The 130,648-nt window shown below is 43.7% G+C and overlaps 2 protein-coding genes across 3 annotated transcripts; one reads left to right on the forward strand and one right to left on the reverse strand.

Moving 5' to 3' along the window:
- Nucleotides 1-22,861: 22,861 nt before the first annotated feature.
- NKX2-4 (NK2 homeobox 4) lies at nt 22,862-24,267 on the forward strand. Its single transcript, XM_040981178.1, has 2 exons — nt 22,862-23,333; nt 23,639-24,267. The coding sequence occupies exons 1-2, from the start codon at nt 22,874-22,876 to the stop codon at nt 24,265-24,267; spliced, it is 1,089 nt and encodes a 362-aa protein (XP_040837112.1). The 5' UTR covers nt 22,862-22,873.
- A 5,954-nt stretch (nt 24,268-30,221) lies between these two features.
- Nucleotides 30,222-94,931, reverse strand: XRN2 (5'-3' exoribonuclease 2). 2 transcript variants are annotated; one of them, XM_040981771.1, is made up of 30 exons: nt 94,756-94,931; nt 86,362-86,489; nt 86,167-86,278; nt 85,232-85,343; nt 83,585-83,643; nt 83,418-83,507; nt 82,661-82,733; nt 82,479-82,529; nt 81,920-82,077; nt 80,679-80,753; nt 80,459-80,592; nt 80,304-80,361; nt 80,113-80,220; nt 75,670-75,714; nt 74,277-74,408; nt 71,908-72,026; nt 67,491-67,626; nt 65,918-66,025; nt 65,738-65,827; nt 64,797-64,869; nt 57,878-57,961; nt 56,880-56,977; nt 56,272-56,351; nt 54,394-54,450; nt 46,614-46,682; nt 46,391-46,522; nt 44,817-44,944; nt 37,970-38,033; nt 32,785-32,923; nt 30,222-30,770 (listed from the first exon to the last, which is right to left on the reverse strand). In XM_040981771.1, the coding sequence occupies exons 1-30, from the start codon at nt 94,828-94,830 to the stop codon at nt 30,705-30,707; spliced, it is 2,853 nt and encodes a 950-aa protein (XP_040837705.1). In that variant the 5' UTR covers nt 94,831-94,931; the 3' UTR covers nt 30,222-30,704. The 2 variants fall into 2 exon arrangements, with proteins under 2 accessions (XP_040837705.1, XP_040837706.1); XM_040981772.1 differs by lacking the exon at nt 86,362-86,489 and having other exon boundaries at nt 86,167-86,273; nt 94,752-94,931.
- Between the last annotated feature and the right edge of the window lie 35,717 nt (nt 94,932-130,648).

A 130,648-nucleotide genomic window follows, 5' to 3' on the forward strand; every position in this document is an offset into this window, starting at 1 on the left:
AAGTTTGGAGTCTGTGGTTCACAGGGGAAAGCAGCTGCAGCCTCTGAATGACCAGGTTCCTGCAGCGTTAGGACAGAGCTGAAAGTTCGCAAGGTCACAGGAGTCCCTGGAGAGTCAGACAGAACAGGTAAGTGTTCCTTGGGTCAAGGATCAAGCTTCCGCTCTGGTCCCTCTTCCCTTCCCATGGCTTGTGCCAGGAAGCGAATGATTTAAAACCTCAGTGCCTGAGGACATAGGGAAGTGCCCCTGGTCTCCTCAACACTGTCACCACCAACAGAGACAAGTATGGGCTTGGAAAAAGAGAAAGTACTTCAGAAAAAAAAAAATATTTAGTGGATTACAGCCCTTGTCACCTGACTTTGGATGTAGGCAATGGAAAAGGCCGACGCCTATGATGCCAGTATCCCCGTAAGCATCGGTTAGACACCTTGCTAGCTCCCTGCTAATGTGCCCAGGTACTTGGCCCCTGCTACTTGGAGCATGCCCACGTGGAGTTCTAGTATTTTGGCTTTGGCTTGGCCAGATGTGGTCACTCACTGCAAGCATTTGAGGAGTGAATCAGCAGATGGAAGATCTCTGTCTCTGCTTCTCTCTGTAATTCTGTCTTTCAAATAAATAAACAAATTCAAAAAAAGAAAATGGTTCAGGCAAAGTGAGGTCAGACAAAAGCAAAAACGACTTTAACTAGGAGTTCAGAGGAAGAAATAGCTCTATTTTCTTAGTAATTTTTTTATTCTTGGATTTTTTTTAATGTTAGGCAAATTTTCTAGAAACTAGAAAGTAATTATGAAGTGAGACAATCTGTGACAAGGGTGGCATAAATGATTTCAAGGTGATATCTGAAATATTTCCACACAAAGGTTTGAACATATTAACATTTTCATTTCATTATTCTGGCAATATAATTAGTTTCAGGATGTAAGCATTAAAGATTTTGATTCAAATGTAATCTCTGTATTTTAACTCACAGATACAAATGTCAATGAGTTACAGTTTTCTAAGGCATTTGTGAAAGTCGAAGCATTGAGAGAGCTTTGCTTTGTCCTTTTTTTGGCACATTATAACTTAAGTAGTGAAATAGTGATTGCAGTAAGTGTTAGATCTTAACTGCACTAATACATTTTAAAACTTGTAGACATACGGAGCAATCAAATAAGAGAGAAAGCTCAGTCAGACGGGCACATATATATATATCCTCATTTGATTTTCAACAAAGACAAGGAGGCAGTTGAGCAAGTAGCGCTGGAATAACTGGTATCCATTTACAGAAGGAAGGAAAGGAGAGCGCAGAAACACAAAAGGAAACTAGAATTGCACTTCATCATCCCCTATACAAAACACTGATCACATATATGAAGGTAATCATCTAAAACTTTAAAATCCCCAGAAAAAGTATACAGGTGAATTTAGGGAGCTAATGGAGATAGTCTATATTTTTATTGTTTTGGTTGTTACACGACTAAATACATCAGTTAAAACTTACAGGGCCATGGGGTCAGTGTTGAGGCACAGCATGTAAAGCCACAGCCATCACACCTCGATACTTGTTCATGCTCCAGCTGTTCCACTTCTAATCCAGCTCCATGCTGATGGCCTGGAAAAACAGCGGGGGATGGCTCAAAGAAAGTCGTGACATCTGTGTTGAAGACATGGGTAAAGTGTCCAGCTCCCAGCTTCCTAGTACCCCCAAACACTGGGGCCACTTAAGAAGTCAATCGGTAGGTAGAACCTCTCCCTATTTCTTCCTCTCCTTTCAATGATTTATTTATTTTCATTAGAAAGGCAAATTTACAGAGAGAAGAGAGAGAGAGAGATCTCCCATCTGCTGGTACACCCTCCAAATATCACAACGGCCAGAACTGAGCCAATCTGAAGCCAGGAGCCAGGAGCTTCCTCTGGGCTTTCCACATGGGTGCAGGGAGGGGCCCACATACCTGGGCCATCCTATGCTGTCTTCCCAGGCTACAGGCTGGATGGGAGTGGAGCAACTGGGCCTTGACCCAGCATTGCAGGTGGAGGATTAGCCTGATCTGCCACCATGCCAGTCCTTCCCTGTCTCTTAAGCAGATTGTAAACATTTTGAAATTATAAATATTATGAAAATATCACTTTACACAAAATCTGTCAACTCCTTCACCAACTGTCAAATGTGACCTAGAAAAAACACATTTTCTGGGCTTGGTCTTTTAATGAGTGTACTGAAGACAATTCAGTAGTTCTTGGAGCATAAGAATATAACTACAAATATATCTTGGACTGACCAAAATAAAGAAAAAAACTCACCATTTTGGCTAAGATCAAATTTAAAACTGAATTAAATAACATTTAGAAATTGACAAATTATATTCAAGTCAGGAACATTACTATTTCAAGGTGATAGCTCTTAGCATTTAAAGAGAACTTTTAAAAGAGTTATGTTTTCTTCTTTTCATATTTTTAACCTTTAGGAACAGGATGCTTTTTCAAACTACAACAGAAGTAAATCAGCCAAGGTTCTTCACTCTTTGATCATTAACATGAACACCTTTAGCATAAAGGCAATGCAAAGTAGCCATTCCCACACCAGCTCCATATTTTCAGCAAGCTTGCTACCCACAGCAGTTTTCCAGCAATAGACATAAATTCTAAGACATCTTAGGCCTATTTCTTCCCTGCAGCAAAGTTTCAGCGAAAGGGGAGAGTCTACCTGCCAGGAGCTTGTTCACAGGACACTTCTTCCATACTTGTCCCTTAGGCACACTTGCACGCAATGTGGCAATGGCCAAGTACTAAGCAGAATGACGCACCTGACTGCAGAGTTCTGCAGCGTGCATAGCTGTGGGCTGGGCTGTTAGCTCGTTCGTAGTCTTCAGTTGGAAGAGCTCCAGGTCTGAGGCCTAGCTGAAACCTAAAACATGATTCATGGCCCAACATCAACTTCATCCAAGGCCATCTCTATTAGAAATGGGTCAGTGGTTTGCAATCCTATTGAGACAAAAATTTGGGAGAGATACAAATTTTCTCTTTAGAGATTTAGAGAATACACTGTTCTTTTAGAAATCGAAGCAGTTCCACATTGAAAGCTATACCAATCCTCCAAGAAAATTAGATAAACATCTGAGATACATCAAGTTCTAACTCTCATTAAGATGGCTTATCCTTCACCAGAGAGACACCTGCGCAGTTATCATCTGGCATCCACTTTCCCTTATTAATTCAGAGCAGCCAAATGTCCCCATGCATTCACGAAGATCTTGATGGCAGCCCCAAATCAATCCACAATAAAACAGATCTTCAGGGGCCAGCGTCGTGGTGCAGCACGTTAAGCAGCTGCCTATGAGACCACCATCTATATGAGTGCTGGTTCATGTCTCGGCTGCTCCTTTTGCCATCCATTTCCTGCTAATGCACCTGAAAAGCTGCAGAAGATGGCCCAAGTGCTTGGGACCCTGCACCCACATGGGAGATCCAGATGAAACTCCTGGTTCCTGGCTTCAGCATGGCCCAGCCTTGGTCCTTGCAGCCATTTGCAACAACAGATGCACAGTCCTTTTCTCTTTCTCTCTCTGTCTCACCCTCTCCCCATAACTCTGTGTTTAAAATAAATACATAATCTTGAAGGATGACTTTCTTTCTTTAAACATATATTCATTTTTACTGGAAAAACAAATTTACATAAAGGAGGAGAGACAGAGAGAAAGATTTTCCATCCACTGGTTCACTCCCAAATGGCTACGAAGGTTGGAGATGAGTCAATCTGAAGCACAAGCCAAGAGTTTCTTTGAGGTCTCCCTGCAGGTGCAGGGTTCCAAGGCCTTGGGCCATCCTCCATTGCTTTCTGAAGCCATAAGCAGGGAGTTGGATGAGAAGTGGAGCAGCTAGGACATGAACCAGCGCCCATATGAGATCCTGGCACTTGTAGGGGAAGGATCAACCAATTGCACCATTGAGTCGGGCTCACAAAAATAATTTTCAAATAACAAAATATCACCTGTATGTTCAAAAGTATTTGGCAATTTTGCTAGAAGACTCAGAGTAAGATTTTAAGATGTGCATATTATCTGCATCAATGTACCTTCTGATGTCATAGGGAACAAATGCAATTTCTGCTTTATATTCTAATTACTACATTTGAAGATAGCATTGATTTTACAATTATTTGTATATATGCATGCATATACCTTCAGCACACTTCAGCTGCAACACAAAAGGAGCTGAGAATTCATTTTTCACCTCTTTACAACAAGCAGAAAGCCATACAAACTGAAATTCAGTGGCTTTTTATAGACCCACTAGAGAACTAAAGGTGCAAGGCTAAGTGCCACCTTGAAATCTGGAGAGGCAATGGGTCACAGCCCACACCTGCTGCCCTGAAGCGGAAAGTGCTAGTGGCATGAATGGGTCGGGAACAGTTCAATGGTGACAGTGATGAACTGCTGAAGGCTGATGGTGGACATGCAGAAACCCCTGGAGGTTGGGCCATTAGGGGCAACCACGCTGTTACCTATGAAATGCAACCGGTTCTTGGAGTAAAAACCACAAGCAGCCGACCCTTGGGGCTCTGGCAGTGACAGGAAAGCAAGCACTGTGAAATACGTACAGAATATTCCCTTACAAATATCCGCTCTTCCAAGGGAAGAGCTTCACCAGAGACTTATCAACCCAGGGGAAAGACACTTCTAGACTGATGGCAGCCTCCACTGGCCATCCTGACTCATCCAAAGCTCGACAAGGCTAGAAATACTTGGGCAGAACACTTCCAGGGACACAGATCCACTATAAGACATCACTTGAGAGTTCCATCATAAATATGCACATTTGAGTTCCATAATCGTAAAATCATAAGGACATAAAACTCAATCTAACACTAATCATGAGATTGAGAGTTCTATACCATCATAGCACTGCCCTCCCATGACCATTGTGCACCAACGGGGCACCACTATAATAACAGAAACTGGTCTGGGAAAGAGTTGCAACTGACAGGTTCCATCTAAGGATGAGTTTAAGAAAGCTCAAGAATGCCAGGAGAGACACAGCAAGGACAACAGGGAAACATGAAGCCTCCTGCGCCTGCAGCTCCAGGTAACAGTGAAAACAATCCAACAGAAAACCTCAAGCTAAAAGCTCACCAGTGGCGTGTTCAAGGCATCTTAAGAAACAAAGGAAATATTAATAGCAAGCTTACATATGCCAAAGATTTTTGAAATACTCAACAAGTGAACCAATGAGTGGAAGAATGTAGCCCTTAGTAACGTCTCAGGGATTTAACACAGCATTTTCCAACTGGCAAAAATTCAAACTACTTACAATATTTCAAACAGTACTGGCTAGTTATTTTTATAAAATTCATTCATCCATTCATTCATTTGTTGGAAGGCAGAGTTACAGAGATGAGGAGGGAAGAAAGGATGAGAAGACGAGACAGACAGATGGAGACAGAGAATGATCTTCCATTCATTGGTTCATTCCCCAAATGTCTGCAATGGCCAAGATGGTGCCAGGTCTTTACCAGGGTCTTACATGCAGGGATGCAGGGACTTGGGTCATCTTGTACTACTTTACTGGGTGCATTTGCAGGAAGCTAGATAAAGCATGGAGCAACAGGGACTCCAATAGGTGCTTCAATATGGGTTACCAGTGTTGCAGGCAACGGTTTAACCCACTGGGTCACAGCACCAGCCCATCAAAGGAATTTTGCAGGATATTTTACTTCATATGGATCTGAAAGACCAAAGGTAATATCCATTTAACATTTTCAGATACAAAGAGTTCCATCACAGTACATTCTCATCAATATCATGTCCCTCTGGGCCTATATTTCCCCAGTTCTAGACACAACACAAGTCTCTACAGAGGGAAGAATGGCTCTCATGACTTTTATTTGTGAATCTCTTGAACTACCGGCAACAAGTGCCTTGTGAGGTAGTTATTAGTCATTTGTATTATCCCATTTATAAGTTGATTATTCTCTACTGGCTTGTTGGAAAGCACTTTTACAGTAGTAATATCACCCCCTTTTAACATATATTGCACACATATTCCATGTATCATATCTTATAACCTTACGTGTGATATTATTTTGCTTCACAGGAATTCCTGGGAGTCTGATCTATAGTGTTTTCCAGAACCAAGTTCCCATTCTTTACTCTACACATGTGAAGAGTAACTCAGAGAAGACAAATCTTTTGCTCAATTTGCCAGTTCACAGAGGGGGAGGGAGGGAGAAAGAATAAAGAGGGAAGAAGCGAAGGAGAAAAGTAGGAGGAGAGAGAGGCCAGAAGGACTAGGCTGCCAGGAGAGTCTTGAATGTGTGGACAGTGTTTGAGTTGTTAGGAAGAGACCGACAACAGCAGAAAGGCAGGGGGCTTGGTGCGTGGGTGAGGGCGTGAGAAGGGCGACTGGAGTAGACGGCAAGGTAAGCTCTGCAGCTAGACTAGTTAGGGACTTGACATCCACCAGTTCTACTGGAGCCACAGCACTGGATTTCCTGACTGCAACGCAGGAGAATTGAGTTCTGCTATAAAGGAGAACTTCACTTCCCTAAACCTATAAGGCATCCACAGATAGGAGCTGATGGGAAAAGGTAAGGTAGATCCTGAAAGTGAGTGGCACAGCCACCTGCACTCTTTGTTCACTTACTGGATGATGCTCAGCAGCCAACCCAAAAGCTATCAATCCAAAGTTTGAGACCGACTGCTGATCAGAATTCTGAGACCTGAGTTTTGAACATCATTCACTATAAAGAAGAGATGCTAAGGAAGCCTTCCAGAAAGTAAAGATGGTGAGTAGCGTTGCTCCCAGCAGAGAAACAGGAAGAAGGCACACACGAGGGTGTGACTCACGGTGGCCTTGCTGCGTTCTGCCCTTCCTCCTGCTGCTGCTGTGAGCTGTTCTCTGGCTGCCCCCCTTACCCCTACAGATGTGTAGATCTTGAACGCAAGAGGTCTGGAGGTGGTTGCCTCTCTCACGATTGTAGTCACAGTAGCCAAGCTGATCAAAGCCACCTGGTTCTTTGTAGAACTACAAAAGGCATACACTGTCAGGGAGGAATCACAGTTGCTTAGCCTCCAGGCTGTCTTTAACCCTGCTTCTTGCCTCATGGGAGAAGGTGATTTGTAGCAGAGAAACACCAGCAAAGTGATAACAGGGGATGAGCATCCTAGTGGCATGTCCCTGAAGCCTGGCTGCATACTTAGCCTTCTCTGACCTATAGGACCAATCCTGTTGGCATTCAGACAAATCCCCCTTTTCACACAAATTGCTTCAGATTAAAGTCCTATAATCTACAACCTAAATACAAGCTTAGATGTGAAATTAACGGCCTGAAGGCCCAACACGGTAGCCTGGTGGCTAAAGTCCTCACTTTGCACATGCGGGATCCTATATGGGCGCTGGTCCTAATCCCGATGCCCTGCTTCCCATCCAGCTCCTTGCTTGTGGCCTGGGAAAGCAGCCCAGCTGACTTTCCTGTGCATTTTGGAGATCTCTGCATCCCCATGCTTCCCAGCCAGCACCTGCAGTTTCTCATCCCTGTTCTGAGTTGCTAATGTCCCTGGATGCAGACCTCTACAATGATGCCGTCCACTGTCCCTGGACAGGCCACAGACACGTTCAAGATTTGGAACTGCAGCTCATGAACCTGCTCTTCATTCTGGTTTCTAAGGAGGCTTGCCACATCAGTCAGCCCCTCCAGAGGAGACCCCAACATGACCTTGTTCACATAAGCTTCAACCACATCCTTCTTGATGAACACAAATCCTTTCTCCATCACGGTAGGCTTGATGGTCATCCTAATTCCTTGAGTTCTCCACCAGCCCCTGCATGCTGCAAAGCTCTGCCTCCAGCTCCCACTTTCCCGGTATCCAGCTGCTGCTGCAGGTTGCTAATACAGCTCTGAAACAAGTCCATGCTACTCTGAGCCATCTCCTGCAGCTACAGGAAGCTCTATCTGGTCTTCAGCAGCTTATTCTGTTACTAAGGAAGCACGCCTTGGTGATAAAGGAAGCAAACTTGTTGCTGAGGCTCTTGATTTGTTCCTTCTCCTGGGTATGCACAGGCTGCAAGTTGGGGTCCCTCTCTGGTTTAAGGGGTCTCAGCAGGATCCGGTTCACTGCGGCAGCTTGGCTGCATGCAATACCACTAGCAAGGTACCTTGCCTTGCTAGGCCATCCCAGGATCTGCCACTGCTGCTTACCCAGAAGTTCACGGAGCTCATGGGTGCACTTGTGTGGTGCACTTGTGCACCTTGTAGAACTTCTGGGTCACACTGTTGGATATGGTGAAGGCTGGAGCAGAGGTAGAAGGGCCTGGCCAGAGATTCAGTATGCCCTTCAAAAAATGTGAATCCAATCTTTCTCCTTACAGATCAAGTGAGAGTGATTTTGCATAGTATTCAAAGTTTTTCATGACCATTGGCAGTTCCTGCCAAGTTTCCCATTATCAGTTACCACTAATGCCCATTTTTGTACCTTAGGTTTCAGACACACACACGCACACACACACACACACACATACACAATTTGCTGTTTCCCAGTTGGGCTTGGCCCATGGCAGACCTTCGCTAAACACCCACTAATAACATTGCTTCTGTGCCTCTGACCTGCTCCCAGGGCTGGAATACCACCTGCATCTTCTAACTCCTTGCTTTACAAAGTTCATCCTGTATATCACATCAGTCCCATCTGCCTTCCACAATCCTTCACAACACACATCCTCTCTTCAGCCTGAACGAGGGTCCAACTCTTCTCTATGTTCATAACCTCTCGAGCATTGCTACCACAGCACCTCTTAAAATACATTATAAATACTGGTTCAACTCTCTCCCTAACCTACCGCTGCCTCTCCTCTTTCCTCCCTTCCTTTTGCCTGTCCTGTATTTTTCTCTATCTATAGCATGGTTCTGGATGTATGACAGGAAACCTACAAAAGCTAAGCACGTATTCACGTAGGAGTTTTCTCCAAGGGCTAAAAGCTATTCCATCTGTAGACACAGATCCATCAGTTTAACAAACAATACTGGAAGAAATTGAGATGTAATCTACTATGCTAATTAGAGGTGTTCTTCAATTGTGTGAAGTGTTGTTAAAGATTGCAGTGTCTCCATCTGGGGTTTACCAAGACACAACACTCAAGGTGTGTTCCACATGGGCAGGGAATTTTCCACAGGCAAATTATTTGCATAATAAATTATTCAGGTTGGTTGATTCCAGGATTATTCCCTTGATTTTCTTCCAAAAAGAAAAGGAAATTACCTTCCTTTATGCCTGGACATTCATCTTTTCCCAAAGGAGGGCACAGTATTTTTCACCATTCTAGCTATAGAATGTCATGTAACAAGAAGAGGTTACGTGAAGGAGAGGTGTCGCAGAATGGTGAGCAGCAGACTCCAAATTCTAAGAAATAAATCTACTGCATCAGAGCCACCGACAATCAATGTTACTTCTATGGTAACCAACCTCTGCAAAGAAACATATTTTAGCAAGTATATCCTTTCATTCCTCTCATAAAGAAGCAAGAGGAGAACCAAAGCAAACATTTACAGAACTGCTATTCTAGGTGTTTCACTTGCTGATTAAGCCTATATAATCTAACTTAACATTTACTCTACTTGTAAAAAGTTACTTACTTGAAAGTAGAGTGTTACAGGGAGAAAAGGGAGAGATGGAGAGAGACGTCCTCAATCTGCCGGTTCATACTCTGGAAGACTGGGGTTTGAATCACATCAAAGCCACGAGCTTCTTCCAGGTCTCCCAGGAGGGTGACAGGGGTCCAAGCACTTAGGCCATTTTCTGCTGCCTTTCTCAGGCCAGCAGCAGGGAACTGGATCAGAAGTAGAGGATCTGGGATTCCAACCAGCAACGATATGGGATATCAGTATTGGAGGCAACTGGAAGTAGGAGAAAGGCTGTACAGACAACAGTGCAGTCCCAGCACAGGATCAAAGAAGGTGGAGAGTAGTAAGCAAGGAGCTGGGACTATGGAGACCATGGTGGAAGTCTAACACAGAGCCTAGATCTGAAACTCTGTGTACCAACCACAATAAGTAAAACTGAACTATAGACCTGTGGGTGGCACAGCTTAGAAACCTGCCCCAAGGAGAAGATCTGATAACCAGAAATACAATGACCAAGAGAAAATAAGAGACAGAGGCACATGAATATTACTGCAGACTCCCCTGCAAAGGAACAAACGCCTTTACCAATCTCAGGAATATATCAAGAAAATGGGGGATACAGAATTCAAAACACATGCTGCAAAGCTTCTTATCAACAATAAGAAACATGTAATACAGGAGTTCAAGGAATTTAAGGAATACGTCACACAGGAAATGAATCAAATGAAAGCTGATATATCAGAAATGAAGAATATGGTGGAGCAAATTAAAAGTATAGTGGAGGGCCCGGTGGCGTGGCCTAGCAGCTAAAGTCCTCGCCTTGAACGCACTGGAATCCCATATGGGTGCCAGTTCTTATCCCAGCAGATCCACTTCCCATCCAGCTCCCTGCTTGTGGCCTGGGAAAGAGTTGAGGACGGCCCAAAGTCTTGGGACCCTGCACCCATGTGAGAGACCGGGAAGAAGTTCCTGGTTTCCGGCTTCGGATTGGCGCAGCACCGGCCATTGCGGTCGCTTGGGGAGTAAACCATTGGACTGAAGATTTTTCTCTCTGCCTCTCTTCCTCTCTGTATATCTGACTTTGTAATAAAAATAAATAAATCTTAAAAAAAAAAAGTATAGTGGAGAGTCTCCAAATTAGAATGAAGGAGGCAGAAGAAAGAATCTCACAATTGGAAGATATTTCATGTCACCAGGGAGAAACAAAATAAAAAGCTGGAGGTAGAGTTGAGTCAAGCTAATAAAAAAAGTATTCAAGAATTAAAAGACACTATTAAAAGGCCAAATGTAAGAGTTATGAGAGTCCCAGAAGGTGCAGAAAGAGAAGCTGGGTTTACAAATGTATTTAATGAAACAACAAGAGAAAATTTCCCTAATCTAGACAAAGAATTGGGAAACAACATCCAGGAGGGGCACAGAACTCCCAACTGGGTTGACCAAAAGTGATCTTCACCACAACACCTGATAATCAAGTTCTCTTCAATTGAACATAAGGAAAAGATCCTTAAATGTGCTTGTGAAAAAAAATCAATTGACATATAAAGGAATACCAATTAAATTCACAGGAGACCTCTCACAGGAAACTCTATAAGCCAGAAGATAATGGAGTGACACATTCCAGATTCTAAAAGGAAAAATTGTCAGCCCAGGACAATATACCCAGCAAAGCTTTCCTTAGTCTTTGAAAATGAACTAGAATTCTTCCACAATAAAGTTAAAACAATATGCCTCTTCCAAACCTGCCCTACAAAGGATACTTAAAGATGTCCTCTTGACAGAGAAGAGGAATAGCACCCACCAAAATCAAAGGCAAATGTGAAGAACATCCCAGTAAAATAACAACAGAAGACTAAATCAATTAATAACCCATTACTAAATGTCAGGACAAAATTACTACCCATTCATATTAATTCTGAATGTAAATGGCTTAAACTCATCAATCAAACATCAGAGATTAGTACACTGGATTAAAAATAAAACCTATTTGTTGCCTACAGGAGACATATCTCACCAACAAAAATCAGAGTAACTATATCTCATGGATTTTGGTATTTTTGTTTTTAGTTTCATCTCTTCAAAACATTTTCTTCTCATTAAATTCTTCACTGACCATAGACAATTTTATTTAAGAAGGTTCTTGACTTTTTTTTTTCCCTTTCTTCAGTGACATATTAGTTATTCAGTAGAATGTTATTTAACTTCATGGCATTGTTAATTTCTTTTTTTCCTCCTGTTAATTGATTTTGTTTTATGGCTTTTCACTTCAGGGGCTGTATAGTAACCATGTAGTGGAGACTATCATATCTAGATGTGAGGATACAGTGCAGTATGCATCTCTACTTCCAGACAAAGATGGATTCCCAATCAAACTGTTTACTGTATCTGGACACTAGGATGCTGGACTCTCTGCCATTGTCCATGCCCACAATGATGGGCATATGATTGTTTGTGAAGAACTATACTACAGTGATAATATAGAAGAACTCAGTAGAGGGGAAGGGTTTTGGGGAGGAGGTAAGGGAAATCCTAGGGCCTATGGAACTGTATCATAAAATGATAATACTAATTTAAAAAAAAGAAGTAAAATTTTTAAGAAGAAATTAAAAAATTTTCCCACCAAAATTTATTGAGTTGGACTCAAGTTCATGTAATGCTAAAGGACAGTTGCTTTAATACACATTCCTCTTAAAGAAAAGAAATAAGGTTGAGAACGATAACAAATTAAGTTCTAACCTGAAACTTGTGGTAGCATGAACACTTCGTAATGCTATTCCTTGCTGTAACTCAGGGGACTCATTCTTCACATTTTATTTCTTGGAAAAATTTTGCTATATTTTTCAAAATAAGGAACAGTTTTTCTACAAATGGAAAAAATATATACTACTCACATTAAGAATGAGTTACAGCTGGGGCTGGTGCCATGATATTGTAGGCTAAGCTTCTGCCAGTGGTGTCAGCATCCCACATGGATGCTGGTTCAAGCCCGGTTTACTGCACTTCCTTCCAAGCTCTCAGCTTATGGCCTAAGAGAGCAGTGTAGGATGAATCAAGCCTTGAGGCCCATATATCCATGTGGGAAACCTGGAAGAAGTTCCTGACTTCAGATTGGCTCAGTACCAGTCATTGCAACCATTTGGGAAATGAACCAGCAGGTGGAAAGATCTCCCTCTTTCCGTCTCTGTAACTTTGCTTTTCAAATAAAAACAAAATCTTGAAAAACAAAAAGAATGAGTTATGGGACAGGGGTTAATGGCACAGTGAATCATGCCATCATTTGGGATGCTCACCTCCCATGCTGGAGGGTGGGTTCAAAGTTCCAGCAACCCTGCTTCGGATTCAGCTTCTTGCCAACGCATCCTGAGAGGCAGAATAGGACCGTTCCAGTGCTGAGATTCACCTGACCCGCATGAGAGCCCTGGCAGTTCCAGGATCCTGGCAGACTAGGAGGCATTGGAGGGATGAACAAGCAAATGGCACATCTCCCCCTGCCCCTCATTTCTCATTCCCTCTGTTGTTCTGCCTCTTGAGTAGTAGATGAACATAAACATAGTTGTAAAAATAGATGAAATAGACTTATGTTTTAATTATTAGTGTTGGAAGCAGACTTGGGGGAGAAAAGTCCTACCTGTTCAATATGCAATAAATGAACAACTTTATTTTTTTGGAGGACAGTTTGGCAATCTCTACCAAAAGCGGCAATAGTCATACGCTTCTAATTCAATGTTGTTTCTGGAAACTTACACTGCAGAAGTTTTGAGCCAGTACACAAAGATCCACATGCATATATCCTATGGCACTATACATAATAGGAAGGCTTGAAGAGAAGAAAGGAGAGAAAAATGAAGGGTGGTAGCAGAGAAAGAATAACCTAAACTCATTAATAGAGGATGGAATGGTTAAACAACTTCCAGTAAAGCCATATTATGGGACAGAATGTCATCAGAAAGAATGACGCAGACTGTATACTACAATGAAAACACAGGGGTTCAGCAGCGTATGTATGGAAAGGGAATCATTGTATTTGTAGCAATATCACTATATTCTTAAATAGTATAATGATATCTTCCAGCTATGTAATTTTTATATTACTATTTGACAGCCTATCCTTATTCCAAAAAATTGTTTTCCAACACTCTCGTTACTTCAGCAATATTAAGAGCTGATATCAACAACTGATGATCTACAAATGAAACAGGTGCAATCCACTATAACCTGAGAAATTGCTAATGTACAATTGTAGTACCTACAGAAGAGAAACATGGCTTATTACTGCTTTATTTGCTCAGTTTGCAGCCACATGAAACTTCCAAACCCCATCTGCTGGTTGACTCCCCTAATGCTCTCACAACCTGGGCCACCAGCCAAACCCAGGAGTCAGGAATCCAACCAGGCCTCTCTCGAGGGTGTCAGGAACACAGTCGTTAGAGCCATCATCACGGCCGCCTAGGGTCTGCTCTGGCAGGCAGCTGGCATTTCCCCATCCGGGACGGGGAAGCAGACACACGCATTGCAATGTTAGAAGCAGGTACCCCAACTGGCATCCTGACCCCCACGCTAACTGCCAACCCTTGCATTTTCTTTCATTTTTCCATGAAATTTTTGAAGTCCCTATATGTATGTGATATGTGTATAAAATACAAACTCACATGATATATGTAAGTCTAATTCAAAATAGCGTATCAATGTAAATAAAGACATACACATATAACTCAAGATTCTCTTTGAAATCAGATTATGGAGGTCAGGTACAACAGGAGAGACTCCTCTACTTTTCTAGGACACTCAGCAAGCGCGGGCATCTGGCACAGCGAGCAGGTGCCTCTGACTGCAGGGCCCCGATTCCAGCGGCTTGCTAGTGCGCACCCTGGAAGCAGCAGAGCAGGGCTCGGGCACAGGGTTTCCACCAACGAAACAGAGACAAACTGAGTTGGAAGCTCCTGGCTTTAGCCTGGCCTGTCATGACTGCTGTGGGAATCTGGAGAGTAAACCAGCAGATGAAAATCCTTTCCCTATCTCTCTTTCAAATAAAGAGAATTAATAATAAAATAAAATATAAGACACTCAGGACCCTGTTAAGCACACAGTAATCATTCGACAAATTCTGAGCTAATTACAATTGTGTATATTCTTTCCAGTTCCATTTGTTTGGGAGGATTTTTTAATATGGAAAAGAACAAGTAGGTAAGTAACTTAATTATGTTATCTGTGTATGTTGAGAGCTTTATTAAAAGAAACTTGTCAGGGCCCGGTGTGATGGCTCAATGGCTAAATCCTCGCCCTGCACATGCCAGGCTCCCATATGGGTGCCAGGTCGTGAACTGGCTGCTCCACAGCTTATCATTCCTGCCGTGGCCTGGGAAAGCAGTAGCGGATGTCCCAAAGCCTTGGGACCCTGCACCTATGTGGGAGACCCGGAGGAAACTTCTGGCTCCTGGCTTCAGATGAGCTCAGCCCCAGTCATTGCATCCCCTTGGGGAGTGAAACAATAAACTGAAGACCTTTTTGTATCTTCTTTCTCTGTAAATCTGCCTATGCAATAAAAATAAATAGATCTTTTTTTTAAAAAAAAAAGTTAGACATACAGTTTGGCATCAAAGAACTGAAGGACAAATACATAATTGAGTTAATTATGATGACATGGAGCCTCAATGTGACAACTTCCTAATGACAGACTGCTCAACAGAGCTGTGGAGTTCATGAACTCTTCTTTGAAAACTGTGCAATTCACACCTAGACAATTTCATTTTGCACCCACTTCCCACAGCCTTTAAATGGGTTGATTTGGTGTTGTGATCTCCAATATAGCCAGTCTGACTGCCAACCTTAGGAAATAGTAACTCCATTGGCTATTTAACTATTAAGATTTTTTTAAAGGTTTATTTACTTTTACTTGAATGGCAGACTTTGCTGAGACAGAAAGAGGCAGGTTCACTTTCTAAGTGGCCACAACAGCCAGAACTGGGCCTAGGTCCCCGACTTGGGTATAAGAGCACGTGGACCTAGGCCATCTTTCACTGCTTCCCCAAGCACATTAGCAGGGAGCTGCAACAGAAGTGGAGCAGCGAGATTTCAAACTGGCCTCCCTGTGGGATGTCAGCACTGCAGACAGAGGCTTAACCTCTAACTACTTCCTATGAAGCCATCTGTGAGAAAAGTGTTAGAAAACGCTTTCCCTGAACAATCGGGGATCTTTTGTCTCTTCCAAAACATAAGGAAAATTAGCTGGGTTTTTTTGTTTTTTTTTTTTTAGTTGACCACTAAGAAGCTTAGAACTACGTCAAGGCTCAACCAGAGGAACCTGGCAGGCTTGACAGTTGGGGCAGTTGATGGCTTTCTTGCCCTGTCTCTTGACCTCCTTCCTACTCTTTTATGAGACATTTTTTTTTCTTGATTTAATACTTTCTATTCTCTATGCCACAAAACCTACAGGAGGTAAAACCAAGTTGAATGTAATCAAATTGGCCACCTAGATTCACGTATGACCTACAGTTAAACACAATCACATCAGGCATATTAGATTTCCAAACATTCTTCATTTCCCCATTAAATACAGGTAGAGAAGAAATATCCTTGATGTATTAAGATCCATGACCACATAGTCTCTTGTGCCACATGAATATTATTTTTTCATGAGCACAGCACTGAAACAACACTTGTACCTACTGAGCCTGGGTTTTCTGTGGAGACAATTTCAGAGGGCGCTGGAAACCCCAGGTTTCTCAGTCAATCCTCTGCTGTCTTTAGAAAGCAATCTGTAAACCACCACCTTTTAAATCTCTGCAAATGGCTAGTAAAAGCCCCATCAAGGCAGTCTGTCACCAATTACGTCCCCAACAGTAGTTCAATCAATATGCACTACTGCTCATTATCCTAAGGAAATACTGCATTAAAGAGAACCATCTCGAGCAGAAAGCATCACTCCAGAACGTTCAGAGAGAGTAACATCTCATCTGTGAAATATTTCCCATTCAGATTCTTCAGAGTGTCTTATGACGACAAGCACATACAATATAAAAAAGAGTGTATTGGAAATCACCTTATTCATGATTCCATTATCCAAATCCTAACACAACTTAGGTATATTAAGCCTTAATGTGTCCTTCACAATTCAAAGTTTGAACTGTAAACCTCAGTTAAATTCAATTTAAAATTTCTTTTGACTGTGTGATTTTTAAAAAATTCATTCATCCATTGAGGTTTTGCCATTAAAAAAAAATGCATCAATTTGTTTATTTGAAGGGGAGGGAGAGAGCATGGTCCCATCTGCTGGTACCTTCCCCAAATTTCGGGGATCCAGGAATCCAACCTGGGCCTTCTGAGCTGGAGTAAGACTGTCCGGGCAGAGCTTCGCTGGGCGCTCTGCTGGGGGTGTGAGCATCCAAGGCAGGCCATAACGGCTGAGTCCCATGGCTACCTCCCACCCGCCTATTTATGGATGAGTTGTTTTGTTGTTTTGGCTTATCTTGGATATATGCACATGTTATATTAGAAGAGGTGACTCAGCTCCACATGATTATAGACTTTCTTCCTTTCCTTTTTCAGTTTTATTTTGAAACTGATGCATGAAAACTGAACATTTTAAGAGGGGACCACACAAAGTCTCAGCACATGTGTGCTTCACGCAGCATCCACGGCAGGATAAACATGGCTATCTCTTCCAATACTTGTCATCTCTGTTGAAGACATTCAAAACTCTCTGAAGATATGTATCTGTGTAAAATATATATGTATATATTCACACACACACACGCGTGTTCACGATTGTTACCCATCGTCACTCGGGAAGCCCTCCCTTCCCCAGTCTCACTATAACGTGGTACCATTAATCAACCTTTTCCCACTTCTGTCTCCCTATTCTCTGCAAATTCTGGAAACCACCCAACGTTGTGAGGTTTTTTTTGTCTAGTAGTTCCTTCTACATTTATAGAGGTATACTGCGTACCAATGATACTTTTTTTTTTTCATTGAAGTTGTCACTGATTTTTTTCAAGCAATTCTTGTTTCTCTGGATTGGTATTTTGAGCTAAATGCCAATGACTTACGGTTTGTGATAATTTTGCAAAATCCCATAATTTCTAATACAATCACCACAAAGGCCGGAATCATCTTGTTAATGTTAGCCCCACACAATTCTCTATATAGTGACGTGATCAAATCATTTTTATATTTCGTACATTTTTTTCAAAAACTTTATAATAAATATCAGATTTTCAGACGAATCATATCTGTATATTTTGGGGGCAATTAATTCACTTTCAAGTCTATCTGAATCATAAGATGTGATTCAAGACTCATTTTATTCATTGTCTTTTAAAAAAAAAATTTTGAGACAACTCTGCCAGTCAGATTCTCCTTGTGGCCCTTGCTGACTCAAACAGAATAAGAAAATTGTTTTCTATCAAGCTTTTCAATGTAATCAATTAAATAAACAATTAAATTGCTTAAAATCTACCAAATTGCTGATTTTTGAGTTGAACAATAAAGTATTGTCTAGTTCTAAGCCCAACTCTCCAAATTTAGACAGATACATATGATACATTATTACTATCTGCTAAAAAACTCAACATTAGCAGTACACAAGAACAAAAAGACTAAAGGAAGCAAATATCCCTCTCCTGGCAACATTATTCTAATTATTCTAAAATATGCATAGTAAAGCTTGATTATCAAAAGCAGTAACTTAGTAACTAGTTTACTAATACATAAACAATTTACTATACACACTCCTTATAATTAGATAGATATGGAAATACAGAACATTGAGAATAACTACTTCCCTATCAAAAGAGTAACAGAAATTCAGCTTTGTTTAAAACTCAAAGGATTTTTCCTTTAAGTGTCCTCCTGTTCTAAAGTGTTCTAAACGTTCTCAACAAGCTATATGAAGGCAAACTTGTTATTGAGCAGTAAGACATATTATTTTAATGCTACCATTGCTTCCCCATCACGTTACTTACCCTAAAAACTAATTTTTAAAACAGAGAAAAAAAAAATTCACCTTTCCAGCTCAAGCTCGTGATGCTGGGCTGAGAGCAAGCTTTCACTCATCTGTTCTAACCTCCTGCTTTCGTCTCACACATTGAAAATCAGGCACCAAGAGCTTTCGTGGTTGGTTTGGATCTTTTCTTTCTTAGAAATCATTTAACTGAATCCCATTATTATGATGATTAATACAGTAATGATGCCATTCACTCTCCCTTGGTTCTACAATCCTGCTCATTTAAAACATATTAATGGATCAGGAAATAGAGAGCTAATTTTAAACTAAAATATCCAAATCTTACAAACAGGTAACTCCACATTTTTAAAGAATCAATTGCAAGGATTTTGCATTTTGCAAAGAAAACATGAAAGGTTTCCTGTGCCAAAGAGAACTGATAAAGTTAAATATATATAATTTTAAAGGTGTCAGAAATTTTAAAGAATGGAAACGAACATTTAAGACGAAAAGCCTCCAAGGGAATGAAAAAGAACCAGATTCCAGGAGCTGGTGAAATCAGCAAAAATTTTCCAACAACTAAACTTTGTTTCAGCTATGCATTTTTTTTATAACCTCACATTTTGCTACAAAAATACCATCTTTGATGTTTCTTTATTCTTTTTCCACTGCAAAGAAGACTATTTTAAAGCTAATCCCACAACACGAGTTTTAGGAACCAAATGATTTCACAACTGTGTTCAACTGATCCCAAACACAGCAAGTGTCTCATTTCCACAGGCACTTCATGTTCTTGAGACTCAAGCAGCAAGTTTTTCAAACACCGACTTGATGAGGAAATTCAAAACAGCACAGCCCCGCTCAGAGCCCCACTTCAAAGTGGGCATGTCAGAGGCTCTCACCACTGCTCCCAGGCCCCGGCTTGGAGGGGCTGCCGAACAAGAGCAAACTTCTGCAGAATTCTGCCATTTTTTCCTGGCCCTAAGGGTAACCCAGGAAGAATTTGCAACAAATACTGCATGTCTGCCTGGAAGCCGAGAGCTCTTCCTGAATCTTTTTGTTGAAGACAAATTTCTGTCTCTGCCTATCTTGCTAAGTTTTCACTGTTCAGTGCAATTTGCAACACTAGAATGACCTAAAGTATGGGAATAAAGGCAGGTACCCACCCCTCTGTTATCCCAGAAAACACAGCAGCCATCACCCAGTGTCTCCCGGCCAGGGAACCGGGAAGCTGGAAGTCAGCAGAAGGAACTCTCTTAACTGCAACCTCTTTGGGAATATTTTCTTGATTTTTGGTTTCCTTGTCCCCTCCCCTCCCTGCTTCCTGCCTCAAGTGTCCTCATTGTTTTTAAATATGAAAAAAAAAAAGTCAAGAAAGATTTTTTGAGAACTATACTTCCTTATGAAATCCAGTATCTAAGAATCTACTAAGTACAAACTTCCATTCATAATTTGAGCAGACTGTACTCTGATGAACTAAACGAGACAAAAAGGCTTTAATGGACAGTCAGATTTTAAAAAATGCGTTATAAATGAACATATGCACCCTCCAACCCCTAAACTACCTCTAGGCTCAGCATCATCTGCACAGACTCCGAAAGTGTTTTCAATTGAAGGGTGTGAAATTTCTAGAGAGAGAGACACAGATAATCAACAGGGAGAAATGATGAGGACTGTAGTTAATGTGTTTCCAGAAATACTGTCTGGCTAATTATGCTCCCAATCAGCCAGAGATGGGGGCCCTGCAGAGACTCTTCAGGTATCACCAAGTCACTGCTTTTCATTTCAATCTACGAATCTTTCAGATGTAAATGTACTTGTGTAGGACCCAGCGCAGTTCAAAAGCAAACTGCCCCACAGAGAGCTGAAGTGTAACCACTCGCCAATTGTTTGATGAAGAAACTGGTTAGGACATTCAAAGTTTAGTCTACAAACAGAGTCAATAGCAACCTCCCAGAAAATTGTAATTGTAAACAAGTTTTCGATGTGGTGGCAATACGGAGATTGTAAGTTTGCTTTCTGAAAAACTTTTGACTTTGAAAAAAAAATGGTTCATAGTGACTTTTCCTCACAAACGTTATAAACACAGCCTTTCCCCCCTCCTCCCTCCCTCCCTCTCTCCCTTCCTTCCTTCCCTCTCTCCCTTCCTTCCTTCCCTCTCTCCCTTCCTTCCTTTTCTAAACGTACCTGCTGCCTTGATGAAAGTTTGACAAGATTTTCTATTTTTCACATATACCAGTAAAAATGTGCAAACAATACAATTTAAATTGAAAATTTAAAAGTCATACTGGAGTTTTCAGAACGATCCCAGAAACTGCTTAAACAGATACATGCTTCCTTGTGTATCTTCAATTGAAATCAGACCAAAAAGAAAGAAAGAAAGTAGAAAGAGGCAGTTCCATTGCGGGTGAAGATGAAGACGTCGCGCCAGTGTTAACAGTTCAGGGCGATCTACAGAAGCAGCCCCACATTAGATCGTCAGCAGAACTCACCTAAGTCCATAACCCACTGGCTGGACGCAGTTCACAGCACCTCACAACCCGTTGCTTCAGCGTGTATTTTAGGACGACATCACTCTGGACACTTGGCTAGTCGTCACTCACTGCCCACTGGGGAACCAGATGGACACAGCGACTGAAGTGAACAAAGCAGTCATTAAAACAGGAAGGTGAAAGCGGAGCACGACCCACCCACGGGCTGAAACCAAGCAGAAAAAGCGGTACCTCCCTTAAAGCTGGGCTGTCAGCTTGGGCATCTTTTTCTTTCCAAATAAGGGGAGTGGGGGAATCAACGCTAAAGTCTGGCTTTCAAAAGTACTCTTCTTATTTTGTTTTTCTTTCTGTTCTGTCCCCAGAAATGTTTAAAATGAGATCTTCATTTTCCTATTTATTGCTGGTTTTTATCTTTACCGTAAAAACCGTTTCTAAGTTTCTAAGACCGTTTCTAAGAATTCATTCCACGTGATTTGCACACTTCTTTTGTTATATTCTTCGTCTTGTTCAGCATTTGACACTTCACAGTGTCTAAATTCATCCTTCTTATGCAGGGAAATTAGCAAATCCAAACGGCAAAGTTTTTGTCAAAACCAATTTATCTGCGATTCCGTACGTTTTTCATAAACAAGCCCCCTTTCACCCTCATTTTCCATTTTTTATATTCCTTGAAGACGTTAGTATTTTTTCCAGCAACCGCAACAGAAAGACCCATGGCAAACTGCCAGAAAATTTGGGGAATTTAGGGTTTTTTCCCCCCTTTCTTTTCGCATCCTGACGGAGAAGAATTCTTAGATTCCATACTTACTTTCAGAGACCGAGAGAAAGGAGGGCAAAGGAAATATGGGCAAAAAGCAGAAAAGACCCTTGCAGGTGCCAGGGGAACACATTCGAGCAAATCTGTACGCGTCGTGTTTGCCTTGCTCAACCTCCATCCCTACGGAGTAAAAACAGAAATACTTACAAGTGCGCGTCTGTGTAATTTGTGTGTGTCTGTGTGTGTGCGCGCGCGCGTTTTCTCTCTTCTTTGGAGCTGGGTAACTCTGAGCTAATTTGGAAGTGTCCGTTCGGTTGCCCACAAAATGATGCTCAAGGGTTTAAAGATGCATAAATTAGGGATCCCTACAATGGCAGGGCCGGTCATTGTACCTCTTCTCTTTATGCGCTCTTATCGTGGGACCAAGAGCCACCCCCCCCCCCTTCTCTCTTTTTTAACACTTTAGATGATGGAGCCAGAGAGCGGCTGAGCTGGGAGAGCGAGGAGCGAGCAGGGCCAATCCTTCCCCTACGCCCCCAAACTTAGCAGCCCGTTTCCTCGCTCCCCGCCCCCCGCCCCTGGCACCTCCCCAGTTACCCCGTACTTCGCCACCGTGAAAGTCACTTGAGGGAAAACTCCGTCTGCCCCGGGGGACGAGCGCTGCGTCCCTCACGTCCAGCCGCGACGATTGTCGCAGACAGAGACGCGCAGCACCGACGAGGCCAAGGGGGTGATCTCTGGCCAGAAGCACCCAATTGTCCCCCACCCATCAACATAGGCCTTCACCTTTTTTTTTTTTTTCTTGCCTCCTTTATGGGGAGGTCGAAAGGAGGCGTGCGAGACAGAGAGAGAGAGCGAGAAAGAGAGAGAGAGGGAGAAAAAAGATGTCAATGACCATTGTTTGCTCGTTTGGGATGTTGCTCCGCCCCCCGAGTCTGTCGTAAACCTGGCGCCGGACTAAAATAAACCGCAGCTCCCGCAGCGCGCGGGGCTCGCCGCGCCGCAGCCGACTCCTCGCCCCAGGCGCGGCCCAAGGCGGCGGCGAGCAGCGCCCGCCCCGGGCCTCCCCTACCCTGGCCGTCCGCCGAGCCATGTCGTTGAGCCCCAAGCACACGACGCCCTTCTCCGTGTCCGACATCCTGAGTCCCATCGAGGAGACCTACAAGAAGTTCGGCGGCGCCATGGACGGCGCGCCGCCCGGCCTGGGGGCTCCCCTGGGGGCCGCCTACCGCGCGCCGCCGCCCGGGCCCTCGTCGTCGTCGTCGTCGTCGTCGTCTCAGGCGGCGGCCGTGGCCGGCATGCAGCCTCCTCACGCCATGGCGGGCCACAACGCGGCGGCGGCGGCGGCGGCGGCGGCGGCAGCGGCGGCGGCGGCCGCCACCTACCACATGCCGCCCGGCGTCTCGCAGTTCCCTCACGGCGCCATGGGTGGCTACTGCAACGGTGGCCTGGGCAACATGAGCGAGCTGCCCGCCTACACGGACGGCATGCGGGGCGCCGCCGCGGCCACCGGCTGGTACGGCGCCAACTCGGACCCGCGCTACTCGTCAAGTGAGCGGGGGGCCGTGCGCGCGGGACAGCGGGCAGGCGGGCGGGTGCGAGGTTTTCGCGTGCCACAGCCCGGGACGCCAGGATGCTTGGTCCTCGGGATGGACCCCTGGTCCGGGGCTCCGGGGTCGGAGGGGGTGGGTGTCCTGGGGTCCCCGGGGCGGTGAGTGTTGGGGCACACACACGCGCGCGCGCGCGCGCTCCTGGGGAGGCTGCTGCTGGGGACGCGGGCCGAGCACTAGGGGACACGGCGGCAGGTGGCGGGCCTTGCCGCTCACTGGCCTTGCCCCCTTGGGCCTCCTCCCCAGTCTCCAGGTTCATGGGGCCGTCGGCGGGCGTGAACGTGGCCGGCATGGGGTCGCTGACAGGCATCGCGGACGCCGCCAAGTCCCTGGCGCCACTGCACGCGGCGGCCGCGGCCCCGCGCAGGAAGCGGCGCGTGCTCTTCTCGCAGGCGCAGGTGTACGAGCTGGAGCGGCGCTTCAAGCAGCAGAAGTACCTGTCGGCGCCCGAGCGCGAGCACCTGGCCAGCATGATCCACCTGACGCCCACGCAGGTCAAGATCTGGTTCCAGAACCACCGCTACAAGATGAAGCGGCAGGCCAAGGACAAGGCGGCGCAGCAGCTGCAGCAGGAGGGCGGCCTGGGCCCGCCGCCACCACCGCCACCGCCGCCGTCGCCGCGCCGCGTGGCCGTGCCCGTGCTGGTCAAGGACGGCAAGCCGTGCCAGAACGGCGCCGGCACGCCCACGCCGGGCCAGGCGGGCCAGCAGCCGCCGGCCGCGACGCCCGCGCCCGAGCTGGAGGAGTTGTCGCCCAGCCCGCCAGCGCTGCACGGCCCCGGAGGCGGCTTGGCAGCCCTGGACGCGGCCGCTGGGGACTACGGCGGCGGTGGCGGCGTGCTGGGCGCCAACCTGCTCTATGGCAGGACGTGGTGACCGTGCGGAGGTCCTGAACGTGGCCCCCCCCGAATGGTGGACCTGAAACTGCGAAGGCGGACAGGGGCTGGGGGTGCGGCGTGCGCGGAAGCCGAATGTCTTCGAAGTATGCGCGGCGACCAGAGACCAAGACCGGGGACGGTGGGTGACAGCCGCAAGCCTGGGCGCGAGGCTTCCAAGGGTTCTCGGCTCCTTCCAGGAGTCTCTAAATGAGGCGACAGGGTGCTTGAACCCCGCCAGCCGCCGCCGCGTACCTAACCAAAGCTCTCAAGAGTTTTAAAAGTTGAAAGCTTTGTGGGTATTTGTATTTCTTAAAGGGAGGGGGGGGGCGCGGAATCAAGCCAGCTTTAAGTGTGGTTTTGTTTTGTTTTGTTTCCTCTTGGGAGATTCGTTTTCTTAGGAGCCCACCCCTCCCCCCTCCTCATCCCACCCCCAAGTGCAATTTCATTAGTGTTTGATTGCAAGTAAATTGAATTGTAGGTTGATCATGCCCACAGCAACGTTATCGCAGGGGAATTATTGCCATTTAGGTCGTAGGGCCAAGGCATCAAGATCAAAATATGGACCCCGTGAATTGGGAGAGCTTTTAAGTCTCCTACTCATTTCAACATGTTTCCACGACGATTTGGCACATGAATGTTTGTATATTATGCTACCGGAAGATTTTCCCTCTAAGATGCAAGGAAAAAAGGTTGTAAATGACTTTTTAAATGGAATCTGGTCCCCACTCCCCCTTCCCCAGCCAACTGATAAAATAAATAGAGCCTGTCTTTCTGTAGGCATGGTGTTTACTCTCTTGGAGGTCATTTCTTGTCTGCTGAATGAAATCCTAGAGGGGCCAAGTGAAATGGCTCAGGCTGACGGCAACTGATCCGTAGTCCAAGAACGGGGCGACTCACTGAACTGTAATCGAGATGTAAAGAATAAAATTATAATTTTTCCATCATGTTTAAAACTTAATAGGAGTTACACCGATTTTGTTGGTGTCTTATTGTACAAACAATGTATCTATTCTTTAATATGCCAATTTATATTTCCTATGTTTCAAATGGATATTTAAATATAACTTAAAAGAACCTTAAGTACTTTTTCCTAAAAGTCAACTGGTCATTTCTTTTTCATTAAGGGTATAGAGTTCTGTGTGTGTGTGTGTGTGTATGTATGTGTATGGCTTGATGTGACAGCTCAGCTTGATTTTGTCATTTTCATAACTGACTTTGGAGTAAAATTGCTAATACCGAAGAAGGTAAGCTTAGGAAATTGATGAAAATGCAGGAAGTCACTGGGAGCAGTGGAGGTGTTAGAATACAGTTTGGGTTTGAAACATGTTATTTCACCTAACTGAGCAGCTTTTTGAACGCAGAGTAAATGCGGAGGACACGCTTGCACCTTGGTCTGCACTATGTCTAATAAATTTAATTTTTTTTTTCACAAAGTCTAAAAAGAGACAAGGGGCGCAGCTTCAGTGTCTGTCAATTTTTGGACAATGCAATTTAATTTTAAAAACATCTTACACAAAAGAAATCATTTGAGCAAATTAGTATGGAAAGGGTGCACTCACCTCCTATGGAAATGTTGATCAGGCCAGGACAACTTCACAATATAGGAGACTTCAGAAGGTTTTGATAGAATGTCATCTTTCAAATTGCTGTGTTACATCAGGTGCATACTACTGTCATTGTATCAATTCTGAAATCCTATTTCTAGAAAAGTTTCTAAAACAACCACATGGTTTAGAGTAATCTTTATGGTGTAGTCCCTAGAAAAATGATAGCTGATGGTTTAAAGGCCCCAGGTGATAAAAACTCATGGAGTTTTTTTTTTCCTTGCTAATTCTTTCCAGAACAAAGAATTCCTCAAACTGATGAAATTATCAAACATAATAGTATCATGAAGAAGATACATCTTTAAAGATGGTTTTGGTGTAAGCTCATTTTGTTTTCCTTTTCAGCATCTCCGTAAGTAGTGTAAGAGCCCAGCCGAGTTTCTGTGTTCCTCTCATGGAGCCGGGAACAGGCCTGAATCCTCAAACACTAAGTTAATATAAAACTCCCCCTTCTGATAATGCAGAGCGAGAACTTTTCCTTCTGCTGTGGATAGTGCCTGGCGGAGCTTTCATAACAACACAGACGGCCAGACTAGGTGAAACTCATTAACTGAAGAGGAGGATAAGTGTCTCTGCGCCAAGAGCAAGGAGGGCCCAGGGTCTGAGCGGAACAAAGCCCATCCAAGTTGAGCAGACGCCTCTGTTTCAGATGCCCTGGCTCTGCAGATGTGGCCATTCCCTAAATGGTTGAAGTCTAACACTCCCTTCCAACGGAGCCTGAGAAACTAAAACCCAGAATCAAAGTTGTGAAGAACAGCAGGCATTGCAGGTACTTTGTATAATCTACTCCGGGTTGTAAACTGTGGTGTATGTATGTGTGTGTGTGCGTGAGAGAAATTTTAAAGGACACAAGAGGGATATTTTGTAAATAGAAGGGTGTGTGTATGGGGGGGGTAACCCGATTGTTTTCCACTTAAGACTCTGCTTATAACTAAATCTAATGGTCACCCCAAGTAGCCAATCGGCCTTCTATCAACACAGATGTTGTGTTCAAACTCTAGTCTGTTAGTGACTGTTTACTTTCCATTTAAAGCAAATCAGCGGCTCAGTCCTGTTCATTAAAAACCTTCCATGGTCTTGCTTTGTTAACTTCACTGCATACCAAGCATGGAGAAGGACTTTTAAATTTGTGAGTCAAAATTAAAGACCAAATCAACGGGCGTTTTGGTTGTGGATTTGTTAGCAGGAGAAACAAGGCATTGTGTGGTGGCAGCATAAACTCCACATGCAACCGGAGCCTGCACAGTATTCTCCTGCTGCCGAGCACAGGCCAGCTTGTGGGTGCAGCCTGTGTGTTGACACAGTCCAGATTTTTTCTTTTTTCCAAAGATGGTGGCATGCCATTCCCAAATCCAGTGACACAGAGAATTGAGATACAGTTTCTAAAATATTGAGTAGTTTTATTTGGTAAGCCTCTAGAGGATCACTTTTTAAATTTATTCTTTAGAGGTAATAGTAGTTTCCAGAAGAGGTTTTTTTGTTTTATTTGGTTGTGTGTGTGTGCATGCGCGCACTTAACTCCATGTAACGTCTTAGTCTTAGTCATTGTTTAAGTGATTTCTAATAAAACGTTAAACACTATTGTTGCCCAAATGTAACTTGTGGAACTCTCAGGCGGTTGTAAGGAACAGCTGATGCCACACAGCGAGGGTGAAGGGATTACTAGCTCTGTGTCGGCTCTCACTATGCCGCTATGCTTGGGGGAACAAGCTTCGCCCTAGGTGAACCAGCCCTGTGAGATTTCATTCATTCCTTGACCTTTCTGCCCACAGAGCAGTCCATCATCCCCTAGAGAGTTCGGCCTCGGGCACTCACTCAGTTCCCTGAGCCTTATGGGGTGAGCCGCGAAGTGGCTGTGCAGTCTGCCAAGTGGATTGTTTGGGGAACATCTAACCAGACACTTTGTAGCACACGGAAACCGGCGCACAAGCAGATTTGAAACGTGAGCCTTGCAAGCAACGAGGGACATTGCCGCTGCCGGTCTGGGGCTTTGTGCAGGGAGTTGAGACGGCGCCACCCGCCAGGCTGAAACACAGCGGTACCACGGCCTCGGTGCCGCCGCAGTCGGAAGGCCATCCTCTCCCAACTGAACAGCTGGGGAACCCAGAAGGCGAGCAAGAGAGCAAGGTGCAGGGGAGACCTGGGTGTTGGAACACCAAATGCACTGAGGGCCTGGCACTTTCCAACCAGCCCAGGAACTGAGACCTTGACTTCAAGAAGCAGCTGGATGGCCAGCGCCGCGGTTCTAGGTCTTGACCACTATTCCGCCCGCTGCTGCGAAGCCACAGCTCCCCTGACCGCTTAGGCGCTGCGCGTCATTGCGCGACAATTAACCTGTGGGTCATTATACCCAATTTGCCTGAATTGTAAGCCTGAATGGCAAACACACTCGTTTGTAGACAACGGCTTTGTACGTTAACATCCATCACCCCATTTGAGCTTGAAACGGAAGGATGCTGCTCTTACTGGCTCTTATCCTCATTCTGAGTTTGGGGGGTGGAAATCCATACTGAGATTAGGGTGGGATGGGATATAGTCTACTTAGAGGCTATGACGGAGTATATAGCTAACTGCCAAAAATTGGCCTATTTTTACATCAGAATTTAGAGGATTTACAGCTGTACATAGTATACTTGAAGCCATGGAAAGTGCTGTGTGAACAAACGGGACATGTTTCTGGAACTCACAAATGGACGGAGGTGCTGAACAGAGATGGAGAGAGACCGAAGAGAAAGAAGAGGCAGCCAGCAGATCCTGCAGGGCACCACCACCTGTTTACAAGGGCATCTCATCCACTTGGCAATTTTGCTTACTTCAGATATTGCCCAAGTCTCCCGACAGCTGACAATAAAGCTAAACCAAAAGTAAAGGGCTGAGAAAGTAGGAGTGGAGAATTGCAGGTGGTTGGGAGTACCTCAAAACCTGCACACAGCTAACTGAAGGATCCTTTGGACCACACAATACTGTAGTTAGCTGGCTATGCATCTTTAATATTTGGAAAATAGAAATTCTAGGGTGAAGGTAATCGGATGGTCGTTGGGGGTAACTCCTAATAGGGATTTGTCTCAATAACCAAGAATTCTGCTTCATTCAAATCACCACTAGCAATGAACTCAAAAGCATCAAAATACCTTCCTAGTCAAGGTTAAGGTGGGATTTTTGCCTCTTGGCTTAAGATTAACCAGTGTGCTTTCCCTGAATATGAAAGCAGGAATGAACTGGGTAGGAGTTCAGAGAAACTCTTAAAATCAAAGCAATCTTTACATGTGTGACTGAATCTGTTTTGGAATAAGAAACTGCCCATAAATGTGCTGTGAGCTCCAAGTGTAACATGTACAAAATAGGGTGCTTTGTAACAAGGACAGAAAATGAGTACCAATCGAAACTGCCTTCTTAGTAAAAATTGTTAAGAGATATAGGTGACTTGGGTATAAATTTAACAATTCATCTTTTCTTGAAGACTTAAAAACAAGTGCTTAAGGGCCAGCATCATGGAACAGTAGGTTAAGCCACCATGGTGCCCACATCCCAATAGGCACCAGTTCATGTCTTGGCTAATCCACTTTTGATCCAGTTCCCTACTGATTTGCCTAGGAAAGGGAAAGCAGACGTTCCTGCTTCGGACCAGCCTTACTCCAGCCATAGCAACCATTTGGGGAGTAAACCAGCAGATGGAAGATCACTCTTCATCTTTCTGTGTAACTCTTTAAAATAAAAATAGATCTTTTAAGAAAATAACAAAACAGCAACAGTATGTGGTCAACAAGCCAATCAAAAAGCTTTTATGATAGTGTCAATTATTGATTAAAATCTTTGTATGAGTTATTTTCACTTTTACATATTATGGCAGGATTGTGCTCAAGTGCTAAGCTTTTTTTTTTTTTTTAAATAATTTGAAAGGTAGAATTACACAGGGGGGTGAGGAGACTGAGCATGTGAACACGAGCTTATATCTGATGGCTTACTCCCCAAATGGCCCAATAACTGGAGCTAGGCTGGGCCTAAGCCAGAAGCCAGGAGTGTCTTCTGAGTTTCTGAAATGGGTGCAGGGGCCTAAGGATATGGGTCCTCCTCAGCTGTGTTCCCAGGCCAGCAGCAGGGAGCTGGATCAGAAGTGGAGTTGCCCAGACCTGAACCAGTCCTATATGGGATGTGGCATTGTAGGCGGAAATTTAGCTTGTTACATCATGGTACCAACCCTGAACATATTCTCTTAAAACCTACTTTTTTACTGACTTGTTTTTGATATCTCATTAAAAAATTGTTTTCTATAAAAGAACCTTTTTAAAACAATACCCTCTGTCAAAATTCTCAAAGTGGAAAGACTGTGAAAAGAGTAATAAACAAGTTTTTAAAGTTTATTTTTATTTTTTTTACTAAAGTCCAGAAATTTCTGTTAGACAAATACATTAATGAAACGTTTCCAAAGAAATACTGAACAATATATACTCTAGTTCGCTGAGGGTCCAGCTCAAGAGTTCATACCTAATTCTTGTGCATTAAAAATCAGCATGGATCTCAGATGATCTAGAATACACTGTGTTTTGAAATTCACAGCTGGTATGATTGTTAACCATAATGAAAAAAATCGGTACTCCTATCCCATCAAATGTGTTTTATAAGCAATAATAAATTCAGATTCACTGTATTATGCAACACACACCTTAGGAAAGCAACATAAAACAGTGAGATCAGATCAGTAGAAATATACACAGTTAAAAGAAATACACAAAGTAGTTTTATTAAAAACTACTACTTGAGAAAGAAATCTTTCACAAATAGCATAAAAGTGTAGACTGATGAAAGGATTTGGGGAAAGCTTTACAAAAGCTTAATTCCAACTGTATCTTCCTGAGGGTGGTGGCAAAGGGTATTTCCTTCCTTCTCTGGGATATCCCTGAAACACACAAAACAAACAATTTATTTTCTCCATTAACACCCTTGCAAAGGACCTAAACTGTCAAACCAGACTTTGGCACTGACCCAGATCTTTGCAGACAAGCACATAAGTTATCATTAAAACTGACCCCAAAGCCCGGAACAGCCAGCCTGAAGCAAGCCCCACGAAGGCGGTCCTGAGACACGGTAAATGCAGACATGTGCGGAGCGCAGTAGTCCGTCCTCCCACCACCCCAGGGGCCACTCTGAGCACACAGTAGTAGGGTACCCACACAACCTTCAGAATGACAACACTAGGAAGCCATTCTGCTTTAGCAATAAATAGCGGAACATCACGCAATATACTAGAGACATGCAATGAACTCATGCAACATTTATTACATATTCTAGTATGCTTGCAAATGACATTTCTCAACAACAGATAAATGTGACACCCCCTTCATCATCATTCCATTTCAGGGAATCCTCTGTTTTGTGACTGAGAACATTTTAATAGTTTAATTTAATATAAACATTGTGGACTCTTAACATAGGCTAGGGCCTTGTTTGGTTATATGAACTTTGCTAAAAATGACGAAGCTAGATTTTATGTTCTTCATAATGAACTCAAGCAATTTAATTGTACTTCGACAACTGTGATTTAATAATTTTAAAAAGGTATCTCATTGTAAAACACTGAGAAAACAAAAACAAAAGCAATTTCCACAAAATCCTAAAAGGATCATAGATTTCCCAACTGGTATTCATCTGAGTGCTTTCCTTCCTGTAACAGCTGGGTGGGGCTCCTCTGTAGGAGGAAGGTCCCACGCTGCCGCCCTGTTCCTGACTGGACCAAACATTCCTCACGGGTCCCCTCAGCTGGGGTGGATGCTTGGAGTAGAGGGTGCTGCTCTGTGCTGCCCCAGCCTCCTGTTACACACACACCGAGGAGGCAGACCCACAGAGCTCCCAGCTCCAAGCTTTGAGCAGACTGGAGAGTAAACCATAAAACAAGAGCCCAGCCTATCCTTCTGCCTCAACAATACATGAGTTCTGAAGAGAGTTCATGCCTTGTGCCAACAGAGGCCAGTCCCACAAACAGCCTCAGTTCGCTGGTATAATTGTGGCTTTGCGTTGAAAGAATTCCAAGCAGATTTCTATGAAATGATTTTAATGAGCTCTCACCAACATCCTCTCAAAACCCATGAACATTTACAGTTAAGATGATGCTTTTCTTCTAAGGAGGAAAAAATATTTCTGAGAATATGTGCAAAAAAAGGTGTTAAGAAGCCCCGCAGAAGGCCAACGGCCTCACCAGGTAATCAACTTAAACCCGCACCCCCGCAGGTGCCCAACTCCACAAACATGACACAGGCACCTCAGCATGCCAACCGTGCTGCTGAGCAAGTGTTTCAGCACATAAACACTGGTCTGAGTATCCAGCTAAGTCCAAAGGACCTCAGTTTTAAATGCTGTTACCACTGGACACTATAAAGAAAATGAAGCATGCACTCACTAGATTCACTAGATCTGTAAACCACTGTTACTCATTCAGAGGTATAGTTGTCTACCCTCATTAGAAAAATATATGGAAAATTAACAGGGAGAAATTTCTTTCCTTGAGGAGGGGTTAGCAGCTGAATTAAGGCAGTAGATTTTAAGATGAGCATAGCAGATTTTTACTTTCAGCTTCCCAGAAATTAGCAACTGGGAATAAGAGATCTGGTTTTATTAAAAAACAATACAGGAAAAGCAATGTGTTCCAGCAACTGTTGTATCTACACTCGGACTGGCTCTGATTACAAGGGGCTTTTCTGGACTGGAAATTCGTCAGCATCATCAAAATACAAACCTATTTAGTGAGGCAGCTGCTTACCTTATAGGCATTTTGAATATGAGACATCCAAATTGAACCGAGCTGCCCTATCTGTAACTTCTCTAGAAATCCAGTAGGAAGACACGGACCCCTGGGAGGCACACTGGCACACAAAGGCAGCAGAAGGCTTTCCACCCTGCAGCCCGCACTGGCTTACCTGTCTCCCTCCACGATCATCTCGTCTGGGTGGGTATGCGCCAGGCCCAGCTAGCATCTGGTACTGGTTTGGTGGGAAGGCTGCGTTTTGGTTTTGGATCATCCGGTTCCACGGCAGGAGAGGCTCAGCCCCAACTCCTCTGTGGAAATGTACCATGTCTATATTAGAAGTCTATTACAGTACAGAGCTTCACACTGGCAGGTTTCATCTCCCAACACTATGCCAACCCAATGTGCCTGGATCTCCTGTGGCAGACACAGTATCACAACAGCCTGTGTGTCCCTTGCAGTCGGTGCCTGCTAGGATGGTAGAAAGGAGCAGCATGCACGTATCAAAAATGCTGCTTCAATGCAGATAAATCAGAAGGTCAGACTTCTTAATAAATATATATATATATATATATACTTTAATTGTAGGATTTCTTTTTCAGTCACTTATAAATTTAGACCAAGATCACCAAGTTGGCTTCATTTATGATGTTATCCAAAGAGTAAACATGTGTACGACGGGAAATTGAGGCTTTATTCTCAAAAATGTCCAGAGTTGTTCTTGGGATCCATTCTTTCTAGTTAATTGCAGGTTGCAAATGAATTCTTACTGTGGAGTATTTGGAATCCAGGGTAGGGGATGTGGCTGCTTTTTCCCATCCATTATTCTCCTCAATATGTCAGGAGGTCTGATCGGGAGGAAACCTTTTCAAGTTCTATTGATGCAGCTTTCAATTGACCACGGTGACCTAGCAACATGAGCACTAATTGGCATGGGCTGACTGGCATTTGGTGTACAGTTTACATGGGAACAGAGACTCAAAAGCTATTATAGCCCAGTGTGCTGTCCCAGATTACTAGACGAAAGAAATGTTTTAATTGTCTTTGAGTGCCTATTTTAACTTTGCAGATACAAAGCAACAGGTATAAGATATTAAATCATCATTAAAAACTGTCACAAAAACAATGTAGCAAAGATATACCTTCCAAAAGCAGCACCAGGCAAGCTGCAACTTTCTAGAAGGCACCACAAACAGGAGCAAATATCTCCGGCATATTTCAACATACAGCTGACTATCAGCTATAACCGTTTCAGCCTGTAACTTTGACTTCTTGGGCAAAAAAGTCTTATGGGGGAAAATGAAAGCCTGAAGTTGGGCTCATTGGGTAATGCATTCCTCTCACAGCTATTCAAACCTGAATCCATCCTCTACACACTCTGCTCCCTTCACTTGGAGCTTGCCTTCTCTCTCTCTCTCTCTGTCACACACACACACACACACACACATTTCTGTGTGATGGCTTGAAGATAACTATTTTCACTGAAGAACTCTAGAAAGGCCAAAGCTATTCTTTCAGTGGTGGCTTGAAAGCAGAACTCTAAAACTATAACTCACTGTCATTCCAAATTTAAAGGTCTGCATCTAAGAACACATACATGTTTATTTTTTAGGTTATTAGTATAGAGAACGCCTCACGTGTCTTAGCAAGAACATGTCCATGTCCAGAGTTCAGGGACAGGAAGGGCAGCCTTTGGCACCTGCAGGAGAGGGGCTATAGCTACACACTGCGACCAAGGAGTCTCTTCACAGCCAGGCCATGAAAGCACAACTCTAATTCTCACAATAACTGTGCTACATTGTTCCTTGTTGTCTTATAATCACAAAAATCACCTAAATGTGCACCTGGAATACTAGAATGGTAATTTAAAATATTTTATGTTCTACAAATAGGAAGTCACCACTTAGACACACAAGTCTCCTTTTTGTTTTAAACAATGACTAATGATGGTTTTGCCATAACCTTTTTTTAAAAAAGACTTGTTTTTATTGGAAAGTCAGAGGAGGAGAGACAGAGAGGAAGATCTTTCACTGCTGATTCACTCCTAAAGCGGCTGCAACGGCTGGAGCTGAGCCGATCTGAAGCCGGGAGCCTCTTCTGGGTCTCCCACGCAGATGCAGGGTCCCAAGGTTTTGGGCCATCCTCAACTGCTTTCCCAGGCCACAGGCAGGGAGCTGGATGGAAAGCAGGGCTGCCCAGGATTAGAACCGGCACCCATACGGAATACCCACATGTGCAAGCCACTAGGCTACCGTGTTGGGCCTGACAGATAACTTTTACTATAAAAAGATCATTAATAAACAAAGAGTAACAACTACTATCTTTTGCTTGGTGTGGAAAAAGGTCTTTGTTTTCCAAAAACTAGATTTCTAAAGTAATTATATTAAAATCCACAACTAGTAATAAGTTAAAATTTACTAAGAAAATGTCTTAAGATCTAGGATGTTAGTACCTGAGTTGATTCATACTCTTATATTGATTCACCTATTTATTTAATTTAAAAGGAAGAGAGATACAGCGAGAAAAGAGATCTGTCCATCTGACTGCCCCCCAGTGCCTAGGCCAGGCCAGAGCCAGGACCTGGAACTCAGCCTCTTCTCTCCAATATGGGTGCAAGGGACCCAAATTCTTGACCCATTCTACTGTCTCCCAGGGTGCAGGTGAGTGGACACTGGGGTGGGAAGCAGAACCAGCACTTGAAATCTGGGGTGTAATAGCTCAAGAGATATCTCACTAGCTGTGCTGAGACATCTACCAAACCCCAGCCCATCTTAAAATGAGCAGTTGAGGTAACTTATTTGAGAAATTTGATATCAATGAAAGCAACAATAGTCTAAGCTTCCAATGGAAACAGTTCTGGATTTAGTTCACACATAGGGCAGATCTGAGCTTTTAAAGACTTAACAGAGCTCAACATGCATAAGTTGAAAATCAAATGGCTGACTTACAAATTGCTAGGAAAAACCCCTGCCCCTTGTGGTACCTATCTTTAAATCAAAAGAACCACTATAAACACTACCACAAAGTAGGAAATAACTCATGAAATACAGTGTAGTCTCTTTTTTTTTAATACAGTCAAAAAAACCCTCTAATCGGGTTTACAACAAACACTTAGTAGAAATGTACTGAACGACTGGCAGAGCTGGGTTCTTCTAGAATGCACCTGCTCACTAGCTGTGACTTCTCTGCAAAGTTAGTGTTTCTCCTCTCTGACATATAGGGAAAGAATGGCTGGACTGGCAAGGGCTACGAAGATGACTGAAGTAATATATAGCTCCTAATACACTAATGGAGGCCAAGCTGAGAACAAAAGAATGGCTGGTTCTTTTTTTTTTTTTTTTTTTTTTAAGTGAATGAAGTGGTACATTTCTTAAATGATCGTAAGTCAAGGTTGATCTGTAAGACAGAATTGGAATACGCTCACACACACAGCTTTCTTTCAGGAATGATTTCACATGTCTTACTAAATTAAACCAAGAAACACTCCACAAAAGTTGTCGCTGACCAATGGGACTCCCAAAGTCAGCTGATACAATATCAGTACAGAGTAATAACAAAACATGACGGATGCCAGGACAAGCGAAAGGATAACAATGACATCAGGAAACCTTTCATGTGGAGCGAAGAGAGAAAAGCCACCGAGACCGGAGGAACAAGAGGAATCAGATCCTTGCAAGTCTCCACAGTGTTACAGCAGCTCAGAGGATGATTCCAAGACTGATTCAGTGAAGCTTTGTGATAAAGAATGGTGCTGAAGGTGCTGACGCTGTGGTACTGCACTGTCAGCGTCCTGTATCAGAGGATGCTGAGCTCCAGGTCACCTCCTAGAGCTGGTTCCACTTTCAACCCAGCTTCCTGGTAAGGTGCCTGGGAAGGAAGCAGAAGGCCCAAGTGCTTGGACTCCTGACACTCATGTGGGAGATCTGAATGAACCAGCCGATGGGAGATTTCTCTTTGTCTCTCTCTTCCAAATGCATAAAAGTAAAATTTTTAAGGAAAAAAGGAGACGTTAAGTAATTAATGTGTGCCTCAATTTCTTGTTCTGTAAACCAACAGCATCTACTTCCTTATAGTCCCCAGGGGGGATATTAACAAGGTGCCGACACATCCTCAGTAGGCAACACACACTGGACAATAAATAGGAAAAAGGCAGTGAGAGGGAGAAACCAAGCATGCCCCTAACTCAGAGACTTTCGGAAGACAGTGCTGCTCCACAGGCAATGCAATGGCACAGCGTATGTGCACTGAGCGCCTGTTCCAAAAACAAGGGGAGCAGACGCAGTAAGAAAGAGTCACATTAAGCTTAGTGACTTGCATTAAATATACTATTAATAAACAAATGAATAAGATGGTTCTTTTTCTTGAACTATCCAAAAAAATCATAGCTTTCTTCAAATAACAGCATTTATAAACCCAGATGAAAAACTATTGGTTTCAGATGTGGACATATCAGAAAGTACTAAACAGCAAAAGAAAGGGGAATACAACAGAAAGGAGAAGGCATAAAAGGAAGCAGATTTTTAAAAGCGCTCACTTTGTTTTGCATAAACTGGTGCTGGCAAAACCAGCATGAAATGATACATTTTAAAGCTGCCCTTTAAAAATTATTCAGATGCTAATATCATTATTCATAACGTGCCTCGGCGTCTTTCGTGCAGAGTCCCTCTGACTTAGGGCACGCAGCTCGCCAATGAAGGAACACATGTCAGACATCCCTTGTTATTAAACCATGTCACATTCCTCCCAGTCCATGGTACTTATTAGACTGCAGATCCCATAATCCTCTTCTGAGTCCCTTCTGCGTTTAATTCAGTTCAGTCTTAAGTAGTTAAAGAAACTGTTTTCAGTGGCAACTAATAACTACTGACCTACAGTGACACTGCCCTACAATAGGCTTGTCAGCCCTGAAAAAGTTGTTCCAAAGAAGCTGATTAGGACTTCAAGAGGTTTGTAGCAAGAATCAATGGTTGGTCTGTACTAATGCTGTGTTGCCAGCACAGAAATGATAAAAGTGGAACACCATTAGTTATGCCTCATTAAGCTGCACAACCTTCTAAAAAGAAATTTGTTTAGGCTGACCAAAATCTAATACAATTTTTTAAGCTCTCTGTGTTGCATTTTTCAGGTACCTCAAAAGCTTCAATAAAATGAAGGCCTAGAACCAAGAAGAGCAACAAGGTATACAAACATGAACCCTTCAATTCGCTAATATTTTTCGAAAGAACAGCTGCGAGAAAACTGGTGTTGGTGGCAAAATGCTTATTTCAGAACATTGAGGTTTTTTAGTCCAGAAAGTGCAAGAGCCTAAAATTCTGATCAGAGAGAATATTTACAAGTCACATTTGCTTTGGAATTACCTGTCGAACCTTTGCTGCTGGAAAAGTGGCGGCGGGCCTCGCCAGGATTCCTGCGGCCTCATATCTGCAAACGAAGCCAGGAAGCATTAACCGTAAGATTTTTAAAAGCACTCATTGTTCAGCTTCCCACCTATTTTATGCTTAGAAAATCTGGGGGGAAAAAAATCAGAAATAAAATTAACCAGACTCATAATCTCTCTTTCTCTCTCTCTCACACCACACACACCACTCAGTTACTTCACATACATAAAGGCAGGTAAGCAACAGGGTTGACCAATTTTTGTTTTATTACTTTTCCTTTGATAATAATGCATCATTTTAGTAGCTTCAGACACTGAATTAACATATTTCTCTCTTGCCTGATATCAGTATTATGTAAATGTGTAGATGTATTTTTACAACTATCATCTAAATGCTATAGGAAAAAAAAAATAAACGAGCTATTTCCACAAAGTGAATGAACAGCAGCTGCAATAGAAGTCCTGAGATTTTCCTCCTAAGCTACCATCATAGCGAAGCAAATGGCATACAATCTCTCCAGCACCCATCAGGGACAGATTAACAAAGGAACACTCACTTTCCCTTTGTTTTCTCATAGACTATATCCCCCCACAAAGCTGCTGCTCTTCTACACACATGGACCAGTAAACATGATCAAAGCAAACCAGCCAATGAGGGCACTTGGTAGCTCAGGGGGTCAGCACCAACCCAACCTAGCTTCTGGTCCAGCCTGTCACCTCATCACATTGCTGAGCTCATCCAAACAACTGGTCCCAGAAATTGTTGAATGAGCCCACTGTACAAGGACAGTAACCTCCTCAACTTATAAGACTAAAGTCAAAGCTTACCAGCATGCTTCTAAGCTCACATTTTAATAGATACATAAACTAGAAATGTGCTTTTCAAAATCACTGATCTTTTCAAAATAATTTACTTGAAAGAATTATAGAAAGGGCCCAACTCGAGAGCTCAATGGCTAAGTCATTGCCTTGCAAATGTTGGGATCCCATATGGGCACTGGCTTGTATCCCGGCTGCTCAACTTCCCATCCTGCTCCCTGCTTATGGCCATGAAAACCAGTAGAGAACAGCCCAAACTTGGGACCCTGCACCTGTGTGGGAGACCTGGAAGAAGCTCCCCCCTGGCTCCTGGCTTCAGACTGGCTCAGCTCTGGTCATTGTGGTCATTTGGGGAGTGAACCAGCAGATGGAAGATCTTTCCTTTTCTCTGTAAATCTGATCTGGCTTTCCAATTAAAATAAATAAAGCTTTTTAAAAAGGAAAAAGTTGGAGAGAGAGAGGGAAACAAACAGAGACTTTTCCATCTACTTGGTCCTCTACAGGCAGATACAACAGCCCAGAGCTGGGTCAGGCCAAAGCCATGACACAGGGGCTTCATTCAGGTATGCCACACAGGTGGCACGGGTCCAAACACATAAGCTGTCTTTCATTGTATTTCTCAGGTTATTAGCAGGGGGCTGGACCAGAAGAGGAACTACTGAAACTGGCACCCATATGGGCCTGGCATACAGGCTTTACTTGCTGTGCTACAATGTCCTCTTCCCCCTCAAACTATTTTTTTAAAAGCAAAAAAGAAATAAAAGCCTACCTCTGTTCAGGAAACAAGAAACGCACTATTCTTTTCACAGGAGAACCAGAAAACCCCACCCAGGGGCGTATGAACAATTATGCGGTGGCTCAGGACGACTCTTGCATGACAGAGCTTTCCCAGGCCTGGCCTCCCTCCTGTCTCACTGCGGCTGAGGAGCCGGAGGAGAGCATCCTCTGAATGTGGACATCTGGGAAGCAGTCATTTGTAGCCATCCCAGTCTGCTGCTCGTCTGGTCCATGGTCACTCTGACGCACTAAATGTGAGACGCTTCCGCTGCCTGGCTGTTGCACAGATCTCCACTGTGAACGGAGAGAAAGGTGGCCAACTCCAGGGAAGCTGAACCACTTCTAAGGCACAGTACCAGCAGCCTAAGTAAGTGACAGTGCCGAGGAAGCTTTGTGATGACCATGAGATGTACAATGCCCGTCCAAGACCTGAGGGAAATGGAGCGGTCACCACACACTCCCCAGAAACCAGATAGTTCCCTGTTCCTGGCCCAAAGCACATCATTACTATGGAGATTAGATTATCAGAAAATTAAAATTTAAGAGGTAAGAACCAGAAATTCTTCTAACAGTAGCAATCAGTTCATTTGTATGGCTTATAGAAAAATTTAAAATATGTTTACCTCAGGAAATTATTACGCTTCTCAATGAGTTACCACATATGCGAAAGCAATGTGTTCAAAGTGAAATCAATACTGAGTCATTTTCTACTGATCATCACTTAAGTGTGAAGTCCACTGGTACATTAGAATCATGTACAGAAATCAGGCTGCTGAGAACCAGTCCCCACAGAATCACTTTAGTGCCTTGTCACACACCACATTATCGAATATGGCAAAAGTAAAAAGAAACATCTGCATGCAGAAAGTTCAACTGGCCCAGAATCAATTATTGGGGCCACCCTGCTAAACCTGTTTTTTACTCTCTGGGCTTCTTTCTGCAATTCTGGTTTTATGCTGCCTCTTCATGATTTCTCATCGGTACTTCCATACTGGATCCTCAATCAACCTGCAATCAAATGGATGTACTAAAAAGACACATCAATACCAACTGGGAAGACCTCTACTGCACTACACATTTTATGAAAAATAAAGGCAGGAGCTAAAGCTCATTTCTTTTCCCCTGGTCACCGAGCCCAGGGAAGGCAGGCTCATGTGCTGACCACATTAGATCACAGCAGTGTTTCTGTAACGTTCACTGAGCACAACTGCCTTTGAGCAGGCGAGTGCGCCTCAGAAGTCTGCCAAGGAGTGAGCCAAGGGGCCCACCGCGTCTCTGCTGGTATACCTGCTCTACCAGGAGCTGCTCCTCAGCTCTGCACTCACTATTTCTCACTTCCAGAACCATGTTTTTCATATGGATAAACTGAGCAGGTGAAAAGATGATAGTTGTTTAAAAAAAAACACCTCTAATAAATTCTCTAAAACTTAAAAAGTCTGGTTATACACTTAGTAAAACACCCCTTGCTTTCAATCTAACAAGAAAAAGGGATCAAAGAAAACCAGCAAATTATTTCTGTGGCTCCAAGTAATACACACAGCCCATAGTACTGCAAAAGGCAGAAACAGTTCCTGGCTGGTATGTAATGAAGATGGCAAAACCAACGTATTATTACTCATTTGTACGGCTCTAACAAGATCCAACTGAGAGGGAGGAAAAAAGCTCTAAGACAGTGAATTGTTCTTCAAAACGTACAAGCAAGGGTTAAAAAACTGACAGTTAAATTTTTCCTTTTGTCTATAAAAACTTACTCCTTTATCTAGCTAGTGCTTTATGGTCACATACACCAAGACTTTGCCACTAACTTCTCCAGTGACAATTTACCTAATCAGTGTGGCAATCACAGAAAATATTCCATGTTTACTGATTACACTAATCAAAAATCACTTTCAAATGCAGCTGGCAAGTTTACTGACTGGAATGAAGAGAAGTCATGCATCAGGTTCTTGAGCTACAGAGACCGAATGCTTTATTCACGGTGAGTATTCAGGGCTGTACTTGACTCCAGTTATCAGTAAGCAATTACTCATCAGCCAAAAGAAAATCAAAGGCCAGCAAGGAGGAACACCCAAGGCAGGCTCTTGACTGAAACAGAGATGGCCGTTGAGCCACACAGCCTTTCTTGAGTTTAATTCCACACTAGCCATTTTAAAGATTGTTTCGTTAAGATAATGTCTGACTGATACCTATTGAAAGGCAGACAGAAAGCTTTCATCCGTTCATCCATCCACTGATTCACTCCCCAAGCGCTCACAATAGCCACGGTTAGGTCAGGCTAAAGCCGGGAGCCAACTCACACCAACTTCACCTGAGCAACAGCGACCCTCGTTCCCGAGCCATCAACACTGTGTGTATTAACAGGAAGTCAGACTCAGCAGCAGAGCCAGGCCTTAAGCTAATGGGACCCTGATGAGGCATGCCAGCTTCACAGCCAGCAGCTTGACCTCCTGGCCAATGCTTAGTCTTGTGACCAAATTATAAAGTCCAAACTTAAAAGTTTATCTTTTATCAATTGATTATTGTGTTAGTTAAATTCACTTAATATTCTTGGGACTGTAAGACAGGATCTAGGACACTGACCAGAAACTGAAGTCTGTGAAGGAACAGAGGAATAGCCAGCGGCCAAGGCGCCTTCATCGCTGTCCCGCTCCAAGTTTCATGTGTGTTTGCACTGCATGTTAAAGTGCTTTTTCATGAGATTTTATTTTACAAGCACCCCCAAATTCTTTTTTTTTAGGACTTATTTATTTTTATTGGAAAGTGAGATATACGAAGAGAAGGAGAGACAGAGAGGAAGATCCTCCGACTGCTGATTCACTCCCCAAGCGGCTGCAACGGCTGGAGCTGTGCCGATCCAGTCAGGATCCTCTTCCGGGTCTTCCACGCAAGCACCCCCCCCAATTTCTATACCTCTCCATCTGGAGGCCCAGAAATGTAAGGTTTCAAGAGGGCAAAAAAAGTTTCTCAATGTTTTGAAAGTTTAGAATTGGCAAACATTACACACATGTAATCAACACATGAAGAAAACACTCACTCTGCAGGTATTATAGGATCCTGTAAATACAAAATGTATGTTCTAATAGCTTTACTCAAAGTATTTCAAAGGGGTGAGGAGAAACGTAAAACGTACAGATGCAGAAAAAAACGGGATGTTTGCTGCATAGCAGGCAGACCAAGGCCTTCTGACAAATACCAGTTTGTTTCCTTGATTCCTCTATCGCTTTGAAAAATACCAATAAAACTAAGCAAAATGCTACCCCATCTCTGCTATTTTTGCATCTCAATTCTCATTCTTATTCCAAAGCTGTGACATGTTCTAGATGGAAGTGAATGGGCCAAGATCCATAAAACAAAAAATGTTTCAATAAACAGCTGACTAAAAATCAGCTGGATGTGTTCTCATCATTAACTGATCAAATCCCAGGGCACAAACATCCACCATTGGAGTGTCTCCGTCCTGGGTGGCACAGATGACATTAGCACATGGAATACGGAAGCGCTATTTGCTGCATCTCGGGCAGAGCTCTCTAAGCACACACTATGCAGATCCCACAGGCTCTGTAACCTCACAAGGCTCCACTCAGTGCTTCAGTAGACTGATGGAGAGAACGGCAAAGTAAGCTGAGAACAGATAGCTCCGAGTAAGTACAACTGTCTCAACTCATTTCTTTGGTACTATATCTGAAAAGTTACTGCTATGTATGTGAAAAAACAAAACAAAAAACCAGGTTATTTTATTGGCATTAAAATGGTGCCAGGTATACCACACAAATACCTCTCAACAACCACCTGCTCCAACTGGGCTTGTTCTTTAGTAACTAACTACGACTCTGAGTTCTGGAGCCAAGCAGGCAGGCAGGTAGGTATCTGATGCACTGCACAGAACATAGAAAACTTTCCTCAGAGTGCCTGGCTTGAGTCTTGGCTTTCAATCCAGCTTCCTGCTAATGTGCATCATTGAAAGTAATGGTTCAGGGCCCAGCAGCGTGGTCTAGCGGCTAAAGTCCTTTCCTTGAATGTGTTGGGATCCCATATGGGTGCCAGATCTAATCCCAGCAGCTCTACTTCCCATCCAGCTCTCTGCCTGTGGCCTGGGAAAGCAGTCAAGGACGGCCCAAAGCCTTGGGACCCTGCACCCGTGTGGGAGACTTGGAAAAGGTTCCCGGTTCCCGGCTTCGGATCAGCACAGCATCGACCGTTGCAGTCACTTGGGGAGTGAACCATCAGACGAAAGATCTTTCTCTGTCTCTCTTCCTCTTTGTATATCTGACTTTGTAATAAAAATAATAAATCTTTAAACAAACAAACACAAAGTAATGGTTCAAGTATTTGGGTCCCTGCCACCCACATGGGAAGAGTTCTGAAGGTCCTCTGCAAGGGAAGTGCTCTCTTTTTGAAATTTAATTCTCATGAAATATTTCAAGCATTAGAAAAACGTAACAGATTCAAACTTCACAAATGCTTTAGCACAATGTCCCTCTTCCCAACCTGTGCTGCTCCTGTCTGGTTGGGTAGCAATCAATTAACAGCAATGGAAAAGTAAAGGCTTCACCAGGGCCATGGCCTTGAGAACTTGGTACATGAATTATAAGACCTCACATAAATGGGCACAGCCTCAATGTGCAAAAATAACATTAAACAGGTGTACAATTTAAAATCAGTACAAAATCTGTGAAATTCTAACACCAAAGTACCTTTTTTTCTTTCTTACTCGATTGAAATGCTGTATGATTTGTATGGTTACCATTTTCTGAACTGTCTCCAGCTTATGAGGCTCTGGGGAAGGAAGGTCAAGGGTTCCTCACAATTGCACAGTCAAAGGCATTTTCCCACAGAAGGCGATGCCTGACTTTATTCAGGCAGCCCTGGGCTTTAATATAGGCTGGAGAAGGGACATGCCTTTTTAGTAACTATGCAGTGACAATGCCACAAATTCAGATCTGACCGAACTACCCAAATATTTACACTGAAGGAATAAGCAACTCAGTTCCACATACCTCTTTCTGCAGATGTTTACTGAGAAATAGATTTGTAAGTAAAGGAAGAAATCAACTCATTCAATTCTGCATAAATTCATTCCGCATAAAGTATTCTCTTACAAGTCTTCCAGCAAATGTTTTCAAAGTTTACTACCTCTGCACCGATAAATGCTTCCAGCAGAAAAATTAGAAATTAATCTTGGATCTGAGTTTTTATTTAGGACGCCAAATAATGAATTATCAAAAACTTACTTGACATAAGTTTTGGAATCTGGGCTTGTCCTCTCAACAGTGGCCTGTACAAGTTTCCCTGGTAAGTGGCAGGTGGTGGTGCAGCATTGCTGTAAACGCCAGCTCCCGAACCTCTTGGCATGACATGGCTAGAAAAGGACCAACACCCCAACAAGGAAAAAAATATTATATACAGGTAGATCAATCACATTGCATTGATGCAAATGAAACAAATGCAAGCAAACACCTCTTTTATTACAGATCTGGTAAATACCACAAAAATACTAAAGGCTGATAATTAGGAGTTCAAAAGTAAGCACGGCAGTAATAGTGATAAAAAACATGTATCTGTAACACAATATTTTCAGTTAATAGTCATTTAAATATTCACTTATCGTATTTTGGAAATAAAAACCTCAAATTGCATAATACATGCTTTTCCCTGAAGGATACAGGGCTAACACTATCACTGAAGACTCTACACTACACTGTTGCCAATTTACTGTGAAATATTTCCTTTGTTTAGTCTTCACAGTTACAGTGTATATACTTAGAGAATACTTTACTCTGCTCTCATATTTCAGCAAACCATTCTTATTCAATACTAGTGCTACATATTACACGCATTAGGAAATTAGTGGCATGTAACTATGTCCTAAAATCATCTTTTCAGAATAAATTCCAGAAGTTTGGATCAAAGGTTAAAAACTGTCTTCAAAACTTTACTTAGAGGCACTTCTATGTTGCTTTGCAAAATACTTGGAATCAGGCAAATAGATATATTAAAACCATTTTAAAATTTGCATGTCTTTTAACGATATCTAAATCATGATTTTTAGAACATTAACAGTAACACTAACACAGAGTTTAGGAAGTATCCAAATCACTCCACAGTCAACTCATTTGATTCTAATGAGGTCGGTCTGTTTTACACACAAGGAAACCAAGCTCCACCGAGGTTTAGTCACCTTTACCATCAACTTCTCTGACAGGCCAGGCTCCAGTTACAGAAGTGAAGACACCACTTGGGATACCATCTTCACATGGGAGTCTTAAATTCAAATGCTAGGTGTGTTTCCAGTGCCAGTTCCCGCCAAGAGGCAGGAGTAATGGCTTAACCTCGGGGATCCCTGCGCCCACACGCAGGATCTGGTCTAAAGTCTCAGTTCCCCAAAGGGCCTAGCTCAATCCTGGCTATTTCAGGCCTTCTCCGCTAACTGGAATTATCATTATTATCTATGACTCATTAATGTTTTCCTCCAATTGCTTTCTTCACTCTAGTTTCACCTGTTATTCTATCAAAGTCCCCTCTTTCTACATTTGGCTTTTCTGTAGCAGAAAAAATTGGCTAACCTTTAAAGTAACTGTTAGAAAGATAACAAAACCTCTTTAGAGAAAATAACAGAATTATCATGCAACACATAATACATCCATAGAGACAACAGAGATTGTTAGAAAGAAAAGAAAGCAACAAAGCAGCAAAACTGTCGAACTACCTACAGGACTGTTAGATTTTACTGTCCCTTAAATATCTGTGGTATAAATACCGAATGGCCTGGTAAGGGGACTCAGAAGGAGGGAACCCACTGGCTCACCCCAAAGTCCTGAAGGCTGCCTGGTCCAGGTGCACAGGCCGCCGGTCCCGGTTAAAGCCAAGCTGCGGCTTCCACTGTCGTCCATTGCTGGATTTTTCCCAGTCACTGGGTTTCAGTACTGCAGCCGGCTTTCTGAAAGCATTTGAAAAATGTTGGAAAACCCAGTATTAAGTGACAACGACGAAAGCCATTCATTCACAGGAAACCCATAGAGTCCAGTTACCTTGCTCCCGGAAGCATTACAGCTTTAAAAATGTAATCTTCTGCAAACTGTGGGTCTTTGAAACTAATACTGCAAGAGAACCAAAAATTAACAATTGGATTCTTAAGTTATCATGCACATTGAACTACTTCACACAGAAAGACAAATAACTGAAATTCTAAAGTCTTTTCCAGAAATGACTTTGGCTAATGGTTTTGCGGGGGAGGGAGAAACCTTTGTTACAAAACTGCTTCTAATCCCTAAATTCTTAATTTAAAAAAAATATTTATCCACCAATTTAACGAATACAGATAGGGAGCAATGGAGAGGTATCGTCCCTCTGAGGTTCACCCCCAGATGGCAGAAAAGGCAGCCAAGAGAGCAAGCTTCTGCAAGGTCTGCCCTTGGAGTCCTTGGGCACACTCAGGCCACTGGGAGGCATCTGGACTGGAAGCGGAGCAGCCAGGACACCAATGAGAACTGATAAAGGATGCCGGCATCGCAATTGGAGGCTTTACCTGCTACACCACAACACCAGCCCCTAAATTCTTCATTCTTAAAACAACTATTTCAACAGACCTCACGAGGCCTTCTCTGTGAGAAGAGCCCTGTTGTAGTTAATTATAGGTGATTGTAGAGAATAAAAAAATAGACATTGCCTCAACTTCTGAGACATTTAAATACCATTCTGAAAGAAAACTAAACACCTTTCATTCATCTTAGGAAGGATTAGCTTAATACAGAAAATATGCAGGTATCACAGCAACAATTGCAAAATCAAAAAACATATATTGCTAAGAAATCTACAGGAGGAAGGCCAGAGACACGCCCACTCCCCACCCGATACCAGGTTCCTCTAACGCACTTCCTCAATTGTCACAACTTGATAACTATGTAAATGCCTATTTCTAAACTTTATAAACTGAGTTCCATTTCCTTTCAGAGGCGGAGGTGGTGGTGACTGTCTGTCCCTAGGCTGGCAAACACAGCGCTCTTCCCGCTGCCTGACACCTCCTCCGGTACGCTCTCAGGTATCAGCTCACCGTGTACCGTGCACGTAAGGGCGCACACAACTGTGCCACACCTGGCGAAGGACTGTAAAACCCCGCTGGATAGTAGTGGGCAAACAAACAAACCACTACAGTTCTTCCAAAAAATAGAATCCTCATTGTTTTTTAAACTTAAAAACAAAATATACAAAATATACAAACCATGAAAGGGTTATTAGTAATTTTAGTAATCCCCTATGTATAGTTATTTTCCTTCCCTTTATTTTTCAAAATTTCTCCAAGGATCATGGAGTAAGGGAATTCTACAGCACAGAGAAAATATCAACCCAAGAACCTGTGGTTTAAATGGGGGCAGGCCTGGTTACAGATGATAGCTAAAATTGATGGAAGCAGGCAGGAAGAGGGGTGCCAGGCCCAAGCAACAGGTCCATGTAACTGGAGCCTCCTTCTTGCTGGGGATCCCTGAAAAGTCTGACAAGAGATTTCAGTTCTACAGACACAGAACAGAAATAGGCTCAGTGAATACAACACATGTTTCGCTGCAACATGTGACAACTGAGACAAGCAAGTCTAGAGTTAACCAAATATGAAGAACAGCAAGAAATCAAGAGAGATGAATTAAGAAAGACGGACTACCTAAAAAGATGGCTATCGCCATGAAAGGCTATTCTGACTACAAAGTAAAGCAGAAAGGAAGTAAGAGGAAACACATCAGAAATAGCAGTGTAGAGGAGAAGAGAGCGCGGAGGGCAGCATCTCCCAGGGGGCTGGAGACATTACAAAAAGCAACAGGAATGTCAAGAACCAGAACTGGAATGCAGGTCAGATTGAGGCAAAGCCTGTGAGATTTCCTAGCCACACCCTGGAAAACATAAATCCAAGAAGATGGCCAAGCTAACAAGCCATCTTGTTTAGCAAAAAAGAATCACTTGTTAAATGTGCTCAAATTAGGGCCCAGTGGCGTGGCCTAGTAGTTAAAGTCTTTGCCTTGAACGCACCAGGATCCCATATGGGCACCGGTTCTAATCCTGGCAGCTCCACTTCCCATCCAGCCCCCTGCTTGTGGCCTGGAAAAGCAGTCAAGGACGGCCCAATGCTTTGGGACCCTGCACCCGGGTGGGATGCCCAGAAGAAGTTCCTGGCTCCTAGCTTCGGATCAGTGCAGCACCGGCTCTTGCGGTCACTTGGGGAGTAAATCATCAGACAGAAGATCGTCCTCTCTGTCTCTCCTCCTCTCTGTATATCTGACTTTGTAATAAAAAATGAATAAATCTTTAAATGTGCTCAAATTAATGCATACCAAATCTTTCCTTAAAAAAATTATTTTTCAATTTTTTTATGCTATTGCCCTAAAGAGCAAAAAATTTCAAGCCAACAGAAAATAATCTCCAAGATCTTCCCTGTATTCCTCTCAGAATCACACTCAACAAATGCTTCACACTTAACATAGAACAGCCCATTAGGACACTCCCAGGGAGTATCTAGAATTAAGTATGGAAGCCTAGTGAAGGCATAAATGCCCTGTTTATGACCTCAAAGATTCATTCTTTTTCCATGGATCTTTAAGAACAATCTGAAGACAAACTCCTCCTAAAATGAATTGGCTGAGAGATTTCAGTATTTAAAATAAGCTACAACTCAAATTTTTCTGAATCTAAGACAGAAGGGAACCAATTATGTAAAGACCCAAAGGGCAGCTTTAAAAAAAACAAAAATAAAAGTAGTTAACTGAAAGATAAGAGTTACAAACAGAGTGACAGGGAGGTCTCCCATTGCCCATTTCCTCTCCAGGTAGCTGCAGTGGCCAGGGATGGGCCAGACTAAAGCCAAGAACTTGATCCCATATGGGTGGAGGGGACCAAGCGCTTCAGCCACTTTCTGCCACTTTTTCTAGTCCCTCAGCACAGACCTGGATAAGTGGAGCAGTCGGGATGCAAACCAGCTCCATATGGGAAGCCAGTATTGCATGATTTTACCCCTGTGCCACAATGATAGCCTCAAAGAACAGACTTTCTAAAAACATATTTACTTATCTGCCTTGGAAGGCTGAGTCACAGAGAAGAAAAGCGAACCATCCATTAGGTTTACTTCCTTACCACCCACCGTCAGGCCTGTGCCAGGCTAAGTCAGGTGGCCAGCGTTCCATCCAGGTTTCCCACGTGGAACCCTCACTTGCTGCCTCCCAGGAAGCATGAAGAGAAGGAACAAGGGCAGAAAGTGACAAGCGCAGGCACTCCAGGTGTGGCCTAATGGCGCCCACACCACCACCCCCACAGGACAACTTTTTAAAGACTTATTTATTGTTATTGGAAAGGCGGATTTACCAAGAGGAGATACAGAAAGAAAGATCTTTCATCCACTGGTTCACTTTTCAAGTGGCTGCAACAAGCAGCAGCTGAGCCAATCTGAAGCCAGGAGCCTCCTCCAGGTCTCCCACACACATGCAAGGCCCTAAGGGTTTTGGGTCGTCCTTACTGTTTTCCCAGGCCACATACAGGGAACTGGATGTGAAGTGGGGCATCCTGGACGTGAACTGGTATTCATATAGATTCCCGATGTATATAAGGCAAGCCCACTGGGCTACCACACCGGGCCGCAAAGTGTTACTTTGAAGCATAAGTCCAAGTTGTTTATGTTCATCATCTTGTTCATTTTATGCAGTCTAAGTCTTACAGACAGCCCACTAAATGAAAATAATATACAGCTTATCCACGGAGAATGTATAAAAGAAGGGAAAACAGTAACACAGGCGTGCAGAGAGAAGCACTCTCACCCTCTGAGAAGTCCAGGGAGGAAATGAGTTAATGGAGCAGCCGATCGACTCAAGAGGCTGCCAGCTGAGGTAAGAAAGAGAACTCTGCTTAGATTTGTATCATTTTATCCAACACTTCTAACAAAAGTATTTTTATTCACTTATTCCAAACGCAGGCACAACAGTGTTGACTCATCCAGCATTAGCCTCCAGCATTGCCGACAAGACCAGCTTGCCCCATGAGTAGTATAATGGATTCTTCTTTGATAGGGAATACTCCCACCACTATCATTTTAATCACTTGACTTCATCAGCCATACCAACAGCTTAAAAAAAAAAAAAAAAAGTAACCCTAGGCATGGTTGGACGTTAAGGTAAGCGAGCAGTGCTTTTAGTTGTAGTCCAAGCAGCACTTTCAGCACTACTGGTAAAGAGAGCAGTGCAAACAAGTCTCACGGAAAAGGAATGAGATGGATAACAACTTTTTCTGACTCAATTTACTTCAAGAATTTTCCTTAGATATTATAAGTACTATTGCTTGCAAGTGCTAGCACACTTCACAAAGAGAGAAGACTCCAACATCAAATTAACTTATATTTGCCATTCCCTAATAATCCTACAATTAATGCCACATCAGTTGTTGTTATAGCAAGAAATGCATGATGCATAGATATTTTAAGACACCAATTTTTTTAAGACATTGAATTTACAGACTGTGACATAATGTCCGTCAGAGTTAACAGATCCAGTGTGCTGAAAAGGTGTCAGATGCAGTGACAGTCAAAATTTCCCATCACTTCTGCCGACTACATGCATTGTACTTTTTTTTTTTTAAAAAAGATTTATTTATTTTTATTACAAAGTCAGATACACAGAGAGGAGAAGAGACAGAGAGGAAGGTCTTCCATTTGATGATTCACTCCCTAAGTGACCACAAGAACCGGTGCTGCACTGATCCGAAGCTAGGAGCCCAGATCCTCTTCCAGGTCTCCCATGCGGGTGCAGGGTCCCAAAGCTTTGGGCTGTCCTCGACTGCTTTCCCAGGCCACAAGCAGGGAGCTGGATGGGAAGTGGAGCTGCCAGGATTAGAACCGGCGCCCATATGGGATCCTGGTGCATTCAAGGCGAAGACTTAAGCCGCTAGGCCATGGCGCCGGTTCACATTTTACTTCTTTAAGGTTTCCAATTCTGAGTGATCTGCCTGCCAACCCTAACCCTGACAAATGCTGCAATAATGGCAACGTTAACAACTGCTCCCCCACCACACACACAAAGCTATCTCCATTCACATTAATACTTGAAAATATCTCTAAAAAATAAAATGTTCTATTCATGCTGGATTCATTCAAGATGAACACAGAAAGAGAAGCACTTGTGAAGAAAAAGGGTTGACTCTTGGAAGACTTGGGCAATACTATCAACAACAGAGTCTTTAGATGGAGAAGGGAAAAAAAAATACGACCAAAAATACAATAGTTTCCAAAACAACATACAGACACCATTTAAATTACATTCAGAACAGTAGCAGGCGCTGAGGGTCAGGAAGAACACGGCACACAGCAGGCAGGAGTGGCAGAGCTCACAGGCCCGGAAGGCACCTGCGTGCCTGGGGAGGAGGTGTCCACGAGGACTGGGGCAAAGAACTGTGGCCTGAAAAACCCAGTGGAGACACACCACCCTACACGAACACAGACCTGTGCTGCTGCTTAGGAAAACTGCTAGAAAGTCATACACAGAAGGTTTATGTGCTTAATTTTAACTACTTGAAAAACACTACGTGTAAGCAAATTATAATGGTGAAGGGAGACCAGGATGAGGAAAACCAAAACAGCTCAGTTCCATTCAAAGTCAAGCTATTGGTAATGTTGAATGATTTATGAAATGCAAGTTGAAAACAAAACAACAGAACAACCTTTTAGGTCACACCTAACTATTCTCTCTTAGCACTTTTACGGATTTAAGATGCTTTAGTATATACTCAATACCACATCTTAGAACAAATGCAAACATGCAGCAGCATGATGGATACATTCACATAAAGGAGGAAGACTGCAAAAGTCAACAGCATTAACTCACAACTAACATCAGAGGACATATTCTCAGATTTTTGTTTACAATGCAGATACGACACTGGGACATACAGCCGCCCTGACCGAGTACATGCGTGGTCAACTGGACATCAGCCTCAACCTATTCCCAGAGAACACATTAAAAGTACTCAGGGAAAAAGTTAATTTTCATCTTTCATAAATCTTTACTATACTGAAATCAATTTTATCACTAAATTTACTTTGAGCGCTTCCCTGAATATGCATACACCATGGATTTGTTTAATAAATCTAACAATTTTGCGAATGCAGTAAGTATCAACATCAAAGGCTGCTTCAGGCTCCAACCGAACCAACTGACCAACAACAACATCACCCATGCAAAAATTCCGGGATCTGTCCATTAATTCTGTAAGCTCTCTGCTGGCCAGGCCTCTTTATCCTAATTAGAAAGATAAGTAGAATTAACCACTTCTAGAGGGCCAGGCAGGGCAGCCTTTGAAAGTATACAGAAACACTGAGGAGCACAAGCAAACAAGTGACAAGCCACAGAGAGAACCGGTGGGATTAAATGGCCGAAAGCGCCCATGCCAGCCAGAGACCCCAAGGGTTAATACACAGTGTCCACACTGAATCCAGCAGAGCCACATTGTTTGTTATGGGCTTAGGAGCACAGCTTTCAATTCTGCACTGCACCCTTAACAAAAGGGCACAAAGACAAAAAGCCAGCACAAATTAAGGGTAAAGATAAACAAAAAATCATGGAGAGAAATGAAAGTAACTAATCCAAGAAGAATTTCCAAACTCACAATAATTTTCTTCAAGTGAAAGCCTTTCTAAAATGGTAATCAGTTATTATCACAGCCCATTAACAACAGGAAATAACTTACTGCACAACGAGAAATCTAAGACTTAAAATATTTTCTTAGAGGGAAAGAAATCATAACAAAAATGGTTGGAAAAGCAAAATTCAAGATTAACAAGAGTTTCAACAAATTCCTGAATTTTCAAGCTATAGATGTTTAGTCTCCTTGTATTGGAAAAAATGACAACAAACTCTGCCATCAACTTCAGGGATCAGTGATAAACTTGCTGACTGTTTACACTAAACACTCTTAAAACATACTTAACAGTATTTTTAGTCAACAGAAAACCTACTACTGTGCAAGAGCTGAGGTGTAATTAAGCTTTCCAGGTAACAGAAATCAGGCCTTTACACACAAAATTGTTCAAAACTTTAGCAGATGATTATTTCTCATCTTGAATAATATGAGAACACCTGCTTCCCTCACTGGAATGCCAATTTAAGTGCCAGCTACTCTGCTTCCTACTCAGTTTCCTGCTAATATACCCTAGGAAGCGACAGCCGAGGGCTCAAGTACCTGGGTACTTGATACCCATGTGGCAGTCCTACTGAAATCCAGGCTCCTGGCCCAGTCAGGCCCAGTTCTGGCTAATATGAGCCTTTGGTAATTGAGACAGTGGACACAAGAACTTTCTCTCTCTGATTCTCTTGTCTCTCTTCGTCTTTCAAGTGCATGACAATCCACAAACATTAAAAAATATGTAACAAACACAATTTGTGTTTCTAACCTCTGCAGGGCCATAACTAGACACATGGCTAAATCCATCTGTTAAAACAGGAGACCTGTGAGAGCCTCTCGGGTGCAGAAGATGGCTTGCTTCCACCCAGCCAACTACCAGAGGCCTCTCTCTGCCTCCAACTGTGCTAATCCAGGAAGAATTAGAGGTTGTCAGGGGAAACCAGAAGACAGATAAGCAAGCCTGTTCAATCAGTAACCCTAACAATATGCATAATTTAAAGTCAAGAGGCTCTGCTCTGAGGTCTGCCACACAGGGACTGACTCTCCAATCTCAAAGTATGGGCGGATTAACAGCCAACACTTCCTTGTGAATTGGAGGTCTTTTAAAATTTATTTGCAAGTTCAGAACTGTGTTCTGGACGAATGCCACGACTGCTGAGCACTTACCTGATTGCAGCATTCTGTGTCAGGTCTCGTAGCAGAGGAATAGGAGAACACACCACTCTGCAAGGAAGCGAGAGTCAGAACCTGCTGGGTTAAGGCGAAGTAAGACAATACTGCATTCATCATTAGAAAAGAGAGATCAACAATGTGCTAGTAAAAATATAATCATTTACACATTTTTAATGTCCCATTACGCTTGAGTTTCATCTCAAAAGTGGGAAACAATTATGGGCAAAAAGTTTATATCAGAATTTGTAGTGTTTAAAAAATCCATAGCAAACAAGAAAACTGAGTGAGCATTAACCGTAAGGTATTCAACCTCAGCAACAGAGAAACACAACTGTAAATCCTATGATCCCAGAAAGTAAGTCTTGACCAGTCCTGATTTCAAGAACTTGCCAGAACATACAGAAATAAGGTCTCCCACATACAGTCACTGGGACTGGAACAAGGTAACTTTTTTGCTTCTGTTTTTGTTTTTTCAAGTCTTGTGTATGTGGGTCACTGGCTGCTGCCTCAGAGACATTAGCTGGAAGCAGGATCAGAAGCAGGACAGCTGGCCCTTGACCTAACACTCCACCATGAAGCACTGGGTTGCCAGCAGAGGCTTCACTCACTTGGACACCACACCAGTCCAGAGTATCCACTTTGGAAAACTTGGTGTTACTATTCCAAAAGCTAAAGATACACACATCACGTAACATACAGTATCATTACTGATATATTTATCTTACCTCTGTGTAGCAGTTACTAAACTCTTTATACTCAAAACTTAGGGAAGACCTCAAAGAACTTTTTAAAGTATTTATTGTATCTGCCAATATTTACCAATTAATAATTAAAACCATTAAAAAAATTGAATTAAAGATAGTAAACCAGGGCTCAGTGTGGCAGCCTAGTGGCTAAAGTCCTTGCCTTACATGTGCCAGGATCCCACATGGGCACTGGTTAGTACCCTGGCTGCTCTACTTCTCATCCAACTGACTTTGGCCTGGGAGAGCAGCAGAGGATGGCCCAAAGGCTGGGGACTCTGCACCCATGTGGGAGACCCAGAAGAGGATCCTAGTTTCATATGAGCTGAGCTCCACCTGTTGCAGAAACTTGGGGAGTGGTGAACCAGTGGATGGAAAAATCTTTCTGCCTCTCCTTCTCTCTTGAAAATCTGACTTTCCAATCAAAAATAATAAATTAATCTTTAAGAAAAAAACCACACACAAAGAAGAGCGTCACTGTTTGACATTTAATTCTACCAGTTGAATTCTCTCTGTTTCTGATTCAATCTCTTGAGATTACATACTAGGCTCAGCCTCAGGGAAACTGTGTTCTCAAGAAACAGGCAGACTGAGAAAAGCAAGCAACATAAGAACTACTAATACTTAGTTATTAGCAAGAACATCTAAGTGTTTCTGGAAAACAGACTTAACCTTATGGATGCAGTGACTGCAGAGCTCTGCACAAGGTGATGCAGTTATTACAGTCAAAGGGCTGGGCTTTGAGTCCAAGCTTCCTCAGCACAACAAGGCTTGCTTTTTCTAATTTGAGATGGAGAGAGCACATGTGTGCACCAAGTGGCAGTGAGAAAGAGATCATGTGACCATCTGCTGATTCACTTCTCTGAACGCCCACAATGGCCAGTGTTGAAGCCAGCAGCTGGGAACACAATACAGGCCTCCTACATGGGAGGCAGGAACCACATTGCTTGGGCCATCACTCTTGCCTCCCAGCAGCTGCACCGTCACAAAACTAGCTAGAGTCAGGAGCTGTCAGTGCGAAACCCAGACACTCCAATGTGGAGAGGGGCCTCTTATCCATTCCCTGTTTTATTTTAAATATCATTTTGTCACTATTTCTCTTCAGTTGTATATATAAGTGGATGCTTACTGATCTGGAAGAATGGCTTCTTCATCCAAAGAAAACTTCCCTTGAATCCCATGACACAGTTCAGGTGGTACATCCACTGGCTGTGGAAAAACGCAGCCCAAATGAAAAGAAAACAACAACTCAGGCAGACATTTGTACCCCCATGTTCACAGGAGCATTATTTTAAAGCCAAGCATACAACAACTGATGAATGGAAAAGCCCAATGTAGTTTGTATAAACACAAACAGAAAGTTATTTAGGCATAAAAAAAGAAATTACAATCTATAATACACAACGTGAGTGAACCATGGAAATACTACGCTAAGTGAAGTGAGACAGCCCCAAAGCAGCAGCGCTACAACTCCGTCCCAGAGGTGAGGCAGACAGAGCCACGAGGCTGCAGGAACGGCACAACACGCAGACACCGTGAAACACTACGAGTGCACAAAGTGTGCTTGGCTGACGGAGCAGTTCTGGAAGTGGACAGGGTGACAATGCCCAGCATTGTCAGTATACTCTGCCATCACAATGCTACATTTTCTATTATGCCTATTTCACCCACAAAATTGAAAACAAACAAAAAAAGCACACACCACACTTCTAATCAGCGGACCAAACCACACACTACCTCTGTGGAACCCGTCTGATAGAGCTCTAAAATAAAGTCATGAAGTGGATGATGCTTCCCCACAAACAAGACATCACCTCCAAGACTGTTTCTTCTGTCTGAGAGGAAAGGAAAAGACCATACAGTAAGTAATTATGTCTGAAAAGCCAATCTCTATGAATCTAAAACAAAAGGACATACCTAAAATGTTATAACTTGTAGTACAGTTTATAAATAGTTCAAAAGTGGCTGACTGAAATTTGTGATGTCTGTTTACACACACACACATACACACACCTAACAGAATTTAATTTCACAATATAAGAAATGTATATTAAAACACACATTTTTCCTGAAGAAACAGACTCATCAATGACAAAAATTATTCTAAAGTCAATAAAGCAATTGTTTCTACAAGCTCATTAGCCTGGTACTGTGCACGGCTTTGCAATTTCCCAATCTGAACTCTCTCCACCGTCAGGATTACAAAATGCCCTTTTTGATGTAATATTTCAAGCTGTACTTCAAAGGAAAATGCCGGATTTACCCTAATCTTTTCAAGTAAAGTTATCACTAGTTTGGGAGGAAAATGAAAGAGAAACTTCTCATTTTCTTCAGAGTAAGATCACAAAGCAAAAAGGGCACTCTTGTAGTGAAGCATTTTAATAAGTTCATTCAACACTAGAAACGTTAAGTATTTTCACTTAACTTATTGTTAACTTTACAGATAAATTAATAAAGTTAACACTTGTTACGGAAACGGAAAACCAATGGTTGATGCTCTCTATGGAAAATTTGACCAAAGGAGGAAAAGAGACTCAAATTTTACACAGAAATCATAAATTTTTCTATAAGGGGACATCAGAAAGTTCAAGGAAAAAATACATATTATAAACAAGCCGATGCATAAATCTTTGAGATGCTTCAACAAAATTAATTTTTACTCCCGTTTTCCATAAACTTTTCCCAAGAGCCCACGTAGCACACAGACTTAGTGTAATTTAACTGCAAGAGCTTACTCTCTTCTGGAGTCAGGTCTGGGTACACCTCTTCCAGGGCCGCTCGCAGCCTGCGTTCATCCACGAATGGCAACAGAGCAACACCTGAGGGAACAGTGTCCACAAACCACGCTGCGGTTGGATCAGCTGACTTCTCCAACTTACCTCGCTCCTCTGGTTCAAACAACAGTCCTGGGATGTCCTTGTTGCTCTAAAACTAGCTCGGAAGTGAACTCTAGCCAAAACTTAGACGTAAACACAATCCACACAGTTACAGAGGAAAACTCTTACCTATCTTCCTTTAAATGGTTCATACAAACAATCATGGTTTTTTTTTTAATCCTAATTTTGAAATAACCTTTTTTAAATGAAAAGAAGTAGTAGTTCCCTGGACAGCCGCTGTGTTCTTACCCTGCTCACAAGGACATCCTCCTGGAGAGGGACAGCTGGGCTCCCTGGCCTCAAGCTTCTCCTTCCATCTTTGAGCACTTGGGCCTCTTCTTTTTTAAAAGATCATACAAGTAAAATAACCAAGTTCTGTTCTGACACTAGAAATATGTATGTGTAATTCATTACAGCCTTGCTTAAGTAACTTGGGGATGGAGGGCAGCATCAGTTCTTCATTCTGCACTTTTCTGGAATTAATGGCACTGCTTTACCTGGAACTATGTATGTAATTCTGAAAATATGGCTCAAATACAGTGTCTCTCACTACAAAAATGTAAAATTAACAAAGCATACATATGTTCGGCTACATGTATTATAAACAATATTTATGCTAAACAACAATTTTAAGATAAATAAAATGTCTGAATCAAATAATTTTGAAAATAAAAAATGAAAAGGTTTCCACAATATTTTCAAAGTCCACAGTATTTCAAAAGTAAGAAAACATGTTCAATTTTATTATACAGCGGAGTTTTTAAAAGTAAAACAACAAAAAGATACTAAATTCTAACATGAATTAGCGAGTCCAAAAGTAATTTCAAAAACACAAATACCCATCATGTGAGTTGGGCTAGTCTAAGCACTGGTAAACAGACTCAGAAACCCAACGGAGCACTGCCTACGCTGCTTGGGTTGCACCTAAGCAACTTTTACATCGCTAGGAGAAAAGCAGCCAGTAGCTGGTGCACATTCTGGGCCTGGTTAATGCCAAATTTGTGATAACTATAACAGTATGCTGGCAGAGTTGCCTATTCCATTTTTTAAAAAAAGATTTATTTTATTTTTATTGCAAAATCAGATATACAGAGGAGGAGAGACAAGACAGGAAGATCTTCCATCCAATGAGTCACTACCCAAGTGTCACAACGGCCGGTGCTGCACCAATCCTAAGCCAGAAGCCAGGAGCCAGGAGCCTCTTCCGGGTCTCCCAAGCGGGTGCAGGGTCCCAAGGCCTTGGGCCATCCTCGACTGCTTTCCCAGGCCACATGCAGGGAGCTGGATGGAAAGCAGGGCTGCTGGGATTAGAACCGGCACCCATATGGGATCCTGGTGCATTCAAGGCGAAGACTTAAGCCGCTAGGCCACCATGGCAGGCCCATTTATAACTCTTTATAAAAGCTTTAATTGCTTACAAAATTGTAGACTTTTTTTTAAAAAGACATGTGGGGAAGGTGGGCAACGCCAGGACAAGACACAGGCCAAGACACAACTTTGCTGGCTCCCAGACCCAAAGTGCCCAGGGAAGTTAATCTAGGGACATACTGAAGTGGAAGCAGAGGAAGGCCTGCTAAACAGGGCAGGAATGACTTCTGGGGTCTACCATGGACCAAGCTATGGCACTTACAGGTAGGCAAGGGGAGCTGGAATTGACTAGTTTAGGTGGGGGGAAAAAATGGGAGGGCATGTCAGGATCAGGCCAAGGTACCCTCCCACAGACCTGGGTTGGGCTAAACAACACTGCCCCCTGCCCAGAGACACATACAAAGGCTGGGACTGGGAGGCATGCCTGGATGGGCTGGGCCACAACACCTGCCGCCTATCAGTGTTGGAGCAGGGGGTGGGTCACATCAGGCAGGGCTATCGCACCCATCAGAATGCAAGAGAACCAGATCTGGGAGCAGATTCTGTAAGGGAATTATGTGTTCGTCCCTGTGGGACCACAGCACCTACTGGTTTACATAGAGAACTGAGGATGGTGAAAGGTAGAGCCAGGCTGGACCACAGTACTCACCTGACCTTGTGGGAGCTAGAGCTGAAGGAGGCTGAGTGCAGACAGGTTGTAGCACCCACTGGTACATGCTAAGGCCAGAACTAAGGAGAGACCATGCCAAGCAGGGATGCGTGCCTGAGAAAGAGCTGGAATTGGGGACAGGCCAGGCTGGGCTGGTCTACAGCACTCATCAGCATTTGTGTAGACCAGATCTGGGGTGGGTCAGGCTGAGCTAAGGATATAGCACCTGTGGACACATACACAAGTGCTAGGACAGGGTGTAGGCCATGCCTGGTTAGGCTGCAATACCTGCCAGTGAGAGCTCACAATGAAGGTAGCCATGTAAGGCTGGGTTGAAGCACCAACCAGCAACACCTGGGGCTTGGAGCAGACCTGGCAGGGGAACTCTGGGGACTCCTCCACTGGGATGCAACTCCAACTGTTGAGTGCAACAGCCAGAGTTGTGGATCAGGTTGGGCAAGGCTGCAGTACCCATCAACATCCACGTGGGCTGGGTCTGGGGGCAGGATAGCTGGGCTAGGTCGCAGCACCTGCTAGCAAGTGCCAGGACTGGGTACAACTCACATCATACTGAACCACAGTACCCTCTGGCAGGTGCAAGATCTAAGTCTGATAGCATGCATGGCAGGGGAACTATCGGGTTGTCCCTACCATTGGTAAGCATGAGAACCAGGATCTGTGGTATACCTTAGACTGGACAAGGCAACAGCATCTGTCAGCATTCAGGAGGGTGAGGTCTGGGGGTAGGTCATGCTGAACTAAAGTGCAGTACCTACGGGTTTGCATGAGAGCCAGGTAGGATGCAGACTGGGCCACATCAGGCCACAACAGAGGTCGGCATGCACAAAAACCAGGACTGAGGTGGGCCAAGTAGGGGGTATTGGGACCTACCTCAAGTAGGCAACAGCACCCACTGGTGTGTATGGAGACAGTGTCTGTGGCAGGCTGGTGGGGCTGAGCTGAGGCACCCAACTGTTCATGTGATATGAGGATGAGGCAGAACTGACAGGAAGCTCTCTGCACTGGTATGTGTGTTGCCCTGGTGCCAAGTGACACACACAAAAGTCCAGGTCTGATGTCACCCCAGGCAAGGATTCTTGAATACTCCCCAACAGGACCTCTGGACTCAGATTCCAGCCACAGAGGAAATCACAGGATGTGTGTTCTGAACTTGGAGCACATATATAAGGACTGCGTCTTCTCAGTCATTGATGCCTATGCAGTGGACAGCATGTACAGCTGCATACAGGAACATGATGGTCAGCAGGGGACAGACTGACTGCCTTGTCAGAGAATGGAAAGCACTACAGGTTGGACAAGACTAAGGTGGATTTTGTCATCCAAAAGATGTTGGAAAGATTTCTCAACCTTGAAGCAATGAAATCAACGACTTCTCAGAAACATCAAAGCCACTCATGTAATACTTTTGGAACACCCTTCCCCACGTTGGGGTCTCTAAAGCGTCTCAAATGACCTTGACCATCCCTGGGTGCTGATGTAATTTGACAGCAAAAAGGGACTCCCTCCCCATCCTGTCCTGAGGACAAAGGAGGAAAAAAAAAAAAAAAAACCCTGAAACATCTGACCCCTCACCTTCCTCCAAACTTGAACTTGCCCACCCTAATCAGAGGTCCACATGGGCTTGGAATCTCTAAGCTATGCAACCAATATGACAACAAAAACAAAAACCCAAAGAGTTGTTCAAGTTTTACTTGGAAACACACTTAAGGGAAATACATCCCAGAAACACTGCAGTATTATCTAGCCTTTGTTTCCTACCTGCCATATTCAAGACCAAAAGACAACCTATGAAAGACCACAAAATCAAGTTCAGAATCTATATCCAATCAATAAACAATTATAGTGCTACTGACAGCATCAATATTACCACAAACCAAATCAGCCCCACCAGCCAGTACAGAGAGCAGTGTCTTACATTCAGAGTAACAGTGATAGTGCTTTAAAAATAAGCTCACTGGGCCTGTCACTGTGGCCTAGCGGCTAAAGTCCTTGCCTTGAACATGCCAAGATAGCCATATGGGCACAGGTTCTAATCCCAGCAGCCTTGCTTCCCATCCAGCTCCCTGCTTGTGGCCTGGGAAAACAGTTGAGGATGGTCCAAGGCCTTGGGACCCCGCACCTGCGTGGGAGACCCAGAAGAGCTCCTGGCTCCTGATCAGCTGTTGAAGTCACTTGGGGAGTGAATCATCGGATAGAAGATATTTCTGTCTCTCCTCCTCTCTATATATTTCTGACATTGCAATAAAAATAAATCTTAAAAAAAAAAAAAAAGAGCTGACTGTAAAAGTGCCACTAGCAGCTACCATATGCTGTGTATATTATATACCGTATGCTGTGTCCTGTAGCACTTCTTGCTGTACGGAATAGCTTACCTCATGGAATCTTCTCATCTGCCTAGGGGTGGCCAGGTAAGCCCAATTCTTTCAAGGGTGAGCTCTGGAATCACATTCTCTGGGTTCAGATCTCACCTCATTACTGACACTCTGTTCACATATACACTGCATAGAAACTAAAGCTACTATGTTATGTACCTATAAAACCACAGCATTGCTACTAAGTTACACATAATCTTGATAAGTATACACACTTAAAAGGTTGGAGAAGCTCTGAGATCTGACATACTGCAATGTATCCAAACCAGGTAAGAATTTAACTACTATAGTATCATTACTTAGTAATTAAAAATGTATGAAGAAATAATTATGCATATTTCCTATTATAACAATACTACATTTTAAATCAAAATTCTTTTCTTAGTATTATGCTTAATAGGTGAAAATATTTGTATAAAATATAAAAACAGTAAAAATGAAACTCTAATCCTATGCTAAAATGCACATGGAATCTCTCAAGGTACTCTGAATACCCAAAACAATTTTGAACAGTAAAAAGCTGCAAAACTCATATTTTGTGACCTCAAAACTTACAACAAAGCTCCAGTACTTAAAACAATATGGTATTAGCCTAAGGACAGACATATATACATACAGGGTAGAGAATAGAATACCCAGGAATAATCCTTCAAGCGTTTGTAGCCAATTGAATTTTAACAGTAGTATTCAAAACAATCCAATGGAAAAAGGTTTGTTTTTTTTTTTTTTCAGTAAATGATGTTAAGAAACTAGATAGCTACATACTAAAGGAATTAGACTTGCTTCACACCATACAAAAAATCAACTCAAAATGACTGACTTAAAAAGCAAAACCTTTACACATGTATGCACACAGATATATACGAAATATCACAGAGAAGATTCACAACACTGAATTTGGCGATGACTTCCTGGATGGCATTAAAGACACAGGACAACAAAAGACTGCATCAAAATAAAACACTTCTGCATGCCAAAACAACACCACAGAGTGAAAAAGGACAACCCACAGAATGGGAAAAAGTAAATGCAAATCAAGTATCCAAAAAGTGATTGTCTAGAATACATGAATAACTCTTAAATACAATATATGAACAATTCCTAAACACACAAGCCACAAAAAAATGGGCATAATTGAATGAATGTATCCCTAAAGATACAAAAATGGCCAAATATCATGCAAAAATACGTTTTATATCCTTAATCATTAGGGAACTGCAAATAAAAACCACAGGAAATATCATTTTGTAACCATTGGTTATTAAGAAAAAACAATGAAAACAACAAATAAGTGGCAACAGCAATTTCTGTGCATTATCTTACTTTGTATCACCGGTCAGTGGCACAAAAGAAATATACGGTAATAGTGCAGCTGCCAAATCACCAGCATGTCCGTACGTTATTAATAAACTTAGTTAAGATTTTACTGACTTATGTATGTTAACAAACATATAAATACATTTCCTAATGATATTGTTTCACTTTGCAGTCTCCTGTTCTGTGTTTCCTGTCTACTTTAACCAAAGGACCTTCAAACACCACCTGAGACTTCCATCAGTTTACACAGAACAATGACCACAGGCCTCGACCCTTATGACTATAAACCCAACCAGTGGTATGCATGTCTCATTATCATTCCATTAAATAGGTTTCTGCTAATAAAGTCTACTCTACAGCCTCATAAATAGTAAATAATTAATAATTCCCCTTTGCCTCACAATTCTCTGCCATTTATGGGCCATCCCAATCATAAGGAATAGTGAAAGAAAACGTGAAAATATGATTCTACCCAATGTGCTCATTAGTCTCAAAAAACAGAGAGAAGAAAAGGTTTATTGAAAGAGGGGGCACTGATATGCAACAGAAGTTGGCCGATGGGGTAAAATGTCTATTATATTATAGTTGATCATCACACATTAGTTGAGTGGTACAGGCATCTTAATTTTAGTATTAACTTGAAAGTGCCATTCCTATAAAACCAGTTAACAGAATAAATGATAAAATTATAGACAACAATCAATGTCAAGTAAATTTTTTTAAATTTATTTATATTCATTTGATAGGCAGAGTGGAAGAGACAAGCTTCTGTATTCTCGGCCTTAGCAGCTGTTAATGAACTTCTAATTGGAAAAAGTCTAATTAAGCACAAATGAGGCAAAAGATGTAATTATTAATCTACTTTTATTCAAATTACATCAGAATGTTACTATTAAAATTACTATTAATCAAGCTAATTCTAGGTTAGATGGAGGAAAATCAATTTTCACTTAGTTTTCAAATATTTATCTTTTACAGAATTATTCCATCCTACAAAATCTGTTTGCTCAGTTTTCACAAAGCTTTAACAAGAAGAGTGTCAAAAATTTACCTTGCCATGCATATTTCTTTCCATTCAAATCAATAGCAAAGTCTTCGGGATAAAAGTCAATTATACTAGAATCCTGTATCAGAGAGAAAAGTAAAAATTCAAAACAAATGCCACATATACTACTTTAAAGAACTTGGTGGCTTTGTTCAAGCAATGATGAGAAAATAAAGTACATTTATTTTTGTAAAAACAAATTTTATTAAGAAGTCATTAATACCATGCTAGTAAGATAAAATTAACCTGATTTTAAAAGATGACACACAAAGGCATTATCACAGGGGAATAAAGAACTGACAGCTGCAGGCCTTCAGCACGCTGGAGGAACAAGCTCATTACTCCCAGGACTCCTACTCGGCTGGGGCTCACCCTTCCTGGCTAGCACCTCAAAAGGCTGGGGCTCACCCTTCCTGGCTAGCACCCCAAAATGCTGGGGCTCACCCTTCCTGGCTAGCACCCCAAAACGCTGGGGCTCACCCTTCCTGGCTAGCACCCCAAAACGCTGGGGCTCACCCTTCCTGGCTAGCACCCCAAAACGCTGGGGCTCACCCTTCCTGGCTAGCACCCCAAAACGCTGGGGCTCACCCTTCCTGGCTAGCACCTAAAATAAGGTTTGAGGTTGAGCTAAGCCAGACTTCTGGCAGCCACAATACATGGCTGAAACAAAGAAAAATAAAATTAACTTTCAAGTAAATAGAATGATAACAAAAGACTGCTACGTAAGAATTTCCAACACCAACCAAGCCCATTTCATGGGTTAGTATTACCAGTCAATGGAAACAGGAAAATAGATATATAGCATGAAAAAATTACAATAGAACTCAAATGTTTTCTTTCTACACTTCAATGCTTTTTTAATCACAAGATACAAAGGCAACTAGCAATATTAACAAACTATATTTAACATGCAGTCACCACCACCACATTCCACACTCCACACTCACAGGGTCACTCATGAGCTTTCGCCACGATGGAGGTAGAAAGTTACCACTTGCTGCTGGGAAAACTCCCATAAGTTGCTCCAGTGGTTTAAACTGCAAGAAAGAAAAAACATGTTGAAGACTCCAAATTATTACCAAGTCCAAAATTCTATGAATTGTGTGATTCTGAGCAATCAAGCTTACCGGTTTTGTACCCTTCTCAAACTCAGAAGGCATGTCTGCAATTCCTTCGAAGTCTGAAGCAAATGGTGCATAATGGAATGGATAATACCACTTCCAGGAAGCACAGCCCTAGAACCATTAAAAATGAATAAAACTCGTCCTCCAAAAGCCATGTTAATGGTGGATACAATTCGAAAACAAAAAAATTAAACAATTAGCCTAAAATAGTCTATTTATGAAACAAAAGACTCAGGCTGGTGCTATGGCATAACAGGGAGAAACTGGCAATCTCCTACGGACCCCGGTTCCAGTCCTGGTTGCTCTATTTCTCTCCCTTCTCTCCTGCTAATGCGCCTGAGAAAGCAGCAGAGGCCATCCCAAGTGCTTGGACCCCTGTACCCACGTGGGAGACCCAGAGGCTCCCGGCTTCTGGCCATGCATTGCTCTATTTATTGCGGCCATTTGGGAAGTGATCCGGGACAGAACTTTCTTTCTGGAACAACTCTGCTTTTTAAACAAATAAATCTTTTTTTAAAAAATAAAACAATACAATGATGCAATTTAACAATCAGTTGAGCCAACATCAAACTTTATAGTCAGAAAAACAACCCGTAACATGGCTGTTGCTCTTTCATTCTAAATCTAATCCTGCCACCAAACAAGCCCAGGGTACTCGCAGAGCGGCAGCTGCCCTTCTCTGAGCATGTGGGTGCTTTGGGGGCACCACCGGAACACAGGCTGACAGGTACAAGGCCAAAGCTTCATTTTAAAATTCACCACCACATCTTCGTGTGACAACTGTAACTATAAAAACTTTTTATACCAAAAACAAAACAAACAAAATACCAACAAGAAAACAAGAGCACATTATAACTGATCCAAGAGACATCTTTCCTGAGATGTGTTTTCACTCTATACTTATTGGATTATATTCATCAAGAGGAAAATTTGCAAAGAGAATATTTTATAGTCCGTATTTAATGCTTTATGGTATTTTCTATTTACTGACAAACCTCATCTATTTGCAAATTTAACGTAGTTTATTCTCTGAGCATTAAATCTGTTATTAATGGTCAGTGTCGTTAATCCTTGTCTACCCATCTCTCACCAATATGACACCTGAATTATAAAAAAGTTTAAGCCAGATATAGATGACTTTAATTAGAATACACTTCACGTAACAGCACCACCTTAAACAGGCGATGGTATCATTCAAACGCTTTTCAAATTCTGATTGGTATTTCCCTGGCATTGCTTTTTGCTTGTTCATTTAATGATGCCAATTAAGTACTTAACTACCCAGCTATTTAAAAATTTCAATTTAAAAAACTCACTAAACTTCAATCATCTTAAAAACGAAGTACAAATAACCACATTACTTGATGCTGAAAATTCTTAAAATAATCTTTGCTCACACAGTGTATTGATACCTAAAGAATGTCACTGCTTTTACGAATATGATTTATGGTAGTAAATTTCTGAATAGAAAATTTTAAAAATCTATTCAATTTTACTTCAGAATATACTCAATAATACACACTATTATTGTAGATAAAACGATGAAGAACTCATAAAGGGCAATCTTCCCTTGTACCTGGTAGTAATACCGAAGAACCCAGCAAAGACCTTCAACGTAAGACTGCACAACTTTACGGCGGAATTTCTCATCTGCTGCATCAACATCAAATTTGTTCTTATAATATCGCTGTTTCCAACCAGCTTCCCATAACCTAAAAACCCAGCAAAGGCAGCTCATGTTGACTTATTACACTTTCAGCGATACTTATCTATATTGTAAGTCAATATGTTTAATATGCAGGAAAATGTGATTTAAACAGTAAGTGGTAACACAGACTCATTTAATTAACTCTAACAATTCCACTGTCACAGAATCTATCACCAACTTAATTACAGTTAAATATCAAAAACCCAAACACTGATTCTGAAAAGATCAATTTAAAACCACACTAAAAAAAATTAAAATAGAACTCCCTAAAGTAGACATTCTTATTTGCTCAAATTTTAACAATGTTTTAACATAGTCTTGCAATTATGCAACAATTTCAGAAACCACATTTAAGATTTTTACATAATTCTGCAGTTAATCCAATCTCATCCAAAGCACACTCTTTAAAGCAATCATTTCCCATTCTCAGCAACATTTTTAAAAAATGGCTTTGTGGGTTTAGGGTTTCCTGCCTCCCTCCCCAAGATTCAAACATTTTCTTAAGGAACACAAACCAAAGAACATTACAAAACACAAAGACAGATGAAGAACATCCAGGGGCCTTGCCAGTGAAAGCTCCTTCTGCTTGTGCTGGGCCTCCCATATGAAGTGTTTCAGAACACTGCACTAGACAAATCAGACCCTCACACACATGCACACACAAAGGATTTAAGAAACAATCAGGAGAAATTAACTAGGAGAGTCAATAAAACTACTGTTTTTATAAACAGACAAGCAGAAGTGAATTTTTTTTTTATTGTTAAAAAGCTTGACTCCCCACTGTGGCACAGCACACTAAGCCGTCTTGTAGAGCCAGCATCCCAATTCAAGCAGCAGTTCAAGTCCCAGCCACTCTGCCTCCAACAGAGCTTCCAGCTAATGGGCCGAGTAAAGCAGTGGATGACGACCTAGGGACCTGGGCCCTGCCTCCCCACGGAAACACAGCATGGATTTTCTGGAGCCTGGTCCAGTTGTTGGGGCCATTTGGGGAATAAAACAGTGGATGGAAAATATCCTTCTCTTCTCTGCACCCCCATTTCTTTCTTTCCTCCTTCACCCTACCTTTCAAATAAAATCTTAAATAAGTTTATAAAATAATTCCATAGAGAGGACCAGTGAGCCTAGTGATTGAGATTCCTGCTTCTTGTATTGGACAGAGCAGCTGGGTTTGATAGCCAGTTCCCATACCAACATACCAACTCTCGTGTCTTGCTAATACAGCTTCTGAGAGCAGCAGTGCTTGGGTTAACGCCACTCACGTGGCAGACTACACTCCCAGCTCTAAGCTTCGGCCCTCCGCAGCTGCTGAAGACATGTCGGAGTAAGCTAGCACTTAGAAGCATCCTTGTGTACTTAGTATTCCTTCCACTCTCCCTCACAAATTAAAAAATGGGTGGGGCTTGAGGAAAGATTACCTAGGCAGATAGAAAATGTGTACATGTTCGTTGTCTGTATTGCTGCCAAAGTTTAAAAATTTTTTTTGGTGGAGGCAGGCCAGATCGGGCTCCGTGTGCTTCTCCCAGGAAGCAAGATCTGCCAGGCCCTTCACCCCAGCTGTCCCTGCCTTGTTATGGTCCTGACAGTCTCCAAGTCATCAGCCCCGGTGCAAAGGCGTTTCTAGGGCAGGTCCTGCCCGGATGCTGCGTCAGGCTCGCCGCCGGCGGCTGGAAATTCCACCGGGAGGAGGGGCAGGAGCAGAAACTGGCTTCACGTGTCTCTCCCAGGAAGCAGGATCCCGGGCCTTTAACCTTGCTGTCCCTGTCTCACTGTGGTCCTTGGAATCTCCAAGTCGCCTGCACTACTGCAAGGGCGCTTCCAAGGCTTGTCCTGCCCGAGACCTGTTCTGCCCAGAGGCTGTGTCAGACTCGCTGCTCCGGTGGCAGGATATTCCGCCAGGAAGAGGGAGGGAAGGGTTGGAGCCGGGTCGGGCTCCGTAGGGGACGGGCTAGGGAGCGAGCCCCTATTTTGCCCTCCTGCAGTCAGTTGCTGTCGCTGTTGGGGATACTCAGGAAAGGCAGACTGCCCGGTTCTTGTCTCCTCCCAGTCGGCTGGGTTTCCCACTTGCGCTTCCCCTGTCTGGGGCGACTCAGGCTGGAAGCTTCGAGCATTCTTCTCTGAGGTTTTCTGGTCTGCTGCACTTCCAAGTTTATAATTTTTTTGAAAAATTTATTTCTAATGGAAAGGCAGATATGCAGAGAGAAGGAGGTGCAGACAGGAAGATCTTCTGTTCACTGGCTCACTCTCCAAGTGGCTGCAACGGCAAGAACTGAGCTGATCCAAACCCCAGAGCCAGGAGCCTCATCCGGATGTCCCACAGCCCTGGACCAGCCTGCACCACTTCCCCAGGCCACAGGCAGGGAGCTGGATGAGAAGTGGAGCAGCTGAGATTAGAACTGGCGCCGAGATGGGATCCTGGCATGTCCAAGGTAAGGACTTCAGCCACAAATCTATTGTGCTGGGCCCCCAAGTTTATAATCTTTTAGGTAAAAAACTGTCAATAGCTTATAGAAAGGAGATAAAGGACATATACACACACATCTACAAACAAGGACATGTTCTAGCAAAACCTAAAAAGGTCAATTAATCCATTAAATTATTGTCAATGAGCAGAAATACAACATGAGGAACCACATTTTTATCCAAAATACACTTTTTTGAAGCAATTACTTCTCACTCTCCACAAGATTTGAACATTTAAACATTTTGTTTAAGAAAACAAACTAAAGAACATTCCAGAAAAAAGGACAGAGTTGAACCTTGCCAGATCTCCCACACTGCACTCATGTTTCAGAATACACCGCACAAGCTGTTTGTTCTCTCTCACACACACACCCAAGATTCAAGTAAAAATTAGCAGAAATATCCTGGATCAATAATGTGAATCATTACTCTTTTATAGAAAATACTACATATATGCTAAGCATCCATAAATGCTAAAGGCCCAAATACTTCACGGCAGAAGCATTCCACCTTTTTATCTCCAAACTAGGATTAAAAAAATAATACGTAGGAGCCTGGCACAATAGCCTAGCAGCTAACGTCCTCGACTTGCACACACCAGGATCCTAGATGAGCACTGCTTCATATCCTGGCAGCCCCACTTCCCATCCAGTTTCCTGCATGTAGTCTAGGAAAGTAGTTGAGGACGGCCCAAAGCCTTGGGACCCTGGACCTGTGTGGGAGACCCAGAGGAACCTCCGGGCTCCTGGCTTCTAACCAGCTGAGCTACAGCCATTGTGGTAACTTGGGGAGTGAATCAGTGGATGGAAGATGTACCTGTCTCTCCTCTCTGTATATCTGACTTTGTAATACAAATTAATAAATCTTAAAAAAATTTCAGAACAAATCAAGTTACCTATTAAACTAATATGCAGCATGACAGATACATAATAAGTGAGCACAAGCTCTAGGAGAGAAGTCAGTTACAGAAGACACAGACACTAAAGAGCAATCAGATCAACACGCCCAAGCTGATCTAGCTTTGACATCAAGCACATTAGAAAAATGCAGCTGTATATGACCCTTATGGAAAACCACACACCAGCCACATCCTTTACAAGCATGAGCTTGTCCTGCTTAACTGTAAAAAATACAAATTCCCTAAATTCTTAATTAGCTACAATTTTTGAGACTGTTGCCTCTTTGCATTTAACACCAAAGGTTCAAGTCCAGCTTAATTACACAAGAGGCTGGATATAATCTTATTATGATCCCCATCATGTGGATTAATAAAACACTCGGCTTCCTATTATAAATTTTAGGGAGACAGCTAAAAGGAAATTCTGCTGTTGTATATAATTTTAAGTGCAAGTTTATAATAAAAAAAAGTACGTATTTCTCTCTCAAAGAATGATTTTTTGCATACTTCATTCTGTCGAAGAACCTTTTGAGAAAATTAAAGCCAACTATATTAGCATCCTAGTGTAACTGAATTCTCTATGTTAAAAAGCTTGAAAATTTAGTCTCCAAACAGTAGCATTCAGATCACATAGTCAAAGCTAAAAGCTCCAGCCTAGCTGGTGTTGTGCCTGGTCTCAGAGGGAAAAGTGGCTTCAAGAACGAAAGGCTGCACGCATACTAATCTAGACACTTAGGTTTAACAGCTATAGCTTACACATCTCACTGGAATTTACTGACTAGCCTAACCCTCCACACTAATTACTGCAGGATAAAAAGATCACAGGCAAGCATCTGAAGGCACTACTGCTCGGAGCCAAATAGCATTAATTAGAGAGACTCTATCTCAGTAATTCGCTAACAAAGTGCTACCCAAAAATGGCATCACCTGACGTTATCCTCAGGCTCAGGTTCACTGTCACTGTCTTCTGCTTTCCGCTTAATTCCTCCTACTGGAGATGGGGAGCCATCAGACGTGAAACTCGTATTAGGAGACACTGAAGGGCTCTGCAGACAATTATATCACAAAAAGGAGTTCATTATTCATTTTATGTGAGAAAATACATCCAACTCACATTACCTACCAAGCTTCATGGTACATATTTTTAAAGAACTATTAAATGAATAAGATAAATATAAAATACAAAGACCCATCTTTCCATATGCCACCCTGCCCCCTGATAAGACAGTACCAAGCTTTCAACAGTTACACTCAAATCTGTTTTTCTCTGTCGTTCCTTCAGGTACTATATTCAAACTCATTTTCTACCTAGCAAAATTCTGAGGGTATAAAACTTATATGTGTTATATATATTTTAGATGCAATATATATAAAAATCTACAAAACAGTCAATGCTGGTGTGAATACAGTTATATAATGTTCAACCTAATAATGACTATGAAAAGCAACAGTTAAATGAGACTCTGATAGGTAGCTGTATAATTGTTACTTTGCATGTACTATTTTACAGTTTCAAACATACAAATCAAAATTTATCATTTGAGATTTCATTTGTACTGCAAAGACTTACACACCATTTAAATTCAACACTATAGTTTATTTGTACCAAAATCAATTAACAAACTGGAATCAAAATATTTAAATTTTTCATTAAAAAATTAAGAGGCAATTTTTCAGGGCTGGAACATTGGTTCAACTGTCTAATCTCCCCACTCCAAACACCAGCATCCCATATAGACAGCAGTTCCTGTCCCAGCTGCTCCACTTCCCTTCCAGCTCCCTGCTTGTGGCCTAGGAAAGCACAAGATGATGGCTCAAGGCCTTGGCACCCTGAACCCACCAGGGATACTCAGAAGTTGTTCTGGGCTCCTGGCTTCAGATCGGTTCAGTTCTAGCCACTGTGGCTTCTTGGGGAGTGAACCAGAAGATGGTAGATCTTTCTGCCTCTCCTTATCTCTGTAAATTTGCCTTTTCAGTGAAAATAAATAATAATAAAAAGTTCAAAAGGCAATCTTTCATAAATTATTTAATGATCAAATTACCAAAAATGTTAAGTGGCAATAAAGTTTTCTGTTATTCACTACAGGTCAACAGAATTTAAAATTGAAACCTTTTTTAATGATACTATTTAACTAAAGCTTAAGTATGAAGGTAGTTTACACTACATGCCAAGAAAAGTTAAAACGAAGCAAAGCTGTATTTCACAAAGAGCTCAGAGCACTTTCCTTTTAAAACTGTCAGTTTTACCTATGCTCAGTATAGCTAACACTGTTGAAAATAAATATAAACCTAGGAAAGCACTGCTGCCCTGGGGAATGAGAGATTTGAGTCTGAGATAACAAGATCAACCTGGACTACTGGCTTTGACCAACTTATTTAACTTCTATGAAACTGACCTTCAACTGGGATGACAATGTACTATGCGCCTTTCCAAGTTACTGCATATAGCCAGCCACATGGCTATCTGAACCATTACCAGCATGCTCCCTGTCTTGGTACATAATGGTGAACCATTCAGGAAGGCGTGTCTACTATCATTCAAATCCTACATTCAGCCACCAGAATTAAGTTATGAACATGCCACTCCTATAAGCTGCGTAAGTACATACAAGTTCCATAAAAACTACCATTCAAAATGGATTCTTCACCAACACCTTCAAACAGAAAATAATGTATGTACTTTCAAAGGAAAGAAAAATGGTTCACTTGAAGATAAATTTTCACTTTGCCTCTACCAATAAAGTATGCTTTTATGAATATATCAAACTCATTCAAACATCTTTTAAAAAATTTGGTTTTGAAATCTGGATGAATTCTATTATCTGAGAATGCCCTGAGATACAATGAAACCAATGAATGCAAATTTAAAACCATGGATGTGTAAATATCCTATGTAAAACATTAACAATATTGACCACCACGTAGAGAAGTACTGAAAACTAAATGGCCCAAGGCCTGCCCATCTGGTCCAGCTGTGCAGAAACGGGAACGTAGCTTGCAGCTTGATTCATCCTTCAGGTCCTTGGGAGAAGATAAAACACTGTGGCCACTTGGCTCTCCCTTTATAGTCACATGTATCAACTATCCCAAACACTTGTCTTTCTTATCACTTAGGTATTCTCATATTGATAAAGATAGATTTAACACAAGAAAACATTTTAAGGCAAAAGAAACAAGAGAAAAACTATAACAAAATTCTAGGCTAAGTGATGAAATGCACATACATACACAAACACGCCTGCAACAAACATCTGTTATTCATCATTCTATTATGCCACAAAAAGTAGGCCACTTACAGAGTTATTCTGCATCCTCATTTCATAGGCTGCTTGCCTCGGATTACTGGCTACTTGAGATCCGGGTGAATTTCTTGAACCCAATGCATGAGGGGTTAATATTCCACTAGGAGTGAAAGCTGGTTGATCTCTCTGACATAAATGGGAATAAATGTGAAAATTAAAATTAAATTACAGCAATACCATTAGATGACAAGTAAAGAGGGCGATGAAATAGAGTCCTCACTCTAAGCACTTAACTTACTAAGCTCACTAAGAGACCAAATGAATCTCCATTAACATTACAAGGCTATCTATACTGTGATTTGAGAGTAATTTCTTCTCTGTAAAAAACAATCTGTAATACTTAAAAAAATTCTGTCCTAAAAATACAGAGTCCACTGCCCTAGAAGGGCATAGAGAACTGATTTCTCCCTCGTTATGCTGATAATTCAATGTTTTTCTACAATTGCAAAAATACTCAAGACACCAATCTAGGCAAATAATTAAGGCTAAAAAAATCAAGTTTGACTTAATTTTAGCTTTCATGATTTACTCTTCCTAGAATTTAACTCTTTACTTCCAATTAAGTAGAGCTATTATCCTCAATAGGTGACAGTTACGGCTGACTGATAAAACATGTATTAGCTAAAAGAAAATAATACATAATAAATATTAAATTATGGTCCTCTTTATATAACTGGTTGCGAACCTATCTGTAATAAATCATTTTCTCTCTTCCCATTTCTTCCCTCAAATTGTCCAATTAAATAAAATGCAACAAAAGGCAGTCTCTACAATCTATGCGTTTTAAAATCAAATAGAAAAGTTCAAAACAACAATTACACAATTAAACAAGAAAGCAAATAACAACCGGTAGGAAACAGCAGTTAAGACTGCTTGCCCTCTGATACTGTAAGTAAAACCTGTGAGCTGCCAGTCGGTAGCTCATCTGGAGGAACCCAATGAAGGCGAGAGTCAGCATGGACAGGTACATTGGAAAGATGGACAGGCCAAGCTCAAAGGCTGAAACTCAGCCAGATCACCACGTAGGTAGAACTGGATGCTGAGGGGATTAAGGGATCTGGTCATTTCATAGCAAACAACAAAGTTCAGTGTCATCATTCAGGAAGACTAACCTGACAGATGTACAGCAAATCCAAAAGGACACACAGAGTTCACTGCTTTTCTTACAAGAACAAGATGTGATTGTTGTAAACAATTCAAATAGCTAAGAGCCACCTGTCCATCAAGGGGATCCCTTCAAACTCAAGAGCTCAACGCCAGTCACACCAGTTCACCAGGTCAGACGGCAACTGGATGGGCACGTGTCAACTCCTGCTGGATGAGGAAGAGCTACTGGATGGGACTGCAGCCTCACAAACTGTCACTCTCAAACTTCACTAAAACTCACCTTCATCCTCTTCCTTTTTTCTTTCTGTCGTCTTCTAAAACTGTCCTAAAAGTATAAAATCCATACATTCTGTCAAACAATTATACAAAAACGTGAGAGTTAAACATAACTGGGAATGATTTGGGAGACAATTTACATTTTAAAGCATGATCCCAGAGACCTGGACACAGTGCTGGGGAATAATCTACAAGCTCAGAGTGCTGTCTAGCAAGACTTTAGGCAGAGATCGAGCTTAGATACAATTTGACTGTTCTTAATTTTTTACAGAAAGATTCTGACATCGTTTCAGGAAAACCCATTAGAAACACCCTTAGTTTTTACCCTGGAGCAAACAGCCTGTCAATACAGAGAAGGTACAAATTTAAAAAAAAAAAAAAAAAAGGAATTAAAGAATCCTTACATTTAGCCATAATAAGTAAAACAATCTTTAAAAAATAAACAAGACAATTTAGTAATAATGCTCTTTAAAGTACATGACAGGTCCTAACTGTCATAGGCGTGACACAACAGGGAAGACAGAGAAAAGGAAATTCTACCCAAACATGACATTCCTAGCTTCCAACAAGTCCGTCTAATGGCGACACACACACTGCTTCCTCTCCACCAATTCAATTCATCAGGAAGCATCCAGTCTACAGCTACCCTTACCCTCTACTCGTTTTCAACATGTAGTCATGATCTCAACTAAGCAGCTTCTTCAGCGGGGCCTGCTCCCCACTAGCACTGACCCACTCAAAGGCATCCCATACCCAACGTCATTTGATGACGCTGAAAACAACAGCTAGGGATGCTGGATGCCGCCAGGGCCCAGAATAGGGACCAGCAGGAAACACACTGACAGCCACCCTGCTAGCTGTGCTTCCAACCGCAACAAGACCTGAAATCACTATTTTCTACAAGGATAGGGGCTGTTTCTCTGGAATGGGACTTCAGTAACTATTTTCAAACTTCCAATAATGTGGAAACTATTCATTTATTTATTTAGTCAAGCTTTTGTCCCCATCTTCAAAGAAACTTGTCTGGTCGTTCAAATTTCAAAATCCATCACTTAGTGCTCAGTCCCTGTCTGACCGTGAGGTTCTCCATCAGTCACACTCTCCATTTGGCTTCCAGGACACTACACTCACCTGGGCTTTCCTCCGGGCCTCTCCTCTTGCTTCCTGCCTTCACGCCACTCCCAGACTTCTTAAAGTCAGTACTCCCTTGGGCCCATCCTTGGTCCTCTCGACACTTCTCTCCTCCCAGGGCAATCATCACAGACCTCTAAACACCACCCACCTCTACATGCTAACTCCTCCCTAAGCAGGGCCTCTCCTCACTTTCTCTACTTGGATACCTCAAACTAGTCCGAAAAGTAACCCCCCTGAATCCACACCTCTGCATCTCCCACCACCTTTCTCAGAACAATCTTTGGCCACTTCGATAAAATGCCCTAGAATCATTCTTGACATTTTTCCTTCTCTCACACACTGTATTTAATCCATTAACTAACTGCACCTTCAGAACCCAGCTTTCTTTCTGTTGTTCCTGGCCCCAGTCCTTAGATTATGACCATGAGGCCTGAATGCACCTCTGCCTCTGTACAACCTCCACGGCTGGAGTGAGCCTTTTGTGTAGATCTTGTCACTCTTGGACTCGCCACCTCCAATGATGCAGAGGAAAGCTGCCGTCCATACTGACCTACAGGAACCTGTCCCACATGACCCTCTGTCATCTTTGAGCTGATCTCTGACTGCTTTCCCCTGCCTCTCTGCCCTTGCCATCCTGGCACAGTGCTCTTCTGTGAACACCTTGGCTCGACAGACCTGGCACTGACTGTTCCCTCCCTGTGAAATGGTCATCTTATATGGCTATTCAATCACATCCTGCAGGGCTTCATTCAAAATCAGCTGTCTTATCTGGTGACTAGTTCAAGAATGGCCACTCCCCCAGAACCTTCCCATGTATTTCCTCATCCGCTTGTAAATGTTACAAGGCTGACTGTCAACTTCACAGGGAGGGTGGAAGCTTCATGAGGCCAGGAATTTCCACCTTTTTCTGACTGTGTCACTAGCACTCAGAAAGTGTTCTACCTGGTACAATGTAAGTACTTAACAGTTAATGAATAAAAGAACATTTGTAAAAAAAAAAAAAAAAAAAAAAAAGGCAAATATCAAAAGCTCAAAAACCAAAAAGTACTTCTAGTTTACCTACTCATTTTAACAAATATTGATTTATTCCTTATCTATCACCTATACTGCTGGTATGCTAAATACATTTTTCTAAGAACGGCAGAATGGCCCAAAGCAATAGCCTTGAAACTGCCAGAACCACATACAGGCGCCAGTTTGTGTCTGGGCTGCTCCTCTTCCCATCCAGTTCCCAGCTTATGGCCTAGGAAAACAGTTGAGGATGGCCCAAAGCCTTGGTACCCTGAACCTGAATGGGAGACCCCAAAGAAACTCCTTGCTTTGGATCAGCTCATCTCCAACCATTGCAGCCATTTGGGAATGAATCAGTGGCCAGAAGATCTTTTCTCTCTCCTTCTCTTTGTAAATCTACCTTTTTTAAACAAACGAGTAAACAGAAAAATGAACCTGCTGGGAAAAAAAAAAAAGAGTGGTAACAGCACCTCAGGCTCTCTGGATGAGCTTAGTGATCTTCAATTATTTTTACTCTGAACTGCATTGGACACCTGTCAAATACCAGACATACCTCACCAAAAAACATACACACCTAGAAACGTTCAATTGAATTTTTTATCTGGGCTTCCTTTCATGGCCTATCAGACTAAAGGGTATCATACAGCTTTGGGAACAGCAGAAGAGTCACTGGCTGAAATTTCCTTCCTGCCATGTCAGCTAAAAACCCCATTAAATACAAGGGCATCCACCAAGGCCCATGTTCCTTCCTCTACTATGAACAAATCATCAATATTCAATGATACGGAGCTGGCTAAAGCCACATTCCAGAACTTCTGCTAACATGTGGCTTTTATTCCAGGTAGCACATAGTGCATATAGTGTTGTGTTAGGTCTAAATGGCAGCAGGTCACAGGTGAAGGCATTGCACCTATACACTTCATTAAAAACGGCCATTCCAGTCAACATTCAATATACCCAATGGTAACTCTTCTGTAACTTTAATTTTATATGTGAAAATTCTTGCCATCACAACAGCAAAAAATAACCTAAATACCGAAGGCTTCTGAAAAGAATGCAGTCAACTCACTATTATGTAAAATAATGCCTGAAGTTCTAAAAATGAGAGATCATTAACTATAATACACAAAATTCAGTAAAACAGTCTTGTCAGATTCAATGGCAAGATTTAATGTCAAGAGATCATGAGGCAATGTAGCCATATTATTGTGTTGCTATTTGCTTAAAATAGTCACTTGAGTTTTTAATGAAGCCAGATTCTGAAAGGATTTCTTCCTTCAGTGTCTCAAAGAAGCTATGACCCCTCACCTTGTCCATTCCCCCAGTCTGCCTTCAGGCACCTCCTCTCCTCCCATCAGTTCCCAGGATCCCACACCTGGCCACCAGCAGGTGCTTGCCCATCGTACTGATCCCTCAAAGAGCACCAATGGCTTCCTTCCTCTTAGGACTTCCTTTCATCTAGAACTTTCTTCTCTTTTTTCTCCAAAGGTTCTGATGGACAGAATATGCACTCTGTATAAGGAATTAAAGCCCATACTCAGGGTTTAAAATACCTCGTAGTAGACAATCATTCTCAAATCCTTTCTCTAAAGTCTTCTACTCAATCTTCACAGACATTCACCTAACAGCTTAACAGACTTCTCTCTGGTGTCTGCACAACCCCTCCAACTAAACAATTCCAAAATGAAACTCAAGTCTCCACCTTGCCCCCATCCCAGCTTATTCACCGATAGTGCTTATTAGCTCAGTGATACTGGAAAATACCCCTGCCCAAGCCAGAACCCTGGACACCTAAGCATCCAACTGCCACAGTCTTCACCTCCACAGTGCTGTCATTTGATTTCCTTCCTACGTAAGAGCTACAGCCCCCGACAGATTCTATATGTTCCTACCTCTGCCCCAGCTGAGACGATCCCACCCAGTCTCCTGACACTCTGCTTCTACGATATGAGTTCCAAAGTGTTTCTTATAAACCATGGCAGTTAGTTGCTCAATCCCAGCATTCTTTCAGCCACAGAACCCTCACTTCACATTCTATTCATTAGACAGGTATTTAGAATAATATCCTAATATTATGCAGAGAGCAAATATTACAATGCATCTCTAACAATGTACAATATACAAGTCCATATAACAAACATCACAGTCTCTAATAAAGCAGCAACTACTCAGATGGCATTAGTGTTGATATAACTATAACGATAGAAGAGCAGACTCAGAGAGGTTAAAAGGACAATCACGGGGTCATCAAAGCCTATGAGAGACAGAAGCAAGGTTAGCTACGGCAATAGGAACACTTTACCTCATCATCCTTTCTCTTTTTAAAAATGCTATCCTCAACTTCACCAACTGCTAACATGATCATCTGTACTCTTTGCAGATTGACATAACCACTTTCTGTAAGGTAACCCTGTAAGTGATAAAATAAATGTAAAATGATCTTCTTATAAAAGCAAACACTTATGTTTTGAAATTATTCAAGTGTGAACTTACCCCAGTTTTGTGTACCACATTCTTATATATGTTAACCAAACGATCAATCGCACCTTCCCTGTCACAAGAGATAGGCATCATGCATTAGGACCAGTGGATCTGTCAAGTCAAGAAGGCTAAAACAGTATTTTGAAAAAGCACATACATACACATACCTAATCTCTAATGATGGCAAGTGAGGAAGAAAGTCATTTCCCACAAAGAAGCACATGAAGACCCAGTCATCGATACTCCTCTCAATATCAAATGTGAACGGTAGGCTGGCCATGGTAAGTTCCCGTTCCAAATACTACATCCAGAAGAGAGTGCAGCCATTAAGGCAACCAAAAGGCACACTACTTTAGAGTACCAATCCCAAGGACCATGACCACATACCTCACGAAGGACATTAAGCCGCAGGAAGATAAACTCCCCTTCTGCGCAAGGAAGACTATCAGCAAGTTCATCATGCTGCAGGAACGGAGGGAGGAGTGAATAGGTCTACTCTAGAATTTGTCCAACTAAGCACATTTAAAGGTTTTTTTCCCCCATAAAACAAGATCCATTTTTAATAACACAAGCACTAAATCAAAAAATGCTTGCCAGACCCTTCTAAAATAAAACAAAATAATCCATACATTCAATCACATCCTGAACAAGCCCCAGCCAACAAGGCCCAGCCAACCTTTTCTGCAACCAGCCACATGGTAACTATTTAAATCCTTGCAGGAGGCACATCGTCTGCGTTACATTTTATGTCATTAGTTTGTGAAACTCCTTAAACTTGTAAAATACATTCCTGGCTAGCTCATGGGTCAAATCTGAAGGACTGGAGCTCACTAATCCCTAACCCACATCTCAATATAAATCTTTTGATGTGTATGCCTCTATTCCTTCTGTGTGAAAACACACTCAGAGACTTATGCTGGGACTTACTACCATCGTCTTTCAAGAACCATTAAGGAGGACTGGATACAACCAAGGAAACTGGGAATAAAGGCATCAAGAAGTACAATACATTTGATTTGTAGTTCCTTTTAGTAAGTCACCATTTGAAATAGGTAACAGATTTATACATTACAAGACCTAAGCAGCTTGTCGATAAACTATGTTAGATATATATAAAGTATGAGTATGCATCCTTTTGAAGGCAGGCTTATCTTACACTGCTTTAAAAAAGACATCTATCGTCATATTGAGATGTGAAGATAATGATGCAGTATACATCTCTACTTCCAAATCAAAGATGGAATCTCAATGAAACTGTTAAATGTATCTTGGCAACAGGATGTAGGACTTGGCCACCCTCCATGCCTACAATGTCAGGATACACTTAAACAGCCAAACGATGGACTTATGCCTGTTTTCTGAAGGACTACACTACTGTAATAAAATACAGGGAATCAGTGTGGGGAGAGGAGAAGGGGAAGTCCCAGTGTTTGGATGTATACCATTAAAAAAAAAAAAAGACATCCATCAGAGGAAGCAAGCAAAAACCTGATCAATCTAAACTTCTCTTTCAAAAATGAGCTGTTTTGAATAATTAATCCTATTTAACAAAGTATATTTTTGTTATTTCTGTTTCACAGGGTATTTTTTTTTTCCAGATGAGGCAGCCACCATTCCAAAGTTCTTACCTTTCCTTTTTTTTCCCTTGGCAAACCTTCACAATCCTTGACCTCATGTCCAAATTGATTACAAAGACCACACGGTTTGGGTTTGTTTGGCTTGAATTCTTCTCTAATAATGGTAAAGTTGGGTTCATGTGTAGCAAGGCCAAGCATAATGAGATCAGCTATGAATCAAGAATGAGAAAAACACCAAGTGGTGAGCACTTTGAGGGGATCCTTCCCATAACCAGCAAAGAAAGGTTCAGATCAGCACACAAAAGAGACAGCAAAGCCAACAGGCCTAAGCCTTCGAGCACTTCTCTGCCTCCCAGACACCTCTCAGGATGAAACAAGTGGTACCTTCAGCTGTACCACAGGGTTGAAAAACGTGAAGGTCAAATAAGAAAAGGCAATCATTGATCCCAGATTAAGCAGCAACTCAATATTAGTTTCTTCTCTAACGTATGAGATAAAAAAGGCATTTCAGAATTCTCACACATCTTATGAATGATCCATTGCTACACATCAACCCATTAATGTGCTGCACCTTACTCAAAAACAAAAACAACTCAAAGAAGAAACTTACCATCAGCTCCACATAAACAATGGTGAGTATTTGGGTCATGGTTGGGCTGGGCTAAGAGGAGAAACACACATTACTGTAAATATACAATATACCACAGGAACATCACATCTCACCAACACATTATCTGTTTTTGGTTTATTCTTCTTTAACAGACATATATAATCACACACTCTGAGTCTTACCTCTTTGTCTTCTAATGTAATCCATGATTTTATGTTCTCCTTCACCAGGAGCACTAGCATCCGACAAAATAACCTAGTGAAAAGCAAGTTTCAACACTCTCATCTCGCCTCCAATTTTCTATCAGTACAAGAATCAAAATAACTAGACATCTAAAAAGTTCTAAATAATGTGTGTGTGAGACACTAAAACCACTTCACTGATCAATTTACTACATGAAACAGGAATGAAGGAACTATTTGGATCACACCAGACATTAGAAAAACTGATAATCACAAACTGTTACTAGTTTCACTACTGCTCAATAAGCAATAAAACATATTCATTAAATACAATTTACCCTAGCTTATTAATAGGGAAACGGGATTATAAACCTAAAACACAATTATGTTGTTCTTTAGTTCTTATTAACACACAAGCATTTTAAAGGCAGATATATTGCTTTATCTTGATACCAAATAACAGGAATTTCTACTTAAATATTACATTCATACCTATCTATGTTAAAAATTATGAATCCTATTTTGTGGCTTCACAGTGATACTAAGAGAACAAAATTGGCATTGCAAGAAAATTCAGGTACAAAAAACCTCATCAACCAAGGTGTCCCATTTCAAATAATCCTGGAGGCTTCTCTTTTCTCTGACAGTCAACTAACACTTTTTATGGGGGGAAAAAGGGTAAATAATATCAGTCATATCAAAGTGCAGCCTCAAATGATCACCCTATCTTTGTGAAGTACCAAAATGTGAAACTTACTGTCAAATTCTTCCACCCAGGGTTATTATTTAAGCGATCTGCTATGTAATAGCGAAGGCATTTAGCAAGATTGTCCATGAACTCAGTTCCCTAAAAATGACAGAAGGAAATAAATTAACCTATTATTTAAGAGTTAGCAATAGCTAGGAAAGTAAGTGACTACTTACTGGTGTAATACAGTTGCTGTCAAACCTTTCTTTGATCTCTTCTGGAGGAAGATAGCCACCTACAAAAAAAAAAGGGTAATGTTTTGGTCTTACATAAAAACGTGAGTCAACTACTCAACATTAAACTAAGAAAACAATAACAATTTCAATTTCAAATAAAAAAAAGCTAAAATTTCCTACCTAATGAATACTGTTCTTTCTTTGGAAAAGATAACAAATTACTTGCCCCAAATTTAAATTAAGTGTTAACACATAGATACATACACACACACACACACACACACACACACATAGCTTATGAGTTTTAATTTCATAACAGTTTATCACAGCTTTATTTGATGAGATAAAATTATCAGCTGGTAGAAAATAAAAACCTGATTTTTTTTCCCTATATATCACTAACTAGCTGTTTTTCAAGATGAAATATATAACATTTTCTTTGAAGACATCCTTAAAATCAAAAACATTCTCATAAAGAGATTTTATGTCTTCTTTGCAAGCTGCAGTCAACATAACAACACACCTACATATTTCCAGCAAATTAAAATAACAAGTGTTATTTGTGTATATGTGTGGCCTGAAAAAGCAGAGGAGGACACTCAATTCCTTGGGACTCTGCACCCATGTGGGAGACCTGAAAGAAATTCCTGGCTTCAGACTGGCCCAGCTCTGGCCATTGTAGCCATCTGCGGGAGCGAACCAGCAGATGGGAGATCCTTTTCCTTCTGTCTCATCTTCTCCCTATGTAACTCCACTTTCCAAATAAAAATAAAACAAATCTAAAAAAAAAAGAAAAGAAAAGAGAAAAAAAAAACAAGCTTATTTATTAGCAGGTGGCAAGAATCCAGAGCTGGTATTGAGGCTTGGAGATAAGAACGCTGCCCCTTGGCCCAACATGGTAGCCTAGCGGCTTAAGTGCTCACTTTGCATGCTGGCATCCCATGTGGGCGCTAGTTCATATCCTGGCAACCACGCTTCCCATCCTGCTCCCTGCTATGGTCTGGAAACGCAGTCAAGGACAGCCCAAAACCTTGGGACCCTATGCCCATGTGGGAGACCCGGAAGAAGGTCCTGACTCCTGGCTTTGGATCATCTCAATTTCGGCCATTGCAGCCACTTGGGAAGTGAGTCAGCAGATGCAAATCTTTCTATCTCTTCTCCTCTCTTTATATCTGACTTTCCAATCAAAATAAATGAATCTTTAGAAAAAAAAATGCCACCTGACACCCTACACAAGCACCAGTACATGTCCTGGCTTTTCCTCTTTCACTCCGGCTCCTTTACTAAAACGTTCCTGCCAGAAGCAGCAAAAGAAAGCACATGTGTTTGGGTCCCTGTACCTGTTTGAGAGAGATCTGGATGAAGTTTCTGGCTCCTTGGCTTCGGCCCAGCCCAGCTCTCTCTTTGCCTTTTTTCCCTCTCTCTGCAACTCCGAATTTTTTAAATTAAAAAATAATTAATTTTGAAAATTGAATAAAAAATTTTAAAACAGTGTAAAATGAAATGAAAGATTCTACTTTTCTAACACTGAACATAACCTTTCGGAGATATTTTGGGATTCTTAATTAAAATCCTACCTTTTTGTAAGTCGTAACCCTTGCTTTTCTGCACGTATCTTGTAAAAAGTCCAACTAAGACAGTCTTTACCTTTCGCCAGTATTTCCTCCCGGACTCGCTGCTTCTCGATAGCTGCCTCCATTCCTTCTTTCGATGCTCTAAACCTCCTTGAACGCTGCTGGTTCATTTTAGCACGTGGTGCCTGAAAGCATGTATTAAAAGTCACACGAAGCCTAGCAGCTAAATACCTCGCATTGAATGCACCAGGATCCTATATGGGCACCAGTCCTAATCCCGGCAACCACGTTTCCCATCCAGCTCCCTGCCTGTGACCTGGGAAAACAGCTCCTGGCTCCTGGCTTTGGATCGGCTAAGCTGCAGCTGTTGCAGTCACTTGTGGAGTGAATCATTGGGCAGAAGATCTTTCTCTCTGTCTCTCTTCCTCTCTATATTATCTAATTTTGCAATAAAAATAAAATAAATCTTAAGAAAAAGGTCACAATACCAGCCAAAATATTCACAAACACACCTGAAGAGACTTAGCTCACTAAAGAGCAAGGTAAGAAATATGTCTAACAATTCTTTCATAATAGACACTGTATCTTCAGAAGTTAAATTTGGAACAAGAACCTCAAGGGTGGGGGCTAACATTGTGACAGAGCAGATTAAACCACCAACATCCAACATCCGTGTGGGCAACAGATCGAGTTCCCACTACTCTTTCAATCCAGCATCCTGCCGAAGGCTCAAGTGAGATGTCAAACATGTCATTCCAATCCACCTGCAGTTGCCCATATACATCGGTGTGACCCAAGGGAAGAACATTTACCTGGTACTCTAGGAAATCCGGAAGGCCTTTCCCACTGCACCTGTCTCATACAACCCCAAGGAAATGTTTAGATGAATGAAGAATGACTTCCCCCGCCCCCCCAAAAAAGAATGACTCCCACTAACAACCATTTTCATTTTTAAGTGACACAGTACAAATAGTAATGGAGGTTTCTCAGTTAATCCTTAGCACTTACCACTCCATCTATAGCCATGTAGAGAAGCCTTCTTGGTCTTACAATATTGAAAAGCCTGTCAATGTACTCAAAAATTGCAACCATCATTTCATCTTCGTTTTTCGGTGCTGGTCTACAATGATAAACAGACAATGTAACACAACCCAGTACTTCCTCTGTGATGTGTGGTATCAGTGACAGAAACAGGCTACGTACTTGTCCTCTGGATGAGTACAGGGGTGGATGATCCCATTCATATCCAAATACAGATTATCAAACTCCACATCATTTGGATTAGGTTTACTGGCATCAACTGGAATCTTTACACCATTGCATTCTTTTGGCTATGAGGAAGTGATAATTAGTAGTAGTTTGATTGTTCAAATCTTAAAATGACAGATCCTAGGTTCAGTAAGAACCTAACCTATGTTTCATATCTGAACTGGAAATAAAACACTTCAAGGAATCTTCAGATTTTAAGATATTTTATTCTTTAAAGCAACATGAAGCAGATATTTTACCTACAGAAAGCAAATGTCTTGGAACAACACAAGTTAATTCTGACACTATGGGGGATGTTCACTAATATCCCAAATCATTCAAATGACGGGTTACTGGAATCACCTTAGAATTAATTTCCCTCACCACCCACATCAGTAAGTCCTATAAACTGGACCTTAACAATGCCCATCCACCCCATCTCCTTTCATTTCCACTACCAGGAACAACTTCGGGTTATCGTCTCCCACCTACAACAATCACGGCCACCTCTATGTGGTTGCTCTAACTTAACTCTGCTGTCTCCTGCACACACTTCAGACCTAAGAGCTCCCTTTCCAAAACTTAAACTTTGTGCACTTCCCTCTTCCCAAAATTTTTGCAATGAGTTCCACAGCAGGTGCTGCCTGACTAACTTGGATGCTTAGTCTCCTATCCTGGCAGAAAACTGTTGAGGCTCACTCAATTTCCTAAGTTTCTATAAATGCTCTTTCATCTCCCAATGCCCCACATAACATTTCTTTCAAATGTTCCGACACCCATGTCCTAAAACCCTCATGGTTTAGGGACTAGGTTCAGATTAAATGTCACTCTCTTCACAGCACTGTGTACATTTCTTCTTCCCCTGCATTTCCTTAGAATCTTGCTTATTCACTTGTAGCATTTCCAAAAGCTTTAACATTTATCATTCTAACTCAACTATATGTGAGTTCTTTAAGAGCATGGGCTTATTCACTCCCATGGGGCTTTCATTAATTTTTATAAATCATATTACCTTTTTCTCTTTCTTCCCGAGCTTCAGCAAAGGATTAAGAAAATGAATTCCACTTTTTACCAATATAATAGTAAGCCACTTAAAAAAAAAAAAAAGCAGTTCTCCAAATAACAAGGCAATAGTAAAACAATGGTCAGCAATTTCAAAGCCCAAAATGTACATTACATCTTGGATGGCAATCAAAATAAGTTAACAGAAAAATGCTAATCAAAACCATCACCTTGTATAATTCCATTTATGTGAAAAGTTCAGGACAGACAAATCTAGACACAAAAAGTATATCAGTAGTTTATTTAGGCTGAAAGTACAGATGGAATGTGACTGTTAACGGGTACAACACTGGTTCTGAGAAGTGACAAATGTTCTAAAATTGGGCAAGGGTTGATGGTTGTTAAACTGTACACACACTGTTCAATATACGATATATGTAGCATACCTCAATAAACTACTAAACTCCTCAAAGCTCAGGAGCTAGGGCCACAGCACAGCACATGAAGCCAACACCTGTGACATTGGCATGCCATGTGGGTGCTGCTTTGAGTCTTGCTTTCTCCGCTACTGATTCAGATCCTGCTAAAGCACCTGGAAACGCATCAGAGAATGGTCTGGACACTTGGGCCCCTGTCACCCACAAGGGTGATCAGGATGAAGTTTCTGGCTCCTGCCTGCAGACTGGCCTGGCCCTAGTTTCTGCATCTATTTGGAACATGAGCCAGTGGATGGCTCTATGGCACTCTCAAATCAATTTAAAAAAAATTCTTAATATATAAATTTAAAAAAAGAAAGTTCAATTTAAGACCATCAAGGGGAACCCACCAGGCTTGGTGGCCAAGTGGTTAAATCCTTGCCTTGCATGCAACAGCTTTCCATATGGGTGCCAGCTCCTTTCCCAGCTGATCCACTTCCCTTCCAGCTCAGCTCCCTGCTTGTGACCTGGGAGAGCAGTCAAGGATGGTCCATAACTTTGGGACCCTGCACCCACATGGGAGACCCAGAAGAAACTACTGGCTCCTGGCTTTGGGCTGGCTCAGCTTTGGCCTTAGCAGCCATTTGGGAAGTGAATCAGCAGATGGAAGACCTTCCTCTCTGTCTCCCCTCTCTTTCTGGAAATTTGCCTTTCCCATAAAAATAATAAATAAAAAATTAAAAGGTCATCAAGGAGAAAATGAGCAATAAACTATGATAAGTCTGACACCGGAATGTGAGGCAGTTGAGACCTGAATTAGCGATCAATCCCGATGAGGCCTGACTGCCCAGGAACTACAAGGCACACAGAGCCCTGTCAGGGTAAACACACACGCAATGGAAGCACAGAGCAAAGCGAGGAAACAATGGACACAGATTTCAGGAGAATAAACTATTATCTTTGAGAGAGAGGGAAGAATGAGACCAGGCCTCACTTCTTATTTGAGGGATGGGAGGATGGAGAGGAAAACACTAAACGGGATTTAAGGGACAGAAAAGAAGCCATTAGGCATTGTTCTGTACACATATGCTGCAAATTAGGAAAGAGGATTACCAGAGGCAGAAGGCAGAGTGAGTAGAAGAGAAACCAGGAGACTAATTCTGAGCATCTATGGGAGAAGACAACACTATCACCTCCAAAGCCACAAGGGCAAGTTCACTACCTCTCCAGCTAACCCCTATAGCCCTAGGTCCTCTCAGGAAGATCAAGATTCATTTTTTTGTGTGCCATCCAATAGAACTCTACTTACAAACACTAAAGGTAACTAGCAATCCACTCCCTGCTCTAGTTTCTAGTACAGCCTTGGGTATATTACAGTTCTTCAAGAAATATCGAGTGTGGCTCAAGGGAATTTCTGCTTCCACTACTCAGAAAGGAAGATGCATAGGTGGGTCCTAATTTTGAGACAGAGCTCTAAACATTCCAATTAAGAGAACTTAACACATTTTCCCCTCAAGAGTACTGTAGATGTATTATATACTTTACTGTGTAAATTTAGACTTGCTTTAAAAAGATATTTTCATGCTCAACAAAACAATTCATTCCTCAAAAGCCTTGTGAAACACTATACCAATGTGCTGCCTACTGGATTAAAGAGGAATCGTTAATCAATCAAAAGGCAGCTGGAATGAGAGCTATCTTGAGCCTTAAAACCAATTTATGTCAGATAATAATAACATTTCATTATTTTGGGGTTCCCCAGATGACACATTTGAGCACACACTTCAGTTTTCCTTTTCTATCCCAAAACCACATGAAAGACTCAATAAACAAACAAAAATAATTGCATAACTATGGTGGGAACCGGAAGATATAACCTTTGCCAGTTGAAAAATCATAAGGGAATCAACAGTTCTGGCAAAAGATGGCGTGCAGCAGCAGCTGCAGCCTGGGAGAGCAGGTGAGCCACCAGACAGGGCCAAGCAAGGGAGGGCTCCACCAGGGAGGGGCTCCAGCAACCGCCTCTGGACAGTCCAGCAGCTGCAGGGGCAGCTGCTCTCACTCCTCCCCCACTCTCTCGGAACAGATCTCAGGCAACTTAAAGCCGGCATTCCCAAAGAATGTGGGGACCTGGATTAAAAAGCTAGAAATTCCTGGGAGAAACAGAAAACACCTCTACTGAGAAGGCTGCCAGCCAAGGCAGTCGTGTCTAGCACAAAGCACACTCGACTGCTCCACGGGAAAGGAACTACACATCCCAAATAGGCGTCCGGATATTTTTACACAGAAAGATGCTAAAAAATTAAAGATAAATAAAGTCTTTGAAGAAGCAAAGATAACACAAAAACATAAAGATTCCAAAGCCCTCAACAGATGTCAAAACACAGACAGTACTTAAATGCTGTGCTTTCGTACCTCCTCACATGGTATTTTCTCCTTCCCATCAAGTTGAAAACTTTCAACTTTTAAATTTCCCTTAAAACAGCCTGGAACAACTAAAAAGCACTGCTTAAAAGTATAGGTAACCACATAGGAGACCCAGAAGAAGTTCCTGGCTCCTGGCTTCAGATGAGCTCAGCTCTAGCCGCTGTAGCCAGTTGGAGAGTAAATCAACGGATAGAAAATTTTCCTCTCTGTCTCTCCCCCTCTCTGTATATCTGACTTTCTAATAAAAGTAAACAAATCTTTAAAAAAGTATGGATAATATTCTGGGGGAGAATAACCAAAAGGTTAATGAAAATTACTATATCTTTGCCTAAAAGTTGAGCTACCATTCTGACATAGCTGCCACTTGAATGCTAGCGCACGATCTGTATTTTTTAATTGTATGGCTATTAGATCTTCATTTATACAGTGCTGGTGAACAAGGACTGATAACCATCATTAACATGTATGGAGTACTTAAAGTGCAAGTAGCACTCTTCTACGGGCTTCTTACTCAAGGATTATTCTATTCTGCAGTAAAACAACTTCACAGTCCATCCAGCTAATTAATTGCAATTTCACCAGATTCAATGGGTTATGTGCCAAAGACTCAGACAAGTACTATGGAGCATACTTCTAGATGTGTGAAATTGGTTCCCCTGTTCTAAAGCATCAAAGCTCACCAAAGACCAAGTTCCATATGGCAAGGACTCCAGACTGATCAGCCACCCAACAAAACTGGTGAAATCCACTTAAAAAACAAACATTTAAAGTCTTTGGAACTCACTCTCAGACAACAACCTAATCACGAAAACATATATAAGTATGTAGGAGTGAGTTCCAATTGCGAAAAGCAGAGCAAGGTTGAAGCCTAAAGGCATTCCTCAACATAGCTAAAAGCTGTGTGAAGCGGCAAGTGGGAGGTTTGCAGGCTAACTGGTTCGTAGAAAAAAACCGAAGAATTAGTCAGCTAGGAGCAGCCCTCCAGTGTGCAGATGGGCACAAACGCCCAACACTGACCTTACAAACCAATCTGAAGAGAAACATGCTCCAGGGCCTTGCCGAAGGGACACACTGCTGAAGTTCAACAGCTTCCCGGCAGAGGAAGCGAGCCCTGCTGGTACCACTGTTAACTGCTAAATGCCCACACTGGAACTCCCGAAACTCCTGACTCAACAATGGGGAAACACATTCCACTAGAACAATGTAGCCAGGAAACAAATAACAACACATGGAGGCCAGGGGGGCTCAGTAACCTAAGCTGCTATACTACATATTAGCTAAAACACCCTTTTCCAACAAAATATTCCAAATATAGACATAATAAAATAAATACACATATATAGACATAAATAAATAAATACCTAAAATTCACACACCAGGCAAAGGGAAGGCAACAGAAACTGCTTGTCAGCCAAGCAGTAACGAATGGCCAAAGCCTTGGGCCCCTGCACCCAAATGCAAGACTCAGAAGAAGCTCCTGGCTCCTACATTTGGATCAGCTCAACTCCGGTCACTGCGGTCTTTTGAGGAGTGAACCAGCAGATGGAAGGTCTTTCTGTCTCTCCTTCTCTAAATCTGATCTGCTTTTCCACTAAAAATAATAATAAAAGACTCCTCCTTGGTAGGTCTTCCCCTCGTCCCAGGCTAGGGCCAGTCCCAGCGCCCCTGCAGGTTCCCCTTCTCACCAACCCACGGAGGGAGCAGCAATGGACCAGCGGCCCTGGAGCTGCAGCTGGGCCGGTTAGTTTTACGCTTCTGCTCTAGCCAGGCCCACTCAAATGCTGCGTGGGCATTTGAGAAGCAACTAGCACACAGAAGATCTCTCTTTCTCTATCTCTGAAATAAATTTGTCAATGAAAACAAGTAAACCAGTCTAGGAGGACAACAAGTTTACGAAGGAAAGGGGTAAAAAAAAAAAGTCAAGAAATCATGAAGCAGTGTCTGAAACTAAAAGCCATTAGATTCTAGACTTCAAATCTGTACCTACATGCATAACCATGAAAATGTGCGACTTCAAGGAAAATACCTTTTAAACTTCAGATTGAAAACCTGATGACACAAAAGAATGAAAATAGAAGGATCGTTAACAATTGAGAGCATGAACTTCCCACAAATGCTCTGACTGGTTACTCAACCCTTTCGTGTTTCTCTTACCCCACCAGTGATATTATCAATGAAAATAGTAGTCATGTGGTTCCAGCAAGTTTTCATTCGAAATTGTGATCAAAATAGGAGCTTCTGGTATGGTAACTGCAGGCATTGAATATATTTAATCATGAATTAAATGAACAAGTCACAGGCTCATTGAACTTGTTATGAATAACACTAGCTGATTAAAAAAAAATTTTTTAAGCCAGCAGCTAGCAGCTGGTGTTGTGGCAATAATGGTTAAGCACCACCTGCGATGCCAGCATCCTATATGGGCAGGGTTCAAGTCCTGACGGCTCCACTTTCCAGCCAGCTTCTTGCTAAAGCCCATGGGAAAGCAATGGAAGATGGTCCAATTCCAAGGGTGTCTGCAGCCATAAGGGACACACAGACATTTCCAGACTCCTAGTTTCAGCACAGCCTAACCCTGGCTGCTCCAGCAATCTGGAAAGTGAACCAGCAGATGGAAGATCTCTGCCTCTCCACTGCTCGCTCTCTCCGCATTTCAGAAAATCTTGGGGTGGGAGCATTTCTTTATATTTGAACTACATTCCTAATTAGCTAATTAATGATCATTCCTGTGTATCAGGGCAGAATGGAAGCATCTGAAGCCACCGAAAGAGCCAGAAAGCAAGCCTCTGAAACAACATTTCTTAAAAAGTCAACTCAGAATGAGAAACAAAGGTAGGAGGTAAGCCAGGGAAGAGAATGCTGGAAGACAGTGTCACTAAAAAAAGAAATTCAAGATTTATTCTATTTCTATTTGAAAGGTAAGTTACACAGAGGAGACAGAGAGATCTTCCATTGCCTGGCCAACTCCCCAAATAGTTGCCAAGCCAGAACTGAGCAGATCTGAAGCCAGGAGCTTCTTCCCTGCCTCCCCTGTGGGTCTAGAGTCCCAAGGCTCCGGGGCCATCCTCAGCTGCCTTCCCAAGCCTAAATCAAGGAGTTGGACGGGAAGCACAGCAGCCAGGACAGACCAGTGACCACATGGGATGCAGGTATGGCAGGCCGAGGTTTAGCCTACTTTGTTACAAGGATGACTCAGACAAAAAACATTTTTTAAAGGAAACTTATCAGCAAGTCTATAAAATTACCAGACTAAGTGTAAGAGAAATAAAGACACAGAGAACTTGTAAGAAGGAGAGAAAACACAACTAGAATGCGGAAAGGTGTCAAGTGGGCAAAAGGCCACAGCAAAGGGACAGGAGAAAAGGGCAGCACCGGAATCACCATGGCGACAACAATCACAGCACCTCGCTTCGCACAGCTGACAGCCAATCTGCACAAAGCCCCGCCAAACTTAACTGGATGCCAACGATTTACAACAGGTGACCGGGCAGACAAGCAGTGTGGGCAAGGCACATCACCCTCTCAAAGCAGGGCTTTGCACAATCCACAGACACACCAAGAGAAGAAATAAAAAGCTACTTATTGTATTAGAGAGACGGGTGAGCTGAATAAGGGCCTGCATCCTCTACTGGGATTTAAGTTCAACAGGTAAGCACATAACTGACGCATCAAGTAATTTAGACAAGAAAGAAAGCAGTAGAGAAACGGAGAAACGGGCCGGGAAGGTGTGCAACAGGTACAGTGAAAAGGCTAACTTAAATTCTTCAACAGGAAACTTAAGTTTGTCGTTAAAAACAAACCAAAAAAACAGGGATTGGATAGCACAACATCCACATTAGGCTTCCGCTTTCTCTTTGGGCAAGGGCCCACCAAGTTTTTTTTTTTAAATATCCAGTTTCTCTGGCCAATTTGTGCAAAAGAGGGTGTCACAAGGAGACGCCAGAAGAGGGGAGCAGCTCCCTCAAGAGCTCTGTCCGATTCAGGAAGCCCAAGTTAGGATACACAAGTCGGGAGACAAAACCACCAGCAAGAGTTAGAAAACCCAGCGCTCCGGAGCCGCCCAGCGGGCTGGGCAGCGGGGTCACGCGGGGCCCCTGGCCTCGGGCGCCCCGAGAGCCGACCGAGCACCCGCACACACCGCCAGGTCGACCAGCCGGCCGCCTCGGGCGTCCATGGCGGATCGGCACCCGCGTCCACTCGGCGGCCGGACAGTCCCCGTCCGCCGGGCGCCCTCCCGGCGAGAACCCCAAAACTGCGCGGTCCCGGGAGGAAACAAAGCCGTGGGCGGGGCCTTCCGGGAAATTAAAAAAAGAAAAAGAAAAGGCGGGCCGGGGAAAGCGCCGCTCCGCGGGCAGCCCCGAGACGGCCCGGCCCGCGAGCCAGGGCGCCGGGGTCCTCCGCAGGGTTCCCGCCACAGGCTCCCCCCGGGGGCCCCGAGGACCGCGGCCTAGGCTCGCCGGGCAGCCCCGGGCTCCCGCGAGACGGCCGCCCGGCGCCCGCTCACCTTCTCTTCCACGCAGTTGACAATGATAGACGGGTACTTGCGGCTGAGCCAGCGGAAGAAGGCCGGGACTCCCATGGCGGCGACGGAGGCGGCGGCGGCGCTGCCCGGGGCAGCTCCGGGCAACTCGGGGCAACTCCGGGCAACTCCGGGCAGCGTAGCCCGAGAGACAGACGGCCGCTGACACCGGCACTTCCTACCACGTGCGCCAGCGACCGGAAGTGATGCCACGGCGCCAGCGCCGCGGGGGAAGCCGGGAAGGAGACTTCTGTGGGGTGATGGCGAGACTTGAGGGGTCGGCGTTGCTTCTGGCTGGGCTGTTTGCGGGTGGACCAGAGGGAGAAAGACACTTGGTACGCGCGCTCCGAGTGGCCGCCGGTCCCTGAGTGCGATGCCGAGCCGTTCCCCCGGCCCTAGGGCTTTCTGGGGCAGCACGCCTCCCACCCAGCCTAAATCAGCCGGTTGTTTGGGGGCGGGTTTGTTTGTTTGCTGGTGGTTGTTTTCGGGAGCGTGTCTTGGGGCGCTGTGGCCGGTTCGGGTCCCGCCTGCTCCCTGCCAGCCTGTGGCCTGGGAGAGTCGCGGAGGACGGCCCAAGTGTCTGGGCTCCTGCACCCACGTACATTCCTAAAAGAAGCCCCTGCCTTCAGATTGGCTCAGCTCTGGCTGTTGCAAAGATTTTGGGAAGTAAACCAGCGACTTTAAGATCTTTATATGTCTCCTCTCTGGCTTTCCAATAAAAATAAATCCACCTTTTAAAAATGTGTTGTCCCTTCTTTTTGTGCCCATTCCTTACTAGAGTAGCACCGAGGACCTCCCTCCTCCCTCGTTATTTCCATTTCCTGGTTTGTTCCTGGTTGGTGCCTCCCTGCAGGCACGGGTTTACCGTACTGACAGCTGGTAGTGGCAAGAACTGTAATTACTGAGTAGAGCTTGGGTGGCATTGAGTCCAGGCTTCCAGCCACACCACGGTTAGTGTCCCCTGGCTGCTGGCCTCCCTCTCCGGCAGTTAACGGGTGCTGGCAGCGTGCGCTTGGGGCTTTGGCGTTAACCATCCTGTAAGGCTGCTGAGGCCCCGTCGGCATCCTTCTGTCCCGTGTGACACGCGGGGAGTCCAGGTGAAGAGGGGATAAGGCTCCCGTTGAAGCAACAATTCTGGTGGTTTCATGTGGTTACAGCACGGGGTAGACGAGGTCTGGAAGAGGAGGCAGTTCCTGTCCGACTATCCAAGCCTGGCAGGCTCTGGCTCTGGAATCTCCTCTTAGCTTGACAAATCACACTGAATCCTGAAGGCTCGCCTCGAGAGCCTCTAGGAAAGTAATCTTGCTCCTCTGGCAGACAATACTCATCACCTCCTTTCCCTGTGGCCTGATGACGTGTTACTGGGTGTGCACGTTCAAGTCACCCTCACGTTTTACTTAAAGGAAACTAGAACTATCCCAGAGGTTTAGATCCACAGTAAAAAAAAAAAAAAAAAAAAGTTCCTTCGTTGAAGCAGAAGCAGCTTCTCTGCCAAACACGCGGTTCCACAGGGAGCTGCCGGCTGTGTCTTTACACGCATTGTAAGCATACACAGGTCATCGAGGCACGGATAGCGCAGTCATTCAGATCCTTGCCCAACATTTTTAGAACTTTGGACCTTACAGACCGTTAGGCAGTCCCTCCCAAGAGCTAGGAGGCCGGAAGAGAAGGCTTGGCTCTTGCGAAGGTGTAGTGGGAGGAGCAACCGCAAGTCCCTGGTTTCAGCAGTTTTGAACTGCGCTGAACTCTTTGTTCTGCTGTTGAGTTAGTACGCCTCTTCCTTGATTTCATGAGCCAGTAAAAACTTCTGCCCTAGGCAGCTTTCACTGGAGCTCCCATTGCTTTGAAAGGAAAGAAATCTCTCCATCCCACTCCCCTCCCCATCCTATTCTCACACACACCAAAAAAAAAACAACAGAAAAAATAAAGTTAGAAAATGTAGGGCGTACAGAGTTAATTCTTCCGGACAAGTTTGTAAAGACCTAAAAATGAAGCTTTGGGTGCTCAGGAAAGGGAAAGATGGAAAGCAGATACCTTCCTCAGCCTGATACGTCAGACTGATGTTTGATGCGGGCTTTCTTGGTTTTTTAAAAAGTTTACTTACTTATTTTTAATTTTCTTTAAAATAATTTTTTCTTATTTCTTCACTGACACATAGGTCATACAGTAGCAACATTTTCTTCAAAAGCGTTTTTGATTCTCATTTCTTCAGTGGCATATTGCTCATTCATAACATGTTATTTAACTTCATGTTGTTGTAAACTTGAAACATCTCCTATGATGAAAATATTAGTAATCTACAATACCCCTGTATTTCATGAATGGTGATGAGGTGGAAACAATGAGATTACAAACACTGATGTGTGGTTAAATTTTGTTCCAAATAAACACAATTATTTTTAAAAATACACTTAAATTTTTATTTTTTTATTTAGACAGAAATTTCTGCTGGTTCTCTCCCCAAGTGGCCACAATTATCAGAGCTGACCAATCAAAAGGCAGGAGACAGGAGTTTCTTCTCAGTCTCCCACATGGGTGCAAGATCCCAAGGTTTTGGGCTGTCCTCTACCTCTTCCCCAGATCACAAGCAGGGAGCTGGATAGGAAGTGGAGCAGTCGGGACAGGAACTGGTGTCCATGCGGGATGCTGGTGCATGCAAGGTAAGGATTTAGCCACTGAGTCATCATGCTTGGGTTCTGATGTGGTGCTTTTTTAGGGAAATCAAATAAGAGGGTGAATCTCGTGATTGGAATCCCTGGGTCTAGACCATGGTTGGACAACCTCATAGCGTCCATGAAGCCAAAGTGAGGAGATTTTAGGAGTGTTAACACAGACTTGGAACTTCTCCAGGCAAGGAAACCAGAGGTTTTTGAAACATTTTTGCCTACACTTCAACAGGCCAGTAAAGGCTGTCACTCAGCATGTAGATTACATGAATGTGAAGAATCTTATGAGGGGCCTGGCATTGTGGTGTAGCAGGTGGAGCCACTACTGGCAGTACCAATATCCCATATGTGCTCCTGTTCAGGTCCTGCCTGCTCCACGTCCAGTCCGGCTTCCTGCTCGGACTCCTAAGAAAGCAGTGGAGGATGGTTCAGGCACTTGGGGTAGCGCTCCCATGTGGGAGATCCAGAGGAGGCTCCCAGGTTCAGATCCACCCAGCTCCAGCCATTGCAGCCATTTGGAGAGTGAGCCAGCAGATGCACCATCTCTCTGTTCCTCTCTCTCTCTGCAACTTTGTCTTTCAAATGAATAAAGCAAATTTTTGAGAAGAATAGTTTGAAGGCCAGAGGCAATGGCTCAGTGTCTAAATACTCTCCTTGCACATGCCAGAATCCCATTTGGGTTCCAGTTCATGTCCTGGCTGATCCACTTCCGACCCAGTTCTTCTTTGTGGCCTGAGAAAGCAGTAGAGGATGGCCCAAAACTTGGGAGACCTGGAGGAAGCTGTTGGCTATTGTGGTCATTTCAGAGTGAAACAATGGATGGAAGATTGTTCCCTGTCTCTCCTTCTCTCTGTAAATCTAATCTACCTTTCCAATTAAAATATTTTTTTAAAGATTTATTTTATTTTTATTGGAAAGGCAGATATACAGAGAGGAGAGACAGAGAGGAAGATCTTCCATCCGATGATTCACTCCCCAAGTGAGCCGCAACGATCGATGCTATGCCAGTCCGAAGCCAGGAGCCTCTTCTGGGTCTCCCGCGCGGGTGCAGGGTGCCAAAGCTTTGGGCTGCCCTCGACTGCTTTCCCAGGCCACAAGCGGGGAGCTGGAAGGGAAGCGGGTCTGCCGGGATTAGAACCGACGCCCATATGGGATCCCGGGCATGCAAGGCGAGGACCTTAACCACTGCGCCACCGCACTGGGCCCTCCAATTAGAATATTTTTAAAAAATTGTAATATCTAATTATTTTCATCGACTTGACCAGGCCACAGGATGCACAGATACATTTGGACAAGTATTATTTTGCGTGTTGGGTAAGGACATTTTGGAACAAGAGTAATGTATTCAAGCAGAGCAGGTTGCTGTCTATAATTGGACAAGTGTCGTTGAAAGCACAGATGGAACATGAAGCCCGGGCAAGAGGGACTCCTCCCGGCTGCCCTTGAGTTTTATCTGCATGCTACTCTCCCAAGAGGTCCTGAACATGCCGATTCCCACTACAAAACTCCCAAATTCAAAACTAAAACGGTGTGGCAAAGCTCTCTATGTTTTGAAGATACTTCAAAAAAAATCATGGACAAATATAACTTCTAAATAATTAAAATTTCCATGAATTTGTGAATACCCTGAATATAGTCTCTACAGTATTATATGTATATTATGTATACTATAGGGATTCTGTGTTCTCCGGAGAATTTTATCACAGTAGTTTTATTTACATGCAAATTGTAATAAGCTTTTGCTATACGCTGCAGAAGAAGCCACAATTTAGAGTTGCTTCCCAATTCAAAATCAGTTTTCTCGAGCTAAAAGGAGAAGTTCTCTGCAGAGTTTTGTCTTTAATCCAAATAAAACAAGTTTTAGGACCTAGAAATTAATAGGCTTTGTCAGTGGAAAGATGCTGTTTAATCAGTAAATAAGGTTTCTGAAACTATAACACAGTAAAAGTATTGGTAAAGGAATCGGCAGTAGGCAAATGGGGTCCCACATAGACTGAAAAAAACAACAGCTGTTGCCCAGTAGGAAAGTGGGAAAGGATTACTTTTTTTTTTTTTTTTACAAACTGACACTGCTACCTTTATTTATAGGGAAAGCATGAACAGCTTACCTAGACCTTAAAAAAAGCACTTCCTGTTTCATTACAGTTGTAAATATGAAGGACAGAGTTATAATACTTTGGAAGATACAGATGTGGGGCCAGTGCCTTGGCTCAGCTGGCAGATCCTTTGCCTTCAAGCACCAACGTATAGACACCAGCTCATGCCCCAACTGCTTATCCCCACCCAGCTGCCTGCCTGTGGCCTGGGAAGGCAGTAGAGGATGACTCAAGTCCTTTGGCCCCTGCCTGCATGTGGGAGACCCAGAAGAAGCTCCTGGCTGCTGTTTTCAGATCAGCCCAGCTCTGGCCATTGCAGGCATTTGGTGAGTGAACTAGTGGATGAACGATCTTTCTAGTTCTCCTTCTCTCTGTAAATGTCTTTCCAATAAAAATAAATTAATTTTTTTAAAAAAGATACAGAGATGCCTGGCAAGCAAGTGGAAGATGACTCTAGTACTTGGGGCCCCCTACCACCCATATGGGATTCCAGATGGCATTCCTGGCCCCCACTTCAGCCTGGCCCAGCATTTACAGAGTAAACCAACAGACTTACACACTCACTTGCTCTCCCTCTCCCTCCCGTACCTATCCCTCCCTCTCTTTCACTCTGACATGCTGCCTTTCAGAAAAATTAATATAGTCTTTTTTTAAAAGTTTTATTTATTTTTATTGCAAAGTCAGATATACAGAGAGGAGGAGAGACAGAGAGGAAGATCTTCCGTCCAATGATTCACTCCCCAAGTGACCGCAACAGCTGGTACTGAGCTGATCCGAAGCCAGGAGTCAGGAGCTTCCCCTAGGTCTCTCACGTGGGCACAGGGTCCCAAGGCCTTGGGACATCCTTGACTACTTTTTCCAGGTCACAAACAGGGAGCTGGATGGGAAGTGGAACTGCTGGGATTAGAACTGGTGCCCAAATGGAATCCAGGCGCCCTCAAGATGAGGACTTAGACCACTAGGCCATGGCGCTGGGCCCCGATAGATAACCTTTTAAAAATATTTATTTACTTGAAAGACAGAGTGAGAGAGACTTTTTCATCCTCTGGTTTCCTCCCCAAACGGCTATAATGGCCAGGGCTGGGCCAGTCCGAAATCAGGAAGCAGGAGCTTCTTCCCAGTCTCCCATATGGCTGCAGGACCCAAGGACTTGGGTGACCCTCAGCTGCCTTCCTAGGCCATGAGCAGGGAGCTGGGTCAGATGTGGAACAGCTGGATCATGAATTTGACACCCAAATGGAATTTCAATGCTACAGGCAGGGACTTTAATAGTACCTAAATAAATCTTCAAAAATATACATGTATATAGGAAAACCTGTATATATACAACCCTGCCTGTTAACAACCATTTGGCGAGTAAACCAGCAGATAGAAGATTCCATTAACTCTGACTTTCAAGTAAATCTTTAAAAAAATTTAAAAAGGAAAGAAAGGGTGGCCCATATGGATTAGTTCATAGCAAATACACTGTCTTGTCAACTTTAAGTGTTTGTCCAACAAATTGATAGAAATGTAACACTACTGTAGTATCAACAATTTTATGATTATTTAAAAATTTATATCCATGAACTTGAACATCTTTTCTTTGAGTGTTGTATGTACAGCCCTTGCATATCTCCCTTCTGGACTAAGATCTTCCTTCCTTTGTTGAGTTCTTTATTTAGTAGAGCCATTAAGCCTTTGACTATGATATGTAAAAATATGTGATCCCCAGATAGCTAATATATTTTTAAATATCCAAGTAATGTAGACAGGTCCTAACTGTCCACACAGGTTCAGGCACACAGGGGAAACTGCAACTTGTCTGTTGCTTGAGTTTTCCTAGCACTAAAACTACTCTTTCATTTCCTGCATGAAAGCCTGCGGGGCTTTCGTTGTGTGCCGCTGGTGGGGCAAAAAAGATGTTTAGTTTTTAGTTTTTCTTTGCCACAAAAGAGGAGAAATGAAAGGGGGCGGGTGACACTGCCCAGGAGGTTTCCCCAGGCTCTTCGCCACACTTGCCTCCCAAGTGCATCACCCTTTAACTTCTCCTATCTCCCCACAACTTCCTCCTGGAAGCCCATTGGCCCACAACTCCAGACTGTTGGCCTTGTCCCAGCTTCACAGATGATCCAGTTGTATTTGAAACTGTATCCTAACGGCTTTCCATTCTTGGTTAACGAAACAAAAACAAAAACAAAACACCTTGCCCACTGCTTAAAAAGGCTTCTCATTCTAAGGTCATGATACTCTCTTATGTACAGTGAGCATATCAGTTTCTGGAAAAATCCTCCATTCAAATAGTTGAGTAACAGCAACAATAAATAATCTTTCTTTTTTTTTTCCATATTGTTTCCTTCATGTTTAAAGGGTAAATAATCTTTCAATTTTGCTGAATTTAATGCCTTTGGAGTAATACACTGTTGAGAGACACGTGTTGTGGCAAAGTGAGTAAAGCCCCCACCTGCAACTCTGGCATCCCGTAAAAAAATGCTGGTTCTTGTCCTGGCTGCTGCACTTCCAATCCAGCTCCCTGGGAAAGGTAGTGGAGGATGGCCCAGAAGGATGGCTCACTGCTCCCCATGTGGGAGACCCAGAGGAACTTCCTGCCTGGCTTCCCCCTGGCTCAGCCCTGGAGGCAATTGTGATCACTTAAGGGAATGAACCAGCTGACTGAAGAACTTTCTGTCTCTCCCTTTCTCTGGAACTGTGACTTTTAAAATAAATATTTAAAAATAAACTGCTATTGAATTGATCCTAGTCACATAATTTTTCTCACTTTTTAGCTTGCCCCATCCCTCCAAGCAAGATTCTGCCAGTAAATAATTTTTTTTTTAATCTCTCTGTCTCTTCCTCTCTTTGTAACTCTGCCTTTCACATAAATAAATCTAAGGGGAAAAATATTGGACAATTTAATCATCTAGTACAGGCTCTTTTTGTCCTAGACTCTTTTAGGTCAGTAGGTGTATGATGTCAGGTCTGTTGTCTTTCTCTCGAACTTACATTTCTTGCTCATTACCACCTTGCTGAGTCTCTATGGCTCATGTCCCTTCCATGTTTTTGCTTATTCACATTCTACTTTCAAAGATGAGGCATTTGGTCTAGGAGTTAAGATGTTGGTAGCATGTCCAAGTGCTTGAGTTTGATTCCCAGCTCTGGCTCCTGCATCCAGCTTTTTGCTCATGCAGACCACGGGAGGCACTGATGACACTTCAAGCAGTTGGGGGCCTGTCATCCAGATGGGAGAAACGTATTCTTGACCCCTGAGTTCTGCTTCCTGTCCAGCCCGGGTTGTCGCAGGCATTTTGAAAGTGGGCCAACGAATGGGGTACATTGTTCTCTCTCTCCCTCTCTCTAGGATAAAAGGCAATGTTATTTCTCTCTCATTTTTCAAATGTATGGTGAAATTTTCTAGAGCTTCTGATATGCACTATCCTATGTAGATTTTACAAACCAGTTGTTGTCCATTGGCCAGGCATGAGAATGATTCCAAAACATACAAGACAACTCTAACCTCAGGGCATTTTGTGGATGAGTGTTTCTTGTTGATTATTTTCATAAAACTGTTTCTTTTACTGTCATCTGGTGGGCTTCTTGTTTTTACCTGGCTCGATAAATCAGCGTTCTTAAATGCCCTTCCACTATAAGGAATATTGGTAAACACAATTCGCTTCAATAAAAACTCATAGGAGTTCTATTTTTTAAGATTGCAAAGACATCCTCCGGGACTAAACTTTGAGACCTTAGAATGTAAAACTACAAATGGGATTCACAGCTTCTGCCACCAGAACCCGTCCAAAACTAAGGTTTCAAATTCTAGGATTTTGATGTATTCAGATCTTGTTTCATATGCTCCTTGGCATCTAGAATAATGTGGGCTCATGACCACCAAGTGTAAGTCACAGACACAAAAGGACAGGGCATTGGTGTGCAAGCAGACAAAACATGCTCTTTTACATACCGTCCTATCCTTACTGAGCTTCAGGATGGCTTCAGAAATGCAGATCATTGAAACGTGCATCTCAAAGAGTTTAGTTAGTATGAACCGTTGCCATCAAAAGATTACTTAGTAAACTTTCTCAAGGCTCACATCTTAAGTCAACCAAGGACATGGGCTGAGTAGCATACGTATGAAGAAGAGGTTGCAGTAGTCAAAACACTTGAAGAAATTTTGGGTTACACTGAACTCAATCAGCTTAATTTCTACATCTGTCTTGGAGCTTATTTCCCATTTTCTTGCAAAGGACTTGGTCAGCCTTGTAACCCTGAGTTGCTTTGGGAAAAGATGTTAAAGACGTAGGCATATGTATTTGCTTTTCCTGACCTGTTCAGCAAGCTTAGGACACATGGGCATCCAGTTTCAGAAGACGGGCTGTGTTGATCTAAATCCATACTTGTTACTACAAGGATTTAGATGACAAATCCTGTCCTCAGAAGCATACCCCTGGGCAATCGAAGCCTGCTGAGACATGATTTGCCTGTAAAGCAGCTACAGGACTTCCTAGACCCAGCAGTGCGGAAGGAGCCTACTGCAACTCAATGCATAATATGACATTTGAGAAAATTCTGGCAGGTTTCTGTTTAAGGCCACAGGTGGTATTGTCTCTCAACGAAAAGGACATGAAGTTGACAGAAGTCGTATGTTTCAAAGACTTGAACTATAATAATTCCCTCGACGAGCATACATGGCAGAAGTCGGGATGGCGAAGGCCTCGTTCGGAGAATAATAAAGCGTCAAGCCCCTGAGAAGTGTTGAAGGTAAGACCTCAACCCTACAAGCTGATAAGCAGGCCCACACTTTAATGTGTAGTGACATGAGTGACATTTATCTGCCTTGCACTAGAACGTCTAATCCACTTGTCAAGGTGTGTCTTGAATGGAGACCTGATTTCTGGTCAGAGTTGGCAGGCTCCGAATACAAATGTGACTGCCCTGGCTCAAATTTCTGACTGAAAAGGAAAAAAAAGAAAAAGCACTGGAAAGTGAACTCATTGGGTAACTCAACTCTATTTCAGTTTGCCCATGGGAGAACAGTGCCTGAAGAGGGTCTTGGCTTTATGACAATAACCATGGTCTGTCAGCTAAAGTAAGACATGGATTTTTTCAAAGGGATTGCAACATCTTCCTACTTCGTCCAGAAGGACAATTATAGAAGAAATGTCAACATCTCTCCCTTGTGCCAAGTTGTTAAATCAGCCCAGCTTTAGGAACCAGAGATTGGGATCAACCGAGAACATGTCCTCAAACTGCCCAGCTGCCGAGCTGAAGGCCCCGTGAGCAGCACAGGCTGCGGGACTGTCTCAAGGAGCTAGTGCTAGATGTGACGAAAGGAGGCCAACAGATATTTAAAAAATCAGTAGTGGCAAGCAAGTTGCATAGCAGTGCCAATTGGGACAAGATGTGGCATAAATATACAAATAAATAGAGATCAAAGGAGGACGTGAATAAAAGGTTGCTCCGAGTGAAGAGTTAAGGAAGACAAGAAGGAAGTGGGTCTTGATGGAGTGGTAAGGTACTAAGTGTCACTAAAATGACATGTCATCCCTTCATCTAGGTCAAGTGGTCCTCTCCTCTCCTGTCATCTCATCCTCCTCTCTTCCTCTCACTGCCCCTTCCCGCCTTACTTCTCTTTTACGTTTTCCTATATGCTTCTTAAAAATTTTTTTAATTTATTTTTACTGCAAAGTCAGATATATAGAGAGAGGAGGAGAGACAGAGAAGACCTTCTGTTTGAGGATTCACTCCCTAAGTAACCGCAACGGCCTGTGCTGTGCCAATCTGAAGCCAATCCAAAGTCAGGAGCTCTTCTGGGTCTCCCATGTGGGTGCAGTGTCCCAAGGCTTTGGGCCGTGCTCCACTGCTTTCCCAGTTCATAAGCAGAGAGCTGGATGGGAAACGGGGTCACCGGGATTAGAACCGGCGCCCATATGGGATCCCGGGCGTGCAAGGCAAGGACCTTAACCACTTGCGCCACCGCGCCGGGCCCCCCTAGATGCTTCTTAATGGCCATTTTAAAATTACCCACTTAATTAATTCTTCCAGTCCTTATTGTTAATTATGAGGCACTAGGTCATAAATCTGCACCTCCTCTTTCATCCTACGCTCCCCAGCAAAGTCACTTTTCCCTCCTCTCGGTAAGCCTGCTCAAATACAGTTTTTCTCTTTAGCCAGTCAACTTCATGGAGTTGTATTTTTTTTTACACATTAAAATACACCTGTTGGGAGGCACAGCTTTGCCCAATATTTAACAATGCTTGAGATGCCTATATCCCAATCAGAGTTCATGGATTCAAGTCTTTTTAAGAGTTATTTTTATTTATTTACTTTCAAGATTTCTATATCTTTACTGAAAAGGCAGATCAGATTTACAGAGAGAAGGAGAGACTCCAGTGGCCAGAGCTGAGCTGACCTGAGCCAGGAACCAGGAGCTTCTTCCAGTTCTTCCATATGGGTTCGAGATTCCAAGGCTTTGGATCATCCACTACTGCTTTCCCAGTCCATAAGCAGGGAGCTGGATGGGAAGTGGGGCAGCCAGGACACAAACTGGTGCCCATATGGGATGTTGGTGCTTGCAAGGTGAGGATTTAGCCACTGAACCATCATGAAAGGCAGATTTACAAAGAGAAGGAGAGACAGAAAGATCTTCCACCCACAGTTCACGCCCCAAATGGCTGCAATGGCTGATATCAGGTTCAAGTCTTGATGAATGTGTGTATTTGTGTGTGTGCCTTTCAAATACATTATAAATGAAGCTAGGCAACTTATCTACTCCTTACAAAATGGAAAGCTGAATACTATGCTAGACTTAAAAAAATGTCTTTGCAAGAATCTGGTTTAATGAGTTTTTAACAAATAAATGCAGCTGTGCCACCACCACAATAAAGATATAGGGCAATTTTATTATATTGGCTTGTGTTACTGCAACCCATTGACTAAGACACGCGACTTAGGTGGGAGAGAAGTTTATCTGGACTCGTGATTGTGGAGCACCATAGTCCAAGAGTGGGCAGCCCCCATTGGCTAAGCATCTGAAGAGGGCAGTGGGAAGTGTGTGAAGGAAGAATCATAAGGCCAGCCAGGGCAATGCCAGGCTGACCTCAAGTGACACAACCAAGCCTCTTATCAGAGCTACCGTCTGAGGGCATGTCCTCATGACCAGAACACCCATAACTAAGCCACCTCCCAAACAGCATAATTCAGAAAAGCTCCACCCTAGATCCAGAAATCGTTAGCCTAAGACTGGAAACACAGGCTTTACACAGGGCTTTGGGGTTCACTCAAACTAATATCCCAACCATAGCACCCATGGAGCTAGTGTTGTGGTACAGCATGTTAAGCTGCCACCTGGCACACCAGCACTCCTTATGGGAGTTGATTCAAGTCCCATCTCTTCCATTTCTGATCCAACTCCCTGCTTATTGAGCTGGGAAAGCAGTAGAAGATGGCCCAAGTAATTGGACCCCTGTCACCTTTGTGGGAGACCTGGATGGAGCTTCTGGCTCCTGACTTGAGTCTGGTCCAGCTCTGGCTATTGAGATGCCAGCATCCCAGAAAGCAGCTATATTCATCACACTTCAAAGTCAGTCCCTTCTGTGCCACTCGTGGACACAAGTCGCTATAAATTTTTGTCCTGTAGGTTTTCAGAGTTTCACATAAGTGAAATCTTACCATCCATGATATTTCATATGATTTTTTTTACTCTATATAATGCTTTTGAAATTCATCCATATCTTATTTGTAGGTTTTGTTTCAATTTTGTTTATTGTTATGCAAGGCAGAGTGGCAGAACGAGGGTGAGAGAGTGAAAGAGAGAAAGAGCTGCTGGTTCACTCTCCAGATGGCTGCAATGACTGGGGCTGGACTCGGTCAGGAATTTCACATGGGGTCTCCCACATGGTGTCAGAGCCCCCAAGAACTGGAACCATTTTCATTGTCTTCTCAACTGCATTAGCAAGAAGCTGAATGGGAAGCAGAGCAGCTAGGACTTGAGCCACTGCTCTGATATGACATTCCAGAGTTTAAAGCAACAACTTGACCTGCTGTACCACAGCTCCGACTCTAATGGCTTTTTAAAATTGATGTGTAGTAGGCATTTCATTGTATAGATACATAACAGTGTGTTTGCCTATTCACTTGGATGGATTTTGGGTAGATTTGGGTGTTAGAAATAAAGATATTATAAACAGTCATGTGCAAGGCTTTGTGGAATTACCTTTTGCATTCTTTAGCAATAATACACAGGAATAAAGGTTGGATGGTCAGGTGCATGTTCAACTTTGTAACTTGAGTTATTTCACCTAACTATGTTGTTTGATGACTATAGGTGTAGAGTCTGTTAGCAATACTGCCATTGTCAAGACCCATGGAAGCTTCTCTGATTTCTGTACAATGATTCACACTCCTGCACTTGGCATCCTTGGCTCTCTCCTCTCTGTCTCCGCCAACCTCCCTTTCAAACCTCACCTTCCATTGCCGCTGCTTGCTCACTGCACAGTCACATGACACGGAACTACTTGTCTATCCATAGCTGAACCAAACGCCGGTGAAGGGGCTTCTAGGGCCTTCCAGGACTGCAAGTGAGTTTGCATCAGCTCGGGTCAATGCTCGCCAGGAGCAGGGCTGGTCAGCCGTGGAAATATGTAATTTAAAATGTTCCTAAGACGAACGTCATAGACAACACACATCTTGGTGTTACATTTATCTCCAAAGAAATCATATCACATATGGCTTTCTAGAATGTTAAAACCCCTTTCTTGTAGGGGAAGGGACTGTGGGGGCATTCTTCCTTCCCTGATCCGGTTGACATTTGGTGAGCAGCTACTGTAAGCAAGGCTTTGTGGCAGGTGCAAACATGCAGGCTCCACAGGGTGAAGGTCGGCGGGGGTGGGTCCCCGCAGCATTCGCAGAGCAGCAGATGGCTCTCAGAGTCTGAAGTAACTGAGCGGACTGATGTGATTTTTACTGAAGCACAAACTGGCAAATTGGGAGGCGCAGTTCATGACAATTACAAAGAGAAAAGCGGGGGGCGGGGGGGGGCAGGGAAATGCAGCCCACCCTGCCTCATTACTCATTCATCGCTTAAGCCAATAAATAAGCCATTTGGTGATGGCCAATTTTTAATGGAGTCTGTACCTATTAAAAACATCATCCTGGACAAGATTTGGTCCATAACGTCCTCGGGGCTCAGCTTGTGGCTTCTTCAAGGTAACGCTAATCACAGGCTGAAAAACAAGAACAAGAGGAGAAGGGAAGAAGTATGCATTTGAAAACTCATCCATGGCCAATGTTGCTTAGTAAGACAATGAGAGCAATTTGAAGGAGAAAATCTGTTCGTAATTTGGTGGACAAAATGTGCAAGCACCATTTCTCATTCCTTTGTCTTGTTTTGTTGTTTAGCCTGATTTGCATTGCTTTGCCAAGTCCCATATTCTTTTCTGAAATGAATCTTCCACCTGGACTAGCGTATGCCTTTGTTCTACCCCCACATCACTCAAATAGAGTCCTTCAAGAAACTTGAATAAGAACTAAAATATAGATGTGGGCACTTATGTTATGCAAAAACGAGTCATTATCTGACTTATGGCTGCACAATGCAGGAACTACTCATCCTCCAGAATCTAGTGCAGTACAATGGGAGAACGCCTTTAATTAATTAGTGCTCTCAGAAACACAGCAAAGATAAGGATCAGAAAGCTCTCTTCGAAGTGAATGGCAAGAACACACTTCTATCTTCCTCTTAGGAAATTACTTGCTTAAGAAAAACTGGCTTGGAAATCTCTACCTTTTACAGCGAGTACTTTAGCTACTAGACTTAAAAAAGGAGACTTTCTGACACCAACAGAAGAGGAAGATTTTTGTTATGTGGCTGATCCTACCAGCGAAGGCTAAGGAAATTATTGAAAACTACCCTCCACCATGAAATACACTTTCCTTCTGTGCAGTGCAAACAGAACCTGAAATGAGAACTTGATTTTCACTGTCCAAAGTATAGTTTCATTTCTTACATCTCAATTGTTTCTGTCCAAACAATAGCCCCACCAAACTTCCAAGAGCCTTTCCTATAAAAAATATATATTTTTTTGAAAGACAGATTTTACAAAGAAAAAGATCTCCTATCCATTGGTTCACTCCCCAAATGGCCACATGGCTAGAACTGGGAAGATACAAAGCCGGGAGCCAGGAGATTCTTCTAGAGCTCCCAGGTGGGTGCAGGGTCCCAGGGCTTTGAGCTGTTCTCCACGGCTCTCCTAGGCCACGAGCAGGGAACTGGATGGGAAGTGGAGCATTCAGAACATGCACTGGCAGCCATATGGTATCTCAGTGCTTGCAAGGGCAAGATTAGCCAATTGAACCGTCACACCTGGCCCAAGAGCCTTTCCTAATAGCCATTGACCACCACCTCCAAGCGCCAACCTCCCATTTAGGATCCAGTGTGCCAGCATTGGTGCTGCCACTGCTGCTTCTGCTGCTTCTTCAAGGTGAAGGCTGGGTATGCAACACTGGGACATGCTACTCTGGCCCCCCTCCCAGAGAGGAAGGAGTGTGGATTGCATGGGCAGAGGATCTGGGAATATATTGGAGAGGGATCAGCTGAGGGAGTGTTTGATAGGAGAAGAATGACTTCTAGGGGCTTCCAGGGATCCAACACCTACATTCTCAGGCAGGCAAGGGAGCTGGGATGGAGTAAATGAGCAGGGTGCTAACCTACAAGGTGAGGGTGATGGGGTCTTTTCATACATGAATAAGGACCCAATGCTCAGTCAGGATGTTGGCCACAGCAGGAGGAATGCAGGGAGCCAAGCTCATCACCAGACATACAGCACATGTCTCCACCTGCAGCCACTTCAGTCACCTGGATTCTGGTGGGCAGCATCTGGCTAGGGCCTGGCCCGGCCCAGTTTTCCTGCTGTGCTATAAACACCACTGCCTGCACCAGCTCTGGCAACCAGTGCTGGGCTTCTTCTGTCAAAGTCACACCCACGGGCACATGGACAGGCACTATCACACTCTGATCATAGTGATGAACAAATGCATGGTCACAGCCACCGAAGATCAGCTCCTGGGGAGAGGCCACCCTCTCCATGTGAATCCTGTCCTGGGTCCTCAGCCAGGAGCTAGGAGCTGGAAGCTAAGGAGCCAGGGGCTAGGAGCTAGGAGTCAGTGTGCACAGGGAACCCCAGGGCATCTCATCCCATCTGCTTCCAAGGTGCCCTATCGGGAAGGCCAGGAACCCAAGTCATGGATGAGGACCAAGAGACTCCAAGAGTGCCACCACTCACTGCCTCGTACAGTAGAGAGCAGGGTGGTTGCACAGCATGGGGCACGACTCAGTAGACACTGGAATCAGTACTCTTCAACAAGAAAACTGTATTTATGGATGTAAGATAATGTAGGGAAAAGGAAAACCACGAAAGCATATTATGGTAGGGAAGAAGGGGAGGATGGCTCAGGCTAGAGGTTATCCTGGGAGGTCCCAGGAGCTGTGGTTCTGCCAGAGGCCTATTTGCTACTGCCACAACTGTTTCAGCCATGGATGGGGCCTGAGGACTGCATGCAGAAACAGGCACCCAGGGTGCGCACCCAGCTGGGGAGTCGATGTTGGGGACGGCCCTGGCTATGGTTCGTCCGTCCAAGCCTCAGGCGTCTTCAGGGCCAGCATGTGGTCTTGACACGAGGATGTTCTGGCTGGGTCTTGGCCTCTGGGCATTCAGGGAGCTGCAGAGCTGATTCTGGGTGCTCTGGCTGGGGAGTAACTTCAGATATTGGAACCAAACCATTGGTAAAACCTGCAGCAGCAAGAGAAGACAGAATGAGCACCACAGCTGCCTTTTCCAAGTACAACACCCCGCCTCCTGCCATCCAGAAAAGCCCCAGGCCTGCCACTAGACTGTACTGCAGCCATGGGGCTCTGCGCCCGGACTAAGCTCTCAGAACATGACAGCATTAGAGCCTCTGCCCAGCGTGATACAACCCTGACACCTGCTCGTAGGCTCTACCCACCCACCTACACAGCACTCCTGAGGCTCAGGCTCTGCCTCCTTGGGCTCCTGTTGCTCTAGCTGGCTCAGAAGAAGGTAGACACGCAGGGCCAGGTAGAACAGAGACATGTTAGGCTGATGGTACACCATTAGCTGACTCCGGCTGGTCTGACGCTGGGCTGGTGGATGTGTGCCGGAAAATATTCTTGTCTGATTCCCCCAAGGGAACAGAGGGCCCTGGGGACAGGTATGGAGTCAGCAGAGTCAGGGATCTGACATCTTGGGGCCCACAATCCTCCCTTCCTCCTGTGAGGCTGCATTCTGGGCAGAGGAGGCTCAGCTCTGTGTGCAGCGGGGAAGAGGGAGCCCCAGCACAAGAGTAGGCTGTTCCCCCCCACAACCGCACACTGAACCCTTGAAAATGAAAGGCATGGGACAGTGGGTCAGCAACCTTTTGTGCCAGAGCAAGATTCAACCTGCTTCCTTGGGTTGAGAACCCTGACACTTCTGTCTCCTGCTGAAGACAATACCCTGGTCCAGAGTCTTCAAACTGAAATCAGAGCAAATTGGAGAGTTAGGGTCACAGCCCACCCCCAGCCAGACACAATTCATGTCCCAGCTGTGCAGATGGCATCGTCCCTCATGTCCCAAAGCATTCTCACTGACTTGGTCCATCTTTTTCCTCACAGTTTTGCCCCCAAATTGTCAGTCACCTTTAGGATCCTAGGACTGATTTGCATGGACGAGTCGTGACATGGGCTGATCCACTGTCTGCAGCTGGGCTGTGTATGGGGCAGGTCAAGGTCTGGACCTTGTGAACACAGGAGACAACGATGATACATTGTCTCCTGAAAGCTCTGGACAACTGAACCGTTGGGCCCCTAGTGCCAGAGTGAGGGTACCTGGTTACTGGGATGACCCAAGTTGTGTTCCGTCCGTTGTCAAGGAAGTGATGTCACTTCTTGAGGCCCACTCAGCTGAGCCTCTTCCTCACACAAGATCTCAGTTCCTGAGACCCGTGGGCTCCTCGTGACCCCCCGTCACTGGTGCCATGTGCACATGTGCCTGCACATAGTCGCACCAGCGGCACACCTCATATACAAAGAGGGGGAGAGACAGAGAGGAAGATCTTCCATCCACTGATTCACTCCCCAAATGACCACAGTGGCTGAAGCTGAGCCGATACAAAGAAAGGAGCCAGGAGCTTCCCTCCAGGTCTCCCATGTGGGTGCAGGGTCTCTAGGCTTTGGGCCGTCCTTGACTGCTTTCCCAGGCCACAAGCAGGGAGCTGGATGGGAAGCGGGGCTGCCGGGATTAGAATTGGTGCCCATATGGAATCCCAGCATGTTCAAGGTGAGGTCTTTAGCCACTAGGCCATGCCGCTGGGCCTTATTGTTGTATTCTTTACTTTTGTGTCATAGAGTTTCTGGTGAAATCCATGATGAGATGACATATACATTTGGGGGGAGAATTAAAACCAGAAGCAGTGCACATGGAAGACTGATAAAGCATGCCACCCTCTTCAGCCTGGCAGAATTTGCCCAGTGACTAGGAACATCACAAAATATACTTCAAAAAACATTTTTGCACTATTTTATTTTTGTGTTTCTCAACACACACCCTTGATACAACGTGGTGAGCGTGAGCATGCCACTTTACCTCCATGGGAGAATCCAACAGTCAGTACTCTAGTCACGCGGAAAACCTCAGTTTAAATCCTAATGCTTAGAATTGCTACAGAATAATGCGTTTCCTGTCAGAAGTAATAAAAATGTATTTCAGGAAAATACTAACCAAATGAGAGTTAACATCACTATCATAACAAGAACTTTTTTTAACTAGACACCAGCACCACAGTGTCACCATCAGAGTTGTAGGCCTGGTAGGAGTAATAGGGAGTTGCCTGATAGGCTGTAGTTCCTGCTGGTGTGCACAAGGGCCACGTCTGTGGCACGTTAAACTGGGCTGGGCTGGACTGGGTTGCAGCACAGGACATGGGGTCTGGGGCAGAACTGACCAGGCAACTATAATCACCAGTATGTACAGGCTGATGCAAATGATGAACTGAACCAGACCCTGTACTGGCTGACACATACAACAGTCAGATCTGGGATCACCCCAGTTGAGTTTTCTTAGAGGATTCTCCATCTGTACCATTGGACTCAAGGCTCTGGTCACAGGGAAAATAACAGGATTTGTGATCCAACCTTGGAACACATGCATGTGTTGGGGCTGGGTCTCCTTGATTGCTGATGCCTGTACCATGGACAGCATGCCTGGGTGCATAACAGCAAGACACCAGCTTCTTTAGGTCTGCAGAGGATGTGGAGTGCCATGTCAGATGATGGAGCACAGAATGGATTGGCTGAGCCTTGGCAGAAAATGTTTGGGTGAATGGGGTACGCCAGGGTGGACTCTGTCAACCATTTGACCTTACAAGGATTTTCTCAACCGTGGTGCAATGAGACCAATGGCATCTCAGAACAGTAAAGTTCACTCAAGTGACACCCTCAGGACATTCTTCTCCACACTGGAGTTTCCAGGATGACAGCAAGTGGACTAGTGATGTAGTTTAGCAGGTGTGAGTGGCCACCTCCCTCCCCAGACACAGGAGAAAAGGGAAGAAAAGGAAAATTGGAAGCACTTGTCCCATCCACCTTCCCCCCACCTAATCAGTGGTCCTCATGGGCATGCATTCTTGTCAACTATGTAAACAACACCAAAAATAAAATGACTTTTTAGAAAATCCTTAATTAATTAATTTAATAAGGTCTACTTATTGGGAAAAGATTTATTTATTTATTTGAAAGACAGAGCTATGGAGGAAGGGGAGAGACAGAAATCTTCCATCTTCTGGTTCACTCCCTAAATGGCTGTGATGACCAGTGCTTGGCCAGTTCAAAGTCAGGAATTAAGAGTTGGACTGAAAGTAGAGAAACCTAGACACAAATCAGCACTATGGGATGCTGGCATCACAGGCTGTGGCTTTACAAGTTAAGCCACAATGCCAGCTCCTTCCAAGTCTTCCAAATATCATAGCCTTTCCTGATGTGTGGTCCCTGTACCAAGATAATTCAAAAAGTTCATGGAAATGGAATTAAAATGTACATTGGAGTAGACATTTAGTCAAGTGGTTAAAATGCAGCTGTGGCTCCTGACTCCAGAGTGTGCTGATGTGGACCCTGGGAGATGGCTCAGGTGATTGGCTTTGTCCCACCCACTGCTAGACATGAACCGAATTCCTGGCTCCTGGCTTCAACCTCCCAGCCGCTGTGGACACTGGGAGGGAGTGAGATTGCTCTGTTTCTTCTCCCTCTGTCTCTCTACCTCTCAAGTAACTTTTAACAGTATGTTGGTAAATATATATATATATATACATATATATAATTTTGTAATGCATGAAGGGTTTTTTATTTCTCTGGAAATTTTCAAAGACCCCTTATATATAGGAGAAGGAGAGTGGTGGGTTCAGCACAAATAGCAGAAGCAAAAGGCAATCCTTGGATTGGAAGGAATGGCTAGTGGATTTAGGTTCAACAGGCAGCATTTTTGGCAGTTGGAGGCAGCCGTAATCCTGTGCCCATAAATTTTGTTTTAAGAGGAGCTGTGCCCATTTCCCTTTAGCTGATAAGAAGTGTCCTTGCACTACAAGCAAACCTCCAAGGCTTATGTGAAAATTTATCCCTCCCTCCACCCTCATGGAAGTGTCCCAGTTCCCATTTCTGCTGTGTGTCTGATGGAACTAGCCTTCTTTTTCTTGGTTCAGGAGACACTGCAGTCAGCGCTGGGCCTGGGTTCCCGGCTGCAGGACGAGCAGGTGCTGTGCTGCTTGCTTGTTTGGCTCCTTGGTGGCTCCACGAGGTGCGGCCACAACGTCAGGGCTCCTCACCACTTCATCAGAGAGCAGGTCTCTAGGATGACCATTTTTTATTTTGGAACAAATGTCTTTTCCTGGTATCTAAAAAATATGCATTAAAAAAAAACTATGTATGGGCTTTAAAATTGGTTTTGCACAAAAACTAAGTCATACTTTAGAAAAAGATTTATTTAGGTCCCTGCATGGTGGCTCAAATGGCTAAATCTTAACCTTGCACGTGCTGGGATCCCTTATAGGTACCAGTTTGTGTCTTGACTGCTCCACTTCCCATCCAGCTCCCTGTTTGTGGCCTAGGTAAGCTGTGGAGGATGGTCCAAAGCCTTGGGACCCTGTAACTGTGTGGGAGATCCCAAGGAAGTCCTGATTCCTGGCTTCTGATTAGCTCAGCTCCTACTGTTGCTGCCATTTGGGGAGTGAAGCAGGAGATAGAAGTTCTCTCTCTGTGTCTCTCCTTTTCTCTGTAAATCTGATTTGCCTTTCCAATAAAAATAATACAAATCTTTTACAAATATATATTTAATATTTTAAAATATTATTAATGCAGAGGAAGGGAGAAAGAGAGAGGGCAGGGAGAGAGATCTGCTGGTTCACTCCCCAAATGACTGCAATGACCAGGACTGGGCCTGGCCAAAAGCAGGAGCGCAGATGTTCATCCAAGGTGTCTCTGCTAAGGATTCTTTCTATAATCCCCTCTGGCCCAGTAGGTCAAAAGATGCAACCCTAGATAGTTTCCCACAAGGCCAATCACCAAGAGATGATACCCTTCACCTCCAAGATTGAATCTAATTGGATCACTTCGTACCAGCACACTAGGTCAGGATGACACCCACAGAATACCATGATGGATCCTTCTTCGACCATGGTGAGTCCCCAGGACAGGGGCGATCCTAGGGAACCAGAGCCTAATTCTCTCTTGCCAGAGTGCTGGGCGCCCTCGCAGCATTCCCAGCCTACCTGCCCTAGCCTGCTTTCAGCTCAGGGGAGCCAGCTTGTGTCCCAAGCCAGGTGGAACCCTGCACGACCCCAGGGCTGACCTGCCATTGGGGAACCTGAGTCAACCCCAGTGACTAGCGCTGCCAATTCCCCTCTCTCCGGGGCTTTTCATTCAATGAGCTGTTACATGTTTCAGCTTACAAACAGCTCCCTTGGGCACACTGTAATACCAACTGAAAAGCCTGCCAGCTGAGGTTGCCTTTGTTCCAAGTCAGAAGTTGTCGCTCCCAAGATGGCATCATGGGATCAAGAGGATTTAAAATTCCAAGTTGGTGCTATAGGGTGAACCTGTTACCCTTTTGTCAATTGCAGTGTCAACAGATCTTCAGCACAATGGAAGCACCTATCATTCATTCACTTTGCGAGTCTTCATTCCATCCCTGTATTTGTATTTATATATATAGAGAGAGAGACAGAATTATCTATCTATAATATAATATATAATATTATAATATATATTATCATATTTTATTATAGAAAATATTATATATAATAATATGCAATGTATACTATATAATAATATAATTATATATTATATAATATATTAAACAATATTATATATTATATAATAATATTATACAATAATATTATAATATTATATATAACAAATAATAATATATAATATAATTATATGTAATATTATATAATATATTATATATTATATATAATATTTAGATAGATGATACTCTCTCTTTATATATATATGAATAAATATACAGATATGTAGATAGATACATATATAAAGAGTACTAAGTGACCCAATGAAGAGACTGATTAGCTGTTTCCAGAAAGGGATCATACAGAGCTCAGAAAGCAATTCATAAGGGTGGTGGTGTTTAACACTGTTCTACAAGGATGCAGAGGAGTTTCCAATGGTAATGTGGAAAAACATTCTAAACAGAATACACCTGGATCTTGTAAAAGTCAGAGATATTACACCAAAGACAGCAGCCAACCAATTGGTTAACTAGGAATACTGCCATGAAGAGTCGAGGATTTCTTATGTTTGATGTTATGAAGCTCTTCTTCATATTGCGATGCCAACTGGCAATGTGTAACTATCCACAGATACAATATACTAGACCCATGTCATTACGTATAACACACACTGTATGTGTATGCAGTAGCCATGGGCAGTTATAATCCATTACTCTCATTGTTTATCTTGATGCTCAAGTTGTCTGAACTGAGGTTGGGGTGAGCCCTGTCAAGCTGGCTCTGCCACATTTTGATGTTTCCCATGTTTTTAGGGGGTTCCCTCCAGCACAACAGGGTCTCGTCTCAGGCTTGCACCTCCCCTGCCCCAGCATGGGCTTGGCCACTTGTCCAAGTAGCCCAGGATGTCTCCATGCTCTGAAATGACCTGAGTGTCTGCCTACCTCCCTGACAGTGCCACTGAAGTCCTTTCCTATTAACATCCCATATACAATGGTATCTCACTCAATGTCCTTCTGTCTTATTTGCAATACTGTATAACATAAAATGTTTATTAAAAGGACAAATGATGTAATTGGTTGGCATCCTTTGAACAGATGCATGTTCCAGCAGTTAAGGTGCCCACATCCCATTCAGAGTGCATGAACTCGAGCTTCCTTAATGCAGATCCCGAGGGGGAAGCGGTCATATCTTCTTGTTAACTCTGGGGGAGACCTTGATTGAGCTTCTGGCTCCTGACTGTGGCCTTGCCTGAGACCTGGGCTGCAGGTGCATTTAGGGAGTGCACCTCAAAAATTTTTTAAAAAGTTATGAACTATAGAATATAATGCTGTATGATTTCCTACCTTTCCTTTTTGTCCAAATTAATGACCTGAGCCACATTACAAAGCTTATTGCTTCCATTGGCTGTTCATCAGCAGGCCCAGGACTGCTTGCTTGGGAAAACGTGCTCTGAGAACAAGATAACCAATTTGTTGTAAGCGACCTTTGAAAGAATATTTGGAGGCTGCTGTGGTGTTGTTATAAGTCAGACTTCCTCCTGTGGCTCTGGCATCTCACATGGCCCTGGTTCTAGACCTGTCTGTTCCACTTCTGCTCCAGCTCCTCCTCAATGGCCTGGGAAAGCAGCAGAGAATGGCTTGGGACCCTGTACCATTCCATATGAGAGACCCAGAAGAAGCTCCTGACTCCTGACTTTGGATAAGCTTAGCTCTTGCCTAGGGAGTGAACCAGTGGATGGAAGATCTTCTCTCCATCTCTCCCTTTCTCTAGGTAATTCTTTCAAGTAAATATATATATTAAAGTGACAGAGAGGGAGGGAGGAAGAGAGAGAAAGAGAATGTTTCCTCGCTGTGCTGGTGCACTCTCCAGACAGCTGTCGTGGTCAGGGATAAAGCAGGCTGAGGCCAGCAGCCTGGAACCTGCAACTCCAGCAGGGTCTCCCACACGGGTTGTAGGTGCCCAGGCACTCGGGTCATCACCTCCTGCCTTCCCAGGTCTAATAGCCCGGAAGGAAGCAGAGTAGCCAGGTCCCACACTGGCATTCCTCTATGGGAGGTTGGCATTGCACACTGTGTCTCAAAGTAACCAGATCCCACACAGGCATTCCCCTATGGGAGACTGGCATTGAGCCTCCCAACACCAGCCCCTTTCCACATTCCACGAGGTGGCAGTTCAGAATATTCCTGGCTCCCATAAGAGGGCGCACACAGAACACCAGCTGAGCGAGGAGAATTGTTCACTTGTCTCTGTGATCTAAGGCAGTGTTCTCAAGGCTGGTTGCCCAGACAAGCAGCAAGGGCAACTTCTGGAAGCCTCACCTAATTGCTGAATCCAATGGGGAGGGGTGGCTGGAATGTAAGCTTCACACGGCCCCCAGGATACTCTAATGTCACTCAAGGCAAGGGACCATTACTCCCAGGTCATGGGTCGGGGGGTCTGAGCCATACCCTCAAACAAGCCAGCAGGCTTCCTCCAGGGGAGCCAACCAGGAGACAGGTCAGGGACCCTCTTCTAATGGGGGAGGTGGCTCCATTTCCTCCTTCGGTTTTTGCCCAAACACGGTTGCATTTGTTCCCCCTCGCCCTGACCAGGTGTTCAGGTGCCCCAGAACCTGCAAGACAAAATAGCAGGCACAGAGCTTGCAGCCCGCTGTCAATGCAGAGAATCCATGGAGCAGCTGCGCAAGCTGGACATCAGCTTACCCCTGCCAGGTCCAAGGCACACTCAACTTCTGGTTCTGTTTTCCAAGGGCATCCTTCTTGAGATGCTGGCTTTTGGGGCATAAAAATAGAAGATAATTCGCAGGCAATAGCAGCGGTAAACCCTGCAAACCCTTAAGAAGCTGGGTGTGGCCAGAGCTCCTGATGGCCAAGGATGGAAGGACACAACTGCAGCCCCCCAGCAACTGTCAGCATAATATTTAACGCCCTACTTACACATCTCGAAGCAAAGCTTTTGCCACCCTAGAAAAGAGACTCATGTGTTCAGCAATTGCATGCAGCTTTTTGAATGGTGGGTCAAGGAGGGTCATGGACAAGCTTGCAAAGGAGCTATACTAACAGAGACCCCCACTGCTACCCTGGACCTCCTGGGGGCCAGTCAATGTCATCTCGAATGAAAAGAAGGGGTTGGAGTGGCTTTATCCTTCCTCCTCTTGTGAAAATCATAAAGCTAGTGGCTGTGATGGTGGCGAATGCTTTTCTGACCTCTCTGGTGCCGGTGTCAGCGCGGAGACCCACCGCTTTGTTGAACGATGAGTCTCAGGGCCAGAATTTGCCGAGTGGAAGCCACGGTCTCTTTTACTCACTGCAGAGTGGGCATGAAGAGTCCATGTTAATCAGCGCTTCTTCCTCCAGAGGCCACACAGCAGGTGCAGACTCCTGGCTGCCCTTTGGCCTTCTTTTCTCAGGTTGGAATCCTTCCTCACTTTGTTTCCTGGGAGAGCAGATGGGTGGGGAGCAGCTGCCTGGACCCAGGCGCCTGCAGCGGGGAGGAGTTATGGAAAACGGATCCACAAGCTGGAAACAGGGGCAAAGGTTTCAGCTATAGTAGAACAAATTCGTTAGAGTCGTGACTCCGCCCCCTGAATGGAAAGATGGAGCAATCTCATTGAGAACCTTCACGGTGGTTCCAAACAACGTTCAAAGGGCTTGTGAATGGACTTGGCTTTGGAGCAGATGATATACAAAGCAAAACAAATTGTTGAGGGGGGGTTGTGCAGCTCAGAGCCAGGAGTCAGGAGCTCCCTCTGGGTCTACCACACAGGTGCAGGGTCTCAAGACTTTGGGTCATCCTCTGCTTCCTCCCCAGGCCACATGCAGGGAGCTGGAAGAGAAGTGGAGCAGCTGGGACATAAACTAACACCCATATGGGATCTTGGTGCGTGCAAGGCGAGGATTTAGCCACCGAGCCATTGTATAGGGCCTAAGAAACTAATTTTGGTTAGGGGTGTGTAGATGCTCAGACTGTGAAGTATTCTCTGTTTGGGTGGACACATCTTGCTACCTTTTCCAGCAAAGCAGCCAAGGAAGGTCCTCTACTAAGTCAGTCCCTTCTCTTTTACTTATTTTCTCTCTGTCTTTAACGCACAGCAAAAACTGCTTCGCTCCTGCTAGGTATCCCCACATAATGGTGCATGTCTGCTTTAAGAGAAAAATGTGCTGATGCTGTCTTTGTGTTCCAACTGGTTAGACATCTACCTGAAGTGCTGGCATTCCTTATGGGTGCTGATTCAGTCCCAGATGTTCCACTTCTGTTCCAGAATGGCCTGAGGGAAACAACAGGGGTTGGACTAATTGTTTGAGCCTCTGCCACTTACATGGGAGACTCAGAGGAAGCTCCTGCTTCTGGGCTTCAGCCCAGCCCGAATGCCAGCTGTTGGAGTCACTTGGGGAGTAACCAGAAGATATCATTCTCTCTCTCTCTGTAATTCTTTCAAAATAAATAAATCTTGTCCAGGCTGGGCTAGGTTGCAGCACCTGCCAGCGTCAGCTAGAACTAGGAACAGACCAGGCTGAACCAGACTTCAGCATCTAATGTTGAATGCCTAAGTGAGGCAGGCACCCAGACTGGGTTGCAACACCCACTGGCACATAATCGGACCCCGGCAGTGGGGAGAGCCCAGTATAGGGGTTATGGGTGTTCCCCTGCTGGGCCACTGCTCCTGCTGATGAGTGTGAGAGCTAGTACTTGGGGCAGACCTGGCTGGGCAGGACTAAAATACCCATTGGCCTGCATGTGAGCTGGGTTAGGGAGAGAGCCAGGCTGGGCTAAGTGACCATACCCACAGTGTGTACATGAGCCAGAGTATGTGCAGACCAGTTGGGTTTTGCCGCAGCATCAGTTAGCAAGTGCTTGGACAGGAGGGCAAATCCTATCAGGTTAGACCACAGAACCACCTGGAAAGTGCATGATCCAGGGCTGAGAGTGCGCCTGTTAGGGAGACTGTGAGCAACCCTCTGATGGGCTGCAGCTCGTAACCCAGTGAGCATAAGAGGCAGGACTGGGGTCTGGCCTAGTGGGGTTTACTGGGGGTCACTTCAACCAGGCTGCAGTTTCTGCTGGTGTGTGTGAGGGTCGGGTGTGTAGTGGGCATGGTTAGGCTGGGCCATACATCATTGCTCTGCATATGAGATGGAGCTGGGGACAGAACTGACCAGGGGACTTCAGCCACCAGTGTGTGTGTGTGTGTAAGGGTGATGGACTGAGGTGAACCCCACACTGACTGACACACACAGAAGTAAGGTCGGGGGTCATCTCTGGTGAAGTTTCTTGGTCCTCCTGCCCCCAACAGGAAAAAATCACAGGATCTATGGTCTGACCATGGAGTGCAGGTGTCAGAACTGGGTGTTCTTGGCTGCTGCAGCCTGTGCAGTAGACAGCATGCCCGGATGTACCTGGGGGACATGACAGCTCATTGCGGCTTGCAGAGAACGTCTGTACCATCGATGGCGGGACACATCGGACAACACTTCCAGCCAAGCTTTGACAGCAAGTATCTGGGTGAGTGGAGACTAAGGTGGAATATACCAGCCACCGGACCTTGGAAGGATTTCCTCAACCTAGGAACAATGAAATCAACATTAACTCAGAACTGTTGAAGCAACTTAAGCAGTGCCCTTGGAATAGGCTCTACATTGGGGGCCCTGGGATAGCATCAGGTGGCCGTCCGCCATCTCCGGATACTGATGTGATTAGGATGTGGCCCTCTCCCCTTCTCTCCACCCTTTTTTCAGATACAGGAAGTAAAAAAAAAATGAAAGCAATTGTCTCACCCACTTTGCCCATTCCTTGACCCTTCCACCTTCATCAGTGGTCCCCATGGACATGCATTCTTCTCAACTATGTAAACATCAACAATAAAATAAGAAAGAAAATCGACATAATAAATATTTTTCTTTAATGATAAGTTTGTTTTGGTGCAAAAAGCACGGAAATCCCTGGGTTCTGGGTTCCTTCCCCCTGGCTCCCGAGCTCGCCCCGTGAGTCTGATCTTTGGAGGAGAGGAAGGCTTTATCGCTGCTAGTGAGCAAGGGCGCAGGAGGCTGTGAGTCTAACTGTCCCCTTGGCTGCGGGTGGGGAAGGGTTACAGACTAGCGGGGAGGACGCCGGGGTGGAGCTGCCTGCAAGGCAGGCTGCGACTGCGAAGGCTTGGGGTCAGCTGGTGTGCTGAGGTCGGACTTTTCATTCTGGCTTGCCACATTGGAGGGATCTCTTACTTTCTGCCGGGTTCTGGTGCAGTTGGGTCCCAGCATTGCTCTGGCTGCTTGGGTTCAGCTACTTGGATTTTCCCACCATGGTGCCTGTCTGGTTGGCATGACACGTAGTTGTCTGCTCCTTCTGCACATGCGTGGACATGTCCACAAAACTAGGAACTTAAAAAAAATAAGACCAGAGTCTGGTGCTATAGCCTAGTGGCTATAGTTCTTACCTTGCGTGCACTGAGATTCCATAAGGGTGCTGATTTGTATCCTTGCTGCTTCACTTCCCATCCAGCTCCCTGCTTGTGGCCTGAGAAAGCAGTAGAGGATGGCTCAAAGTCTTGAGACCCTGCACCCAAGTGGGAGACCCAGAAGAAACTCCTGATTCCTGGTTTCAGATTGGCTCAGCTCCAGCTGACGCTGTTGCAGCCACTTGGAGGAATGAATCAGTGGATGAAAGATCTTCCTCTCTGTCTCTCCTGCTCTCTGTATATCTGACTTTCCAATAAAAATAAATAAATCTTAAAAACAAAGAAAGAAAGAAACGACCAGACCCATGGTCAAAGCAGAGGATGGGGCAACTTCCAGGATGGGGCCTGGGATGTCCAACACCTTAGAGGAGATCTTCAAACAGACCAGGGAAATGCATGTAATGGATACATATTGCATGGATTTCTCCTTTTTTTGTATCAAAGTGCACAGAAGCTAGGAATTTGACCCAGGTCCCCCATGCGGGTGGCCATGACCCAGCCACTCGAGCCATCCCCTGCTTCTTCCCCTGCCCCCGCCCGGCCACGTACATTAGCAAGAAGTTAGAATCGGGGAGGGCCAGAGGGCACGGCTCCAAGCACTCTGCATCTACTAATGCACTCCCACACGGCCACGATGGCCAGGGCTGGACTGCAGAAACAAGAAGCCAGGAGGGTCCTCGTGGTCTCCCTCACGAAGACAGGGGTCTGAGCACTCAGGCCACCCTCTGCTGCTTTTGCAGACCATCATCAGGAAGCTGGATCAGAAATGGGGCACCCAGGATTTCAACTGCCACCTGTATGAGGTGACAGAGATCTCGGCCTAACCTACAATGCCACAGCACCCTCTCCCCACCCTCCCACCCCTGACCATCAGAGCGGCATCTTCGCCGTTATGCCAAACACTGGCAACCTCTGCAGACTTTCTGAAGTACATTCACAGTTGAAAGCACTTTATGATCGAGAAATGCCTAGAGCAGTGTTCACCGCAAATAAATGATGACTCTTAGTGAAACTCAGAGTCTGTGAAGTAGATAGAACTAGGGACTGTCCCCGGTTCCGAGTGCAGCAAAGAGCATCCCAGGTGAGATCTACACCACAATTTCTGTGATTTATTTTTTTCAGTAAAATGTCTTTCAAGAATTCTTTATAGCCAATGAAACCAAACACAATGGATAAGACTTTAAGAGGCTCCTTGGGGAAAAGTAGATGCTGTAACAGAATTATTGCAAACACAGAGATTTGAGTATGTACTGTATATTGGAGGTCTTAAATGTGATTCTAGTGGGCCCAGCATGATGGCTCAATGGTTAAATCCTCACCCTGCAAGCACTGGCATTCCATATGGGTGCCATTTTGTGTCCTAGTACCCCCATGGGAGAAAGAGCTTACAGCTGCTGGCTTACTCCCAAAAGGCTACAACAGCTGGAGCTGAGACGATCCAAAGCCAGGAGCTTCTTCTGGCTCTCCCACATGGGTGCAGGGTCCCAAGGCCACCTTCCACTGCTTTCCTAAGCCGCAGGCAGGGAGCTGGATGGAAAGTGGAGCAGCTGGGAACAGACCAGTACCCACATGCGATTCGGGTGCTTACAAGGTGAGGATTTAGCCACTGAGCCATTGTGCCGGGCCATGGGCACTCTTTCTAAGAGAAAACTCTGATTGCCCACAGGTAGAGGTGGGCACACCCTTGGCTGTGCTGTCACCTGCTGAACTTGCACTTGTTCCCTTACTGGACACCTGGAGGCCCCTCAGTCTAACAGCTGCCTCCTTGTGTGAGCCTAATGAGAGCCACCCAGAGGCTCACCCAGTCTCTCAGGGCTTTCCTGTGCCTTATGTACTTGACAGAAGAACAACAGAGAGGAGAGACAGAAAGAAAAAAATAATCTTCCATCTACTGTTTCATTTCCTCAAGTGCCTGCATGAGCTGGGACCAGGCCAGGCTGAACCAGGAGCTGGAAGCTAACTCCCTTCTTGGTCTCCCACACGAGTGGTGGGGGCCCAAGCATCTGGGCCTTCTGCTGCTGCTTTCCCACGCACCTTAGCAGGGAGCTGGATTGGAACCAGCACTTTGGTTTACTAGCATCCCAGGCAGCACAGCTCAGCCCACGGGCAGCAGTGCTGTCCCCGGCGTGCGTGATCTGGAACCCTTTCCTGGTTCAGCCTCCCAGAAGCTTCCACTTTGCACAAATTCTTTGATATTCCCTGGCATTTGCCAGTGGGGTATGAGAACATCGTGACATTTCATGAAATTGCTTTCCTAGTACTTCTACTCCCCACCTCCTCTGGCGTCTGTTACCCAGGGTGACCACACACATTTGGATGGCACCGGGGGATGGTGGAAGAAACACAGAAGGGATTCAGGCTTTGAGTGTTCGGAGCAGAGCCACCTGCCATACTTGAGGTCGCTCTTCACTAGAGTGAAATAGACTTGCATATGTTCTGAGCCATATCACCTTAAATGATTTGCATTGAAATGATTCTTGAGGGCCAGGCCCATGCAAAACACATCTCCATGTGTATCTAGCCTGGCTTGTGTGTGTGTGTTGGGGGAAGCACAACAAATCAACAAATGTTCTAGAATGAAACCTTGAGGGCTTGAATGTTTTGTTCCTCTTTTCATTATTGTCAAAAATGCCTTTGAGAAGTGTTTTCAGGCGTGGCTGAAAAAGGACATAGCAGGTGGGGAACAGAAGGCAGGACTCGCCCTCTGGCAGGACCTTGCCGGGATGTGGGCTGATTTCAATTGGCTTCATCCTGTGGCCACAAACATACTTGTAAGTAGCAGGAAGGCCTGGCCAGCAGGACCGACAGATGCCATTCAGGGAATGACCGTGGCTGTTAAACGGCAGACAGTCTATGGAGTGGTTTCTCGGCATTCCTCTCCAGCACGTTGCCTCGGTGGAGCAGCACCCGGCTTTCCAATCAGGAAGGCAAGAGATGGCAGTTCTGCCCGAAAAAGATCAGCTGCCCACATCTCTGAGCTGCCAGCCCGACAGCTGGGAGAAAGGAGGATCAAGTTGACTGGCAGGATGGTTTACATCTAATGAGTTTGTGCACAATAATAGTATCATAAACGAGGCTCCAGAGGAACTCGCTTATTGCTTGCATTCCAAAAGTGAGATATGGCCTGACCAGCAGCTCCCAGAGCCATCTGTCATCAAATAGGCGTCTTTGTGTCAATGGCGGGACTGGTCTGAGGAAATGGAAAACATCAGCACAGGAAGGCACAGGACGACGGCGTGTCGCTCAAGAAGATTTAAAGGGAGCCCAGCTTACCTCCAGGAGCCCCAAGATTCCCAGCCGATTTTGAAATACGTATCTAAAACCTCTACCGCGAGCAGTCAGGCTTGGCGGCTGAATGCTAATGAGTCTTTTCCATGGGGTGAACGCAGCTTCTATCACTCAGGGTGACTTCTTGAGTAATACCATCCTTATCTGTCTGGATTTGGGGCTGGCATTATGGCCATCTCCTTTAATGTGTTTTTGCCAGCTTGATCCATCAGCATCTGATCGTCACCGGGGCACTCTGCTGTCACGACCGTTAGTGACAGGAATACTCCCAAGTGGAGTATTGGATAAAAGCTGTTAGGATTTCGAGTCATTCGATTTGCCTTGCTTTGTTGTTGTTGCTGCCATTGAGGAAAAGGGAGGAGGAGACCACAAGCTGTCAAAATGGAGACTGGGAACCCAAATAAACTTCAGCCTCAGGAACAGCTCCATGCTGAACAGGTGGAGCACCCGCGAGGGCCAGGGGACCCACGGTGGCTTGCTGAACCTTGGGACAGGATGCCACATTAGAAAAGCAATTCCTCCCAGCTCCAAGTCCAAGCAGCTCCAGGCCTGAGGCAAAGGCAGGTGTTCTCGGCAGTGTGGAAGGTCTCCAGCCAGGATCCCTTTTGTTCCTTTATAGCCAGAGACTCTGTTATTGTTTTTTCCCCACTGTTGATGACCTCTGCTGGGGAGTTCCAGGAATGGGTCCTACAGGTTAGGACTGATGGAGATCAATTTTGGTGGCTCAAAGATGCACCATCACCTCCAGACCCAGCTTTCATGTTGAGAACAATCTTCCTCCAATGCACTCTGGGGCCAGCACTGGCAGATCCTCATGGGGGGATGTGGTGGAACGAGACTCAGCATCTGTTGCAGACCTTCCTGGGTATGTCTTGCTGTACTAGAGAGTTTGAAAAACAAACAACTACATTTTCTAGACTCTCTTGCAGCTAAGAATCTCTTAGGATTCCAGCAGATTCTACCAATCAGATGTCCTCAGATAAGACCTGAAGTGTAGCAGGCAGAGAGGGCTGGAGTGAAGCTGCTTGGGTTGGAGGTGTCCAGGGGGGAGACTCTGGTTGCATTTTTTGGTTCTTGGCTCTGGCAACAGCCCAGCCTAGCCCTACGTAGGTGGGTATTTGAAGTTTCTGGTCCCACTTCATCTTTTGATAACTGGGCATCAAGGAAAAACCATCAGAATATTGGTGGTTAGGGAGGCCATGAGTGAAGAGTGTGGTGTTTCCTTTCTACACTCACAAGCACATGAGGGAGTTCTGCACACTATTTGTATGAATTTTTAAACATTTATTTATTTGAATGTCATCAATTCAGACACACGGAAAAAGAGATCTCCCACAGGCTGGTCCATAGCTCAGATGGTTTCAATGGCCAGGGCTGAGCCAGACCGAAGCCAGGAACCATGAGTGTCATCCACATCTCCCGTGTCAGTGCACGGGCACAACCAGCGGCCCCTATGTATTTTGTTAACTGTGTCAATCCCTCAGCACATATTTTTTTTAACCATTTCCCTATAATAGACACTGATATTTCAAATTTTTTTTCTTTTACCATTTCAAACTGTGCCATACTCAAAATTTTGAGCACATTTCTCCATTTACAATAATGCCCTTAACTGCAGCTTTGGCCAATTGAACTGTGATAAAGCCACAAATGGGTGTGCTTTAAAATTTTCCAGAAGCTATATTAGAAAATGGAAGGTGAAACTGGTAAAAAGAAATAATGAAATTAAAGTCAATTATTTTACACCCCAGCCACAAAGAGAAATTGCAGAACAGGTTGTTCAGTGTTGGAGTACATGTGTTGGGACTGGGCTTCTCAGTTGCTGGCGCCTGTGTGGCGGACAGCATGCCCAAATGCACATGGAGGACATGATGGCCAGCTCATCTAGGCCAGGAAGGGATGTCAACTGCCTCGTCAGAGGATGGAAAGCAGAACAGGTTGGACCACTCTCCCGGCCAAGCTCTGCAGCATGCTCCTGGGGCTGTGGATGCACCAAGGTGCGCCTAGTCAACCCACAGACCTTGCAGTGATTCTCTGCAACAACTGTTCTACAGGAACAAAACCAACAACTTCTCAGAACTATCAAAACCACTCAAGCGACACTTGGAAGAGATTCCCCACATAGGAATCTTTAAGATATCATCAAATAACCTTCCTCGGTGCTGATGTAGTTTGACTGCAAGGAGGGCTTCCCTCCCCCCATCCCCTGCAGACACAGAAGCAAGAAAAAAAAAAACAATACAGAAACATTTGTTCCACCCACTTTTCTCCAGACTTGATCCTCTCTAATCATATGGGTGTTGCATTTCTCTCCATTATATAAACAATATTAGAAAATAAATGTAAACAGTTCAATTATTTTGCTCCAAAGTTCTCCATATATCCATTGTAACGCATAACTAATATAGACATTAATGATTTTTTCATTCCTTCTTTCATGCAACGTCTTCAAATCTGATGTGTATTTCTCAGGTTGGAGTAGGAACATTTTATGTGCCTAAGAGTCACATGTGGCTGATGACAACTACTGGGCAGTGTGGCTCTAGAAACTGGACTGTTGACGAGTTGTATTATGACAGAGTGTGTTAAGCCATGGCCTGTGATACCAGCATTCAAAATGAGTACTGGTTCAAGTCCTGGCTGCTCCTTGTCCCGTCCAGCTCCCTGCTGTGGCCTGGAAAGCAGTGGAGGATGGCCCAAAGCCTTGGGACTCTGTACCACATGGGAGTCTGAGATGGAGCTCTGGGCTCCTGGTTTCAGCTGGCCATTCCCTGGCCATTGCGGCCATTTGGCAAGTAAGCCAGTGGATAAAAGATCTTTCCCATTCTGTCACACTGCTTTTCAAATAAGTAATAAATACATCTTGATAAAAAAAAAAAAACCCTTAAAAACCCCTTTTGGGTCATGGACGTGCCCATCCTCATCTTCACTTGATATTACAAATGTGTGTGAGAGAGAAATGTGCTGTTGCATTGGCTCGACAGGCTAATCCTCAGCCTGCAGAGCCAACATCCCACATGGGCACTGGTTTATTCGTGGTGGCTCCACTTCCAATCCAGTTCCCTGCTTATAACCTGGGAAAGCAGCAGAAGATGGTTCAAGTCCCCAGGCTCCTGCACAGATATGGGAGACCCAGAAGAAGCTACTGGCTTTCGGATAAGCTCCTGCCATTGTGGCCATTTTTTTGTGTGGTGAGGGGGATGGACCAGCAGAAAATCTCTCTCTGTTTCTCCTTCTCTCTGTAAATACGTCCTTCAAGAGCATTCTTCACAGTGTACAGATGTCTCTCTTTCATGAGTTCTTCCCACCCTGTCATTTACGCCAGGCTGATGGGCATACGCCATGGTTTGGCTGGTGCATGTCCCCCCAAAGCGCAGTCCCCATGGCTACCGTGTAATAGTTCTTTTGTTAATATCAATGGCATCACATTTTTTTTTTTTTTTTGGAAGCTGTGTCTTCCTGAGTTTTCATTCTGCTATGGACTTTGGAAGCTTTTTTTAAAAAAAAAAAACATTTTTTTTTTTTTAAAGGCAGAGTTACAGAGAGAAGAGAGAGAGTGAGCGCATACTTCCATCCACCTTTTCACAGGCCCAAATAGCTGCAACAGCCAGGTCTGGGACAGGCAGAAGCCAGATGTCAGGAGCTTCTTCTGGGTCTCCATAAAGGTACAGGGACCCAAAGACTTGGGCCATCTTTGGCTGCCCTCCCAGCGGTAGCAGGGAGCCGGATCAGAAGTGGAGCAGCTGGGACTCAAACCGGTGTCCACAGGAGATGACAGCGTCATGGCCACTCAAGTTACTTTCATATCCACCAGCTTTACTGAACTCTCACTGGTTCTGATGTCTTTTCTTTAGAGTCTCTTGATTTTCTTGCTAACAGCCATCTTGTCTGGAAACATCATTTTGTTTCTTCCCTTCCAGCCTGCATCACTACTTTCTCTCGGGGTGCCCCAGCTAATTTTGTAGACTCAGTTTACCTTGCTGCACATCTATCTTGGGCCAGCCCCATGCAACCATCACCCGTGGCCTCTGTTTACGATAGAGATGTGGCCCACCAAACCTGTTGCCAGCTGAACGTGCATTCATGTACCCGATCTACAGAATGTCACACTT

The sequence above is a fragment of the Ochotona curzoniae genome, unplaced genomic scaffold (assembly GCF_017591425.1).
Source record: "Ochotona curzoniae isolate NIBS_2020 unplaced genomic scaffold, NIBS_Ocur_1.0 contig_3520, whole genome shotgun sequence".
NCBI lineage: Eukaryota > Metazoa > Chordata > Mammalia > Lagomorpha > Ochotonidae > Ochotona > Ochotona curzoniae.

Coding starts and splice junctions, on each gene's coding strand:
- NKX2-4 (XM_040981178.1), top strand. CDS start 22,874: ATGTCGTTGAGCCCCAAGCACACGACGCCCTTCTCCGTGTCCGACATC. Junction 23,334..23,638: donor GGACCCGCGCTACTCGTCAA/GTGAGCGGGGGG, acceptor CCTCCTCCCCAG/TCTCCAGGTTCATGGGGCCG.
- XRN2 (XM_040981771.1), bottom strand. CDS start 94,830: ATGGGAGTCCCGGCCTTCTTCCGCTGGCTCAGCCGCAAGTACCCGTCT. Junction 80,593..80,678: donor GGCTTAATGTCCTTCGTGAG/GTATGTGGTCAT, acceptor TTCTGGATGTAG/TATTTGGAACGGGAACTTAC. Junction 74,409..75,669: donor AAAAAAGGAAGAGGATGAAG/GTGAGTTTTAGT, acceptor CATTTATGTCAG/AGAGATCAACCAGCTTTCAC.